The 112236-nt window shown below is 37.8% G+C and overlaps 6 protein-coding genes and 1 long non-coding RNA gene across 10 annotated transcripts; 3 read left to right on the top strand and 4 right to left on the bottom strand.

The window, feature by feature from the left end:
- Positions 1–18156: 18156 nt before the first annotated feature.
- On the bottom strand, positions 18157–18987 carry LOC149710269 (uncharacterized). The gene is made up of 2 exons (XR_016375688.1): positions 18743–18987; positions 18157–18675 (listed from the first exon to the last, which is right to left on the bottom strand). It is a non-coding gene; the product is annotated as an uncharacterized LOC149710269 (long non-coding RNA).
- A 14114-nt stretch (positions 18988–33101) lies between these two features.
- On the top strand, positions 33102–46154 carry LOC149710268 (uncharacterized). Of its 3 annotated transcripts, XM_089860578.1 has the most exons (4): positions 33102–33227; positions 33329–33432; positions 41591–41696; positions 44412–46154. In XM_089860578.1, exons 3-4 carry the CDS (start codon positions 41685–41687, stop codon positions 44724–44726), a joined length of 327 nt encoding a protein of 108 aa, XP_089716704.1. In that variant the 5' UTR covers positions 33102–33227; positions 33329–33432; positions 41591–41684; the 3' UTR covers positions 44727–46154. The 3 variants fall into 3 exon arrangements, 2 of the variants coding, with proteins under 2 accessions (XP_089716704.1, XP_089716703.1); XR_016377711.1 differs by lacking the exon at positions 44412–46154 and adding an exon at positions 42256–42325 and having other exon boundaries at positions 33102–33432; XM_089860577.1 differs by having other exon boundaries at positions 33102–33432.
- Positions 46155–46198: 44 nt separating this feature from the next.
- On the top strand, positions 46199–54470 carry LOC149710267 (uncharacterized). The gene is made up of 4 exons (XM_089860576.1): positions 46199–47299; positions 48657–48940; positions 50526–50815; positions 50887–54470. The coding sequence occupies exons 1-3, from the start codon at positions 47192–47194 to the stop codon at positions 50686–50688; spliced, it is 555 nt and encodes a 184-aa protein (XP_089716702.1). The 5' UTR covers positions 46199–47191; the 3' UTR covers positions 50689–50815; positions 50887–54470.
- Positions 54471–59581: 5111 nt separating this feature from the next.
- Positions 59582–63635, bottom strand: LOC149710266 (neuronal acetylcholine receptor subunit alpha-7-like). Its single transcript, XM_089860779.1, has 10 exons — positions 63614–63635; positions 63426–63553; positions 63311–63359; positions 63123–63184; positions 62935–63044; positions 61747–61947; positions 60736–60947; positions 60549–60674; positions 59953–60120; positions 59582–59736 (listed from the first exon to the last, which is right to left on the bottom strand). Exons 1-10 carry the CDS (start codon positions 63633–63635, stop codon positions 59582–59584), a joined length of 1233 nt encoding a protein of 410 aa, XP_089716905.1.
- Positions 63636–64334: 699 nt separating this feature from the next.
- Positions 64335–68714, bottom strand: LOC149710265 (kinesin-like protein KIF2A). Its single transcript, XM_089860778.1, has 14 exons — positions 68453–68714; positions 67771–67865; positions 67484–67683; positions 66732–67259; positions 66210–66374; positions 66047–66137; positions 65905–65968; positions 65524–65830; positions 65212–65458; positions 65090–65157; positions 64930–65035; positions 64677–64869; positions 64481–64543; positions 64335–64411 (listed from the first exon to the last, which is right to left on the bottom strand). Exons 1-14 carry the CDS (start codon positions 68520–68522, stop codon positions 64335–64337), a joined length of 2274 nt encoding a protein of 757 aa, XP_089716904.1. The 5' UTR covers positions 68523–68714.
- Positions 68715–76556: 7842 nt separating this feature from the next.
- Positions 76557–86846, bottom strand: LOC149710264 (tubby-related protein 3-like). Of its 2 annotated transcripts, none has more exons than XM_089860574.1 (6): positions 86072–86846; positions 78379–78508; positions 78209–78308; positions 77555–77642; positions 77376–77479; positions 76557–77028 (listed from the first exon to the last, which is right to left on the bottom strand). In XM_089860574.1, coding segments are annotated over exons 2-6 (447 nt in total). In that variant the 5' UTR covers positions 78381–78508; positions 86072–86846; the 3' UTR covers positions 76557–76875. The 2 variants fall into 2 exon arrangements, with proteins under 2 accessions (XP_089716700.1, XP_089716701.1); XM_089860575.1 differs by lacking the exon at positions 86072–86846 and adding an exon at positions 78763–79033.
- Positions 86847–86992: 146 nt separating this feature from the next.
- On the top strand, positions 86993–103214 carry LOC149710263 (transmembrane protein 53-like). Its single transcript, XM_089860573.1, has 5 exons — positions 86993–87260; positions 87329–87428; positions 99556–99815; positions 101994–102486; positions 102556–103214. The coding sequence occupies exons 3-5, from the start codon at positions 99613–99615 to the stop codon at positions 102811–102813; spliced, it is 954 nt and encodes a 317-aa protein (XP_089716699.1). The 5' UTR covers positions 86993–87260; positions 87329–87428; positions 99556–99612; the 3' UTR covers positions 102814–103214.
- The last annotated feature ends 9022 nt before the right edge of the window (positions 103215–112236 follow it).

Genomic DNA, 112236 nt, shown 5'->3' with positions numbered 1-112236 from the left:
GCGTGAGCGTTTTCGAATTTTCTAGCTTCTATGAAAACGAGCCTTAAGTGTGGTATCGGTTCCATTATGCGTGTAATATCTACAGAGTTGAAGCGTGACGTGTCCATTATCACCCTAAAAATCGACAAGAAATCTCTCTTCTGTAGCAGCTATGGCTTTCTTAGATGCAATATATTAATAAAGCGCAACGAATTTATAACATGCTGTTTATCTGTCATTATTTTAAACCACGCCTTATCATTACCATACCCAGTTACAGCACGTAAATGAAAGAAGTGCTCTCTTAACCTTTTTATATCAAAGGACTTGTCGTGGCGGAGGGGGCCCGTGTTCAGTGTGACCGTTCGGGAGTTCCTTGGGTTCGCTCTTGGTTCAGACCGTTCCTTGCCCCATTCCGTGAAGGTTTTGCTGGGCCGTTTCGCCCCCACCCAGGTGTTGCCTTGGCTCGCCCCCGCTATTGGCAACCCTCTAGGGGTCGCGGATACACTATTTGTTTGGGCCGTATGTCACTGTTGTGCTTGGAGAGAACTTCCCCGTCCCCTCGAGTCTTCTGCTGCCTTAATCCTTCCCTGTCACCGACCACCTCCTGAATGGGCTCGCCGCTTACGGTGTCCAGCTTCTGTCACCTGCTCAAGTGGCGTTTGTCGGTCCCACTGGCTGATCTCGTGTGCCATGACGGCGGTTCCGCAGGTTCAATTTGGAATATGATGGGGAGGGGCGCTGATAAGGCCCCCAGCTATGTGTAGCGCCTAATCAAGGGTTGTGACATGCAATTATTATGAAAAATCTTCAGGATGACGATGAATGTGTATGAAATGCTAGAGATCTGTCTAAATTCTAATCTTAAACAGCAGTAGAATGTATAAACCCCATATTAAATCATATTCTCTAATCAACATGTTGAGAATAACAGCTTAGAATAACTTTTCTTTCTTTCAGAATTTAGGGCTATGATTTTCATGTGGCCATTTTTAAAGATGGTGTCGATAATTTCGACTTCGAGATATCCATTTTTTGTTGTTTATTACGTTAATGAAAATCATCTATTCAAAAAAGGAATTTCAAAAAGATTTATATATTTGAAATATATTTAGCATTTCCAGCAGTCATTTTCGAAGATGGCGCCCAAACTATCAGTAGCACGTCTTCAATATTCAAGTATGATGCTTAGACGGTCTTCAACATAATTATTACCAATTTTCATAATTTTTAAACCATATACTGTATCTATATGACATTGATGGCGGCCATTTTCCAACATGGCGGCCAAACTATCTGATTAATGGCTTCAATAATTTACTATGAGGTTCACAAAGCTCTGATTGTAATACCTATCAATTTTCATAATTTTCCAACAACATGGTGAAATATACTGTACCTAGCATTAACGGCGGCAATTTTCAAATATGGCGGCCAAACTATTGAACACAAAGCTATAAAATTTTGCCATGATGTTCTAGTGGTTACAATTATAATGTGTACCAATTTTCATATTTTTTGAAGAAGAACGTGGAATACATTGTAGCTAGCATTCCCGGCGGCCATTTTCCAAGATGGCGGCGAAAGCTCGCGCTCTACAGCAGGGGACTTTTAGTATATTTTTTGTTGGGTCAAAAACAACACATGTACCAATTTTCATCTTTATGTTCAAATGTTCTAGTTCAAACCCTAAAAGTCCTGGGCTATCTGCAGAGATGAAACTTAACGAATCAATCATTATAATTTTTTATATATTGCTAAAGAATTTTAGGATGCTAACAGCAATTTTTTGGTAGGGTTTACGGATTTTTTTGGGGGGGCTAACTTTGGAAATTGGGGGCTATAGCCCCCCCCCCCCAAAAAGGCCTAGCGACGCCACTGTTAGAATAACAAACGTTATTATACAAAACGTGAATTTCAAAACATTGTAAATTAAACCATGGAATAAGAAGGGTATGGAATGGGGGAAGCCCTCAGATGAGCGGTTCCCGTATGAGCGGATTCCATAATAGCGGTCCTCATATCAGCAGTTCCCTAAATAGCGGTTTCCCGAAATGGCAGTTTACCCGTTACACAGTTACCGATACAGCGGTTCTCGTAAACGCGGAGTACCATTACAGCAGTTCTCTAAAGAGCAGAAAAACAGGAATGCGAAAAACGACTGCTTTTTTTTATGGTGTACGCTGTGTTATATGAACTTAAATAGAACTAGGTCAGATATGGTTAGCTTCGAGTTGATTAGGTTAGGTTTTGTTTGGTTAGGTTAGGTTAGGTTAGGGTTAGGTAAGGTTAGGTAAGGTTAGGTTAGGTTAGGTTAGGTTTGGTTAGGTTAGGTTAGGTTAGGTTTGGTTAGGTTTGGTTTGGTTAGGTTTGGTTAGGTTAGGTTAGGTTAGGTTAGGTTTGGTTAGGTTTGGTTAGGTTAGGTTAGGTTAGGTTAGGTTTGGTTAGGTTTGGTTAGGTTAGGTGAGGTTAGGTTGGGTTAGGTTGGGTTAGGTTGGGTTCGGTTGGGTTTTGTTTTGATTGGTTAGACTTAGGTTGGTAATATTTTGGAAAAGGTGTAACAATTTTACGCCTTTTCCAAAATATTGTTGTTTGTCATATTTCACTTCACAAATAATAATATGCCTTTTCCAAAAATTACTCTTTACAATTATCTACTTCCGAAATAAAATAAGCTTTCTTGAAATATTTTCTATTGTGGTATTAGAATTGTAAACTGATACAGCCTGAAGAATAGTGTAATATTTATGTGTACTTTAAAAACACGATCCGATAGTAGGTCATATTACTGACTAAATGATCACAGAAAAAGGTAGTTTTCGAAAACAACGAATATAACTGTATTGTTAAGAAATACTCGAAACTTAAGACAAACACTGCTATTTCCCAAAATAGCAGCCGCTATTTCTAAAACAGCGGCCGCTATTTCTAAAACAGCAGCTGCTATTTCTAAAACAGCAGTTTTGAAGAACGCCGCTGTCTTTTTGGAATCGCGGCTGCTATTTCGAGAACTGCTCTACCGGGAACTGCTCATACGAGGTACACCCATGGAATGGTGAGGTGAATAGGCAGACGGCTACGCGAAATGTAGGGTCACTTGGGAAAACTCTCCTCTCCTCTCGGCACTAGCTGTAACGCGATTACTGCTCTGCGCAATATTGGCGCGCAAGCAGAGAGAGGGATACACTGTTTAGATCCGCTCTCTACCGCCTGCGCGGAAGCTTTCAACGTTGATGATAAACTCGGAAAGGAGGGAATGAAAAGGGGGAAGTTACGATTTTTCAACGCGCTCTCTTTAACACTATAGGACCCTTCCATACCCTTCTTCTTCCATGATTAAACGTAACGAATATATATGGAAGAGATATCAATTTAACTCTGTAGTAAACGTTATACTGAGAAAAAAAGAGGTTTACAGCCGAGAAATTTCACCCTGAATTATAAGAAATAAGGGCGGGGATAGATTTAATTTTAGAAGTAGGAATGGAGAACGGTTAGTATTTACTTCAGTCCGACTCATAGCCCAGTATAGAGTCCCTCCCTCCAACCCGTAACGAAAAGTTTAAATTATCTTATTGGCTCACTTAAACTACGTTTTGATGACTTTGCTGACGGGGACGGCGAAAAATACGTAATTTCTTTCTACCTCTGTCGCTATGACCCGCCTCTTCTTTCATACCCCTCCGTACCGTAGAAGGGGGTCCGGGACTTTGACGCGCGCCCAGATTACTCTGTTCTCGATTCCTACTTCTAAAATTAAATCTATCCCTGATAAGGGTCTATGATTGAGGTTCATAATTGTGGTGTTGTATAGGTTGATTGCCATTAGGTCGGTGATTGCGAAAGGACGATTTGCGACTATTTTGAATGAAAGTTGATCTTGGAAATGAAAGTCTATGTTGCGTTTTGAATATGCAGAAAAACCTATAACAACTGGGACATTGAAGGGTCAGGGGAAGTTTTCAACGACAGCTATAAATAAATAACAGCAGACGAGCCTTCACGCATAATGCCCTTTCCGAATGAAAATTAATCTCTCATTTTAGCTACCTTGCCCGCATTCTCTATCCCTCTCTCCGCGGTAACCACAAAAACCGGAGAAAAGAGGAAATATTTTTATTTGAAACGCTTTCAACAAATGGGCTTAACCACAGCTGTCAGTCAAATAAAACTAAAATAAACCTGGTGAATTCTTTGACAATGCCAATATTGTTTCTTTCCCAATACTTCGTGTGTCCCGGGCCACATACACATACACACAAAAAAACACCATCGCAAATCTAGGCCTGATTATATAAAAATTATGAAGATAGTTGTGATTACAACTTCAGTTGGTGGCTATTCTTGGATGAAGATTTTAACTCCATTCTAGAATGGGGGATATTAAGCCTTTTGGACTGAATTGGTAATAAAGGTATGGTACCACGGGAGTGGAATGAATGGCAGTTTTTCAAAATGTGCGCTGGATTTGGATTCAGAAAAGGTTACGCTTGATTTACCGTGCATCAGCGATTTGCGACGGTTCACGGGTAGTTGAGCGGTTTTCAAAAGAGCGTTTTGGAATAAAGCGGTTTTCAAAAGAGCGTTTTGGAATAAAGCGGTTTTCAAAAGAGCGTTTTGGAATAAAGCGGTTCCTAAAACAGCGGTTTGCAAAACCGCGTGGAAGCAAAACCGCGGTTGCTGTTTCCGCGTTTCTCAATACAGCGCTATTTCCCAAAACAGTTGTTTCCGCCCAAACTGTGATTGATAGGGAGGGAAATATCTATTATATTAAGTATATAGATCAAAGAACAATATTATGCAAAAAGGAGTAATGTTATATCGGAAGTAAATATAAAACATAGTTTTTTGGAAAAGGCATAGTATTTTGGGAGTCAATGAAGATAAACAACAATATTTTGGAAAAGGCGTACTTTCGTACGCTCAAGATATAAACGCTGTAATCAAAATGCGCTAAAACGAGAAATGGCTATAATGGCAAACGCGTTTATGAAAAAGCCGTTTTGGACAATGCTGTTTTGATAACACGCCCAATCGATAACATACCATTTGCGACAGACTATTTGGGTGGTTTTTCGATAATTTTTGGGGCGCTTGGGAATTGAAGGACGGGCAGTGTTTTGAAAATAAAGGTTTACATAAGCTTTTTGAAATAATATTTCGACGGAGAATTTGCAGAAAGCACACGCTTCAATACAAAGTTGGTGATACGATGAATAATTTGTATGTTATTTTTTAACAATAGCTTTCGGACGGTGTTATTAGAGCATACTCGCTATATCCAGAGATTTTCGAGGAGGAAATTCATGTTGGACCTATCTCTTACACTTCACAAGAATATATAGTGACTACCGTGAACGCCGTCGCGAATGTCGATGCGGAACGTTTATTGATTCAAGGATTCTCTACATCTACTTGGCTAATTGTGCTCACATCTATCGTCACTGTGGCATTTGTCTCAATTCTTCAAGAAAACGTCAGAACGAGAATCCGTTTTCAGTTCAGATTGTTCTACGAATATCTCTGGGATTTCACCTCTTTTTTCTTCGAAAATTGTTAAGTCCTTCATTCCCTCTAATTGAATGCTTGTGAAATAAGTTTTTAATTACCTTCTTTGTTAGAAAAGTTTGTGCACAATTGGATGTAAAAGGATCCAAAGGGCTGACAGTACAGTTTTCCCCTATTTTAGGATAACGTAACTAGCGTACAAAATGGGACTGTCGAATGATAAGCCAGATTTGGAGTTTCATCCAAAATTGGATCGAGAGTCATCTAATATGGGATCAATTATAATCCAGAAATGGTCAGGCTATTATCCATATTTTACGCAAGTGGGAAAAAACTATCTCGTATCCTCCCAATATTCAACTAATATCAAACCGATATTGAACTATTGAACTAAAACCAAGCCCACATTGGACAAATTTCTTACCGATATTGAACTAACATCAAGCCGAGATTGAACTAATCACGTCCATATTGGTTCAATATCGATCGCATATTGGTCTAATATCGGATTCAACAGTGTTCCCCAAATTTGGCGCGGTACTTTCAAGTAGAGTTTTAAAGTATAATGAACGCTCATGAAACTCTGTTAGAATATCTAGTCTTAAATGTTTTCTGTATCCTAATGGCTCTTATGTGTGACTCATATCGGCAAAACCGGTAAAATGAGTTTTTGACATAGCAACCAAATTTTACGCATAACGCCGATAAAATTGGTCTTCTTTTATTACAAGTCACGTAAACTAAATTTCCGTATTAACTAGGCGTAGTGGGGGCGTGTTAGTTTCGCATGAGCTAAAGTAGTACCATGCTTATGGTAGTACAGTATTCATGTCAGCCCAGCAAACCGGTTTATAAAGAAACTATTTCGCGTATATTCCCTTTCCAATAAATCGGCTTCGATACAGCTGCCCATCAAATTAGATCTAAAACTTGATGGTTGGCGCATTATAAGCGGGTGAATTCTTTGGCGATGCCAATGCTGTTTCTTTCCCACAGTGGCGTCGCTAGGCCTTTTTTTGGGGGGGGGGGGCTATAGCCCCCCCCAAATTCCAAACTTAGCCCCCCCCCCCAAAATAATCCGTAAACCCTACCAAAAAATTGCTGTTAGCAACCTAATATTCTGTAGCAATATATAAAAAAAATTATAATGATAGATTCGTTAACTTTCATCTCTGCAGAGATGAATTTCAATATCAAGAAATACAATTTTGAAGAAAAGAACAGATGGAGACAAGTAAAATGTTTCATATTCTTTCGAAGGGAGTCCCAATAGTGTGAACTAAAAGCTAACCAAAACTAAAAATATACTTAAGACGAGTGAAATTCCTTCATAATCGGTTCCGTAGTTTTTATCAATAAAAGGTTGTATATCTTTAAAATACGAATAATTTCACGTTGACACAAATTTACGGATAGTTTTAAAGGTCTGCACATTTTCCAATGAACCCATTATGCAATTTTTTTTATTAATTTCTTATAATAACTAGTTTGCCCAGATTTAGCCCCCCCCCCCCAAATTTCAAACCCTAGCGACGCTACTGCTTTCCCAATACTTCCAAGAGCCGGAGGCAGATCTTCTCTTAAAGGGAGGGCGAAGCAGAAAACCAAGTGATTTTTTATCGATTATTTTGCTAAATATAAGACCAGTCTGCATAGTGAAACATTCAGGAAATACTTCCGAATGATTTTAAAATTCAAATTAGGTTCAGATTTTAAGGATAATTTTAAAGAAGGTTCTCCGACCAATCGCGTAACGCCTTGCCTTTTTATTAACAAAATTCTCGTGGCACGAAGCGCGCCAAGCTAGCGATCGGGCAACGCGTGCGAGGCGGGCGAAATATCTGTAGTGTGGATGGACCTTTAAAGAAGGTCCCCAGAACCTTGTTTTACGTTCATCCAGAAGTAAATGGTCCATCTGAAGCAGGGTTGGCAAAAATCCGGAATTTTCTTGGAAAAACCACTGGTATGGTTTTTTACAGGTTTAAGGTTTGCCTTCCACCTCGCCTTTTGGCGCAGCGCTGTGCTCCATTATAATATTTTTTTTTTTAAAAAAAAATCCGGTGGATTTTTGAGCGTGGTTTAAACCGGTTTAATTCAGGTGAATAAAATCCTGATCTGAAGTCAGGTGTTTTGGCTGAAAACTCATACCAAAACTATTATGGGTAACAAAAATTGGATATTCAAATTCTACGTATCTAAATATATAAAATAATCTACTTTCAAACGGACAATAAAGAAAGTAATTTCGTGAGAGTATAGCCTTTTAACAAATTGTAAATCTTTTCAGACACAAATAACTTCAACAAGCGGTCCGTCATTTTAAAATGTTCCTGGTTATTCTTTTCCTTTGCTTTTTTAAAATTGTATTCCTCCGCACTCAAAAGCGAAATGCTAATCGACAAATCGAATTACGTTGATAGTATCGATGATATCGTAAGGCAACCTAATCTAATACCAATGGTAGCAAAAGGCTTTAGACTTCACCAGGAAATAAAAGTAAGAACGAATAGTGTTTTACGAATGAAAATAGTTTTTTGCACTTTATGTCGTAGGTGGCCGATAATATTCGAATATTCAGTAAAAATATCTTCTCTTTTATCATAAAAAGATGATCTACCACTAGTAACCAGGCTTGGAAATAAGGTTTATTTCTGATAGCGATTTCCACTGACTGCTCCAAAGAGTGCTCTCAGTGTCAGGATGACGTAACTGCCCTCAGCGAGTTTTGGAGAGAATAGTTTCGTCAGTGGAACACGATCGAGAGGTCAGAGCGCGCTCTGAATAATCAAAATTGGCGCCGGAGACGAAATTGCAATAAAGTGTGTATATCTTGACGCAAATGGGCCGAAACCAATTAATAGAATTAACATTTCAATTAATTTTCAAAAAATCTATTTTGAATAATGATCGACAACGTCTCTGATATAATTATTGGTTTTAGGAAGAGGCGTAATATCTTTAAAGTAATGATAAAACCTCGTATTCTTCATCTTCAGAACTTTAAGAAGATGATTCCAGAAATAAATAAGCATAAGCGAGAGCCTGTCTTCTATGAGATACCCCATGGTCCGCCATTTTAATTTTATTACGTCATACTCGAGCACCGTCGCTCCGTCGAATTTTTCAGAGCACGAAAGAGCAATTCTCGGGCAGTTTTTGGGGTCAGTGGAAAACGCGATTCTGGGCGAGTGTTGCACTCGTGTTCCCAGTGGCGGACGAAAACGCGCCGAGAGTGCACTTAGAGTGCTCTAGTGCAGTCAGTGGAAATCGCTATGAACTAGTCCTCCGGACCAGTGACCCCTGCTGTCTTAAATATGAAACTGGTCCCGGGACCAGTGACCCTTCCCCTATTTATTTTTCTACTGGTCCCAGGACTTGTGGTCGTTCTCTCTTCTAAAAATATCTCTCTCGGCGCTTAGTGTTGTATACACAACTGGACTCCTGGAGTCGAAATTTATGTTAAAATGAAAATAATTAAAGAGGTCCCCATATCAATTTTTAATAAAAGTAGGAATTAATAAACTGGTCATTGGGACCAGTGACCCTCACGTTTTGAATAAAAAAAGTGGTCCAAGCTATTAATAAACTGGTTTTTGACCTGTAAACCTGTCTTATTTCCTAGCCTGCTAGTAACCTATTTGTGGATGTATGGCGAAACATTTCCTCCCGTTTTCCTTTACGTTAGCGCTTTCAAGAGACAAGCACCAAAAACACATAGGGCGTAGCCTGACTCCCTTCTTTGGAAATTTTAGTTTAGGTCCCCGTTTTCATCGTAGGGTTCTTTCGGCGGTAGTACTTACTTTAACATCATTTTAGGCACAGAGAAAAGCCCGCTATAGATCAGATTAACGCATAGTAATATCAGAAGAAAATAGGGGAAGTGGGTAGCTTGGGCAACTTCGCGAGGCGTCCCGTTTACGGATTTTTCGCGCCATTTCCCTCCCCGTGGGGGTGAAGAGAGATAGGATTTTTACGCGCATTAACACACGAGTGACGTGATTCTGTGGATAGTACGGTCCTACGCCTTCCAACTGACTAGAGGCGTCTGCTACAGGCAGTGAGGCACTCAGGCAGAATGGCAGAGGCTGGAATCGAGTGGTAAGTACTAAATTCATAACTTATTTTAAAATATGTCTTTATTTTTAAATACAATGTTATTTCTAAGTTCCAGGGAAAAAATTAACTTGTCCGAAGTTTTAAACTGTGATAGGGAAGAGTTCAAAGTAATAAAGTTGTATCCAAGTTGTTGTAGTTTGATTTTTAACATTGGGATTGTTTTGGGTAGATCTTACTTTTCCTTTCAACACAGCCTGAGTTTTCTTATCGGTAGTTTCCTTGTACGTTAAATCACACTGCGTACTCTTAACGACATTCATTTTATTAAATAACCGACTTTTCGTCCTTAATTAAACCAATATCCGCATTAACCCGTTGCCTGACGTAACCCTAACTCAAACTGAAGCACAGCAGAAATATAAGCAGACTACACAAGTTAGTTCCACAGTTCGCTACATGGTGGCGTTCGCAATGAAATCTGGTACTATTTTATGCTTCGCGCCGATTGGCCAGATTCAAATTTTAAGGGTGGTAGGGGAATCGACCATTGTAAGTGAGAATCACTGGACGACTTGTATGGCTCAAGGCTACGGCTACCCACTTCCCCTATTTTCTTCTGGTAATATGTGAGATCATAAGCTTAAGCTTTAAGGAACCTTTTTACCTCTCCGAGTGACATGTCACGGAGAGGCTCTAATTTTGACGTGTCTGTCTGTCTGTGTGCGTATGTGTGTCTGTCTGTCTGTTGTTACACCCCAGAGGACCGCGTTCGCAGTTGGCAAATCGGAGCAAATGTGTTCTCAATTTCCTGACCGCATTTACAGTTTCCGGAAATTTGGAAAATTGTATTCCACTTACAATGGCTATTACTCCAATGTCTGTCTATCACCACCATCCTCTGGTCATTTGTTCATCCCACATGGACACCAGTCTGTACTTACTGACTTCTAAACACCACTATCATCTGGTCTTTTGCTCATCCCACATGGACACCAGTTTGTTCTTACTGGCTTCTAAACACCACCATCATCTGGTCTCTTGCCCATCCCACATGGACAACAGTCTGTACTTACTGGCTTCTAAACAGCACTATCATCTGGTTTTTTGTCCATCCCACATGAACACCAGTCTGTACTTACTGGCTTCTAAACCCCACCATCATCTGGTTTTTTGTCCGTCCCACATGAACACCAGTCTGTACTTACTGGCTTCTAAACACCACCATCATCTGGTCTTTTGCTCATCCCACATGGACACCAGTCTGTTCTTACTGGCTTCTAAACACCACCATCATCTGGTCTCTTGCCCATCCCAAGCAGTCTATGTGATTGTTTGCGTGTGTCCGTCCGTTGTTACACTAGTGCGCAGCGTTAGCAGTTCGCCTTGTGTTGATGTAAAAAGAAACCCTACAGATCCTTAATATTCCCTTTTTCCATAATATAAAGTGAATGTGTGGAAATATTTTTCGTAATTACGATCCCTTTAGTAGTTTTGTAACTTTAAAGCTCTGTTTCATTTTGATATTCCAAGGATATTTTTTAATATTATTATTTGAAATGGCTGTATATAAATTACTTAAGCTATACTACATCTGTATATAGAATAATCCATGCTATAGTGAATACAAGAAGAAAGTTAAGGCCTAGACACCGTCAGGCAAATCAAGTATTGTCTGTAATATGCTTAGTTATCCCAAAAGTAAATAATTGAGACCTGAGGTGAAGTAAACTGTAGGTTTTGATCTTGTTTGTAATTAACAGTTCAGAGTGAGCCGAAAGTTAAAAACACCTTTAAATAATAAGGTCTAGATTTTATAATAGAAGTAATCTGGTGGCTAGAAAGAGGGGGGGGGTAGATGCTAGCGGCTTTGGCAAGGCATTTTGGGTTTTCTCGCTTTTCTCTTTTAATTATTTGTTATGTTTACCTCTTAATATCCGGTTCACCGTATTTCAACCTTTAAGAGGGCAGAGATAGAAGCGAGCGCACACCGGAAGCTTAGAGGTGAACTTTCAAAGCCTTATTTTCGTAACGTTGGAATGAGCTGCAGTCCAATCCATTTTCAGAATTTCTTACACTATTCACACCTTAATTGAAATGTCAAAAAATATACATTTTATGCTTCTCAAGGCAAAGAAAACGATGAGATATTCCACGCTTTCAAAACGAATGGAGCAGAATGGAATTTACTACACTTCCCTTGGCCAAAGAATTATTCTTAAATGCCTCAATGGACCTGGAGTACTGTTTCTCGACGACACAGAGATACCTATGGTTACGGAAATATATGACATTGTTATAAAAAGGTTTAACCGAAAAGTATACATTGGGAAAGAGATTGTTGCTGAAGAATATGCATACTTTCTATTCAACAATCGGCTTCCACTCAACGTTCTTGAAAGACTGGATTTTTTGTGAGTTAAAAACAAAACATATACCATTCAATTTATAAAAATTGGAAGCATCCATGGTATGTGATAAAGTCTTTAGTTTATCGGACAGTAATAACTACATGTTAATCTTTCACTCTGGAAAATGCAAAAAATGTTTCCGAATGCAGCTTTAATTCTAATATTATCTTATAGAGGGTGTTTTGATAAGCATGTTATAAATTAAAGGGTGTGTTATTTGGGTCAAACTGAGTGAAAAATGTCAAAGAACGTGAGGTCTACAACGTTTAGTTTCGGGGGTACTGGCCCTCAAACATTGGCCCCCAAAACGTGAAAAATGTCAGAAATGGTAAGAAAGATATCAGCTTGCTCATCTTGTTTAGACAATTCCAATATCCTTCCATCTAAGAATTCTAATAAGCACAAGTGTGCAAGGACTGGTCGATAACAAGTAGTTCAAAGTGACAAACAAAGAAGAGTTTCTAGTTAATGTATCTTTCATTCGTAAATGCACCAAGTTAGCAGCAGTTTTAGAATTATTTGTTGAATGCCCACCTTTAACATTAATACAAACATGTGCCCGTCTTACGATCGATTCTTGGACATCTTGAAAGATGCCTTGCAGGTTTCGGATGGTTTCACACCCTTCAAATCGTAGTCGCAAGTCGTCCACATCACGGACTTCACTCTTATACACCAAGTCCTTGAGATGACCCTAAAGGTAGAAATCACATGGATTCAAATCGGGAGATCTAGCCGGCCACGCAACTGGTCCTCATCATCCAATCCACCTGAAAGGAAATTTAGTATCCCGATTTGAATTGACGTAATTTCTACCTTTGGGGTCATCTCAAGGACTTGGTGTACAAGAGTCAAGTACGTGATGTGGAAGACTAGCGACAACGTAATCCGAAGCACGCCAGGCATCTTTCAACATGTCCAAAAATCGTTTGTATTAACAATGAAGCGACCGTGCCGATGTTCGAATCCCCGCTGGGGCAAAAGATGGAAGGGTTCTAGCTAACTGAAAGCCGTGCAATGTGCTTCTAGCGAACTAAAGATACACAATAGAGAATTTCAAACAAAAATTCGAGAGTATATAAATTTAAAAGGATTTCTATTGTTCATCTTCAGTTCGATAGAACCAAATTGCACGGCTTTCAGTTAGCGAGAACCCTTCCAACTTTTTACCCAGCGGGGCTTCGAAAATCGGCACGGTCGCTTCATTGTTAGGCTCGATGCTCAGTTTTCATTTCGCTAGAACCCTTCTCGCTGGAAGTCGGCCTTTAATGCTAATGGTGGGCTTTTTGAACAATACCTTTAAAACTGATACTAACTTGGTACAAAGAAAATATACGCTCCGGGAATGGAAGGTATGTCTCGGGGTTGGGTTGACCAGGAACTTCCGGTCTATGCAAGTTCGATGTAGCCGGAAATACCTCGGTCGACCGAGCCTGCCTTTGGAGCGTACTAGGAGGGGAGAGACAAAAATTTACACTAGAGGAAGCTACAGTTTCCATTCCTGGGGCGTGTATCTTCTTTGCTTGGTACATGTACGAATAAAAGATACATTAACTAGAAACTCTTCCTTGTTTGTCATTTTGAACTACCTTTTATTGACCAGTCCTTGCACACTTCTACCTTTAATAATACACTTCTGCTAGAAAATGGCTCATTATAATTCTTAGATGGGAGGATATTGGAGTTGTCTGATATTTTGTTGTGGACGCCATTTTCTTTGACACTTTTCACTGAGTTCGACCCAAAGAACACACCCTTTAATTTATAAAATGCTTATCAGAAACACCCTGTATGTTATTCTCCATTGGAAATATCAAATTTGTTCAGTTTTGTGTAGAACTTGAGCTTAGCTTGAAATACTTGGTTCAACCAATATTTATATAAACATTGTGAATATAATACGATTTAGCATACGATTTCTGTGGATAATTCTCGAATAACGGATAAAGATAAAATGACGTATATATTTGATTAATAATGCCTAGCTCTAGATAAATAATGCCTAGCTCTAGATAGAACCCTTGTTTTAAAATAATTAGACTAAAGACATTAAAGTCGTCATCAGGTCAGTCTTTTTTAAGAGAGAGCTACAGCTTCATTAGAAGAAGTCTGTCTAAAAACAATTTTGGTACAATTTCAGAGTTTTAAGATTTGCCGAGACGAGACAATTAGAACCAAGGAAAAGATTTGAATATCATCATCTCTTGAAAAGGAAAGTTTCGTTTTACGAAAAGTCACAGATTCTAGAGCCTGGACCATTGTCCGTTGGATTTTTATCCCAAGCTTTTCTGATCATTGCTAGGGGACTTGCGGCGTCATCAGTCGTGTTTTTTTGCGAAATCATCATTTATTATATTCGGTTGCCGAAGTCGAGGAAGAGAATCGCACCCCTTTTTTTTTAATTATAAAATTCAACTACAATTGTTATAAGTGTAAGTATTAAAGCTTATATTGCACATTTATATTTTCCTAATTCTCATATATCATACTATTTTTCTTATAGTATAATTTAAGATTTCAGTTGACAATCTTTTTCCAGATTAGTCCTATAACTCTGTCGAAGCACTTTCATTACACTTTGTCAAAATTTCTATTCGCACTAGATATTTATCTGCTACTGGGGTTTCTAATTATCCGGAAAAATAAATTGCGGAAATTTAAAACCATGGAATTAGCTTTGAACCATTGAATTTTCAATTTTTTAGATTTTACACTATACAATAATATCATAAGTGAATAATTAACTAGTTAATTATTCACTTATGATAATATTTAAATGTAATTCATTGAATCATATTCGCAATCGATTCAAATTCAACTCCTACTGAAGCCTAAAGTAAAAGTAAAACCGTTTCACAGTCCCTTTAAAGCGAACGCCGTTCTTCAAAACTCACTAGGTCTAGGTCTACGACCCCCCCCCCTCCCCCTTTTTCGCTTTTACTGTGATTTTAAACGGCCTGAACCTAGAAGAAGCAACTAGCGTGATTGAGTTCACAGATAATTTTGCCTCCGTAATTTTCCGACATTTATTCGCGTAATGATTGTTCTTATCTGCTTCAATTAATTGTTTTACAAAATTATCCATTGAGCTTCAGTAATATTTATGGACTTTTTTTACGATAACGTGCTTTAGCGTTACCTATCTTTTAATACCATATGACTGGGTTTACGTTTACTTAATCCTATTCTTTTGGAAATTTCTAGGTGATGCTTTTCTTAGCGTATGATGAGAATTGCTTTACCCGCTAAATTTATAAGGTTGTTGAAAACTTGCAATCATTAGGAGCAACAATTTGTGAAGGACATTTACACACCTACAAAGAATACTCCGTTCCATTAACGAGGGCAACAAAACCGCAACCATCAGTGTCTGAGACAAGAGCAAGCTTTGAAATAATGAGAAAGTTTTTATTTCAAAACAGGAACTATCTTTTTTTTTTGTATTTCAAACTATGAAAACCACACCAACAACGGCAAACGTGTTTTACATTTGTTAACTGATTACGTTCGACAATAGCAAGTGTGTGGCATGCTGTACTTAGACTTGAAATTCGTTTAATGCACGAATCAACATATATCACTTTTCCAAAGGAGTCGGTATTAAATATTTTGCAGTCCGGCTGTATGCTTGTTTTTTTTTGTAGCAAGCTGTTGGAAGCCAATCTTCTAAATAAATAATACGGAGTTTTTCGGATTTTAGACTGAAGTTTGGGGCACTCTTGTATAAGCCAAGTTTTTTTAACAAACTTTTTATTTCGTTTTCTACTTCTTTGAAAGTCAATTATTTTGTATCGTTCTAAACACGATAAATGAACTTTAACAGGGATTACCATTTTCCTTTTATAATTTCCGAATTTCGCATTCCTGGGAAAGACTGGAAATTGTATATTTTAATGTTATCGTCCTATTATCTCGTTTTAAGACAAATTAACCACTCATTAATTTTCACATAACACACTTATTTACTTCTAACAAGTGTGCAGTTCCAAGCGGAAACCAAATACAACGCTTTAACATTTGAATGTTGCTTATTCGAAATATGGCTTGGATTAACGATACAAGTTACTTTGATAATTATTTGTTAATGGAAAGAAAAAAGTATTTTCACTTCTGTTAACAATCTTTCGAAGTTATAAAATTTTTTCTTACAAGTCATAAATGTAACTCTAAATTACTTGTCAAAGTGTCAATTGTAACTGAAAAGCCAAGATTATAAAAACTATTTCAAAAAATAATTTGAAACGCTTAGTAATTCTATGGTTCAAAATAATTACTAAATCATCCGAATCAATAACACTCATAAACATTTGTAAATGAAAAGAGCACATTAGGTTAGTGTTCTTAGTGCATACACTATGAAAGATAATAAATTTCAATGAAAATTAAATAAAAATTTGCAACTAAAATTTAAAATGATTAATTGATATTGGTATAGATTCATTTGTAAACTAATTTGCAATACAATTTTTGAAAAGTTAATGTTTAAAAATTACACCCATTGTACAATTTTAGTGTTTACGAAACTGAATAAATATTGTCGTTCAAGGATTATTTACCCTAAAATCATGAAAAAACCTAACATTACGAAACCTAAAAACCTTTTCCATTAATAACTACTGTCTTTGCAGAAAAAGATGAGAAAAAGTAAGAGATACGTTTATAAATTTTTTTCCTGAAGTAACAGATATTAAAATTTTGACATTTGAAGACATAATATAAAACATTATATATTTGGAAAAAAAACTCTTATCTTAGTTTTTTTCACCAAAATACCTTTAGTAAAAATATTTTATTATGAAATATCTATATCGTTTTAAAAAATTACGCATATGCATTTTACTTTCTATTAAAAATTTAGACTTAGGTTTGAGTATTCGACTCTATAAGGAGATTAAAATATACTGAAAATCGTCAGGAATACATAGATTTAGTACTTGGAATCTTTAAGAGGCCATAGACCCCACACAAATATCTGATTGACTGTGAGGGGAAGCGCCAAAAACATTTAAACCACCTGCTCCTCCTTCCTTGCGTCTCATTGGTTATGCTAATGTGTGGGACAGATCGAGATCATGACCTTTTAAGCTGTCGTCTGCATCAGTTTCGGCTCCGAAATGGTCGGAAAGTGCGAGAACTTGGAACAGTTTGACGTAAACGACGTTTTTGAGGTGAAAATTTCTCTAACTGTAACTAAAGTCGACGATTTAGAAGTTAGTGTAGCTCGAAATTGAAAACGAATGCTATAATAATTTCGAGAAAAGATGACGTTACCTCCCCTTAAACCCAAAGCCTTTGCATAGGGATACTGATGTTTTGTTTTTGTATAACTTTGGTGAAGAGTGGAAGGAATTAAATTTTTACTCCACCCAGTGAGAATAGTAATATCGAGTTTTTAACGGAAAGCAAGTCTCGCCCTTTTTTTTAGAAACGTAATCCTTGGTCTACTTGTTCAGACGACGTATCATGTTTACATTCGGGTTCGCGGCGCAGGTCGCAAATTACGTCAAATTAATTATGCATGATGTCAACGGTGACGGTTCTTACACCTCCTCCCCTTTCAGTCAGACACCCAGGCCCATAAAATGGCCTCTTAAGGATTCCAAGTAGTAAATCTATGTATTCCTGAAATCGTTGATAGCTGATAAAATAAAATTAGTATTGAGACCTAACAAAACACGTTAGTTAATTTTCAGTTTTCGAAGTTTGAAACATGAACGTGTTGTATAGCTCTCAAAAGATCACGATCAAGGTACAGGTCTTTTCGACTTTAATATCAACATCACAGTCAAACGGTCTATGTAATTATCCGCTTCGCATTATTTTCAATATTAAAATATAAAAATTTAATTTCATCAAGTTCAATTTTTCATATATCCGAGTATTTGAACCTCTTAGATCAAATGTTAGTCAAAAATAAACACTGGTATCAAGCTAGTATCCTTTAAAATATTCTTCGAATTGTCATTTTTTTCTAGAACAATTATTAAGAGCAAAATACTTGTTTAAATAATGTTGAAAAATATTTTCGGCAAATAAAATATTGGTGAAAAAAGCTAAGATAAGAATTTTTTTAAAATATTTAATGTTTTCTAATCATGTCTTCAAAAGTCAAAATTTGAATATCTGTTACTTCAGGCAATTAATTTATAAACTTTTTTCTCACTTTTTCTCCTCTTTGTCTGCAAAGACAGTTTTTATTAATATTATATAATATCAGAAGAAAATAGGGGAAGTGGGTAGCCGTAGCCTTGAGCCATACAAGTCGTCCAGTGATTCTCACTTACAATGGTCGATTCCCCTACCACCCTTAAAATTTGAATCTGGCCAATCGGCGCGAAGCATAAAATAGTACCAGATTTTATTGCGAACGCCACCATGTAGCGAACTGTGGAACTAACCTGTGTAGTCTGCTTATATTTCTGCTGTGCTTCAGTTTGAGTTAGGGTTACGTCAGGCAACGGGTTAATGCGGATATTGGTTTAATTAAGGACGAAAATTCGGTTATTTAATAAAATGAATGTCGTTAAGAGTACGCAGTGTGATTTAACGTACAAGGAAACTACCGATAAGAAAACTCAGGCTGTGTTGAAAGGAAAAGTAAGATCTACCCAAACCAATCCCAATGTTAAAAATCAAACTACAACAACTTGGATACAACTTTATTACTTTGAACTCTTCCCTATCACAGTTTAAAACTTCGGACAAGTTAATTTTTTCCCTGGAACTTCGAAATACAATTGTATTTAAAAATAAAGACATATTTTAAAATAAGTTATGAATTTAGTACTTACCACTCGATTCCAGCCTCTGCCATTCTGCCTGAGTGCCTCACTGCCTCTAGCAGACGCCTCTAGTCAGTTGGAAGGCGTAGGACCGTACTGTCCACAGAATCACGTCACTCGTGTGTTAATGCGCGTAAAAATCCTATCTCTCTTCACCCCCACGGGGAGGGAAATGGCGCGAAAAATCCGTAAACGGGACGCCTCGCGAAGTTGCCCAAGCTACCCACTTCCCCTATTTTCTTCTGATAATATTAATTAAAGAGGTTTTTAGAAACTAGCGTTTTAAAAATTAGGAGAGAAAAGCAGGCGCTCCTTTTAAGTTTAAGGGCTTTGCGCGTCCATTATTTAAATTTTCAATCCTGACTTGTTGACATAACAATCAACGCCCAGTCCGACTCTAATAGCTTTACCTTCGTTTTCACAGTGTAAACTTACCCTTGATCGCTAACCCAGTTCAATTACCCTCGATCGCTAACCTAGTTCAATTACCCCCGATCGCTAACCTAGTTCAATTACCCTCGACCGCTAACCTAGTTCAATTACCCTCGATCGCAATCCTAGTTCAATTACCCTCGATCGCTAACCTAGTTCAACTACCCTCGATCGCTAACCTAGTTCAATTACCCTCGATCGATAACCTAGTTCAATTACCCTCGATCGATAACCTAGTTCAATTACCCCCGATCGCTAACCAAGTTCAATTCCGCTCGATCGCTAACCTGGTTCAATTACCCTCGATAGCTAACCTGGTTCAATTACCCTCGATCGCTAACCTGGTTCAATTACCCTCGATCGCTAACCTGGTCCAATTACCCTCGATCGCTAACCTGGTTCAATTACCCTCGATCACTAACCTGGTTCAATTACCCTCGATCGCTAACCTGGTTCAATTACCCTCGATCGCTAACCTGGTTCAATTACCCTCGATCGCTAACCTGGTTCAATTACCCTCGATCGTTAACCTGGTTCAATTGCCCTCGATCGTTAACCTGGTTCAATTGCCCTCGATCGCTAACCTAGTTCAATTACCCTTGATAGCTTACTTGTCCATAAAGTCGCTATATTTGCGGTAAAACGACTACCTAACCCATACCACTAAAAAGTCGTTTGTTCCACAGTTTCAGGGTAAACACCGCAAAATCGAGTAAGAAATTAAGACTATCAAAAACAATACTTAAACTTAATTGTTTTTAATGAAACTTCAAAAAATGGTCGTGAAACTTGGCTATCACAGCAAACATTTCTCTTTTTTCGCCAAATTGACTGAATAATTTTATGCAAATGAAAACCACCCTTAGCAACTTTATTTTGAAATTTTTTATAAGAAAAACTATTGCAAGGATCTCTTTGAAATTTCAACCACATATTAAGGGCCTAGATTGTAGATCCATGGAATTTTTCCAAAACAGTAAACATAATACGAACAAGACGGTCCAAGGGCTCGTAATAGTAGCCATATCGTACGAGTGAATAGCCCCTCTATACCCTACCCTAATGAGTGGATAACCCCTCTATACCTTAAGCTAATGAGTGGATAACCCCTCTATTCTAATGAGTGAATAGCGCTATCTTTTTCAATGCTTAAATGATTTACCGTGCATAAAATCAGAGTGAATAGCCCCTCGATTCCCTACTCTAAACAGTGATTAAATTATAACCGTATAAATTTATTTATGCTGTAATTCTAATATTCCGGCGAATCGAAGTTACAACATGCACACTTACCGCATCTTATAAATTTCTAACAAGGACTTATGCCCAGAAACTTTTGAAAGAGAAAGTTTAGTTATAGTGATTACGCATTTTAGTGATTATCCCCTCGAATTACCTTTAGCAATGCTAAAATGATCAAACGCATAACGCTCATTTAACACTATGTTAGCTCTATCTAAACCCACATTTGAATTAACCGCCAAAACGTTCCAGTCAAACATAACATAGATGACGATAGCTACCGAACGAGAACGAAACGCATGAGGAGCGCGGTAGGAAACGGGGAAAATCGTTATCTATTTAATTAGCACATACATAAAAAGAAAATAAATATGAAAACGCCAAACATACAAATTCATAAGTATCCGACCCCACAGATAAAAATTCAAAAGTATCCGACCCCACAGATTAAGAGGTACCCCTCCCAACATCACCCAAAAGATATAATAATTTTTCCTATTAGTAATTTCGTATTGAATTTCGGCATATAAATATCACAAGGCCACGTGGTTCCAATTTCTATAATTTCTAAATCACAAGCAAGTGCCAAGCAAGGCTAAACACATACGCTAAGCGAGTGTAGATCATAAAATGGCGTCACATATCAAAACCTTTACCCATGTGTCTAATGACTTCAAACCAAGAAAGCCTATGATTGGTCGGCCAATCTACAAATGCTACTTGTCACACAGGCACGCAAGAGTTGATGACCCTCACCAAAGTTTTGGTGAAGAACTCTGCCATGTTTACAGGGAGGAGGAATGTTGTAAAGGAGTGGTCTACGCACGTTGTAAAAAGAGAGAGAATTCTCGCAGATTACGGGTTAGAGCTCTGAGACCTAACCGAGGCTCTTTTTTTTTCAGGCGCATGCGCGATTTTTTTCTCCGGACCGTCGGCCGCTAAAATTGACTCTCGCGTGAGTCGCGACGGCGCGAGTCGTTAGGCTTAGAAATTTGAATTTTGGTTTTTTCTCTCTCTACCGGCAGTGATGACGTACTTGCGCACCGCTGATGCGTAGTAGCTACTAGTCGGCCTCGGGTAGATCTCTCTCTCCAGACCGCTAAATGGAGACCTCTCCGTAATACCTTTGGCCACTCCTCTACATTCCTCCTCCCTGATGTTTACACCTGGCTTGGGACACTAAGAGGCGTGAAAGTACATTTTCATAAAAAGCCGGAACCAACGCCACTCTTTTTCAAAGCACGTTTTCTTCCCTGCGCCATTAAAGAGAAGGGAGAACAAGAGCTAGACCACTTGGAACCTTCGCTGCTTCCTTTTTCTGAGTCTGCTGCGCCCATCGTGTCAGTTATGAAACCAGATGGCGCAGTATACATTTGCCGTAACTACAAACTCGCTGCCTGTATCTGTATTGACGCAGATAAGTATCCTCTTCCGAGAGTTCACGACATCTTTGTTAAAAATGACAGGGTGTAAAGTCTTCTCACGTCTTAATCTCAAGGAAGCTTACAGTCAGCTTGAACTTGATGATGAGTCGCAATCGTGGGTGATCATTAGTACTCTCAAAGACCTCTACAAGTACACAAGATTGCCATACGGTGTTGCATCCGCTTCCGCAGTATTCCAAAAATATATGGAATCTCTTTTTCGCAATAAATCTAAAATATCACCATTTCAAGATGACATCTTGCTTGGTGAAATGGGCATAAAGGAGCATCTGATTTTTCTGGATAGAAAGGAGATGCCCTTTGAGCATGTTATAGTCAGGGCCGGATTAAAGGGGTGCCGAGGGGGTACTGACCCACGGGCGCAAGGCTTGTTGGGGGCGATTGAGTTAAACCATTCCCCCTTAGCAACATTTGCTGTACCTTTTTTGTCCGACTTAAGGGGGCGCACATTATCTCGGCCCCGGGTACAAAATTGCTTAATCCGGCCCTGGAGGCAGCGGAGATTGAAATAGGGGAGCCCTAAAAATTTGAAATCCTCATTGTTGACGGGTGACAGGTCAGGTCAAACTAATACCCACATCATAGATGTTCAATGTGACTAAAATAGCTTTAGTTTGTCGATAAACGTAGCTTCAAGCTTTCTTTTCAGGGTTTGCGGCAAAATTTCCCTTGAGTGCCCGGTGAAGAGGGCTTATAATTATTATGTACACATAATTTGAATCTTGTTTGATTTAAAACACCGCAATCAGAATTCAAATCAGCAAAAATAAATGGAGTTCGAATTTAAGGAAAACACATATAATTAAGATAAACACTCTGGAATTGCTAAATTAAGTTACTTTAAATTAAGTTACTTTAAAGCAACATAGGACAAGACAACCCTGAAAGTAAACATTTCAAATGACTTTTACATTATCGAAACAAACCATTTTGAGAAACATCGTCAACTTTTCCCTTTTAAATTAAGTTCTGATTTATGCAGGTTATTGAACAATATACCAGGTTATGCGTGTCGCTGTCACCAGTCTCTGCAAAGAATAAGAAAAATGAAACACTGTTGTTCTGGCAGTGTGGGCTGTGAAGTGGCGCACTAACCCAAGCAAACCGTCTGGGCAAAATGTTTGACTGCCCATTGTTTGCAAAAGGTGACTTATCAAATACGCCATTCGTCACAATCTTATTGCATAAGACTCAAAAATTATGAATCTCATCTACTCTGCGGATGAGAACTTAAGTATCTGTAATTACTTAACTCATAAGCAACCAAAAAAGAAAATTAAAAAACACAATGTAGGGCTATTTTGAGCGGTCAATTGTGGAACTATTCCTTGAGACATTTTGACTTAAGTGTGTTGAAACAATATTTTTAGTTTTAATAATTACTAAGGTTAATATATGATGATATATCCTTACTACTGTAAAAGCGGCTAACTAAAAGCTATTACATATATATGTAAAGCCATTGGCCTTCAACCCAAAGTAGATAGTAACACACAGATAGTTTCGCTTTAAACGGTGATGCCGAACGCTTGTTAAAATGTGTAGACACTGGTGTATGGCAACACCCTGTAAGTTTAATGTTACCGCACTCCAAAATAATTCAAACGTAAGCTAGGCTTTATGTTTTTTTTTCTGGAAAAAGGTAATTTTAATAATATTTAAAGGAAAAATTCAGAGAATCTAAGATGATTACTATTTTTGATATAAAATTCCGGTTCTAAACGCTGGATTTACCCGTCGGAAGATGACGCGTTTTATTTTAGCCCACCCATAGATAACTCGGATTTGTTCAATAGACCCAAAGATGGCACGGTTAGGTATGCCTTCAAGCAAAAACACTTTGGTGGACTGGCAAGTTTGAAACCCTATCTAACGTCTTTATATCCACACACCGGAAGTTCAACTTTACCCGAGGGGCGGGACATATTTGATCGGACATCATTTGATTTAGTCGAATTTCATTTTATAGCGAAATCTATAAAATCGAAAGGAATTCGTCATAATTTGAGGTTTTTCTCGTGATTTCTTTTTCTTTTTTCTTTCTTCTTCTTTTTTTTTTTGATATTTTAAAGTGATTTTTTGGGGTTTGATTATTTTCCGTGATTTTGTTGGATTTGAACATTTTTCTTGTGATTTCTGGATAGTAAATTGCACATTAATCTTAATTATAATAACTTCATTTAAATTTGAGAGCAGTGAGTCTAATATTTTCTAATACTAGGAATAGATATTCGTTTAAAGCACGAACTTTGAAGTTTTCCTTTCCTTTTTTCCTTCCAGGTTAAACGTTTTAACGATTGAATAATGTTTGTTCGAAAAAATGAGTTCATTTATTTATTTATAATTTCGAGTTGGAAGAGTTTGAGTAATGACTAAAGCGAATTTCCAATTTATATATGTATTAAGACGAAACTATTCTTCGGAACATTTGGTTGTCGACTGTCGAGCTACATACACTGAGACCAAGTCAAGTCTATATCTATACTAATATAAAGAGGTAAATTTCGCTTGCTTATATGTAGTAGGCGATATCCTGAACTAATGAACGGATTCCAAAAATCGGAGTATTAGGTCTATATGCTATATTTTATTTTGATAAAATCAGGTTTTTATTTATAAATATCTATATTTTTTATCATGTTGGCCGAAATGGTTCTAGATAGTATGGGCACTCCTCATTCTCTATAATCACCTTTAGATCAAACCGTGTAATTTCGACAATTAATTTCTTCAACTGTCATAACCTCGACAACCAATTTACTAGCTGCACTATCTCTGATTAATCTAGGCTATGCTTTATTTTTAAATAAGTTTGTAATATAAACCTCAATATTTCTTAATCAACTCCGAAGTAAAAGAGCTGCGTTTCCTCTGCAAATGGTTGACTATATGTGGATATAATGTATTCAGTTATTCACCAATAAAAAGCTAATGGTTGAATATACGCGGAAATAATGTATTCAGTTATTCACTAATAAAAAGCTAATGGTTGAATATACGCGGAAATAATGTATTCAATTATTCACTAATAAAAGCTACTCCGAATAATATAGGCCATATTTTATTTTGATAAAAACAAGTTTTTAATTCGAAGTTTTCAATTCGAAATCGCAATATTTTAAATCTAGTCACAAGAAAAAGAGCTTTAATCTCTTTTAAAATTGAAAAAATAGGACGAATGCAATATTGTAAGCTGTTATTGTTTAAAATTCAGATATTTTTTAAAATTGTTTCAACTGACCCGTAAAAATGAGGGAGGGGAAATAGGGATAGCAATAGTTTTATTAGTGTTTGTATTAATTATTGTTTCTGTCGATGAAATACCATCAAGTAATCAAGTACACATTAAGCAAATAAAAATACATTAAGCATTATTTTTAAAAAAAAAAAAAAAACATTTGGGATACAGTATTAAAATTATAATTTTTTTTTTAATTTCTTTGATTATATTTGTTAAGTTTCACAATGTGGTGCGATCCAACCGCCTTGGGTTTCTTTTCCACGGTTTCCCGTTTATATGTTAAATTTCGCTTTTCACGCGCCTTATAATATAAGGCCCTAGCCATTTATGGGCTAACTTGCTTATAAACCTCTTTAAATTTGACGAGAGTGAATCCCTTGAAAAAACTTCTTTAGAACTCTTAAGAAAATTCCGTGGGAAATTTCTTTGGAAACCCTTAAGGCGTTCTTTCGGAAATTGGGGAATATTGGCCTCTTTTTCTTGGGAAATGACTTTGAAACTTTCTTGGGAAATAGCTTTGGAACTTTCTAGGGAAGTAACTTTGGAACTTTCTAGGGAAGTAACTTTGGAACTTTCTAGGGAAGTAACTATGGAACTTTCTAGGGAAGTAACTTTGGAACTTTCTAGGGAAATAACTTTGGAACTTTCTTGGGAAATACCTCTTTAATTTTCTTCGGAAATACCTCTTTAATTTTCATGGGAAATACCTCTGGAATTTTCTTGGGAAATATCTCTGGAATTTTCCTGGGAAATGCCTCTGGAATTTTCCTGGGAAATACCTCTGGAATTTTCCTGGGAAATACCTCTGGAATTTTCCTGGGAAATACCTCTGGAATTTTCTTGGAAAATACCTCTGGAATTTTCTTGGAAAATACCTCTGGAATTTTCTTAAAAAATACCTCTGGAATTTTCTTGGAAAATATCACTGGAATTTTCTTGGAAAATACCTCTGAAATTTTCTTGGAAAATACCTCTGGAATTTTCTTGGAAAATATCACTGGAATTTTCTTGGAAAATACCTCTGGAATTTTCTTGGAAAATAACTCTGGAATTTTCTTGGAAAATAACTCTGGAATTTTCTTGGAAAATAACTCTGGAATTTTCTTGGGAAATACCTTTGGGATTTTCTTGGGAAATACCATTGGAATTTTGCTGGGAAATATATTTGGGAGATTATTCGGAAAATTAGTTTATCCTTCTAACAACGAGGGTACTTCTTGCATGGAAATCCAAATCCCTATAAAGAAGGATGTTCTTACATGCAGAACTGCGGGGGCAGTTCTCGCATGCAGTGCGAAAATGCATATAAAGTCAGACATTTTATCGACTTAAAAACATCTGAAAAAGGCAGAAGAAGAAACTTTGTACAAATTTATGGAGTACTAAGTAGGCTTTGGAGCCTTCAAAATTCAGGCAGTAGTTACAGACGTTGCTGATTTTTACTGAAAGTTTTTCGAGTACCAGACACGCGTTTAACCTGATCTTCTCTACAATATTTTCAAAAAAAAATATTTATTTTGGGACTCTAATAACGCTCGAAATAAAGATAAAACATGTCGCAAGAGAATTCATTTTATGTTTAATTTACTTTTCAAAAGTTAAAGTTTGTATAAACAAAAGTACCGAGTGTCAGCTTATATTCCCTATAAATCTAAACCTTACGATTACAATTACACGTATTTTACTTTTAATCTAATTGATCCTTTGCATAAAAACCTCTCGGATCATTAAAGACAAAAAGTAGGTAAATACAACAAACCAGTTCAACACTTGCTGAGCCTTAGCAGCGAGGCAAGCTTTCGTGAAAAGTTTTTACTTTTTAATCATTGAGTCAATGTCTATGTAGAAAAACTTTAGCTAAACAATTTGGGTTAGGGATGTGCTTATAACAAAACGAAATCTCTAACTTCAAATGAAGATTCACGATGTTATTGATCGTAAAAATGTTTTAGATTTTTATGAGTTATAGCCCTAGCTGACTTAACATCCGATTTAATTTCAGACACCTTTTTTAGTTCTTCCACGTAGTCAGACATATCGCTAACCCATTTTCTAAGACCCGATGTAGAGGAAGTTTAAGTTTCCTCCCGGTCAAAATCATGTGAGGTGTAAATCAGTTTGAGGAGCGGATCACAAAGCTAAAGCTAACCTTGGAAAATTATCGTCCCATGTTCTATGCTCGCCTTTAACGTACGATGCGATCATGGCCTTCACCGATATGTTCACCCTTTCCGTAAGATTAGCCTGAGATTGATAGGGTGTAGTAAAATTAATTTTTACCTCCCTCCCCCATCCGTACAAACTCGCCTAAATAGCTTCGAATCAAATTGTCCCCCATTATCACGAATAATGTATCGTTGCACGCCGTATCTAGAAAAATCTCATCTTCAATCTTTTGGCTAACTGCTCGCCTTCCGTAAAAGAAATCATTCCACATATTTCGAGAAATTTTCTGCCACTACTATCAGATTTGTACTTTTTTTCTTAATCATGGGAAGGGGTCCAACTAAATCAGATGATATAGTCTTCCATGGTTAAACAGGTCCCATGATAGACAGTAACCCCGCTGGTTTTAACCTCTGGCATGTGCCGCAAGATTTCACGTAGTTTGCCCCATCGGAATATAGGGAGTCTCAAAAAACGAATGACTTAACTCGCCACAAAATTTTCTCTAAACTCAAATGACCTGCAGAAGGACAATCATGAATGCTGAGCTTTAAAACTTAAGGAATTACTGGATTTCATGCAATGGACTGCGCTACTTTGTTCTCGTGAAGACATGCTCTACTTTCTGCTAGGTTCCCACTTGACCAAAAATAACGATCGAAAACTTTAGCACTGCGTCAAAAAATTTACTTTTACGCAGGCCTTCGACGGCAAGAATTTTAATCATCTTAAGTGGCACGAGTTGGACTCATAGCCACAGTAACTTACTTGGTGGTATTTTTTTCTGCGTTCAGTAGTTCCACTTCCATTAAATATGATAGGTGCCTTTTTTCATCGGTCCTTTGTTGTTTAGCCATTGTGTCTAATTCTCGTAATAAGGGCACTTTTTCGATCCCCCCCAGCTACACAAATATGTTCTCCCTCCTTAGCAAAAGGTTGTATATGCATTGTAAAGGGACCACCTGTAAATAAGCCACAGGCTTAGTGTGGAAATCCCTTCGTAGACAAAGCTTAGATTATTATTATTATAGCCGCAAAGAACTGGGAATGATTATCTGTGTCCTCTTCTCGACTGGGTATCCTGACATCGCATCCGCGACCACGTATTATGTCCCCTTTTCGATGTTCTATTTTAAATATAAACCCCTGCAACTGTAAAGCCCACCTGATCAATTTTGAAGAAGAGTCTTTCATTCGGTTTAAGAATTGCAATGAACTACTATCAGTTATCAGGGTAAAAGGTACCCCGTCAAGATATTGCCTTAATTTGCCCACTCCCCACACCACCGCGAGGAGCTCTCTTTTCAGTTGCGTGGTATCTTTGATCTACGTCCGATAATTTCTTGCTACACAGTGAGTGATGACCTTTTCTTTTAAGTCGTTGTTCAGTTGGCATAACACTGCTCCCAGTTCCACTTCACTAGCGTCAGTTTGTAAATAAAAAGGCAAAGTGAAATCAGGGTATTTAAAGACTGGAGCTTCAGTCAAAGCAAGTCGTAGTTTCTTAAAATTTTCATCACACCGCAGTCCATTTAAAGTTATTTTCCCCCTTAGTCAAATTTGTTAGGGGAGCCACCATCTCCCAGAAATTGTCAATAAAATCGCGGTACCATCCCATTAATCCCAAGAACGAGCGAACAGCCTTCACGTTTGCAGGACGAGGGTACTCCCGTTCTTCTTGTAGGGCGTAAATGCGTCACGATAAATATTTGGTGTTTTTAAGTAGATCTGGGAATCTTTTTAAGATAAAAAACAAACATTTTAAATGGAAATACATGTTTATTTATTTAAGAGAGAAGTATAAACGAGCTCCCTCTCTGTCCATCTCCGAAACTGGACTGCCCACTCCTATCTTCCCTTGACTGTCTCGACCAAACCCCAAAAGGGGCATCGACGACCCCACTATCCCATGCGGTTTTTACCTGGAAGCATTAGGTTTGAAAAGTCCTACCTTTCAAACTCGTGTTAGGCCTAGAGACCACGGCTTCGTTTTAAAATGAGGTTCACCAGGAATGTATGGAGGGGTTGGAATGGCTAAGGTCAAATCCTAATCGGCGTGAAATGATCTTGGAAACAACTGGAGTGGCTTAATTTACGCTAGTGACGTCATAACCTGACGTAAAAATAGTCTTTATCACTTAAATTATTTTCATTCATTCATTGGCTGCCAAAAAAACTTGTTTGCTATAATTCTCCACCCTCTACCCTAGGTCCTCTGCCTAGGCTGAGAGAATCGAATATGAACGCGAACGGCGGCGAATCAGCGCATTTAACTTTAAAAAATCTAAAAGGTCACTTCGGCCATGCGTTTTTTAACGAGTCATGACATTTTTCGCCTTTGATAGACAGCTAAACAGACGTAGGGGAGGAGCTACACTTCTCAAAATAAAAAAGGACTCGCCTTATGTTTCCACCATCAAGGGTACAACGAGAACCCCCTTAGCCATTCCAGCCCCTCCATACATTCCTGGGTTCACCTACGCCAGTTCTAAGTTAGGATACATAAAGGCCGACTTCCATCGAAAAGAGTTCTAGCGAACTGAAAACCGAGCATCGAGACTAACAATGAAACGACCGTGCCGATTATCGAATCCCCGCTGGGTCAAAAGATGGAAGGTTCTAGCTAACTGAAAGCCGTGCAATGTGGTTCTAGCGAACTGAAGATACACAATAGAGAATTTCCTTCAGGGGAAAGCAAAAATTCGAGAAGAAATAAATTTAAAAGGATTTCTATTGTTCATCTTCAGTTCGCTAGAACCACATTGCACGACTTTCAGTTAGCGAGAACCATTGCAACTTTTGACCCAGCGAGGCTTCGAAAATCGGCACGGTCGCTTCATTGTTAGTCTCGATGCTCGGTTTTCAGTTCGCTAGAACCCTTTCGATGGAAGTCGGCCTTTAAAATCATATTTAGACTTGTCGTTCTAAAAGCCTGTGCGATCCATGTTGACAATGTTGGTTTCAAAATAAATATATGAAATTATTAAAACTTCTGGCGTGATTTTATTAAAATTACTTTATTCTTCACAGGGAACATGGAATTCAGGATTTTAGTGTTACCAGTAAGTAAGATATAAAATTCAATTTTATAAGAAAAATCAATGGAAGAGAAAATTAAGTTTATTTCGCTTTACTGTCGCGAATAACGCTTTCTTGTAAATTACTATGTCATAATCTTGACTTGGAGTGCCCAGATTAGAAATACTACCTTTTTTCTCGGACATCATATAGAAATGGGAGTAGAAAATTCATATTTTGAAAAGGGAATTTTAGAGATTATACGTCTACTCTATACCACATGGGCACCATTTGTACTTAAGGACTTTTAACACCACCATTATGTACTAGTCTTCAATCCATACCACGGAGACATCACTCTGTACTTATTGGTTTCTAACAACACCACAATGTATTAGTCTTACCAGGAGTTCATAATAACCCCCCTTCGGGAGGGAAGTACGAAACTTGCCATAGAGCTAATGGTAGAAATCGCGAACAACAAGATTTTGTCGTTGCGCATATAAAGGACTAGCCTGTTGATGGACATACAACTTTACAGTAGATTGTAGTAGTATCTATACTCCTTGGTTTTCGTTCTAAAACTTGGCAGGGATCTCCGTCGTTAAGTAAAATGGCGAGTATGTGGACGTAGAAACACGATGGAATTCATATACTAAAGATACTGGGAATCAATTTGTCCATACCGTTTTAATTTAACCACGGAATTCTCACACATATCACAAGAAAACAATAATGACTATCGTTTAAATGTTTTGTAGAAAACTAGAAACCATCGCAAAGCCAACTTCTTAGCCAAGGCTTAATGTACACCGCGGCTGCCCGCGCCGACAGACGTGAGACGCGACTCGCGAGCCATTTTCGCTCCCAAAATAACCCGGAATATCGGAAATTAATGCGCGTGGGCGCTAAACATTTTGGTAACTATTTCTTTGGGAGTTAAGCGGTGTATAAATCCGCTGAGCTTTACGGCGAAACTTTGTTGTTACGGGCTTTTTAACCAGTTTCGTACTTCCCCCCCGAAGGGGGGTTATTATGAACTCCTGGTCTTACTTCTATATCACTTATTGATATACCCTCAGTTTTGAAGAATCTTTACATATTGGCTTCTAACACCACCATCTTCTGGTCTTTGTCAATACCACGTAGACACCAACCTGTACTTATTAGCTTTTAATAGCAGCATCTTCTGGTCTTTGTCTTTGACTGTCCCACGTAGATACCAATCTGAAAAAGTGACTTTTACTCCAGTGTCATCTTTAGGGTTAAGATTTACGATTCGATCAGTTGAGGGTTTCGAAAAACTTCTATCCATGTAATGGGGCGTCTTCCACGAAAGGTTCATTCGAATCTGCTTTTTCTTATTACTTTATGGGAATAGGCCTCCAGAAATCGCGCAAGAGGCATACACTACACGTCAAAAGTCGACAATGTCACAAAGTTTCAAATTATATTACAGAAATTACGTTCGATGAAAAAATTTAATATCAATTATATTAAATGAATTAGTTAAGAAATTTATCGTGAACCGAAACTGTTCTAGTCAAAGTTTATATAACACGAGCAAAAACGGATTTATGTACTAAGAACGTCGGATCGTAGCTTTAGCCTCTAGCAGTGTTCGTACGGGGACCCCGACCCCGACCCCGAAAACCAGGGATCCCCGACTTTTTCCCCCGACCCCGACCCCGGTACCTAACATGTAAAATATAGTCGGGGTTTTTTTCGGGGTTAGATTTTGGTTAGGTTATTTTTAGCAAATTATTTTTTGTCCTGCGCCAAAAACAATCATCTCATTCGTCTCAAATACGTGCTCCGCTTCTCCTTTATGAAAAAAAAGGGAAAGGGGGTAACTAACAACAAACAAAATACAGTAAAAACAGTCACCAAAATTCCAAAGTTCACCATCCTCCCTCTCTTGGATCGGCGGCCCTCCCCCGTCTTTTGTAATGGCAGTGGTCTTTCGTGGGAATCGTAGCTGCGTAGCTCGGAAAGTCGGAATTTATTAGGCTTTTTTACAGTTTCTTGCCTACTAGCTAAGAGTCACTATCTAAGTGCGATACCAAAATAAAGCTTCTTTCCAAACACCCAGAAATTAAACGATTTTTTTATCATTTTTCCAAAATTTTTCAGCATGCGATGTCTTACCCCGACCCCGACTTGTTTTTCTCGGGGATAACCTGTCCCCGACTCCGACCCCGATTAAATTTTTACCCCGTACGAACACTAGCCTCTAGTACCATCCTCGCATACTTTATTGAGAAACTTCGTCTGCTTATATTTTGACTCCACCCACAAATTCTGTATATAGTGACTTCTAGAGATCGAAAATATCATTTATTATGTCTCTATTTTTGTGGTTTAATTTTTTTTCCGAAATTACGCCAGTGGTAATAAGCAAAGTGGACAACAATGCGAAATAATAATAATAACTTATAATTGTACTACAATTTGTTAAATTTGAATATCTGCACAACTAATTTTATACACTTATCTTTTAGACTTTCCCGTCATTGTTGTAGAATTCTTATGTCCAACCCTGACCCATCTTGTAGCAGACGACAAAAACCGATAAAAAAGACTACTGCGTAGCAGGCTGGGAAATAAGGATATTTTTTAAACTAGTCCTTTGGACCAGTGACCCCCTAGTGTCTGAAATAATAAACTGGTCTCCGGACTGGTCCCAGCCTTTGCTCTCCAATAGATTTGCAATTAATAAACTGGTCCCGAGGACCAGTAACCCCCACTTCTTGAATTAAAAAACTAGTCCAAGCAATTAATAAACTGGTTTTGGACCAGAGGAAGTGTGCTATTTCCCAGCCTGCTGCGTAGTATAAGCTGATGCAGGGTTGTGTTTACTGTAACGCGTAGTTTATGAGTATTAATTAAATCCAAGTGTTATGTTATTAAGACCGACTCGTTTCTAACATAAGCATAAAACATTACAATTGTCTGCAAAGACAGTTTTTATTAATATCATTGGTCCTGCCGTGTATTCGAACGCCTCAGGCCTATTGACATGAAATTGAAATGTTTTATTTTTATTAATAGGGTAATCTAGATTTTCACAAATCGTTTAAAGGACCCTTTTCCCCCTACGACGAGGACTATTACGTTCAATGTGGCTACTTTTTCAAAAATATTCAAAACGTGACGTAAGTTGGATTAGACTTAGTCGGGGATCGATTTAAATTTAGAAGTAGGAATGGAGAACTGAGTTATGTGAGTGTGCATCAAAATCCCGGACGCCCTTTTCCCGGGACGGGAGGTATGAAAGAAGAGGCGGGTCATAGTGACAGAGGTAAAAAGTAATTACGTATTTTTCGCCGTCCCCGTCAGTAACGTCATCAAAACGTAGTTCAAGTTAGCCAATAAGATAATTTAAACTTTTCGTTACGTGTTGGAGGGAGGGGCTCTATACTGGGCTATGAGTCGGACTGAAGTAAATACTAACCGTTCTACATTCCTACTTCTAAAATTAAATCTATCCCTAATTTAGTTGAATGTTCTAAAAATTTAAGTTAGAATCTTCAAGACCGGGTACTGGAAATATCCGCAATATAGGCCTACACGAATTTTAAAATACAGTTGTTAAAAGACGTTCTTAGAGAAACAATTAGCTATATTTCATTGTGAAATTAATTACATATGTAAAATAAACAAGGAAAGATTATTAGTTTAAAAAATCGCGCATTAATGTTAAACCTTAAAAATATTTAATAAAAAGTTGAAAAATTATCTGAATATATAAGCACTATAGCCAGCAATCACGCTCTCATACTGACCAGTTCTTCAATTCAAAACCTAAACAAGACGACTGGGCTCGTATTAGTAGCCACATCGTACCGTACTTAACCGGCGTACAGAACATTTGACTGAATAGCCCCTCTTAAACTGTTTTAAATTGATTTCTTCAATTTTTTTTTACTTCTGTTATAATTATAACAGTGTGACAGGAACGGAAACCGTTAGTGAGTACCCCCACGATGCTTATCATTTAACAGTGGTAAAACGAAATACCAGTAAATACCCATTAAAAGAAGTTCAAAAAAATTAGAGTGAAAAGCCCCTCGATGCCCAAACATAAAATTATAACCCTTAATCCTTACTTCCATAAATTTACTTACGTTATAATTGAAATATCCGGGGCCACAAGCTAGTATACTTTCTTTTAAAATTGTTCTCGATTTGTGGAGAAATACACGTAACTTCTAATAATAAACTCCCGCCTTAAGACCATTCTACCATATAACGTCGGTATATACATGCTTTTGCTTTTTAAAAATTCCCCTCGATTTACTTGAATTTTGAAATAGGGGGCGGGATTGAAAGCGTGAAGCCCTTATTGTCGGCGAGTGACAGGAATTTTTAAGGGAGTATTAAACCTTCCATTTAAATTAAGGTAACACCATAATCCACCCTCTTGCTTCAAATATATCGAGCAAACGTAAAACACAATTCAAAATGCTTAACTTTGTTAGTACAATTAAATGCAATGCTTAAACTTACTATTATAAGCCCCATCCTTTTAAAATACACGAACGAAAAATATCACCTCACCAGAATTCTCTCCCATTCACTTTCCCTTCAATGAAGAACAAAAACTTTTATACTGCCAAAGGCGATTGTCTACCATTGGGTCGAATCCCATTGGATCGAATGTCTCGTTCGACCGAATCCCATTAGACCGAATACCGCAATTTGGGCGGTTTTCCAATCATGAATTTTCCTTTCAATCCTATTTTTCTATTGATTTTCCTATTAAACTTCTTGTTATTGCAGAAAATACTAAACCAAACGTAACCTAATATAACAGTAATGTTTTGGAAAAGGCATATTTTTGGAGAAGTCAATGAAGCTAAACTTCAATATTTTGGAAAAGGCGTAACATTGTTAAATGATTTATAAATTATTACTAACCTAATTTAACCAAACCTAACCTAACATTATATAAAAAAGACTTGGTTTGCCCAAGCCTTAAAAACAAAACGATAAGAGTTTTTCCAGTTGTCTGAAGCGCGGATATTATTTTTTTCTATTGAATTTTAAAGACAATCCGTATTTTACTACTCTTTAGAATTTAATTCAATCACCTGATTTTACTGCTAATGGATTAGTTTCCTATAAATTAATTGAAATAAAAAATTACTTATCTCAGATTTTTCAAGAACAATTCCATTTTCCTGAAAAATTTTATCATGAAATTTTTTCTTTTCAATGGAGAACGTACTTTAATTTTCAAATAATACTCTCATTAATAATGTATTATATGCGGTCTTTTCGAATACAAAAGGGGGCTGTTATCACCTTTCTTATATTTGATAAAGGGGTTCGTTTCTCACAATTATTGAACTGTGTATATCAGTACTTGTGTGGAAGATTTTAGTTGTGTTGGTTGAGTTGCTATTTAGTTGAAAACTTGATGTGTTTAAAACCTTTTGAAAGGAAAATTCTCGGAAATTAAAAAAGAAAGAGTCAATTTGATTAAATTTACAAGATATCCCTCAAAATAATAAATGCATGATAAAATGTTTCAGGAAAATGGAATTGGTGTTGAAAAATCTGAGATAAGTAATTTTTTATTTCAATTAATTTATAGGAAACTAATCCATTAGCAGTAAAATCAGGTGATTGAATTAAATTCTAAAGAGTAGTAAAATACGGATTGTCTTTAAAATTCAATAGAAAAAAATAATATCCGCGCTTCAGACAACTGGAAAAACTCTTATCGTTTTGTTTTTAAGGCTTGGGCAAACCAAGTCTTTTTTATATAATATCTGTTCCTTCAGCCTTATTTTGTAATAATCTATTATAAAAATAATAATATGCTTGTCAAACGTCATTAATTCGATGTTCCAGTAAGATGTTCGTGAGCATATTGGCTCACTCCAAGTGTCTCTCATTATTTTATGGGAAAGATTAAAATTTTAAATCATTTGGCAGGGGAGTGGTAAATTAATTCACCATAGATAGGCGGGTGGTAACTTATTTCATGTAAAATGGCGGTTGGTGACTCAATTAAGTTTAGTTGACCTTTTTGTATATATTTAAAATATAAGTTATTTCTAAACCACGCGCCAGCACGCGCACATTTCATTGAAAGTTTGTTATTTAAGAATTTTCCCTTCTATTTACTAAGAATCTTCATCAAAAATAGACAATGAGCTTTCCAAGACTCGAACCTGCAATGTTTTGCCTCGAATGCAAACGCGTTATTCATTACGCCACAAGCCCGTACTTCGCAACAAAAAATTATCCAAACATTGTATTTATGGGATTATTTCATTTATGTTGAATAAAAGGTCTGTAAGAATAAACACCGAGCTTGCCAGGACTCGAACCTGCAATCTTCTGCTCCATAGGCAGACGCGTTACCCTATGCGCCACAAACCCGATGGAGGCTGAACAAAATGCTATGCAAACATAGTAATATATGTAACGGTTTTACCATGATTTATAAATTAATTAAAATAAAATACTTAGACTTAATTGTTCTTAATCAAACTTCAGAAGTTCAACATTCAATAGTTGCTTGATAATTAAAAAGTGTTCCGAACCTTAACTTCGCAGTAGTTTCTGAGTTATTCGATGGAGTGGACCACCAAAAATCCCATGCTTTTTCAATGGGACGCTAAGCCTAAAATCTGTGAATTATTTCTTTAACATTACGGGAGGGTGTGGGTTCTTATCTAGAAGGGCCTACCGGCCCTCTAGAATAGAAGTAATGTTTTGGAAAAGGCATAACATTGTTAAATGAATTATAAAATATTACTAACCTAACCTAACCTAACCAAACCAAACCAAACCTAACCTAACATAACAGTAATGATTTGGAAAAGGCATATTATTTGAGAAGTCAATGAAGCTAAATTTCAATATTTTGGAAAAGGCGTAACATTGTTAAATGATTTATAAATTATTACTAACCTAAACTAACCTAACCTAACCTAAACTAACCTAACCTAAACTAACCTAACCAAACCTAACCAAACCTAACCTAACCTAACCTAACCTAACCTAACCTAACCTAACCAAACCAAACCTAACCAAACCTAACCAAACCTAACCTAACCTAACCAAACCTAACCTAACCAAACCTAACCTAACCTAACCTAACCTAACCAAACCAAACCTAACCAAACCTAACCAAACCTAACCTAACCTAACCAAACCTAACCAAACCAAACCAAACCAAACCAAACCTAACCTAACCTAACCAAACCTAACCTAACCTAACCAAACCTAACCTAACCAAACCTAACCAAACATAACCAAACCTAACCTAACCAAACCAAACCTAACCTAACCAAACCTAACCTAACCTAACCAAACCTAACCTAACCTAACCTAACCTAACCTAACCTAACCTGACCTAACCAAACCTAACCTAACCAAACCTAACCTAACCTAACCTAACCTAACCAAACCTAACCTAACCTAACCTAACCTAACCAAACCTAACCTAACCTAACCTGACCAAACCTAACCTAACCTAACCTAACCTAACCTAAAAATAAAATTGAGTTTCTTATTAAACTTCTTGATGCTGCAGCAAATAATATGTGTTCACCAATAACATTCTTCAATAAATTTCAGAAAATAACATCCATTTTTGGAAATTGTCTACCCCTAACCTAACCATACCTAACGTAATCTAACCTTACCGTTAAGAGATCTCCCTCCCAAGTACTGACGGCGCTCGATGCTGCTTAACTTCTTCGATCATCCAAATCACTTTATCCATTGCGCTACTGGAGCCCGGCAACTCAAGGAAAACGCTATGATTTTATATGTGTAAACCCATCCCATTCAGTCGAAAGCTCTTCCATTTAAATATTCCCATACAGTAGAAATTCGCTCTTTGGGCTATAAATTGTTTTAAATTTGGCTACAATTTTAGAAATTTGAATTCGATCCAACGGGATTCTATCCAATAGGATATTACCCCAAAGGCGATAGTCTTGCACGACGGGGACTACAACAGGGCAGGTCAACAGGGCATCGTAGATGTACATCATACGATGTGGCTAAAAAGATAGCTTTATTTAAAGAAAGGAAAAGTAGTTTTTTCACTATCCCCTATTTTAGCATTCAAAGAAATCGAGGGGAAATTTTAATGCAAAAACAAATATGTACTGACGTTATTTTAGAATGGTCTTAAGGCGGTGTTTATTATTAGAGTTTATGTGTATTTCTCCAGAAATCGAGAAGAATTTTAAGAGAAAAAGAAAGTATAAACTAGCTTGTGGCTTCTTGATATTACATTTATAGGCATAAGTAAATTTATTGAATTCTTGCGGCCTAGGTATTATTACAATTATAACACTGGTAAATTTATTTAAGGAATAAGGGTAATAACTTGCTACTGTTAAGGGTATAGCATCAACGGATTATTCACTCAGATTTCCTGTACGCGTAATCATTTCAGCACTGTTAAGGGTAGTGCAACGAGGGCATACTCACTCAAGTTCTTAGTTTGCGTTGCTTTATTACAAATATAGGAAAAATTTATCGAAAGATAGGGCTACGGGTAATCATTATACCACTGTTTAGGGAAGGGCATCGAAGGACTATGCAATCAGAATTTCTGTACGGTTAATTATTTTAGCACTGTATAAGCTAGCGCATTGAGGGGCTAATCCCCGGATTTATTGATCTTCTATTAAAGGTTAGGTATGCGATACGGGTAATTCTTTTAACACTGTGTAACACTCGGTTTTCACTTTGCGAATTTCTTTGCCCAAAGAAATTCGCAGAAAAACGAAAAGGTAAAACCTACAACGGCATCATGTGTGGTATCAGGAACCGAATAAGAACCTATTCGAACGGAGCGATTGTCCTTACATCTTTAAAACTTTAGTTTATTTTATCCCAAGTATAGGGATACTACCAGGAATGTATGGAGGGGTTGGAATGGCTAAGGTCAAATCCTAATCGGCGTGAAATGATCTTGAAAACAACTGGCGTGGCTTAATTTACGCTAGTGACGTCATAGCCTGACGTAAAAATAGTCTTTATCACTTAAATTATTTTCATTCATTCATTGGCTGCCAAAAAAACTTGTTTGCTATAATTCTCTACCCTCTACCCTAGGTCCTCTGCCTAGGCTGAGAGAATCGAATATGAACGCGAACGGCGGCGAATCAGAGCATTTAACTTTAAAAAATCTAAAAGGTCACTTCTGCCATGCCTTTTTTAACGAGTCATGACATTTTTCGCCTTCGATAGACAGCTAAACAGACGTAGGGGAGGAACTACGCTTCTCAAAATAAAAATGGACTCGCCTTATGTTTCCACCATCAAGGGTACAACGAGAGCCCCCTTAGCCATTCCAGCCCCTCCATACATTCCTGGTACTACCTTATCTCTTCCACCAACATTTCCGAATCTATTCTAGTCATTTCAATATTTGAATAATATAGTAATATAATAAAACGCGGCTCGGGAAAATTCGCAAAAATAGAAATAGTATCGGCAACGAAAAATCGCGAGATTCGGCAAAAAAAAAATTACGAGGAAAAGTTTTTCCGTTTCCGCAAAATTATGCGAAATACGCTCGAAAATCGCTCAAGTTTTTCTGTTTGTATCATATATAACAATTATTACTATTATTGATAAGGATTATTTTATTTATTTATTTATATTTGATACAACATCCGCAAAGACAGCTTGGTGTCTTATGAGCAGACGGCGGTTATAGCGAGGGAGCCGTGACAAGAAAAGTATATAATGACTAGGATAATGTTAACACAGAGGTCTAAAATACCAATGAAAATAATTGAGTAAAAATAAATGAAAAAAATAACTAAATACGGGGGTGCATCACGGTTTAAATCATATTGTTAAAATGTTCAGAGAGTTCAATTCGAAACAGAGATTTGTTGGTAATGGCAATAATGCTAGGGGGCAAGGAGTTCCAGTCATTAAATACAGTCATGAGTGAATAATATGTTAGCTCCCTATAAGTTACTCAGGCTCCATAGGCGTAATGTATCCAGCGATTTCTTCTCATTTCGCCCGCGCGGGAAAAAAATCCGAATGTTGCGCTCTCTCTTGTCGAAAAAAAATCCCGCTCGTACGGCTCCTCGACCTCGAGTCGTCGGCTGCTTTTTCAAAAAGGGAGTGTTTTAGTCGTGAATTTTTATGTTTTAAAAATTTTACATTAAATCATGGCGTTTGTGTCAGTACTGAGACAAAAAAATGCAGGAACTCAATGCAATTTACCGATATTGATAAAGAATTCTAAAGATAAGAGTTGTTATTGTGACTTGAAACCAGAAAATTATACAACTAAGCTAAATCCAATCATGGATGAAAAAAAACTAACAGGGATAAATCACGGCGGTAAAATGTTTGTTCGAAACGCACCCTCGCGGCCGAAATTATAAGAACCGGAAACATTCAATTTACCGATTCAATCACGGGGTCAAGTCGGTTGTTGTTTCGTCTGCTTTTTGTACCCACGTAATCGTAACCGGGAATGTTTGCTGTTCTCGCGGTTACGGCGAGCTCAGCCGCCGGCGGCTCGGGAATCGGGATACCGCTGATACCTAGCCAAGGCTTAGTGTAGTTTTCGTCGAGTCTACTATAATTCGCAGAGCTATTTTTCTGTTGGAATTAGGGAACTACTATAAATATTGAGTATAGTGTCTGGAATATTCTTTAGTTAAAACTATTCACAATACGAAAGATTATTTGGGAGTAAGGCACGAAGATCTTATCAATCTGGGTAGCTTTTGCTTGGCCTATTTAAGACGCCGTGTATCTGTTTTTTACGAGGAATGTTTTCTATTCCCGCGGCTACGGGGAGCTTAGCCGCCGGCGGCTCGGGAATCGGGATTCCGCTGATACCTAGTCAAGGCTTAGTGTAGTTTTCAAGTCTACTATTATTCGCAGAGCTATTTTTCTGTTGAAATTAAAAAAAAACTTATAATATTTAGTTGAAGACTTTAAATGACTCGAAAAGTTTCGAAACTTTAGCTTTAAAACGTTGAATATAACGTATGCAAGTTACCAACCCTAACAAATCATACGAAGATTCTCAAACGTCTAAAGTTGGAATCGACATTTTTAAATTAAAGTTCCCGAGGTTACCACGAGATGGCAAAATTTCTATAAATCTACTTCCGAATTTGAATCGGTAAATGAGCTAAAAAAATAAAATCGAAATCAAATCTGGCAGCCTTGTTGGTAACAAACGTGTTTCCCTCTTAGTAATGTAAAGTCTACGAGTTTGATTTATCCCTGTTAGTTTTTTTTCATCCATGATGTAACTAACGCTAATTATTTGATTCAGGTACTTACTATTTTCAGTTTAAAATTTCTGAAGTATAGGGTGGTGAAGTCAGTTCTACGTCGGGACCATGGAGTTGAAACAAACAACGACGGATACATTGCATATAACGCTATGAAATATGGGGTAAGCAATTTCGATTCCTATATGATTATTGCAGCGAACCATGGAATGTTTTAACATTACTGGGTTACTTGTTAAACTGTCGTTAAGATCTCGGAGTAGGAAAGAAATGAAAAATGCGATTTATTAACGTAAATCAATAGGATAGATCTTTATTTATTTTGCATTATAAATTAAATTTAAGTAAAGATTTTTAATTATTTTTGGCTTAATATTGGACTAAATGGATAATAAGTTTGGCACCACCGGAGCTGAATGAAGGGCAGTTTTTAAAGGATAAAAGCAAAAATAAATAGGGGAAAGTGTTTGACTCTCTCCTTCGTCTGTGACATGCATTTGGAGGGGTGAATGCATACTCGCGAAATCTGTTCCATCCTCCTCAACTATTCACCACGTACCTAAGATAATTTGTGATATTGCGCGTGAAGAAATAGTGCGGTTTTATTTTACACTAGCTGCTTTTGACTGAGGCTAACCGTGGCCACTGCGGTTTATGGCCACAATTTAATTTGATGATGTACATGATTGTATTAATTTAGTTTGCGAATATTGATGTTATCAGGAATGTATGGAGGGGTTGGAATGGCTAAGGTCAAATCCTAATCGGCGTGAAATGATCTTGGAAACAACTGGAGTGGCTTAATTTACGCTAGTGACGTCATAACCTGACGTAAAAATAGTCTTTATCACTTATTATTTTCATTCATTCATTGGCTGCCAAAAAAACTTGTTTGCTATAATTCTCCACCCTCTACCCTAGGTCCTCTGCCTAGGCTGAGAGAATCGAATATGAACGCGAACGGTGTTAAAACTCCATTTGAACATTAATTAACATTAAATTTAAGCATACTCTTTTAATTATTTTAATTTTAATTATGTAAATTTTGTATAATATTCAATGCGCGCGTATTTTGTTATTTTTCAATTTTTTACCATTTTAGTGTATTTTTTTCCATTTATCATTCCCTTTTTTTTGTTATTGTAAATTTGAAGAAAAAATAAGATGTTTTGAAAGATTAGAAAAGAAAAAGTGAAAGTGGCCCCACGCCCTTTAGCTCAAAAAAGTATCATGACGGTAGAGAGAATTCCCCAAAACTAGAAAAACATGTACGTCATAGATAGGCACAATAGTAAACAGAAAAAAGTAAAAAACATGTTTACCCCAAAAGGGAAAAACGAGCGAGTAGAAAAATAAAATTAGAAAGAGAAAGTTTTACAAAGAATATAACCAGTTGAGCACTTGATGCCAAGCAGAAAAGGTGACCGAGGTCCCATAAAAATATTAAGCCCCTATAGAACTAGGGTAAAAGAGGTTAGAGAAATTTAGTCCCTGTTGCAACCAGGGTATTAGCTAATTAAAAGGAATACAAGAAAGAGTAAATAAAGGATAATTCTGTGTTTATTAAAATAAGTCGTATTCATTTACACTAACTTTAACTACGTAATCCCACGTATCGGGTCAAGTGTTTTTTAAATAAAACAAAATAAGAGATAGGAGTGTTTCAGTCCGCTCCTATCTGGACAGTTAAAGTCTCTCCCAGAGCCGTTTTGGTTCAAAAATCAACAAACGGCGGCGAATCAGCGCATTTAACTTTAAAAAATCTAAAAGGTCACTTCGGCCATGCGTTTTTTAACGAGTCATGACATTTTTCGCCTTTGATAGACAGCTAAACAGACGTAGGGGAGGAGCTACACTTCTCAAAATAAAAAAGGACTCGCCTTATGTTTCCACCATCATGGGTACAACGAGAACCCCCTTAGCCATTCCAGCCCCTCCATACATTCCTGATGTTATTTACTAATATTAAAACGTTTTAGCTTATAATGACAACCCAGGGCCTAAGTTTAAACGAAATTCTAAAGGATTTTAACGATGAGTTTTTTCAATTAAATTATGATTTCAAGAACATCTGCGGCATCTTTAATTTAATTTCGGCGTGCTAACGTTTTAAACAAACTTTAACCTCGTTCAAACGCGAAAATAACACTAAAGAAAATAGAACAGAGCGCGGAGGTTGTGACTCTTCCTTGAGATACGCCCATGCCAAATTCTCCCGTTTGGTGGCGTACGAGCGTTATTTTAGGGAAGAATGACATCATCAACTACAAATCTGATTGGCTGATACCATGTTAAACACCTCTCGCGCGCTTGAGCGTCTCGAAATGCATGTCAAGCTAAGGCAAAGGCAGGAAAATATGGCAGTCCGACACTTTCCCCGATTTATTTTTGATAAAAGTCATGCAGGATTTGCGTGTAGAAAAGGTTACATCACTAGATTTCCGGTGCAGCAATTATTTGGGACCGACGATTTGGATGGTCTTTCGATAACGTTTGGGACGCGCTTGGGAATTGAAGGATGGGCAGTGTTTTGAAAATAAAGGCTTACATAAGGTTTACGAAATAATATATCGACAGAGAATGTACGAGGAAGGTAAGGAAGCAAATGCTTCAATAGAGTAATATTTGCTGAGGGGGGTGAGACGTTATTGGTTTTTCAGCCAATGAAATTAACAAGCCAACAGATGGCGTCACCTTCTGGTGGCTATAGAGCTCATGTTAAATTCTGCCGCCAAAATGGCGAATGGGCGGAGTTTAATGTCACCCTCCCCGTAACCGATATAACTCTATACAAAGTGGATGATGCAATGAGTGAGAATTGAATTATTTTGCTATTTTATAAGAACTAATCATTTGTATGTTATTTTTTTTAACAATAGCTTTCGGACGGTGTTGTTAGAGCATACACGCTATATCCAGAGATTTTTCTGGAGGATATTCATGTTGGACCTGTCTCTCACGGTACAGAAGAATATATAGTGACTACCGTGAACGCCGTCACGAATGTGAATAAGGAACGTTTATTGATACAAGGATTCACTACATCTACTTGGCTCATTGTGCTCGCATCTATCGTGACTGTGGCATTTGCCTCACTTCTTCAAGAAAACGTCAGAACGAGATTTCTTTCTCAGTTGAGATTGTTCTACGAATATCTGTGGGATTTCACCACTTGTTTCTTCGAAAACTGTTAAGTCCACCTTTTAATCTAATTGAAGGGCTTGTGATATTAGTTTTTAAACAACTTCCCTAAATTTGGGGCGGCCCTTTTAGGTAGAATTTTAAAGTAAGAACCCTTTACCCTGTTCAAATATCGACGTTGTTGTACAGCTGGGAGAGCTGGGCGGTAAGGTTCGCAATCGGGACCGACTGAAAAATCCCAATCGCGCTAAATATTTTCCTTGGTTGTGCGAGATTTACCAGACTAAGTTTTCGAAGTCTAAAATGAAGCTTTTATTTGCTTCATAAAGTTCTAAGGTATTTTTTCGAAAGTTTTATTCTTAAGGCTCTTTCAGACGATCCAAATTTTTGACTCGTTGAGTTGAATCAACTAGTTGGATCGTGTGAATTGACGCTAGATGAGTTGAGTCATCAAAAAAGTTGGCTAGGAAAAATTGGATCAGTGATCCAATTTTTCCTGACTCAACTTTCTCCAGCCAATCAAAATGAATTACAAAAAAAGCCTTTCTCGCGAGTTATTTCGTAAGTGCCAAGGTAGATGGCGCTTAAAAAGTTCCATTTGGCGGTAAAAGTTTAGTCGTGTGAATAGGATGGATTTATTTCAATTTTCCCTTCAAAAGTAGGGCAAGTTGATACAACTTTTTGACCCATCTAGCTGAGTCAAAAAGTTTGATCCTCTGAAAGAGCCTTTACAGGAGCAGAGCTTCTTGCTGTTTTAAATTCAAAAGTGTTGTGTTGTTACAAAGGGGCCCGTAGGCCTTATATACATAAAGTCCATGAACTTGTTTACAAAAGAAGTTTTTTTTTCACTTGTACGTGTGACGGATAGGACTGGGAGGGTTTTTTTTTTTCAAAGGTTTAGATGTGACGTCTTTTGGGTTCTTGACCCGTCACCCTACACACCTGATGTGTTTGTTCTACAAAAATGAAAGTTCGGATCAGGTGTTCACGCCTCTTCTATACAAGATTTTAGTTCTGATTTGAATAGGCGATTTGTTAGGGTTTTTAAACCCTTTTGAATTTGAGTTACTAATTTTAACCCTTTATGCTTATTTTTGCGAACTCTGACCTCTTTTTTCAACACTCCCCTCCGAAAGAAGTAGACTTACCAATGCAATAGCGGCTTGCCATAAATAAAACACGGGTGGGCGCCAGTAAGTTGCGTACAGAAACGGTTCTTATTACTGCTGTATGCTGTAGAAGATTATGTTTTGAAAACTAAAAGCATATGAATAATAATTATATGAAATACTTTAAGAATTATGTGTAAACTTTTTAGAATTGTATGAAAACCATTCAGAATTATATGAAAACAATATTTACGATTTAAGTCATGCCCCCTCTACCTAAATTAAACATGCATGTTGAAGCCTTGCATATTATGAGTAACAAAAATTGAATGTTCAAATTCTACTTATCTAAATACATAAAATGAACTACTTTCAGACGGAAAATAAATATAGTAATTTTGTGAGAGAATAACCAGAGCTGTGCTAATTAATTAGTTAGCTAATTGAATTTCTAATTAATTAGCAACATTTACTAATTGAAAATGGTAATTGAATTTTAATTACCTTGTGCTAATTGAGAAGTAATTCTAATTAATTAGTATGAATCGGAAAGGTAATTATCTAATTAAAATTTAATTAGATTTAGGATTAACTAATTAGCCAATTGGATTTTCAATTAATCTTTTACGCCAATTTGTTGTAAAAAATCGAGGAATTAACTCTTGATTCATCTATTTGAATATGAAAAAGCCTTATTATATCGATGAGGAAACCTTAGTGCTACTCTAAATTTTTCAGCTCCTCAAACATGAGAGAATACTAGTACTAGTAGAAAATTTCGTAGTTCGCAACTGGCCCATTTCGAAATTTCGACTGTTTTACCTACTCGAATTAATAGCAGTGCGCATGTATTTACTACTCAGGAGTCCATTATAGGAACTGTGGCAAGAAAATGAAGAAATGAGACAAATTTCTACATGACGGAAGGCTCGAGGCTTGTCTCATTTTTCGAGAATAATTCATGGCTTCCGTACCCGTTTTTTAATGGCATTAAAACATCACCAAAGTACTAAACCCATGAGCACTTCTAAACTTTTATGTTTACTTATGGTTTCTTTTTTACCTTAATTAGAAAATAGTAATTCTAATTAATTAGTTTGATAAATAAATGTCTAATTTCTAATTGAATTGAATTAGTTTCTATGTCTAATTGCTAATTTGCTAATTAATTAGTTCATAAATATTTCTCTAATTGCTAATTTACTAATTAATTAGTTCATAAATATTTCCCTAATTGCTAATTCTAATTCAATTAGTTGTCAGCTAATTAGCACAGCTCTGAGAATAACTAACTATTAATCTTTTCAGATACAAATAACTTCAACAAGAGGTCCGTCATTTTAAAATGTGCCTGGTTATTCTTTTCCGTATTTTTCTTAAAATTGTATTCCTCCGCACTCAAAACCGAAATGCTAATCGACAATTCGAAAAACGTTGATAGTATCGAGGATATAATAAAGCAACCTAAACTAATACCAATGATAGCAAAAGACTTTAAAGTTCACCAGGATATATTAGTAAGAAAGAATAATGTTTTACGCATGTAAACAGTTTTTGTATTGGACGAGGCTCTTTATGTCGCAGGTGGCCGATAATATTAGACTCTTCGCGAAAAGGTCTTTCCCTTTATTATAAATAGACTTTCTACCACTAGTTACCTACGGTTACCTATCTACGGGTGTTTGGCGAGCCATTTCCTCCCGCTTTCTTTTACGTCAGCGCTTCCAAGAGACAGGCACCAAAAGACAAAAGAAATTCTTATTTAACAAAGTGGCACCTATGGTTGCCAAGAGAGAAGTATATATATATGGGCGTGGCCTGACTCTTCTGTAGAAATTGTAATTTAGGTACCCTGTTATTATCGTAGGGTACTCTCGGCGGTAGTGCTTACTATAAAATCAGGTAAGGGTGAAATGGAGTGTCGTCTGCATACAGGCACATGGACTAGTCCTCTAACGTAGCTACTTTGTGGTAGATCATAAGGTTACGCATTTAGGAACTTGTTTTTCAACAAAAGTTGCTTATTCAATCAGTTGCTTATTGAATTTTCAATGAGTTGTGAATTTTTCAAAGTTTCTTACTTTTTCAGAAGAAGTTTGCATATGTGTCATTTTGCAAACTCACTTTTCATATTTGTACACTATGCAAACCGATTTCTTCGCCCTTTTTAAAGATAATGAGAAGCTCATTTGAAAAACCTCTGATTTATATAACAAATGATGGAATTAATTTCTGTGTATTCAAAAATATCAAGCTTTTAATTCTCAGATTTCTGGTTATTTTACAATATGCATTTGAAAATGCTTCATATGAAATTATTTGAAATCCACTTTTTATGAAAGGCTAAAACGTTTCCAGTAGGCTGACGTCACAGATATATTTTTCACGTCAGATGGTGCCCCTCCCTCTGCTATCAGACCCAGAGTTTAGACTGGCGAGATGCTCCAGACGGGTATAAGATTCCCGCGCTTTTTTCCTCACGTCATAGTGATGTCATCAAACGGGCGAACAAGCTCGACAAGATAATATTATTAATATATCGAAACTGAGTTTTCGTGATTTTTCAATGGATTTTAAAAATAGAAACTTTGGTTCAATTATATTAAAAACTTGATATTTTGAAAGTAGAGACTTGAAAGTGTAACATAATAACACTTTCGTGGTAAAATATGATATGAAATTGTAAATTCGCATTCCCTTTAAGAACACCTCCATATCTCAAGAATGAACTGTTTCATTGAAGAAATTACAAGACGCTCTTAAATTATTTTCGTAACGTTGGAATGAGCTGCAGTCCAATGCATTTTCAGAATTACCCTACACTATTCACACCTTAATTGAAACGTCAAAAATACGAATTTTATGCTTCTCAAGGCAAAGAAAACGATGACATATTCCCGGCTTTCAAAACGAATGAAGCAGAACGGAATTTACTACACTTTCCTCGGCCAAAGGATTCTTCTCAAATGCCTCAATGGACCTGGAGTACTGTTTCTCGAGGACACAGAGATACCTATGGTTCTGCAATTATATGAAGATCTTTTAAAAATAGTGAACCGAAAAGTATACATTGGGAAAGATACTGTTGGAGAAGCATTTGCATATTTTCTATTCAACAATCAGCTTCCTCTCAACGTTCTCGAAAGACTGGATTTTTTGTGAGTTCAAAACAAAACATATACCACTCAATTTATAAAAATTGGAAGCATCCATCTTCCACTATGTCTGCACGGTGAGACGGAAGCGAGGGGTAGACGCTCTAGATCTCTATGTACACCTGAGTTCAAAAGAGTTCAGCTTTGACAGTGCATCGAGTTCAAATCCTTCGGAACTCAGAGTTCAGCTTTGACAGTACATTGAGTTCAAGTCATATTGTACACCTGAGTTCTCAAGTGTCTTCTCCCTCGGACGGAAGCTCCTATTGCTAAATTTAACATTTGTCGAATTATCATTTTTGTTCACAATTTTGTGTGTTGAAAGGCTAAGAAATCCCGTAGCCGCAGGATTGACTCATTTTGTTTGAAACTTGTTCCTGTCATTCGATTTTAGCATTAGTTAATATTTTAAATAATATAGCGTTCGTGTACTTAAGCCAGAGCTGTGCTAATTAATTAGTTAGCTAATTGAATTTCTAATTAATTAGCAACATTTACTAATTGAAAATGGTAATTGAATTTTAATTACCTTGTGCTAATTGAGAAGTAATTCTAATTAATTAGTATGAATCGGAAAGGTAATTATCTAATTAAAATTTAATTAGATTTAGGATTAACTAATTAGCCAATTGGATTTTCAATTAATCTTTTACGCCAATTTGTTGTAAAAAATCGAGGAATTAACTCTTGATTCATCTATTTGAATATGAAAAAGCCTTATTATATCGATGAGGAAACCTTAGTGCTACTCTAAATTTTTCAGCTCCTCAAACATGAGAGAATACTAGTACTAGTAGAAAATTTCGTAGTTCGCAACTGGCCCATTTCGAAATTTCGACTGTTTTACCTACTCGAATTAATAGCAGTGCGCATGTATTTACTACTCAGGAGTCCATTATAGGAACTGTGGCAAGAAAATGAAGAAATGAGACAAATTTCTACATGACGGAAGGCTCGAGGCTTGTCTCATTTTTCGAGAATAATTCATGGCTTCCGTACCCGTTTTTTAATGGCATTAAAACATCACCAAAGTACTAAACCCATGAGCACTTCTAAACTTTTATGTTTACTTATGGTTTGTTTTTTACCTTAATTAGAAAATAGTAATTCTAATTAATTAGTTTGATAAATAAATGTCTAATTTCTAATTGAATTGAATTAGTTTCTATGTCTAATTGCTAATTTGCTAATTAATTAGTTCATAAATATTTCTCTAATTGCTAATTTACTAATTAATTAGTTCATAAATATTTCCCTAATTGCTAATTCTAATTCAATTAGTTGTCAGCTAATTAGCACAGCTCTGACTTAAGCTAAGGTAGAACTAGAGCTCAGCTTGAAATAGGTTATTCAGCCAATATTTATAAAAACATTGATTTAGCATACGACTTCTGTGGATAATTCTCGAATTCGGATAAAGATAAAATGACGTGTACATTTGATTAATAATGCCTAGCTCTAGGTAGAACCCTTGTTTAGAAATCACTAGACTAAAGACATTAGAGTGCCCATCAGGTTCGTCTTATCTAAGAGAGCTACAGCTTTATTAGAACAAGTCTGTCTAAAAACTATTTCCGTACAATTTCAGAGTTTTAAGATTTGCCGAGACGAGACAATTAGAACCAAGGAAAAGATTTGAATATCATCATCTCTTGAAAAGGAAAGTTTCGTTTTACGAAAAGTCTCAGATTCTAGAGCCTGGACCATTGTCCTTTGGATTTTTATCCCAAGCTTTTCTGATCATTGTTTGAGGACTTGCTGCGTCATCAGTCGTGTTTTTTTGCGAAATCATCATTTATTATATTCGGTTGCCGAGCTCGAAGAAGAGAATCGCACCAATTTTTTTTATTAAAAAATTCAACCACAATTGTTATAAGCGTAAGCATTAAAGCTTATATTGCACATTTACATTTTCCTAATTCTCATATATCATACTATTTTTATTGTAGATAAGATTAGCCCTATAACTTTGTCGAAGCACTTTCATTGCACTGTGTCAAAATAATTTATATTCGTACGAGATTTTTATCTGCTACTGGGGTTGCTAATTTTCCGGAAAAATAAATTGCAAAAAAAAAAGTTCACTGGGTCTAGGTCTACGACCCCCCCCCCTCCATTTTACTGTGCTTTTAAATTCATTCAATACTATATGATTGGGTTTACGTTTACTTAATCCTATTCTCTTGGAAATTTCTAGGAGATGCTTTGCTTAGCGTACGATGAGAATTGCTTAAGCCGCTAAATTGACAAGGTTGTTGAAAACTTGCAATCATTAGAAACAACAATTTGTGAAGGAACTTTACACACCTACAAAGAATTCTCCGTTCCATTGACGGTGGTAACAAAACAGCACGTATATATTTCTAAACTATTGCGATGCAACTTTACACTATTTTGTGGTTTTTGAAAAAGTCTTATCCCAGTAACTTGCACCGTGTTTTCATTATCGACTTGATGCCTATGTCTCGGCTTGCTATGGGTCAAAAAAAATAATAATAATATCAGTGATCTGAGAGAAGAGCTACGAAATTGCGAAAAAGTAGTTATTTCAAAGGAGGAACAATTTTTAGTATAGGTGTGGTTATGTAATCACGCCTAGTCCTTGCGCTGATGGATTGTGTGTGTCTAAGTATGTTTTTTGGCCGGGGTACCCGATGAAAGTTTAGCTAGAAACCTATTAAGACAAGATTCGCTACCACGTTGGGGCAGGGAGTAAGGAACGTTAGAGGGAGTTTTGATCTAATGCTAAAAAAACCGTCATACAGTGGCAAATGGTAAAGAAAGTGGGGGGTAGGAATTTTTATCTCCGTTCCTCAATTTTTGCTAACGCGCAGGCGCGAGTGACGTCGTTTACTACCGCCAGCAGAGAGAATTTAAAAATTCTCTCTGCAGCCAGCGCCAGCTTCCGCTTCCATCGACTGCTACCCCACTCACTCTGTTCGACTCGCCGTCGAGATAACCGGGAAGCCCGGAAGGCGAATTTGCGGTATCGTTCGGTAGGCGTTATAAAATATTCAACGTTTTAAAGCTAAAGTTTCGAAATTTTTTGAGACATTTACCAAGTCATCAACTAAATATTATAACATTTTCGTTAAATTTCAACATAAATATAGCTCTGAGAATAAAATTAGACACGAAAACTACACTAAGCCTTGGTTAGATATCATCGGCTGAGGCCGAGCGGCGCATCTCGAGCCGCCGGCGGCCGGGCTTGCCGTAACGGCGAGAACAGAAAAATACCTCGTTAAACAAGCTGCCCCAGCAGAAAGGACACTCGTGCGGGATATGTAAGAAAATAAAATTTAAACAATAGGGGCTAAAAAAGCGAGCATTAGATAAAAAACTCTTTGCTAGACGCCATACCTCCAGTTGTGAACTTGTGAGAGTCTAATAAATATTAACAGTAGAACTCGCAGCAGACAACTCCTTCTAAAGACTTAAGCTATCCACTAGCACCATCGCGCGCCACCATCCTTAACCCACCGCACCAACGCGTGCTTCGGAGGAGGCGGAGTCTATTTATCCTTTTTTGCGGCTTCAGCTAGATTGCGTTCTGGTGGAGTCACCAAATAAGTGTTTACTTTAAAAAATCGAAATCGCAATGATGGGGATGAAAAGCCCGAACACACGGTATTCCTGTCGCCATGCATTGCCAAAGCTACGCTAGAGAGACCTTGAAAACCGGGACCAATACCTCGTGCGAGGGGGGATTCTCCCCCGCACGAGTAAAAACAGATGCACGACGGTTTTTAAATTTGACGCATGCGCGCGGACACCGCGTTGAGTCCCCGAGTCAGCGCCAGAGAGAGACGATTTTAGCCACGAATCTAACGAACGCGCCTATTCACTTTAATACTCCCTCTAACGTTCCTTACTCCCTGGTTGGAGCTCGTAATGTGAAAAATTCCATTCATCAATTTTCACATAACTCGCTTATTCACATTAAATTAGTGTGCAATTCCAGTCGGAAAACAAAAACATTTGTATGTTTTTTACGGGAAATATGGTTTCGATTAACGATAAAGGTTACTTTGATAATTGTTTGATAATGGAAGGAAAATAGTATTTGCACTTGTGTTAACAATCCTTCGAAGTTATAAACTATTATTACTGTTCATTAATGTAACTCTAAAATACTTGTCGAAGTTTTAATTGTAACTGAAAAGCCAAGATTATAAATTTATAATTACTATTTTAAAAAAAATTATTAGAAACGCTTAGCAACTCTATTGTTTAAAATAATGACTATATCATCCGAGTTAAAAATCTAGATATACAATTGAAAATTAAAAGAACAGATTAGGTTAGTGTTCATAGTGCATATAAATTTAATCAAAATTTGCAACTAAAATTTGAAATTATTAAATAGTATTGGTAACTAATTTGCAATACAATTTTTGAAAAAGTTAAAGGCCGACTTCCAACGAAAAGGGTTCTTACGAACTGAAAACCGAGCATCGAGACTAACAATGGAGCGACCGTGCCGATTTTTGAATCCCCGCTGGGGCAAAAGTTGGAACGGTTCTAGCGAACTGAAGATGGACAATAGAAATCCTTTTAAATTTATTTCCTCTCGAATTTTTGCTTTCCCCTGAAGGAAATTCTCTATTGTGTATCTTCAGTTCGCTAGAACCGCATTACACGGCTTTCAGTTAGCTAGAACCCTTCCATCTTTTGCCCCAGCGGGAGTTCGAAAATCGGCTAGGTCGCTCCATTGTTAGTCTCGATGCTCGGTTTTCAGTTCGTAAGAACCCTTTTCGTTGGAAGTCGGCCTTTAATGTTTAAAATACACCCATTGTACAATTATAGTGTTTACGAAACTTAATAAATATTGTGGTTTAAGAATTATTTATTTACCCTAAAATAATGAGAAAAACATAACATAACCGAACTTAAAAAACCAAATCACCTAACTACGTGTGAGAACCTCAGTACGCAACCCGGATTATCAGAAACACCAGAAGTAAGATGAGACTAGAAGTACTGAGCTAACCAAATTCTTCACTTGGCGAAAGTGAATATTCTTGATAACGCACCAACGGTTGGCCCTCTGGTAGCGGTTTCTGAATTTTCCCTCCAACACGTGAGACGCTCGCGGCGGTAGACGGCCGAACTAGATTCAAGCACCCGCGTCCGTGTTAAGCGGCTTTAGGTTGAGGGGAAGGGGCTAGGAAATGTTTTAGGAGCTCGACCAATTTTTTTCTGTCTAGTGTAGGCGCGATGGAAGCGGCATAAAATCCTCAAATTTGTTCACTAGTGCCAGGATCTACTACCAATGCTAGAGCTCTTTACTTCTAGTCTTATCTTACTTCTGGAAACACTAATCTTTCAAAATATTTTACACGTAAAAATAGTTCATGAGAAAGTACGAAAATTGAATTGCGCTGTTGGGACCCGAGCTTGTGGTCATTTATATTGTAAAGCACGTTTTACCAAAAGGAAATAAAATAATTCAATAATTAAAGAAATGTAATTGATATTAATTTAGTCGTGAGTTATTTATCATAATTGTAATTAAGTCGTTTTAAGAAACATTGTTCCTAAAATCATTTTAAACATAGCTACTGTTAAAGTTTGATTTCAAGCGAACACCTTTTTCGCAATTTTTGTAAATTTAGCGTACATAACGCGATTTATTCACTTTACATGATAAGAGAAGCCGCAATAGAGTAATATCTTTCACATATATGGCAACGTCATAACCCTCTATCTCTTACCTTAGTGATATCCCCCCTTCCGAAGGCAAATAGTATTCTCTAATACAAAGTTGCCTCCAACGAAGGGGATACACAGTTCACTCCCAATCTCTACCGATATTACTCTATTACGTAAACCTTTGGTGGAGGCCCTGCCATTCTCGTAACATTAACCGATCGCCGAGTGCATCTTAACTCTAACGATGATAATGGAGTAGAAACCAATATTGCTTTCTGTGAACTGCGAACGCGGTCTGAAAATTTCGAATGTGTTCGCTCCGATTTGCCAATCGCGAACGCGATGACAGACAGACACTTACACACAGAAATGTCCAGTGTAATACCTCTCCGTCACGTTATCGTTAATGGAAGAGGTAATGGTAGAAACTGAGAGAATAAAGAGCGTAGTTATTGACGTACATTAACTTGGCCCCCCAGGTGCTCAAATCGCTACCAAACCTACACGGATCAATTGCACCAAGCATGCACCATCATGCACCACCCTTAACTTAGCTTGCACCACTACGGTTCGCCTCTACTTATTTAAAGATTTTTTTGGGGGCTGACGAAATGAAAGCCCCCAGGTATCCGAAATATAAGTGCTCAAATCGCCACCAAACATACATGGATCAATGGCACCAAGCATGCACCATCATGCACCACCCTAAACGTAGCTTGTTCCACTACGGTTCGCCTCTACTTTATAAATTTTTTTGGGGGCTGACGAAATGAAAGCCCCCCGGTATCCCAAATATAAAAATGATGCCATATTCTATGTGCACCAATATACACCACTATTTTTATTTTTCTCTCTGTTAATTTATTACTAATTACTGCAATCGCCGCCAAACATACATGGATTAATTGCACCAAGCATGCACCATCATGCACCACCCTTAACTTAGCTTGCACCACTACGGTTCGCCTCTACTTAAAGATTTTGGGGGGCTGACGAAATGACAGTCCCCCATGTATCAGAAATGGAAAATTAATGTCATATTCTATGTGCACCATCTTTGCACCAATATGCACCACCAAAACATACATGGATTAATTGCACCAAGCATGCCCCATCATGCACCAGACTTAGCTTAGCTTGCACCACTTCGGTTCGCCTATAGCTAATTAAAAAGGTTGAGGCCTGGCGAAATGTTAACCCCAGGTAGTATTTAGTAATAAAAAGTAGTGAGGGAAATAAAAATGGAGGTACAAAAATCGTCCTAAGAGTTCCAAAGGACTTACTTTGCAACCCTACGGAGCCCTTGGGATCATTAGCTAAAGGAACAATTTCCAAAGACTTCTATGGAGTTTCCTAAGGAATTTTTGAGATAAATTTCCAAAGAATGTCTAGGGATTGTTTTACATAGAATTTCTTTAGGAATTGTTGGAATAAATGTCCATAGAAGGTTTTGGAATATTTTCCAACGAAGTTCGTTAGGTATTCTTGAGATTAATGTCCTAAGATGGTCTAGGGAATATTTTCCAACGAAATTATTTAGGAGTTTTTAAAATCAATTTCCAAAGAAGATTAAGTGATGTGATTATGATGCATTTAGTACTTTTGTAGCTTTAAAGCTCTGTTTCAATTTGATATTCCAAAGATTTTTTTCAACGTTATTATTTGAAATGGCTGTTTATATATTACTTAAGCTATACTACATCTGTATATAGAATAATCCTTGGTTTAGTGATTTCATGAAGAAAGCTAAGACCTAGACTCCGGCGGGTATATCTAGTATTACCCGCAATAGTCTTAGTGAAATAAAGAGTAAATAATTGAGGCATGAGGCCTAAGGTCAAGTAAACTTTGAGTGTTGATTTTCGTGTCTGAAATGAAGAGACATCAACGGTTCAGAGTGAGCCGAAAGTTAAATACACTCTTAAGTAATCAGGTTAAGATTTTATGATAGAAGAAAAGATCATGGTGGCAATTAGATTAGTAGGGCTAAGCTACAGAATTTTTATTCTCTTTATGGTGCGCATTGACTATCAGTGCGTCTAGCTACAATTTAGCTCTGGTATATTTAACGTTAACACTCATGTTGGCAAACTAAGAATATTGTTGAGGTGAGACGAGACGATAGTGTTTACACTGCTAACCAGTTGTGAATGTAGCTATCAGAATATAGGGTAAACAGCTGAAGCGTAGACTTCATTTCCTGTTCTTTTTGCCATTGACTGATTTCCATGTGTCCAAGATTTATCCTTATTGGATGTAAAATGTCGTCTGCTTTAATGTATATTCGCTATGCTTGGAATACTGCTTCAATATTTCGTAAATTTTTACTTCAAAAAAGAGAAATAATTTCATATCTAGGTCAATAACTTTGTAGTAGTAGAGCTCTTGACTCGGAGAGGTAATATTTTGGTTTTCCCAACTTGTTAAATCGATAAAATGACTAACATTATATGCAGTTTCACACTGCATGCGAGAACTGTACTCGCTATAAGGGGTGTAGTTCTGCGTGTAAGAACTGCCCTCCCAGTGTTGGGATTTGGCCCTGCATGTGAGAACTACCCTCGTTGAAATAAGGCTATACATAGTTCCCATGCTAGGAGGATTCATACCATTTTCAATAGGAGGCCTGGCTTTAGCCTCACCTAGTGAGTCAGGCCTCCTTGTGTAACACCTGAAGTAGACCTCCCTGTGTAAATGGTATGGATCCTCCTAGCATGGGAACTATGATAAATAATTTTCCCCATAATCTCATATCTTAAATATATTTCCCAAGAATTTTCAAAGGTACATCTGAAGAAAATATCAAAGGTACTTATCTAGTAAATTTTAAAGGTACTTCTCAAGAAAATCTCAAATGTATTTCGCAAGGAAATTCCAAACATATTTCTCAAGTAACTTTCAAAGAATATGAGATTAGTTTACCATTTCGGATACCTGGGGCTAACATTTCGCCAGGCCCCAACCTTTTTAATTAGCTATAGGCGAACCGAAGTGGTGCAAGCTAAGCTAAGTCTGGTGCATGATAGCTAGGCATGCTTGATGCAATTAATCCATGTATGTTTTGGTGGTGTATATTGGTGCAAGGTTGGTGCACATAGAATATGACATTAATTTTCCATTTGGGATACATGGGGGACTGTCATTTCGTCAGCCCCCCAAATTCTTTAAGTAGAGGAGAACCGTAGTGGTGCAAGCTAAGTTAAGGGTGGTTCATGCTTGGTGCAATTAATCCATGCATGTTTGGTGGCGATTGCAGTATTTAGTAATAAATTAACAGAGAGAAAAATAAAAATAGTGGTGTATATTGGTGCACGTAGAATATGGCATCATTTTTATATTTGGGATACCGGGGGGCTTTCATTTCGTCAGCCCCCAAAATCTTTAATTACGTAGAGGCGAACCGTAGTGGTGCAAACTAAGTTAAGGGTGGTGCATGATGGTGCATGCTTAGTGCAATTGATCCATGTATGTTTGGTAGCGATTGCAGTATTTAGTAATAAATTAACAGTGAGAAAAATAAAAATGGTCGTGCATATTGGTGCAAGGATGGTGCACATAGAATATGACATTAATTTTCCATTTCTGATACATGGGGGACTGTCATTTCGTCAGCCCCCCAAAATCTTTAAGTAGAGGCGAACCGTAGTGGTGCAAGCTAAGTTAAGGGTGGTGCATGATGGTGCATGCTTGGTGCAATTAATCCATGTATGTTTGGCGGCGATTGCAGTAATTAGTAATAAATTAACAGAGAGAAAAATAAAAATAGTGGTGTATATTGGTGCACGTAGAATATGGCATCATTTTTATATTTGGGATACCGGGGGGCTTTCATTTCGTCAGCCCCCAAAAAATTTAATAAGGTAGAGGCGAACCGTAGTGGTGCAAGCTAAGTTAAGGGTGGTGCATGATGGTGCATGCTTGGTGCCATTGATCCATGTATGTTTGGTGGCGATTTGAGCACTTATATTTCGGATACCTGGGGGCTTTCATTTCGTCAGCCCCCCCAAAATCTTTAATTAAGTATAGGCGAACCGTAGTGGTGCAAACTAAGTTAAGGGTGGTGCATGATGGTGCATGCTTAGTGCAATTGATCCATGTATGTTTGGTAGCGATTGCAGTATTTAGTAATAAATTAACAGTGAGAAAATTAAAAATGGCCGTGCATATTGGTGCAAGGATGGTGCACATAGAATATGACATTAATTTTCCATTTCGGATACCTGGGGGGCTGCCATTTCGTCAGCCCCCCAAAATCTTTCATTAAGTAGAGGGAAACCGTAGTGGTGCAAGCCAAATTAAGGGTGGTGCATGATGGTGCATGCTTGGTGCAATTGATCCATGTATGTTTGGTGGCGATTTGAGCACTTATATTTCGGATACCTGGGGGCTTTCATTTCGTCAGCCCCCAAAATCTTTAATTACGTAGAGGCGAACCGTAGTGGTGCAAACTAAGTTAAGGGTGGTGCATGATGGTGCATGCTTAGTGCAATTGATCCATGTATGTTTGGTAGCGATTGCAGTATTTAGTAATAGATTAACAGTGAGAAAATTAAAAATGGCCGTGCATATTGGTGCAAGGATGGTGCACATAGAATATGACATTAATTTTCCATTTCGGATACCTGGGGGGCTGCCATTTCGTCAGCCCCCCAAAATCTTTCATTAAGTAGAGGGAAACCGTAGTGGTGCAAGCTAAATTAAGGGTGGTGCATGATGGTGCATGCTTGGTGTAATTTATCCATGTATGTTTGGTGGCGATTTGAGCACCTGGGGGGCCAAGTTAATGTACGTTATGTATTGCCCTCCCGCTTCATATTAAAACAAGACACGTAAATAATATTTCTACATTAGCTAGGTGTGATTGGGGGAGGGGAGGTAGTGTTAGTTCATTTTGCAAAGCTCCCAGAACTAGGGTTTCCACCAACCATTACGTACGTCTATTCATGCAAAGCTTCGAGAGCTAAGACTTTCACTAATCCTTTCGGGTTATTAAACAAAGCTTTTACACGTAAGGCTATCACATTCTAGTGTAGTGTCGTAGCGTAGATTTATGCCATCGGGGGCCAACTTTGCATTTTCCGCACCCTCTATTATCGAATTTGTGTAAACCCACTGTGATATCCTTCTTCTGTTATCCCCTTCTGCTAACACGTATAGATTAGAAACATTTGTCAAACTTGAATAGTGATGTGCATTTAATAGACTTGGGAAATTAATAATTTACAGACAAAGGCGACAAACTAAAACGACTACATAAATGATTTTAAAAAAGTGAAAAAATATTTTATCGAATATTTTGCAAGTTCTGCGCCATTCTGAGCTGGGTTTCTGCGGTGCTTCGGTCTCATTTTCATTTGTACTGGGTGTGTTTTCGTCTTCAACACCGCATAGCAAGAAACCGGGCACGGAATTGGCAATGTTACTTAGAAATTGCGGTGGACTGCCTTGTTTCCTCGAGGCGGAACTCAGTATTGCGGTCTCGAAAATAAAAATTCCAGCCATACCGCAACTTGTCGCCAAAAATTGCGCTGACAACAAAAAAGGATTTATTGGTGAAGCTAGAGTATAGGATTTCCGTCGCTTAACCAATTAGTTATACCAAGAAGCGATATCTAGTTTATAAGGGAGAAAGTATAAATTCGCCACATTTCCAGCTTTATCTCCAGTTCAAACGTAAGTAAGGAGTTAATCCCCGCCGCCTCTAAATTACAACCAGCATCTCATTGGTTCTTGAAAACTCACGTCAGCGCGGCGACGCGAATGACGAAAATTACAGTCATATTTTCCGACTGAGGAGAGGCGAAATAGCCCGGCCTCCTTTTCCGTCCCCCCTTGTATTTTGCAAGGGGGGACTGCAGGACTATGGCGCGCGAATACTTAGGCACCTTAGACCTTATCCTTCTCCCTAATAAACTAGATATCATTTCTTGGTTATAAATTTATTTTACCATCTTACCCAATAATGGTACTTCGTTTCCACCAGGAAGCTTTATCACGAGACTTAGCAAGTTGACCACTACCATCATGAAGTTAGCCATACCAACTGCTAACCTGGGAACTGACCCTAATTCCAACCAAAAACCTACAAGACATCCGAAGTTGAATGGTTCGTTGTCATTAACGGAAAAGGACTAGAATCTTACATCCCATCGTTGTCAGGGCGCTGACCACAATTGGTAGTGTCCAGATTAAACTGTAGATGGATGCAATTCGTTTGATTACCAACGTAAATTTAAGAGTATGATAAGAGTAGATATAATTATCCATTTCCTCGTGATAATATGTATCGATTTCCTGCGAAGATCCATCAACATCCCATTCGTTTTGGATAAGCTTTTTCGCAACAAAAAATTCTCTAAAATTGGAAACAAAATTGACCAAATATACCTTATCAATAACCATAGGCCATTGCATTAATTACTTGCAAAGAAACCATCTCGCAGGGGCCGGACTGATATCTTAAGTTTTTCCCCTCGCACCAAGAGGCAACGCTAGATGGAGCCCTCTAGCGATGCTTCTTGGCATAATCCAAGAAGATGCCCCGCCCCTGTGGTCTTTGCTTCTCTACCGGAATTAAGGCAACGGTCTATATATTTGAAAAATGTATTCACAAAAATGATATACAACATTGTCTGAAACATAATCTTATCAATCAGGACATGTAAGGGTTTATAACTGTCATAGCATAAAGTAAACAGTCGCAAAACGGGGTTTTGAAAATTTCAAAAGTATATATATTATAGCAAAAAGTCTCGGTTTTCCACTTTGTATGTGGTTGCCAACTTATGAACGTAGCAGACGATGCAAGTAGAACTATCGCCTTTTTCAGTTCAAATATGTGGTTGAAAATTTATATTTTGGCCTTAGTAATCCTATGCTTTACCGCTGGCCCTACTCTTGTTCATTTCATTGGGTGCCTATGCAAGCTTACTTCTCAGAATTGGAAGTATAGCCCAGAGTGAGTGAGTCAATGAATGACTGCATAGTCTACGCTAAATTAATTTTGAAAGGGGGTAGGAAATAGGGAACCTGGGTATGACTTAGCATCCTGACGCGAGCTTGATAGAGACTTTTTGTTTTAATATGTATACTTTTGGTAATATAGCTTTGAAAAAGGAAGCTTTTCGAGCTCTCGCATTTAATACTTGACTTACGATCTTTGAAATTGGAGGGATAAACTTTCGCTACCATGAGTCCAGGAACCAAATTCGAAGGTACACGAATGAGTGTCAAAAGGATAATACTTGTAATTTGTGATACAAGGAACTTCGATTATCCTGGAAGGAAAATGATGAATCTCTCCACTTGATTCAACGTAAACTACGGACGATCGGTCTCTCTCATCGCGACCAGAACTGCACATAAAGAAATTAAAAACTATAGTTGAGAACAATTAAGTCTTCGGCCAAATTCAATATAGTCACTATGTTAGACAAAAACGAGTTTTAGTTTGTTGATAAATTGATAGTGTTACAAAACAGGGTGGTGGAACCAGGGAGGAGGAATGTAGAGCAGTGGCCAAAGGTATTACGGAGAGGTCTCCATTTAGCGGTCTGGAGAGAGAGATCTACCCGAGGCCAACTAGTAGCTACTACGCATCAGCGGTGCGCAAGTACGTCATCACTGACGTTAGAGAGAGAAAAAACCAAGTTTCAAATTTCTAAGCCTAACGACTCGCGCCGTCGCGACTCACGCGAGAGTAAATTTTAGCGGCCGACGGTCCGTAGAAAAAAATCGCGCATGCGCCTGAAAAAAAGAGCCTCGGTTAGGTCTCAGAGCTCTAACCCGGAATCGGCGAGAATTCTCTCTTTTTACAACGTGCGTAGACCACTCCTTTACAACATTCCTCCTCCCTGGTGGAACCGAAGTACAGATGTGGGATTTTCATTACAGTTTATCATAAGTTTATAAGGTATGTTCCATAAGTATGTCACTACCCATACTTCGTAATGTTAGAGGCTTAATGAGAGCTAGTTCAAGAACGACGTGAGAATTGACTACACTCGTTTTTGCAGTCCATCCTCCTCTTTAGTCTGTACTAAGCCTTTGACAAGGCCTCACTACGCGTCGCTTTACAAGAATCTATGACGTTTCACCTACGTCACTTCATGACAAGCTCTCATTAACGAGTGACACACTTATGGAACATATCTTATAAACTTATGGTTTATAAATTATGATTTAAGAATTTTAGGCACTACCCCTCCCCCCCTTAATTGAAATAGCATTATGTTTCAGATTGTTATTTAAATTTAAGAAGTGACACCTAAAACTCTCCAATGATCATAACTCGTGATATGATCGCAGTGTATATTGCGTTCAAGAATGGTTATTTCACGTACTCGTCAAACAGAAATATGTCTGGCATCCAAATTTGATCACGAGTCATTCTAACGAAAGTAAAGTTCTTGTGTTCAATGGGATTCCAGCGTAAATGTTCGTCGGTCCAAACCTAACATATTTAAAACAAAACTAGTTTAGATACCATTCAACAAAAAAGTAATGCTTCGGTGCAACATGGGTAAATTGCCTTGTGCCTGGATCTCATGCCAACTGCATATAAGTGTTTTGGATTGTCGAGAAATTTACATTCTAAAGGGTCGTTAGACCCGTTTGTAATGTTAAACGAAAATTATCACACTTTTTAGGCTTAGCTCTTTTTAGGCTTAGCTTCTCATAGAATAAGCATTATAAAAGCCAGGATCAACAGAATTATACGTACAAAATACTGGTTAGCATATATTTTTAGTTTCTCCGTTTCTGGATCCTATTAAATTTAATTCACATTAACAAATTTGGTAATTAAGCGTAAGGTTTTAATTAATAATTTTACCAATCCAATTATTGCAATGGGGTACAATAGAACGTATACGTAAGACGTTTGGTTAAAGCGAGCTACAGGTCGGACACGTTTGTCGTAATTTTGAAGTAATTTATTTCTTAACGCTTCTTCCTCCAAATCTTATTAAATTAAATTTAATTAAGTTAGGTAAGTTATCTAGAAATAAACATAGTACTTACCATGGTCTGCGGTTACGTTCATTAGAACGGTCAATAAACAATATATAAACAAAAACATATTCATAATTAAAAAACACTGGGGAGCTTTAGTAAGAGGTTCAAATTAAATTGGGAGCTTGAATTATGATTTATGATTTATGAATACTATAACTGAAAATGGAGACACCCTTAAGTTGTAACGTGATAATTTTAAAAACGCCCCCATCGTGTTTAGTATATTTAGACTTTCTTTAAATTAATTTTGTAGTGGCTTTTACTTTTGCGCGTATGTTAAGGGACGCAAAAGTAATGTTCCGATCCTTTACGGGTGACTGGTTTACTTGTGACTTGAGAGAAACGCTATTTAAGTTATATAACATTTCTCGCTCGACTTTTACTATTTCGTGGTTGGTAGCACTCATGGGTGGAGTAAATATACATAATTACTTTATTAAAGTTACTTTTACCTCGAAGCTGGTAGTCAAACTTACGTCCTTGGAACAGCACGCCATCTACGGTTGCTTACCTAGATACATTTGGGCTCCCAAGCTTAGAAATTGAAGGCGAGGATTAATATCCCATACCCGAGAATGGTAGAGTAAATATACATAAAATCCCTAATAATTTCAGGAATTAATCAAAAATAACTTAAAGTTAAATCAAAATTTATTTTTATGATCGTTGTAAAAATATAGAAATTTAAGTTAGTAAAATGAACGAAATACATAATTTTGATATTAATTTATCTGGTAGTTTTTTCGAGGCCTTTGTAGCATTCTTCTTCCTTTTTCAGGCAATCGCTAAGGCTATCAGTTTTATCTATTGGTTTAAAAGATTAAATACACGATTTGGAATTAAATTAACTGAAGATTTGTAGAACCATATTACCGAGAAATATCTGTGTGGCTTCCAGATTTTCTTGAAGTACTATTCTCACTTTTTGAATGTAACCTTAAACCATAAGAGCATAATTTCGCTACATTAAACACAATTTACAAGCTAACAGCAGATGTCGTTTAAGGTATAAACGATCGTGCAACTGTATAACTTGATACGGTCTGTATAGTTACAATACTTAGCTCACCATGCATATCCTCGTAACCGGAAGTAATGGCATCATCAAGAGCATTAAGTAGCACATCGGTCCAATTGGATTGCAAGTCCATAAATTGTTGATGAAATTGGACGATATCGTCTTGTTTTTCGCTGACTTCAGTGAGGATTTCGTGGAAAGAATTTAACTTTGCTGATATCTCAATTTCTTCTTCATCGTCCTCCTTTAAATCATGGTTTTATTTATTAAACGAACCCCAATTAAGGCTGAATAAAACACTTACAAAACTTTCATGGTCCTCTGGTACATCATGATGACCGTTTGTCTGGCCTTCCGCAGCGCCGTTTACATTTTCGGGTTCGTTTTCATTGACTTCAAGCTCTTTAACTCTGCATAATTCGTGTGGTTAATTTAATACAGGGAACTACATAGCTGAGCTTTACCTATTGGCATAGCGAAGAGTGTTCAAGGTATGTTCGCCAGATGACATACCGGGCGACACAGTGGCGATCTGCAACGTAAATTATTAGTACTTTAATTACGAGCTTTCGTGTGATAAATTTACCATGCACGTTCTGGAGTTGTCACCGACAAAGGAATCCCTAAGTACTTTAGTCAAGGTACTGGCACGGAAAGGTAGATGGGCGCTTTTGAAGCTCAAGGCACGAATGCATTCTTTAAGGGCCAATAAGGACTTATTGATTTCGGCTCCTTCCTGCCTCGTTTGCTTATTGGCGCTCATAGTGTCCGCACCACGTTCATTCCCCGCCAAATCAATGATGTACAACTTTCCGTGAAGTGCACTGGTACTTCTGAAACCGGAAAAACACGTAAGAATTTTAACCAAATTAAAGTTTAGCCAAGCCTAACCACCAACCTTTTCTTGAGATTTATTTGAAATATCGCATGCGATCTCGATGAGTTTTGATTCACAGCGGTGACACCGGAGGATCTTGCCGCGCTGCCTGTTTGTATCATCTTGAGGACATGCTCGACGCTTTGTACGTCGACATCCTGCAATCCGACGATTTGTACTTGTTGCTTGCCATCTTCAAGTACTCTGAGCTGGGCCTTGGTCATTAAATCGACCACACGGCCGCTGTAGATCTCGAAGAAACTGGCGGTCACCTTCAGGTTTTCGCTGGCGTACTTTTTCGATTTCAAAAGTTCGAAAATGTCCCGTGCTGCGATGGAAATTTAATTTTAAAACCAAAACTTTTATCTCTTCTAACTTCTAGGCCTTTGCGATTTCACTTACTAGCCAAGGAGTAAATGCCCGTTTCGCAGGCTTGTTTTCGATCCTTGAAATCGCCTCCCATAGTCTAAAAACAAATAAGTCCTGGTTTTGAATAAATCCAATTCAAGAAGTACAGGTTCAAAGACGCAATTCTAAAACTTACGTGTGTCTTACCACTACCCGTCTGTCCATACGCGAAACAAGACGCCATACCGCCTTGGAAAATAGAATGCACCAATGGTCTCGCTGTGAAGCTGGTAAACACGTGAGAATGAAACGCTATTAAACCAAAGTCAGTTGCAAGGCTTATTTTGAAAACCACTTACTGATAGACTAGCTCATTATCGGCAGATTCATCAAACGCGTAGTCAAACCGAAATTCTTGCGTGTCCAAGAACTTCTTGAGATCAACCTTAAACTTGGGCTCGTGGAGAAGTACTTTGTCCTTAGTTGGGATTGACACAACATCGATTTCTTTTTGGTGGATTTCTATTGAAAAATAACCATGTAACTACTAAGAGCTATAGTTCAACATCGAGATATTTTGATAATCTTTGGTAACTTTGTGTGAAACACCACAAGTTTGTAAGTTGTTCCATAAGAATGACACCAACTATAATTCGTAATGCTAGAGACTCAGTGATAGCTAGTAAGAGACTGACGCTAGAATTGACAACACTCGGTTTTGTAGTCCATCTTCCTATCTAGTCTGTACTAAGTCATTGACAGCGTCTCACCAGGCGTAGCTTTACGAGAATCTATGACCTACTTCACTCACTCCATGACAAGCTCTCAGTAATCAGTGACAAACTTATGGAACATATCTTATGAACTTATAGAACCTTCCCTTTCTGTTCAATGGCCTCTTTCGAATCGCAACGCAAATTCGTCGCGTCAAAACCGCATCAGCCTTGCTTATCGGTCGGTAAGGTACCGTTTTCATGTAGTCCAGGATCATTTTTTGGAATTCATAGTTCGGGTTACTTTTCTCCACCTTGAAAACCGGAGGTGCTTGTCGAACCTCTTCATCGTGAGTTGATAGAACTCTCGCCACACGTCGACGTGGGTTTTGTTGCACGTCGAACATGGTCAGCCGACGGCTTTCATCCAGAGACGATGGTCCAGCTGCGGACCTTAATATACGTTTCGTAGTTTTAGTTGAAACGCCACCAGTAGCGCCAGCGGTGGCATTTTCAAAATCATCGTCTATGGGGATGTCCACTTCGACAACTTCGGTACGAACATCGAATTGTCGCCTTGGACGGTTTTCTATAACTTTTGTCCTTCTATGGTCCTTTCTGGCTGCAATACAGAAGGAATTTTTAATATACTGTATACACAAAACAAGGGACACAAACATTTTAATTTGGGGCATACTTGCAAATAGCATGACCAACAAAAACAAAACCTAACCTAGACGTAGTTTTTCTTTAAAGTACAATGTCTTGACGCGGGACAAAGATCTGCACTAGCGCATGCGCCTTGGCAATGAGTTAACAGAGTAATGATGAGGGAACTATTTATCGCGTATGTGATTCGGTTAAGTAACCTAGCTCAAAATGTTCTGATGTTGGAAAGAATCATGTTACAATTATCCCACTTTCGAAGAGAAGTAGTATATACTTCTGTATATATTAATAAATTTTTGGCTTGGATACCCCAAAGTAAAATTATACACAAAGCTAAGCCTACTTTCACCATGAACAAAACGTAAATTTTACCTCTGGTGTTTGTGGCGGCACACGCCAATTCAGATTCAGCATTGGGTCGGTTCAGTTCGAAAATAACCTCGAAATCGATCTGTCGCGTTAAGAGTGGTAAGTGTTATTAAGTTCCTCAAGGTTGCGCTGTATAAATACGCGCAAAACCTTAATAAAAGTAGCTCACTTCTTTCCCCTTGGATTCACCATCTTCGTACCACTGGACCGAAAACATTTTTCGATCTTCGTAAATACCGATAATCTTCGCGTCATGAACTCTACCTAAAGTTTGAATCACAATATCAAAATCACAATATCAGTAACCACGAAGGTCACCGACGAAGGCACAGAAGCATGGACTTATTAATTTTAAAGAAAACCAGAAAAGAATGGAGTTTCTGCCACCCGAACAAAATGTGGTTTGAGGAACGCATTAATAACTTCCACTACCCCCTATCTTTAGGCAACGATCTCTTCGAAATTTCGAGTGACTTTGATGTACCAGATAAACCATACAGATTTAACAAGCTATTTTTTAAAATTGAAAATTAAGTTCCGCACCCTCAAAACAGCTAGAAACGACCGAGAAACCAAAAACGTTATGTAAAACGTGCTTTTAAACCCAAAGGCGGTAAACACGAATAACGAGAAGTTAGTGAAGTAGCCGGTAAACTGCACTAGTACAGTACCAACCATGCAGATCACAACTTAAACCCACCTCATGCCTAACTTCAACCACAACGAATTGCATACCACGGAAATATTTCTGTGCTCAATTTTGCCCTACCGTACACAATTCACAAAATCAAGCGAAATAAAGAAACGTCCCAGATATACTGGAAGGGTCACAGAATGGCACATTAACTTACCATCACTACGGGCTATTTTAACAACGTCCTGTTCCCAGTACTGTCTTCCTGGTCCGGCAACGTTTGTCATTTTTAAAATTAACTATGGTTAAAATGACGTAAAGATTCTAAAACTGGGATCACGTAAAAATAATCACGGTTACAGTTACGATGTTTCTCAGAACGCAGTACGAACTACAATGCGCTGTTGTGAAGTATTACAGACTAAATATAGACAAAGTCACGTGATAATGACTCAACAAAGAGCCTATGGTATTTGAACTCCCCTCAAATTTGGCCTATTATTCACCTAAAAGTTTATATTTTCATATGTATTTTTAATAGCGTAAAAAAAGTACTACGCTTGAATCTTGACGGAAAATTGTTAAAAATCAAGAATACATGCAGCTAATAAGAATCGTTGCGCCCCATATTTCCCATGTTAATTTCTACGGTGATTTTGTGGGCCGGGCTTGAGAACTTACTGTCTGTCACGCCTCATGAATTTGACATCATTCTAACTGCGATTTCGTTGGTTGGTAGCAAGGTCCGTTCCTAGACGTTCGCTAGGTGCAACGTGCAGCGAGATAGATTATTCACGAGGTGAAATTCGCCATACATGATTCCAACAAAATCCGCTTGGATACGTTGATAAAACGGCTACTCAATGATTCCAATTAGCTATTTATCAAAACTGTCTTTGTACACAAAGACGCAAAAAAGTAAGAGATAAGTGTAGAAAATTAATTGTTTGAAGTCACAGATATTCAAATTTTCATTTTTGAAGACGTGATTATAAAACATCAATTATTTGAAAAAATTTCTTATCTTAGTTTTTTTCACCAAAATTCCTTAAGTAAAATATTTTATCCTTAAACATGTGCATCATTTTAAAAATAGAAAACGTATGCATTTTATTTTCTTTTTAAAATTTAGAGTTAGTTTGAGTATTCGGGCCTATAAGGAGAATAAAATGGGCAGAAAATTGTTGATAGCAGACAAAATAAAACAAGCATGAAAACTTAACAAAACGTGTTCGTTTATTTTAAAGATTTCGAGGTTTCAAAAATTGACGTGTTGTATATCTCTCAAAGCTACAGATCCTTTTGACTCTAATAACTACATCACAGTCAAAGGGCGAATGTAATTTTCGGTTCGCAATATTTTCAATTTTGAAATATAAAAATAAATACTAGCTCTATTTTTCAGATATCCGAGTATTTGAACTTCCTCGAAGCAAATGTTTCTCGAAAATAAACAGTAGTATCAAGGTAGTTTCTCTGAAATTTTTGTGAAAAAAACTAAGATAAGAAATTTTTTCAAATAATTGATGTTTTATAATCACGTCTTCAAAAATGAAAATTTGAATATCTGTTACTTCAAACAATTAATTTTCTACACTTATCTCTTACTTTTTTGCGTCTTTGTGTACAAAGACAGTTTTGATAAATATCTGTCACTTCAGTCTTAATATGAATTAAAACTGTTTAGAAACTAGTATTTTAAAACGTATACTGAAAAGCAGGCGCTCCATTTAAGTCTTGTGGTGTTGCGCGTATATTAATTACCACGTTTGAACTAACAAGGCCCTAACCATCTATTATAGAAGTATTAATCTTGATTGCTTCAACGCCCAGTCCAACTCAAATTGCCTTCCCGTCGTTTTCACGTGCAAAGCACAGTGGATGCAATAATACAAATAGATTCCGAAGACTTAGGCTAATAAAATATTACGTAGACCTGTGTACAAAAACAATCTATACACCTGTGCACAAACATATTCCGTAGACCTGCGCTGGGTGACCACATTTCCTAAATTTTATAATTTTTCCTATTTTCGGATGTCTTTCTATTAGTTCCTATAATTTCGATAATTTTCCTATATTTTCCTATTTTTTGAAATTGTAGATATTTTGTGCGCTCTAACTTTTGGTTTTGTTATTTATCACCAAAGCTATGGAAGCCTCTAAAAATATTTGTCAGGGAAGTCTGTGAGGTTTAAAAGTTATAGCATATGTTTCTAAGATTACGTTCCATAAGCATGACACTTCCTATATTTCGAAATGCTAGAGACTTAATGAGAGCTAGTTCGAGAACGACGCAAGAATTGACTACACGCGATTTTCTACTCCATCTTCCTATTTAGTCTGTACTAAGCCTTTGACAGGGCCTCATCAGGCGTCGCTTTACGAGAATCTATGACGTTTCATTTACGTCACTTCGACACAAGCTCTCAGTTTCCAGTGACAAATTTATGTAACATACCTTACGAACTTATGGTTATAATTAAACCAAAGCTCCTTTGTAAATCTTGTCTTATTACTTTCAAAGCATTTGCAACCTATATTTTGCTATTTTTTAAGAGTAGTTCTCTTGTCTTTTCCTGTTTTTTTAATTATACATCTATATCTATATAAATGAAAGTCCTGACCGACTGACAGACTGACTGATAATCATCGCCCAGCCCAAACCGCTGGCCCCAGAAGGCTGAAAATTTGGAGGAACGTTACTCGTAAGTAGTAGGCGCGTACTAAGAAAGATTTTTCCAATCCGCCGCCATCTTCATAATTGGCGCACAGAAATGTAACAAATCTTCTCTTTGTAAGAAAGTCCTGAGTTTCAACCGATTTCACAAATATTTAGTACACTGGATTCCTTTAACCTATATATATATGGTCTTTCGGGATCGATTTGTTGCCATCATTTTAAATGGCGGCCAGATATTTAAAAACCTTTCTTTATAGAATGTCTGCGTGTAAAGTAATAAAAAATGTCCCGACGAGCTGATGGGCGACGCCGAGTGTCTTCGCTCCTAGGATGCTACAAAAATATTAGTCGACTCAGTAAAATGTACCCATACTTGATGGAAGTTCTTACTACACTCAAGCGATGCCGCGGGTAACAGCTAGTCTCCCATAATTTCCTGTAAATCAATTGTAAATTTCCTATTTTCCTATAACTATTACAAGGTTATTTGTGGTAACCCTGAGTGCACAAACATATTTCGTAGATAACATAGACTTATGAAAACACATGTCATATAATTGTGCACAAACAGATCCCTTAGAATTGTGCACAAACAGATACCTTAGAATTGAACACAAACTGATGTCATAGACTTGCGCACAAAATGATGTCATAGACTTACGCACAAACAGATGTCATAAACTTGTGCAAAAAGAGATGTTATATACCTGTACACAAAAAGATTCCATGGACCTCTGCACAAAAACATTCCATACCCCTATGCTCAAAAATATGCTCAAGAATATCTCGTACACCAGTGCACAAAAATACTGCATATCCATTAGCACAAAAATATCCCGTATCCATTTGCAGAAAAATGTTCTTTAGACCTGTGCACAAACAAATGCAGTGGCCTTTGCAAAGACAGATTCCTTAGACCTCTGCACAAACCGATTCAGTAGGCTTGTGCACAAAAATATTCCGTAGACCTGTGCACAAAAATATTCCGTAGACCTGTGCACAAAAATATTCCGTAGACCTGTGCACAAACAGATACCGTAGACATGTGCACAAACAGATACCGTAGACATGTGCACAAACAGATTCCGGATACTTGGACACAAACGGAAGTCACAGGGTTGTGCACAGATGTCATAGACTTGCACAAAAAATACATCATAGACTTGCGCAATAAGAGATGTCAAGGATATGTGCACATCAGATTCCACGGACTAGTGCACAAACAGAAGTCTTAGACTTGTTTACAAACAGAAGTCATAGACCTGTTTCCATAAAGATTCCATACCCATTTGCACAAAACAATTTCATACCCATTTGCACGAAACGATTCCATACCCATTTGCACAAAACGATTCCATAGACCTGTGCACAAAAATATTCCATAGACCTGGGCCCAAAGAGATTCCATAAAACTGTGCACAAAAGATTCCCTAGACCTGTGCTCAAAAAATTATGCCGTAGGCCTGTGCACAAACAGATGCCGTAGACCTGTAAGGAAACAGATTCCGTAAACCTGTGCACAAACAGATGCCGTAGGCCTGTGTACAAACAGATTCCGGAGATCTGTGCACAGATTCCGTAGCCATGTGCACAAACAAATTGCGTAGACTTGTGGAAGTCACAGGCTTGTGCACAACAGATGTCATAGACATGTTCAAACCAGATTCCATAGTTTTGTGCACAAACAGAAGTCATAGACATGTGCACAAAAAACATTCTATAGACTTGTGCACATCAAGTTTCCATAGACCTGTGCACAAAAGATTTCATGAAGATGTGCACAAAATATTTCATGGAACTGTGCACAAAACATTATATATGCTTGTGCACATAAAGATTCCATAGACCTGCGCGCTAAAGATTCCATAGACCTGTGTACATAAAGATTTCATACCCATAGCACAAAACTATTCCATAACCATTTGCACAGAAATATTTCCTAGACCTGCGCACAAAACATTTCATAAAACTGTGCTGTGCACAAAAAGATTCCATTGACCTATGCACAAAATATTCTATTGGCTTTTGTATAAACATGTGACATAGACCTGTGTACAAAAATATTCCATGGACCTGTGCACAAAAACATGCCTTGGACCTGTTCAGAAACATTCCATACCCCTATATGCTCAAAAATATTCCACACCCATTTGCACAAACATTTTCCGTAGACCCGTGCACAAACAGATGCCGTAGACTAGCGCATAAACAGATTCCATAGATTTGCGCACAAATATATTACGTAGACTCGTGCACAAATAGATTCCACAGACTTGTACACAAACAGAAGTCACACGGTTTTGCACAATCCGATGTTATAGACTTGTGCACAAACAGATGTCATATGCTTGTGTAAAAAACTGATTTCATAGACTTCCTCAAAAAGAGATGTCATCGACATTTGCACAAGATATTCCGTAGACTTGTGCACATAAAGATTCTTCAGACTTGTGCACAAACATATTTTGTAGACCTGTACACACAGATACCATGGACTTGTGCAAAAATAGATGTCAAATATTTGTGCAAAAACACATACCTTACACTTTTGCACAAACTGATGCCATAGACTTGTGCACAATCATATGTCCTAGACCGGTGTACAAAACATTCTATAGATTTGTGCACAAACATGAGTCATATACCTGTACACAAAAATATTCCACGGACTTCTGCACAAAAACATTCCATATACCTGTACACAAAAAAAATCCATGGACCTCTGCACAAAAACATTCCATATCCCTATGCTCAAAAATGTTCCTTACCCATTTGCACAAAAATATCACGTTCACCTGTGCACAAAACTATCACGTACACCTGTGCACAAAAATATTCGGTATCCATTTTCACATAAATATTCCGTACACCTGTGCACAAAAATATTCCAAATCCATTTTCACCATAATATTCCATACACCTATACACAAAAATATTCCGTACACCTGTGCACAAAAATATTCCGTACAATTGTGCATAAAAATATTCCGTACACCAATGCATAAAAATATTCCGTACACCAATGCATAAAAATATTTCGTACACTTGTGCACAAATAGAATCACAGGCTTGTGCACAAAGAAATGTCGGAGACTCGCGCAAAAAGAGATGTTATAGACATGTGCACATCAGATTCCATAGAGTTATGCACAAACATTTTCAATGCCCCTATGCTCAAACAGATTTCAAACCCTTATGCTCAAACAGATTTCAAACCCTTATGCTCAAAAAGATTCCATACCCATTTGCACAAAAATGATACGTAGACCCGTGCTCAAAAATATTCCGTAGACCTTTGCTCAGACAGAAGTCACTCGCGTGTGCACAAACAGATGTCATAGACTTGTGCACAAAGAGATGTTATAGACTTGTTCACAAGCAGGTGTTATAGAATTGATCACAAGCAGGTGTTATAGAATTGATCACAAGCAGGTGTTATAGAATTGATCACAAACAGGTGTTATAGACTTGTTCACAAACAGATGATTTAGACTTGTGCACAAACAGATGCTTTAGACTTGTGCACAAACAGATGTTTTAGTCTTGTGCACAAACAGATGTTTTAGTCTTGTGTACAAACAGATGTTTTAGTCTTGTGTACAAACAGATGTTTTAGACTTGTGCACAAACAGATGTTTTAGGCTTGTGTACAAACAGATGTTTTAGACTTGAGCATAAACAAATGTTATTGACTTGCGCAAAAAGAGATGTCATAGAAATGAGCAAATCAGATGTCATAGAAATGAGCAAATCAGATTCCATAGACCTGTGCACAAACAGAGGTCGTAGACCTGTGAACAAACAGAAGTCGTAGACCTGTGCACAAACAGAAGTTGTAGACCTGTGCAAATAAAGATTTTTCACTTGGACAAATAAAGATTCTTCAGACTTTTGTGTGCACATAATGATTCTTCAGACTTGTGTGCACATAAAGATTCTTCAGACTTGTGTGCACATAAAGATTCTTCAGACTTGTGTGCACATAAAGATTCTTCAGACTTGTATGCACATATTGATTCTTCAGACTTGTGTGCAACTAAAGATTCTTCAGACTTGTGTGCACATAAAGATTCTTCAGACTAGTGTGCACATAAAGATTCTTCAAACTTGTGCAAATAAAGATTCTTCAAACTTGTGCACATAAATATACCATAGACCCATGAACAAAAAATTCCATAGACCTGTGCACAGAAGATTCCATACTCCTATACTCAAAAGGATTCCATGCAGATTTGCACAAAAACATTCCGTAGACCTGTGTAAAACAATATTCCATAGGCCTGTGTAAAACAATATTCCAGAGGCCTGTGTAAAACAATATTCCATAGGCCTGTGTAAAACAATATTCCAGAGGCCTGTGTAAAACAATATTCCATAGGCCTGTGTAAAACAATATTCCAGAGGCCTGTGTAAAACAATATTCCAGAGGCCTGTGTAAAACAATATTCCAGAGGCCTGTGTAAAACAATATTCCATAGGCCTGTGCACGAAATGATTGCATAGGCCTCTGCACAAAGAGATTTTATACTCCTTTGCACAAAAATATTCTGTAGGTCTGCGCTTAAACAGATTCCGTAGACTTGTACACAAACAGATGTTATAGTTTAGACTCGTGTAAAAATTTAATTACCTATAATTGGTAATTATCTTTAATTGCTTATTTGGTTTAATTATCTTTAATTGCTTATTTTGTTTAATTAAGTTTAATCCGTACTTCGCAACTAAATTAGTTGGACGCGCAATAGTTATAATGACAATTAAGCTAGCTAATTGCCCTACCAATTTGATTATCCGCAGTAAAACGACGTAAGTCCTAGAATGACTTTCTTTATTACTTAACCCAAGCAAAAAAGTCTTAAGTTCCACAGTTTAAAGGTAAACCACGTAATTCGGAGCAGGTACTTAAAACTATTAAAAACAATACTTAAACTTTGTTTTTCGTAATGAAACAAAAATTGGCGCCCACTTTAAAAATGGGGCTTTCATTTAAGACCGTTTTCAAATCTATCAAACGTATAGTTATTTTTGTAAGGGTAGTTACAAAATGGGTAAGTTTGGAAAATTTCCCATGTTATTTCTATGGAGATTCTCTAGTTTTTCGCCAAAATCTGTGATTAATTTTATGGAAATGAAAACCACCCTTAGCAACTTTATGCTTTATAAAATAAACTATTAGGTGGATCATCTTGAAATTTTTACCACATACTAAGGGCCCGGATTTTAGTTCAGTAGAAAAATTTCGAAACAATAAACTTAATACGAAAAAAGTTAAAACCAATCCAAAAACCTTCCTTATACATTAAAGCCGTCATCAGGCCTTATCTAAGGGAGCTACCGCTCCCTTAGAATATGTATTCGTGTTGAAATATTATTTGACAAAAAATAAATGGGTTTGCATGTGCGTGGAAAAATACCCGACAAATAGCCTGCAAACAATTTCAACGGCTCGCGTCACGTGATCGGTTTTAAACGAGGGAGGTCGCGTAAAGTAAAATTTAGGTTCGAATTTGAACCTCTCCAAATAACAGACACACCGTAAAACCTAACAGATACAAAAACTTGCTAATTTACCAGTTGCGCATTGTCGATATCATCATATCACGGCTGCAAAATAATAATTTGAATCATTAAGCTTAAATTTGATTAGGATTCTATAATTTTAATATACTTTCATCACTAGATATAATTTGTTGTCGTAATACACATGTGATAAAATAATTCCGATTGTTAGCATTTGCAATTGCTTTTCTGTCTAAATTGTACATGGAAAATTTACATAGAAATCAGAGATTTAATCGTCAACGTAACAGTTTAGTGCCATAAGGAAAGACGTGTTCAGTTCAAATCGATTGATTTCTTTGTATTTAGAATTCCTTTTTTAATTGATTAACAAAGAAATTAAAACCAAAGTATCTTCCTGATAAAACTGTAGTATTTTTAGATAGTTATATATTTATTTAACGGTGTTTTTGCTGGTCATTCGCAGGCCAATTTGCTGTCGAAACTGGACAGGGCGATGGCGAAGGCTTGTAGGCAGCAAAAAGGGTAGCCGTAATCCATCGTGAAGACATCCTCAGAGACGCGACCGAACTGCATAACGATGTAATCCACTGTGAAATTAAATTTTAATTACAGTTTGATTAAAATATTATACATCTCTCAACTTGATCAATAAATATCTTTGCATGCTGACATTTTCATATATTTTTCTGATAACTGAGCATTTTATAAAATTCGCACATTTCTCTAAGAATTAACTGAGCCAGGAATGGGCGATTAATAAAATACATTGAATTATCTCAAAATTCACTGAACAATTAATAAAATCCATTCATTTATGTGAAAATTAACTGAGCAATTTTATTCGATAAAAACTAAGTAATTAATAAAATCTACAGGATTCTCTGAAAACTAACTGAGCATTTAATAAAATACCCTTATTTATCTGATAACTAACCGAGCAATTTATGATTTTTTGATAATTGTCGTGAACAATTTGAAAATTTTTAAACGACGCTTGCGTCACTCTTCCATGGAAATTCAATACATACGATTGAGTGTCTGAAAGTACAAAATAGCAATGAATTAACATGGACACTTAAATTTATGTAATAGATAATAATGTTAATACATTACCATCATTCCAAACTGGCATCTTATTATGGAGTTCCAACATATTTTCCATGACACCATTTTGCCACCTTTCAATTAGACGATCGTTACCCTGTTAAATATTCAATACAAAACCAAGTAAACATTCCTTCATCTTACAAAACACCAATACAAAAGCGTGGTAAACGTCACTCTGGACACGAAGGCGATTCACTTTCTCATAATTCTATCAGAAGGGGATAATAGAAGAAGGATGGCACTCTGTATCATCTTAATGCTTTCGTAACTTAACACGATTCTTCCCAGGCTAACCCTTTTGTTTGCTATCCCGCTCATCAAACTTCACATGGGCTCGTGAATTCTGTAACTGATTGGTACTAAATCCTCAGCAATCAACCCACAAACGTTGATGGTGTTGACGTGGGACAAAAATCCACAAGCGCATGCGCCTAGGCGAATAGTTAAGCAGCGCTAATAGAGTAATGATGACGGAACTATTTATCGCGTATCTGATTCGATTTAGTAACCTTGTGCACTCCAAATGTTTTAGTTCTGATGTTGGGAAGAATCATGTTACAATTACCCCGATTTGTGGTACACTTCTCTCGAAGAGAACTATTATATACTTGTGGTTTTATTTGCATTTACATATGGTCACTTTAAGTACGAAGTACTTACGCTCAGTGGCCTGATTTCGACTCGCTTGTCTTCCGCAGTCATGGCAGGCAAAATTACCGTCATTTTCAGGGACCTTTGAACCCTAATATACGTTGGTCTCCTAAAATGGCAAGGTACTTTTGTAGACTCGGGTATTTATCAATATTATAAATCTACTTGAAATAACGTACATTTATCACAGCAGCAATTTCACTTCTGGCACCAGATTTGTCATCCGACGAAGTGGACAGCAACGCACCAGATTTTTGAGGACTTATCCCGTTATCGTACACCGTGAATGCTGTTCCCAATAGATTTGATCTACAATTCGAAATAGACTTTTTATAACCAAGTGACTTAAAATATCTGTAATAGACAAAATTGTCTTCTATTCAACATGGCGTTAGGAAGACCTAAGTATCCTTTATGTTAAGGACTTAATTTTCCTCTATGTAAAGGTGCCTGGAAACCCTAATTGACTTCTATGTAAAGGTACCACGAAGACCGAATTGTCCTCTATTGAATGTGGTGTCAGGAAAACCTAATTGTCCTTAATGTAAAAGTAACAGTAAGACCTAATTGTCCTATATGTAAAGGTGCCAAGAAGACCTAATTGTCCTCTATGTAACATAGTAACAGGATGAAAACATTGTCTTCAATGCAATGGTACCAAGAAGGACAAATTGTCCTCAATTCAATGGTACAAACGGAGCCTCCGGGATGAACTAGGCCCATGCATGTCAAATTTTATGTGGGGAAATATCCAGTTTGTTAGGAAAAATATTTTCACCATAGATGGCGCTTATTTTTCCGTTGTGACAGGGGTCTTCCTTAAATTATCGTTGATATTTTAGGAGTCAGTCATAAAATTTTTATGATAGAGAAAAGTTTCATCCTGAAATGAACGTAAATGTTTTTGGGGCTATTCACTTTTTGTTTAATCTTTCGGTTAGATTGTATTGATGACAACAAAATAAATTATTTCAATTAAAATAATTCAGTAATTACGTATTGGTCCAAATACGTAAGCAGTCGACAGGGTCACGGGGTTGAACTTTGTTTATTTTTCGGTCGTATCAGCGCCCCCAAAGATTCTAGTGTCGTTTAAATTTTTCTTGTTAGATAGAGGACCAGTTTTTCTGGTTTGTACCGGAGCCTCCGGGATGAACTAGGCCCATGCGTGTGGCGAAGCGAGAATATTTTTTAAACTAATTTAGTTAGCCGTGTTTTCCCGATTGGGGGCGCTGATACGACCGAAAAATAAACAAAGTTCAACCCCGTGACCCTGTCGACTGCTTACGTATTTGGACCAAGGTCGCGGATTGTAAGTATACGTTTTTATTACTCTTACTGACTTATTTTAATTGAAATAATTTATTTTGTTGTCATCAATACAATCTAACCGAAAGATTCAACAAAAAGTGAATAGCCCCAAAAACATTTACGTTCATTTCAGGATGAAACTTTTCTCTATCATAAAAATTTTATGACTGACCCCTAAAATATCAACGATAATTTAAGGAAGACCCCTGTCACAACGGAAAAATAAGCGCCATCTATGGTGAAAATATTTTTCCTAACAAACTGGATATTTCCCCACATAAAATTTGACATGCATGGGCCTAGTTCATCCCGGAGGCTCCGAGTGTATAGATTTTGGAGATATATTGCGGATAATGATTGATTTACCTGACAGAGTGTAAGCCTAAGCGTTCTTCTTGGTATAACTAAAGCAAGGATTATTCTATATACAGATGTAGTATAGCTTAAGTAATATATAAACAGCCATTTCAAATAATAATATTAAAAAATGTCCTTGGAATATCAAAATGAAACAGAGCTTTCAAGTTACAAAACTACTAAAGGCATGGTAATTACGAAAAATACTTCCACATATTCACTTTATATTATGGAAAAAGGGAATATTAAGGTTCTGTATGATTTCTTAACACATCAACACAAGGCTAACTGCTAACGCGACGCACTAGTGTAACAATGGACGGACACACACAGACAAAAACATAGACTGCTTTTTAGCTCTTTCCGTATTAATTTTGAGTTGAGAAACAAGATTATCTTAAATATTAAAATAAATATAATTAATATTAAATATATTCTAGAATAGTTGTTCGCCTTATTGAGCGTTACATCGTTTTGATAAAGAATAATTAAACATTCTTGAGAGACTTGACTAATATTGGCGTTTGAAATGAAGCATACGCCGGTTGCTTCGCCTTACTCAAATAGGTAGTATATAAAGGTTTCGAATCGCAGCTATAGTTAAGAACAGCGTAGATAGTATATAAGGGTGTCGAACTACAGTCTACAGCTGAAAGCAAGAACAACCGCAATTGCGAAAACCTTTGAGGCAAGACGTTTCTCGTAACCTTAGCTGATCGCCGCGAATGTCTTAAACACAACGATGACGATGGAGTTAGAAGCCAATGAGACAGATTTGTTGTCTATGTGGAATAGACGGAAGATCAGTAGATGGTGGTGTTTAGAAGCCAGTATGGACAGACTGTTGTCCAAGTGGGATGGACAAAGACTAGAAGATGGCGGTGTGAGAACTCAAGTAGATGAGCCATTTCCGTGACTGTGAATGCAGTTCGGAAAGGGCGAACACGTTTGCTCCGATTAGGAAACTGTGAACGCGGTCACGTGGGTGTAACAACAGACACACACACACACCCAAACACACCCCCACACACACTCACACACAGACACTCACACCCAGACAGACACACACAATCGTTACATAACCTCTCCGTGACATACGCCACTCGGAGAGGTAAAAACGGTGTTCGTCCCATAAATGGGCATTGAAAAAAATTCTTTGAACGGGCATCTATAGCGCGTGCAGCCAGAAGCGTGATCGAGTCGGCTGTGGTAATGGTGACGGTTTCTGGGCTCTTAAAGATTTCAAGTTGAAGAAAACCTGGTGAGACTAATAGCCTCATCTTAAATAATAAATATACATCATACGATGTGCCTAAAAATAAAAATAATTAGTCATATTCTGTTCAAACAGTGAAACTCTGAAAGCCGAGAGGTTAATCACTGTCAAAGTTCGCGTACACCGATTATGGATTACGTGTTATCTTTTTAGCACTGTCAAGGGCAGGGCTTTTAAAGATTACTCGTAATCAATTTACTACAGACAAAGGTACTGTTATGTTATAGATTAACGACGATGGAGTTAGATTTATAAAGACTTTATTTCAAGGAAAAGTATCATGACTGGACAATACCAGCGCGATAACGCGAATGCCTCTAGGAGCGCATTCCTCTCTCTCTCTTTAAGAGAGATGAGGTTATCCCTTTGTAGAGAGGGTGGCGCCATCTAGTGGCGGTTATGGGAGTTACAACTTATGTTACATCTTTTCCTCCCCAATAAATGGAGTTGGGTTTTAAAATTTAAATGTGGCAATCTGGATTAAGGTGATATAAAATTTAAATGTGGCAATCTTGATGTATGCGATAAATGGGTTTGATTGAGTAATTGATTAAGGTGCAGGGTAGATTAAAACATGTTGATTAATTGGATTGGGGTTAATTGATTAATTGATGAAGTTTGATTGTCCTAAGGTCGAGGTGTGAGTAACATCATTGCGTCCGGTAACGTAGAGGAGGGACATGAGGTCTTCCAGAACGTGTGGTAGGCCAGGGTAGGGTTTTGTCAGTGGTTGGTGGCTTAGCGAAAGCCGGACGATCATGTGGAGGTCCAATGCGAAGAGGGGGGTCGTTGATTAGCGGGAACGGATTAGGCGGAGGTGACCGTGAGACATGCGGAGGTGACCGTGAGACATGCGGGGAAGCCGCGGCTAGTGGAGGCGAGAGAGGAGTGTTGCGGTGGGGAGATAAGGTGGTGTCTCCCGTAGTGGCTTCCGGCACGAGGCGGGCAGGTTTGTGAGTCGAAGTCGTAGCCATGCGGCGAGCGGTGTGTACCGGAGGTGGGGCGTCATATGAGGGTGTAGTGAGGGTAGGAGAGGCGGAGGAGATCGGTGCGTTAAAAGTTACTACCGCCTTCAGGTGTGTGCGAGTACGCCGAAATATCTGTCCCCGATCGGTACGGATGACGTAGGAGCGGGGTTCGGGTCCGATGGATACTACAGTGGCTGGAAGCCAGTTTCGATGGCCCTCAAGGTATCGAACCCGTTGTTTAGGTTGGAGAGGAGGTAAAATACTAGTGAGTTGAGCGTCGGCTCTTGAAACCATAGCGTGCTGTTGATTTTGCAAGATTTTGCGATCCGTGGTGGTTGAATAGCGCGGTTGAAGCGCATGCGTATTAGTAGTGAGAGGGGTCCTGATACGTCGGCCCATGGACATTTCGGCGGGCGATGGGAGTGACCCCCGAGGGGTGGACCGATAATCCATTAAAACATACGACAAATCCTTACCATCCCGCTGGGCCTTGATGAGAGAGTTCTTAATAGTTTGGATGGTCCGTTCGGTCAGACCGTTCGATTGGGGATAATGGGGGGAGGAGGTGACGTGTGTAACACCCCATTGTTCAAGAAAATGGGCGAACCCAGCCGAGTTGAAAGGAGGGCCATTGTCCGAAATGAGGCGCTGCGGTGCCCCATGCCGCGCGAAGTGCGGGTTGAGGAAGTTGACGACGTTAATGGTCGTAGTGTTGGAAAGCTCTGCGACTTCCACAAAGTGGGAGTAATAATCCACGAGGAGAATGTAGGAGCGCGAACCGATGTGAAAGAGGTCGGTGCCCGCCATCTCCCAAGGCAACTGGGGCACAGGGTGAGGGAGCATGGGCATCGATTGATTGGCGCGGCCCCTGTTGCTGCAGATTGCGCAAGCTTGGATGAAACGAGTTAAGTCATGGGACATGCCAGGCCAGAATAAGTGGATTTTGGCTTTTGACAGGCAGGAGTTGATGCCCTGGTGGGAGCCATGAACGTTGTTTAGGGCGGTTTGTTGGAGGGAACGGGGAACGACTAAGGTTGAACCCCTGTAGATCAAGTCGTCTTGGACATGGAGTTCGTCTTGGTGGGGCCAAAATGGGCGCAGTTCCGGGCTGAGCTGCCTCAAGGTGCGAGGCCAGCCAGATAAAGTAAACTGTTTGACTTGTTGAAGGATAGGATTCTGCATAGTGGCCTGCCGGTATTCCTCATGTTTAGCCGTCGGAAGAACAGACATAGCGTAAACAGCCGTAAATGGACCTTCTAAGAGGTCAGTATTGAGCAGCGTATGTGGTTCAGGGGCACGGGAGAGCATATCCGCGATATGTAATTGCGAACCCGGCACATAGTTCAACGTCATTTGGTAACGGAATAGGCGTAGTAGGAGACGCTGTAAGCGGGGTGACAGCAGGTGTATTGGTTTCTTGACAACACCAAGGAGAGGGTTATGGTCCGTCTGAACAGTGAAATAACGCATCCTTTTTGAGTAGGGTGCGAAGGGGAGCCGTGTCAGTGTTGACCCCAGGGAGGAACCGCATGATATAATTAATCATGCCTAAAAAACTTTGTAAGGCGGCCTTGTCGGTGGGTGGTGGAAGAGAGCATATGGCGGACACCTTGGCAGGGTCGACTTCTACACCCGCAGGTGTCACGATGTGGCCAAGATATTTGGCGCGTTGGACCGCCAAACTCATTTTCTTCCTGCCGAAACAGAGGCCGCTGTCAAGTGCGCGTTGCAAGACACGAATGAGTAGGGTCGTGTGAGAAGGCATGTCGGCGGATGCCATTAAAAAATCGTCGGTTGAGATATGGACATCGGGAAACTCCGCCGGTGGGTAGAGGTTGCGCAGAGTCTGCTGGCAGACCTCGGAGCCAGTGACGAGACCGTTGGGGTATCGGAGATAGCGAAAACGACCGTGGGGAGTAGCGAAAGTACAGAGGTGCGAACTGGCTTCCGTAAGTTCGATGTGCCAAAAAGCACTTTGTACATCGAGCACCGAAAATATGGTTTTTCCACTTAACGAAGCAAATATTTCCTGGGTGGTGGGAAGGGGAAAAGGATGACGCTTGACCGAAGCATTTAATTTGCGGGGATCCATGCAAATGCGGACAGAGCCATCGGGTTTGGGTGTCACAACCATGGGGTGTACCCAAGTGGAAGGGCCGGTAACAGGAACAATCACCCCGATTTTTTGCATCCGGGCCAGTTCGAGGCGAACAGGTTCGCGAAACGCGTGGGGAATCTGGTGGGCCGCGCTGATCGATGGTGTGGGATAAGGTTTGAGTTCAATGTGATGTTGGCCAGGTAGCTTGCCCACCTTATCGAAAACAGAGTGAAATTGTGCAACGACGTCTTCCGGAGTGGGGGATATGTCATCCAGGGGGGGATCCGAACTCAGAGCGGAAACCGATTGGGATGGCGGTGGGCCAAGTGGGTGACGGTGGTGTTGGATGATGCCCAACTGGAGGGCCGCAGAAGCGCCGAGAATGGGCGTCTTATTTTCAAGCGACACGTAGAATGTGAAGACAGCCGTAGCAGCGTAAGACGTGCAGGGAAGTTCAAGGACCCCTGCCATGGGAACCGGATGACCCGAATATGCCATGACCCGGCAGGTCGGAGCCCGCAAGGAAGGTCACGAGCGAAGAGTGTCATATATCGCGAAGGGTATAATGTTTACCTGCGAGCCGGTATCAATCTTAAACGAAACGCGGGTATCGAGAAGGTAGATGTGGTCGTAAATGTCTTTGTCCGTGGGGGAGAGAGGCGATGTCGTTAGGACGGAGTCGTCTAATTGGCAGACGGTGAGTTCGAAGGACTCAAAGTCTTCGGCGGAATCAAAGTCAAAGGGGGCCCCCTCGGCTAGGTAGTAGCCGCTGCGGGGAGAGTCATCAGAGACGTCGGGTTCTTGAACGTATGCGGATTCGAGGAGGGCACTAGTGGAACGGCAAACCGTGGCCCAGTGGCCCTTTCGGCGACAGTTCAGGCAAGTGGAATTGCGAGCTGGGCAGGAACCCGAAGCATGCGGTGGGTGGCCGCAGTTGGGACAACTTTGAGTTGTAGCTGAGGGTTGTGGTGCAAAACGCGGTGGTAAGCGTTGGTTTTGCTTCTCAGAGTGAGGCCGATTCACAGAGCGGGAGGACGTCACGGATGGATGTGCAGAGTAGTTGTGGCGCTCTGGCGTCCGATATTGGACGTTAGGGTTAGAGGGTTGAAATTGAGCACGTGGGCGATTATTGCGAGGTTGGTTATTAGTGCGGTAGCGGTGGAGGGCATCGACGGACTGCATAGAGGCTGAATTACCCGTTGATAGAATGGCGGGGGTGCCCATAGCACCGGCGTGGAGTGTGGAGATTTCGTCCGCCTGACAACGTTTCACAGCTTCCGCCATATTGAGATCAGGAATAGCCAAAAGGGACTTACGGAGGTGTTCGTTTCGAATACCACAAACGATTTGTGTGGTGATGAGAGAGTCCAATAAGGTGGAAAATTCACAGTCTTGCGCTTTAGTTTTGAGATCCGTCAAGAAGTGATCAAACGTGTGTGTGGCGGCTTGTTTGGTTTGAAAAAACGAATACCGTAGATAGGTAAGGTTCTTATACGGTTTGTAGTATAAATCAAACGCCGCAAAAATCACAGCTAACGTGCGGGCGTCACCCTCGAGGGTGATAGGCAAAGTTTTATACGTTCTACGGCCAGCAGGACCGAGAATATGTAAAAAGATCGCGCGTTGGGTTGCAACGTCTTCATCATTCAATTTCGCAGCGACGGCGTAAATTTCAAAGCTTTCTTTATATTCGGCCCACGAGGATGCAGGATCCGAGCCTGGGACAAACTCGGGAGGGCTCTTGAACGTGGACGTCATAATGGCGGAGCGCACGAGGTCGCGAGAATCACTAAATTCCGTAACGCGACGTGAAAACTAAATTGGGGTAATCTTTAAGAAAGACGAAACACAAAATATCCCACCTCTATCACCATGTTATGTTATAGATTAACGACGATGGAGTTAGATTTATAAAGACTTTATTTCAAGGAAAAGTATCATGACTGGACAATACCAGCGCGATAACGCGAATGCCTCTAGGAGCGCATTCCTCTCTCTCTCTTTAAGAGAGATGAGGTTATCCCTTTGTAGAGAGGGTGGCGCCATCTAGTGGCGGTTATGGGAGTTACAACTTATGTTACAGGTACAGCCGTGTACACCGATTACACTGGGTGACGGGCCCCTCGCTGAAAGCCAACCAAGTATGTGCATAAATTATAATGGCATAAATTATCCAAAAACATACGATTATAATTGAATTAATTATTACATTAATTAATAAATTATTTACATAAAAACAACACAAGTTCAAATGGAACCCGAAATCTGAGCACTTCCCCTTTAAACAAAATCTTATCTAAACCAGATATCTACATTATGACGCATTCTTCAAAATCGAAATATAGAAAGGATTGTGGAGAATTAGTTTTAAAATAATTACAGTATAAAAAATATAATTGAAATCGTACGACGTTTTATTTCTTTTCGATTACATGCCTACGGCGTTCCTAAAGAAATACCGAAGCCCTGATATTCTCCATTGCGTAACTAACTAATTAACGAAATTAATAGAACAAGACGCAATATGCCACTCTCCCTTGAAACCAAAAAAAAAGTAGAACGTCAGGAAGCTACTCTGGGTCTTAGCGCTTTGAGGATGACTAGTCGCTGGTTAAATATCAAAAGCTAAAACGACAAACTAAAGTCAAGGCGAGAGATAAGTATGAGACTTCGGGTAAGCGCTATCAGCATTCGACATACACGGGATCGACTACAGCGCCGAGCGGAAAAACCTTGCAAACTGCAAACTCCTTTTCAACAAAAACTGGACTGGATTGAGAAACAGACCGAGAGGGAGAGGGAGAGTAGCCTCGAACTCTCGATTCTTGCGCCATTTCACCACCGTGGACGGGCCGGGCTAACCGGAATCTCGGACAGTAGAGGTAATCACGCGCCTAGTTTGATGTAAAATTCAACCGTCGAATGTCTAGTTTTTTGTCGCAAGACGGAAATATAATACAAATTAGTGCCGGAGTGAGGTTGGTGAACGGTAAATTGTAACAGATAAATTACCATCTGTGCAAGCCTGGTTTACCGGAAACCTAACGAAAGGTACGCGACTAAACGCGAGTTATTTTGAACGTTTTGATGTTTTTAAAATTATGTTGTTGCTTTGGCAGCCGGCAAGATAGGGGTAGTATACCGGAAACGGCGCATCAGGCAACGCCCCGCGTGTTCCGTTTTATTCCACAGTTCGTTAGCTAGAATTAGATGGATAAGGTAAGTTCAAATTATCCAACTTCTACAAATTTTCCTAGAACTTTAAAAGTTTAAAACGTAATTATTTAAGTTGCCACCTTTTCTATTAAACTTCAGTTGTAAAATATCGGTCATGTCCCCAAAGCGTTGCACGTGAATAAAGTCGGTAATGGTGCTCTATGCCTTGAAGTGCGTTTGTGACAGTGTCATATGAGAGAATAAGTTGTTGTTAACAATTTTAGCCTATTTACATTAAATCTAATTTCCTTTAGGGTTAATGTCAAAACTTTCGTTTTAAGTTTTGTATTATCACGTGATTTTCACCGGAAATCTTGAGGCAAACTAACACATGGCCCCAGTTTCCAATTCCATTCCTTACTTTTATATTATTTGGTGGGAAAGTCGCTAAGAGCAAAATTCGCCAGTAAATATCCATGACCGAGACTGTCTGGTGATAAAAAGCTGAGAACGTCGTTCTTTGAATGGCATGACATTATTTCCTACTAGACAACATTGTGTGTAAATAAGTGTAGATAGTTTAGAGGCATGGAGGGTTCATACCATTTACACCAGAAGGCCTGGCTACCTGGAGGTCACAAGCAGACGGGTTTTTGTCTTCCAGGTAGCCAGGCCTCCTGGTGTAAATGGTATGAATCCTAAATCTATCTGGGCTTATTTCGGTTTACTGTTTTAGACACGAAAGGGTCTTCTTAATTCAGGTTTTTGAGGTCATTGAAAAAATATTTTTTAAGTAAAAGTGTGGGGAAAAATAACTTGAAGTAAAAGTGTGGGAAAAATAACTTTTGAAGTAAGTGTGGGGAAAAATAACTTTTGAAGTTAAAATCTCGGAAAAAATATTTTTGAAGTTAAAATCTCGGAAAAAATATTTTTGAAGTTAAAATCTCGGAAAAAATATTTTTGAAGTTAAAATCTCGGAAAAAATATTTTTGAAGTTAAAATCTCGGAAAAAATATTTTTGAAGTTAAAATCTCGGAAAAAATATTTTTGAAGTTAAAATCTCGGAAAAAATATTTTTGAAGTTAAAATCTCGGAAAAAATATTTTTAAGTAAATGTGTGAGGAAAAAAAAATTTTTTTTGAAGTAAAAGTGTGAGGAAAAAAAATTTTTTTTTTGAAGTAAAAGTGTGAGGAAAAAAAAATTTTTTTTTTGAAGTAAAATTCTAGGTAAAAATATTTTGGAAGTAAAAGTGTGGAAAAAAAGTATTTTTGAAGTAAAAGTGTGGAAAAAACTATTTTTGAAGTAGAAGTGTTTGAAAAATATATTTTTGAAGTAAAAGTGTGAGAAAAATATTTTTAGGTAAAGTGTGGGAAAAAATATTTTGAAGTGAAGTGTGGGAAAAAATATTTTGAAGTGAAGTGTGGGAAAAAATATTTTGAAGTGAAGTGTGGGAAAAAATATTTTGAAGTGAAGTGTGGGAAAAAATATTTTGAAGTGAAGTGTGGGAAAAAATATTTTGAAGTGAAGTGTGGGAAAAAATATTTTGAAGTGAAGTGTGGGAAAAAATATTTTGAAGTGAAGTGTGGGAAAAAATATTTTGAAGTGAAGTGTGGGAAAAAATATTTTGAAGTGAAGTGTGGGAAAAAATATTTTGAAGTAAAGTGTGGGAAAAAATATTTTGAAGTAAAGTGTGGGAAAAAATATTTTGAAGTAAAGTGTGGGAAAAAATATTTTGAAGTAAAGTGTGGGAAAAAATATTTTGAAGTAAAGTGTGGGAAAAAATATTTTGAAGTAATAGTGTGTAAAAAAAATTTTTTTTTGAAGTAAAAGTATTAAAAAAACTATTTTTGAAGTAGAAGTGTTTGAAAAATATATATTTTTGCAGTAAAAGTGTTGAGAAAAATATTTTTGTAGTAAAAGTATGGGAAAAAATATTTTTGAAGTAAAAGTATGGGAAAAAATATTTTTGAAGTAAAAGTATGGGAAAAAATATTTTTGAAGTAAAAGTATGGGAAAAAATATTTTTGAAGTAAAAGTATGGGAAAAAATATTTTTGAAGTAAAAGTATGGGAAAAAATTTTTTTGAAGTAAAAGTCTGGTTAAAACATAGAGAAGAGAGGGAATTTCGTTTTAAAAATTTAACTTTTGAAACCTTTTAATTTTTTATCCAAGTTGCGGCAACTTTTAAAATAAATGTAAAATCCAATTTCGTTCAGAATACTTGAGGCCGGGTAATCGTTCAGAATACTTGAAGCCGGGTAAACACTCAAAAATTTCATACACTTGACTATTATATCTCAACATGGGTCAAAACGTAAAATTTGAAATACACCCTCAGTCGTATCGTAGCTTATAGAATAGGGAAGATGTCACAATGAGAATGAAATATGGGACAATTTTACAACTAAAATTGTTGTTTCCAGTCTAGTTCTCCATATATGAGAGACATACCCTTTGAGGTCGCTACCTTCTAAAACTTACCATAGAGGATACACAGTAGAGGAGTAGACACTTAAACCTTTACTAATGCACAAGGGAATATCTCGCTAAATTTTTAATATTCATTTCCGTTTTTTCCCAATGGATGATTGCCTTCTGTACATGACGTATCATTATTGATTGAAAAATGTCGTCTGCTTTACTGTATATCCTCCATTGAGTGATGTTTAGACAATTGTAACCACATGTCTACCAAGAAATCGAGAGCCGCGCCGGAAGTAGCTCCAAAAAATTTAACGTGATCTGAATACAACAATTGTCTACTCCTCTAATGTATATCCTCTATGGACTTAACAGTGCCTCGCAGGCTTTTTAAGGAATGTGGTGAGCTTGGGGCATGAATTCCGAGAGAGATTCAGTCGATCCCCTGTCTCCATCTAGAGTTCAGTTCCCTCATGTTCTATGATTACGCGTGATGCAGGGTGAGAATTAAGTGGGCAAATGACAAGTTTAAAATTTAAATGCTAGAAGTGGCATCAATCTACAAATTAAATTCTCGTTAGACATTAGTTCCTAAAGTAATTGGAAGCCGTATTTCTGTATCGCGACATTGTACGCAACGCAACTTAATAAGTCTTTTTCCGTAGAGTAGTTTAGTAGGATTGATAATAAGAGATTTCTTAAAAGTGCATTATATCGCATCTAAATCTCTTCATATTGATCCATGTTTAGAGCTTGCCAATGATAAATGGTATAGTGTGTTACCACGAACTTTGTAGTGACGTCACATGCTCTTATCTCTTACCTTATTTTCAGGCGACCATATTGGCAGTCGCGAGACGTCGTCAGCTTGAGCAATACAAATTCGGGACCCAATATTGACGTCACAGTTTCCTCCCCCCAGCTTCGCGGTAGCACACTATATGAGAAAACAGATAACACGGTCTTCTACAAACTATTCAGCAGGCTTGAACCATACCTATAACGTTGCTTCTGTACCCCACCTACGGCACGAAGTCCTCCCAACATCCTCGTCGTTTAGGTAAGGTCCTACATGTACGGAATCGTAAAGGACGCCCTCTCTATCCTAAATATAGAAGCTAATTCTCATACAAATACAGTGGCACTACGCGGCAGCACTTAACAATCGCCTACCACCCATCATAATTTCCCCAGCGTGGGAAATAACCAGTTTAAAAATTGGATGGGCCAGTTTAAAAATTAAATCGGAGGGTGGTCAGTGGTCCCGTAGAAAATTCAAGAGTAACCAGAGTCCTGACATTAACTCAAATATTTTAGTTTAGCAGATGACGCGCCCTGGTCAATGATCATCAACTAGATTATTTATTCCAGGCCAAGGGAGGGGGGTCGCTAGCCAAATGTCCAGTCTAAAAAGGATCCTTATTTCCCACCCTGATTTCCACTCCATCTTACCTCATTTCTCCCTGCCAACAACTACTGTTTACACGTGACTAAGCTAGTAAAATATTTCCAAACGAGAGGTGGCCCAACCATGAAAAGCATTCTGCGATTTTTAGTCCGCTAAGGATGGCCCCAACTATGTTACTCATGTATCAAACTTCCCTCCTACAAGTGGATAAATTTGTCTTTCGTCCCAAGACTTAAGAATTTGAAAAATTAGGGTTCTTAAAGGCTGGGGTTACCCATATTTTTGCTAGGTGTGGTTATGTAACCAGACCTAGCTTTCAGCTGATGTTTTGTATATGTGTTTGTTTGTTTGTGACCGGGGTACGCCATGAACAAGTGTGGCCAGAAACCGATTAAGACAAGATTCGCTACCACATTGGATCTCGAAATGTGAAAGAATTGGGAAAGGAAATACATTAGTTCTATGGTATGAATTAACATCAATTTTCCGACTTCGGATGGACGTAAAACAAATTTGTTAAAAAAAAGATCCTCTTCAAGTCTTCAGGCTCTTGGAACTTAAGTATTGGGAAAGAAACAACATTGGTATCGTCAAAGAATTCACTCTGTTATATTGCGACAACCATCAAATTTAAAGTTTAATTTGATGGACAACTGTAGCGAAGGCCATTTGTTGAAAGCGGTTATAATCTGGGCCGGAAATAAGCGCAGGACATTGGACATTGTCCAATAAAATTTTAAATTGTCCCATAATTTTTTTTAAATTTAAGGGGTCACTGGACAGTTTGACCAATAAATTTTCCGAAGTTTTGATAGCTTGGCCATGGAGAAGCGACACTATTTTTGCACACTTCAGTGGACAAAATCCTATAAATTTTCCATTCAAACAGGGGGTCACTGGACACTTGTCCTGTAAGAAATTTTTCTTATTTCCGGCCCTGGTTATAATTGAAATATTTTCTCTTTACTCCCGTTTTTGGGGTTAGCGCGGGGTGGGATAGGGAATGTGGGTAAGGTATCTAAAGAATGAGAGATTCCGTTTTTTCCGGACTGGTCTTATAATCGATAAAAAAATCACTTGATTTTCCACTTCACCCTCCCTTTAACTATATTTTTGAGTCGGTGGATTTTCCCATTTAATATTTTTATATTTCAAAGATACTTCACAAAATAATAATTCATAAATTATACATACTATAATAATCTATAAGTGTATCCCAGGAAAAATAATGATAATTCACTTATACCGGGGGGGGGGCTCATAACCCCTTTTGTAGAAGTTGGGGCAAAATCGCCATCTGCCATTTTCCACCGAAGAGGAGACCATTGCGTTTAATATTGATTTTTTTATCAAATTAGAAAAAAAAGTCCCAGATGTTCATGCTAAATGAAGGGACTCAAACCTGTCTGAAAATGCGTAACCTTATCGTTTAAACCCGAGGGGTTAGTCACTTGAATAATCAGGTGTACAAAACAGCAGAATTTGATTACTTGATGTCTAGAATTCTTAGAAAATCATCAGTAATCAAAATCATTCTTGTAGGTAATCAATCAGAAATCTCCGATAATCACTGGAAATCACGTGAAATCTTGAGAAAATCAGAAATAATCACATGATTTACTAGTAATCTTATGTAATCAGTTCGGTAATCACGCCTTTCGTGAATTATGGAAATCACCTAAATTAATCGTAATCGCGGAAATCAAGGAATTCATTCACGGAATCAGAAGTGCCCCAACTGAAAGCTCTCTATTTGGGTTTCTTTGGTAATGCGGTTCCGGGTGGGCGTTGATTATCAGTCAGTCATGTGATGAATAGATAAGGTCACGTACGAGGTTTTGATTATCAGTCAGTTAGGACATAAATAGATATCTATTTAGAGTAATTTCTTATATTCATGGAGACCGTCAGAATGATTCATTCATAGCCAATTACTTTCATGGTTTTTATTATTATTATTATTATTTAAAATGAAAGTGAACTCATTAAGGGTTGCCTGCGGTGCAATACTCAAGGTTAACCATAAAATTTGAAACATTTTCTTGGCATTTCCGCGAGGTATTTTACTATCATAATTACTACTTTCCCAAAATATTTTCCATTTTACAAGCGTTTATCTTCCCTTATCAGAGACTTGTGTCAAGGCTACGAATCGCGATGTACCTACCGGTAGTGAATATCAGTCACTGCGTAAGTTTATAAGATATGTTCCATAAGAATGACACTTCCTATACTTCGTAGTGTTAGAGCTTGTTCGAGAACGACAAGCGAGAATTGACTACACTCGGCTTTGCAGTCCATATTCCTATTTAGTCTGTACCTAGACTTTGACAGCGCCTCACCTGGCTTCTCTTTACGAATCTATGACGTTCCACCTACGTCACTTCATGAAAAGCTGTTAGTAACCAGTGACAAACTTATGGAACATATCTTATGAACTTATGATCACTGACATAGGAACGCTGGTTACTTAAAAGTTTTTGTCCATAGAAATACCTCTCATAAATCCCTATTTTTGGAGTGGTTCCAAGCAATAAGCTTTGTAAAAATGTAGCGTTTACATCGGCCATTAATTTTGATAACCGTTTTTCAAATAGAATATTAAAAAACAAGTTGGCAAAAGGGCTTGGCCCATAATAGTAGCCACACGTACCATACTCAAAGGCGTCGGTCCAATTAATTTTGTCTTAATTGAACTGTACTATTCACACCGACGAATCGAATAATGGTTTTCAAAATTCTAGAACACCAAATAATAAGTTTCGACAAACCGACTTTCTATAGCGGTTAGAACAATTAGAAGACGAATTTTGACCAAATTATTTGGTATTCGCAACAAATTTAAAAAAAATTCTGTTGTTTTTGTAGAGTTGAGGGTGCTGTGATAGAGCCTCAGATGAAACATAGCCTCCTAGATGACGCGAATAGGCGGACGAAGCCTGGAAATTCTGACGTAGCGTCGTACCTATTTTTAGCCACATCGTAGTATACGATACTGGCTCTTAAAATTTCTTCAACTCTTTCCATGAAAACTAAAATTTCTTAAACTCCTTTAAACTGCTTCCATGAAAGTTACAATTTCTTCAACTCCATCCATGAAAACATTTCTAGTTTCTAGTCTTTGGACGATATCTTTACTCTTTAGATTTGGAAAAAAAGAAAGTTTAAGTAAAACGTGTAGATCATTAGTTTTCTTTCAACTTTGGTCTGAGATTGATATCACGCTTGCTTATAAATTACGATTTTCAAATGAAGAATAATGTTTACTCATTAAGTTCTTCTAGGCATTAAAACTTGAATTTTTGGGGGAAAAAGTCATATTTTGCTCTTAGTATCTTAAACTATCTATGTATGTAAGAAACATCGGACTGCTTCGCTTCGCAAATGCTTTTTTGAAGGGCAAGGCCAAGAACCCCACGAATCGAGAAATACTGTCACTAGAGTCCATTCTGTTATTAGTTGTGCCTGCCAATATTTCTATTGCCTTACTTCCCTATGCCTCAAAGCTAGAAAGGAGACTCTTGTCAATGGGCTTCAGAGAAAAGGGGAGCATCCGCGACCCCATTGTGTGAGAGACTCACTGAGGGGACGTGTCACGTGGGGTTACTGGTGAAAAAAGAATTTCGTAAGAACCTTCTGAACTTCTGAAGATCAACAACGCTCGAGTTCGCTTGGAACTCTACCAGACTTAAGTTTTCCAACTCCGTGGATTTCCATGTTTTAAGATAATTTTCCATTGCCTCCCAACTCCGCAAACGAAAACCTCCACTGCCGCCCAACTCCAATTTTATCTCAGAAAAACATTTCGGGGCGGGTTTCGGATTTCCTCCAAGGAGTTGCAGCTCTCTAAGCAGCATTGAACGCGTGAAATCCTTATTGCCGGCAAGTGTGAAAACATTTATAGGGAGTAATAATGAAATATCCCATTTGAAGGGTTTGTAAAGCTACCAACAGCGGGTGGGCAAAAGTTATTTGAAAAACGTCATAGGCACGTGACTGAGGAAAAGAAGCTTAGTTCGTTTTATTTCGAAAACTACCACTTTGGAAAGTTGGCCATGCAATCTCGCGAATATCAAGGATTAGGTGTTCAGTCCCACTTCATGTAAAGTCTTTGTTAAAGTTTGTTTCTTGCCGTCACGAGGTGGGTGTGACTTATTTTAAATTGTTTTTATCCACCCGCCGATACCACTTAACAGTCCCTTTATATTAAGGCAATATCATAATCCTCTCTCTATTTATAAATGAGCCATTGAAAAACACAATTCCATGTTTAACTTTACTACGACGATTCAATTATACGCTTAACTTTAGTACTGTCATTATCCTCTACGACCGGTCATCAAAAAAAATTATATCACCTTACCACAATCCTTTTCCTTTCACTCTCCCTTCAAAGTCGAACGAAATATTTGGTACGACGACTACTGTAATACAGCTACAGGACAGGTTTTTCCAATTGATCTTGTTGTTCTAATTTACGTACGTTACGATCATACGATGTGGCTAATATTTTTGTCTTGATAAACTTGTTAAAATTGTCTATTATGTTTTGAGAATTTAAAGGGATAGAATCAATGTTTTCCGACTAGCACAAGATGAGGGCAGTTTTAGGTAAAAAAATGTGCCTAAAATTATGTGTGCTAACAAAAAATCGAATTAAAACGTTTAAAATTAAGAAAAGTACGTTAGATATTTTGAAATTCAAACTAGCCGCCCAACTTGTTTTTCACACAGTGACGTTGCTAATGTCTCTTGATTCATTGGTTGTTTGGAAATAAGAGAATGTAGGGAGCCTAGACCACTGTATAGTAGCTTTTCACCTTCATTGGGGAAGCGGCGCATTATTGAGAAGACACTTGTAAACATAATTCTGATTTTTCATGTTTATTATCCTTTGTTCTCTTAACTCTCGGTTACGTTGTAGAGTAAGGATGATAGAGATTTATCAAAATTGTTACAGGGAATGTCCAAAACACCACATTTTTGCGCTATTTTGGCAAAGGCTTAGCTTCCATTTATAATAATGGTATGACTTTATTTTAGCATAATGGCCCTAATCTAGGCTTTAACATATTTTTAATTGTAATTAAACATATTACTTTGAACACCAAAATTACAGTGAAACTATTTACCTTCCTTTATAACTTTCAAAGCATCCGTATCGAAAATCGAAATGAGTTATATCAGGAGTTCATAATAACCCCCCTTCGGGGGGGAAGTACGAAACTAGTTAAAAAGCCCGTAACAACAAAGTTTCGCCGTAAAGCTCAGCGGATTTATACACCGCTTAACTCCCAAAGAAATAGTTACCCAATGTTTAGCGCCCACGCGCATTAATTTCCCATATTCCGGGTTAGCACGATTTTTATCTTGTGATTTTGGGAGCGAATATGGCTCGCGAGTCGCGTCTGTCGGCGCGGTCAGCCGCGGTGTACATTAAGCCTTGGCTAAGAAGTTGGCTTTGCGATGGTTTCTAGTTTTCTACAAAACATTTAAACGATAGTCATTAATGTTTTCTTGTGATATGTGTGAGAATTCCGTGGTTAAATTAAAACGGTATGGACAAATTGATTCCCATTATCTTTAATATAAGAATTCCATCGTGTTTCTACGTCCACATACTCGCCATTTTTCTTAACGACGGAGATCCCAGGCTCCCAAGTTTTGGAACGAAAACCAAGGAGTATAGATACTACTACAATCTACTGTAAAGTTGTATGTCCATCAACAGGCTAGTCCTTTATATGCGCAACGACAAAATCTTGTTGTTCGCTATTTTTACCATTAGCTCTATGGCAAGTTTCGTACTTCCCCCACGAAGGGGGGTTATTATGAACTCCTGGTTATATTCATTTTGGCGAAAATGCAGAATAGTATGAAAACTACTTTTAGGAGTAAATCTACTGTACCTCCGAGGGAGAGGAGGGTCGCGGGAGTAATTTAGTTTTTTCGCTCGTGTTTTTGCAAACGACTGTAGAGGGGGCAGTGATCGGAGCGGCGCCGAAAACTAATACTTTTAAAAATTAATTAAAAATAGTTAAGTTATTAAAACTATCAATATCTATATATTTTTGAAAACGTAATTTTAGGTTCTATCTGATTTAAAAAAAATGAAAGCTTTTCATTAGTAGTCAAAAGATTGATTCTATCCCTTTAATAACTATTTTTGAATTTACCATATAAATACAATTTTAAAGGGAAGTCAAAATTTACATGCTGTATCCTTAGACTGTAAAATCTCACCATGATTCTTCAAAGGCTCTAGTGGCTGACATTTTTATCAAAGTTTAGGTACATTAGAGTGCCATTAATAATCAAATTCCTTGATAATGATTCCTCGCTCGTTTGATGTTTACTTACTATGTCTCGCTGCAGCTGCGTGAAATTGCGATACTTATGTACATGTACTATCCAAGGTTCGTTAAATTGCGATATGAGATGATTATTAACCTTGTACATACTGAAGCTTCATGATGAATCTGATTGTAATGGCCAAAACCTGTTTTTCAAAACAACAACAACAAAAAAATTAGCATAATCATTTACAAACTTATAAAAATATTTAATAAATATTATCCTACTTTAAACTTAGTTTGTTTTAGTTTCAAAAGCTGCGGTGCCAAGTCTAACGATAGCGCCGTTGGGAACTAATAGACCTTTTTTAAAGTCTGGGGTATAGAAACCATTATAACAGGGCCCCTAGCCGAATTTCTAAAATATTTATAGGTATTTTTTCATGAAAATATAGGATTTTATAGGACGTTTTTCCAGAATTATAGGATTATATATATGACACTAAAATATAAATTTTTACTTTCTTAAAGAACCAGTACTGCGCAAAAATTTATTTCCCGCCTTTTTTGAGATATAGCAAACGACAACTAATAAATTCCCTATTAGCTGCCCACACGCAAAACTCACAATTGTGGTGCGCACTAAACGTTCAGTTCTCAGAACCATAGTATACCGAGGCATTATTAACTGGTTAGGCTACAATATTGAGGAAACTATCCCCATTTTATGATTTATTTTATAGATCCGAGTCTTACTTGCTTAAAATTCTCCGCGTAAATTTCAAAATTATAGGATTTAAAGGGAGCCACCGGAGGGTATGCTAGCCAGTCTGCCTATTCGTTTCAAATTTCGACGCTGCACTTTTGTGGCGCTGAATCTGCACGTCCAACTTTGTTTCAGTTTTCTGTGGGAGAAGCCTGGTTCTAGGTGGCCATGGGGGGGATATTTTCTATTCACTCCCCTCGTAGCTAGAAGAGGGCTCGGAAATCCGCGGGAGGGAAATGCAAACCCTCCGATGGCTCCCTTTAATAGGATTTTTGACGATTTTTGCCAAAAAATATATAATTTTATTCTACCAGGGATAGATTTAATTTTAGAAGTAAGAATGGAGAACGGTAAGAATTACTTCAGTCCGACTCATAGCCCAGTATAGATCCCCTCCCTCCAACACGTTTTAATTATCTTATTGGCTCACTTAAACTACGTTTTGATGACGTTGCTGACGAGGACGGCGAAAAATACGTAATTCCCCTTTACCTTCCTCTGTCACTATGACCCGCCTCTTCTTTCATACCACCCCCCCTCCCCTCCGTCCCGTGGAAGGGGGTCCGGGACTTTGACGCGCGCCCACAATACTCTGTTCTCCATTCCTACTTCTAAAATTAAATCTATCCCTGATTCTACACTTTCATAATTATAGGATTTTTGACGAATTTTGCCAAAAAAATATATAATTTTATTCTACACTTCTAAAATTATAGGATTGTTAGGTATTATGTGACCTCTGGGGGCCCTGTTATAAAAGGGTTTATAACTCTGATTTTAAAAAAAAACTTCATTTCTGTCTGAGGTAAAAGCTGGTAAAAGTAACATCTACCAACACGAATAAATAAAAATAAAACCTTTTCCTCTACGTTAAGAGTAAAATACAGGTGAACTGTGGGGGTTGCCTCTGTTTATACGACCATTATATTTGTATTTCTAACGTTTGTCAGACCGTAAAAATAGAAATTATTAATTAAGATTATCGTTCTCTGTTTCGATCGCCTGACAGTTATAGACAGTATATGTATTATCACTATTAAGAGCCTAAAGTCCTTGAAAAAAGTGTCAGCTAAGTTTAATTTTTAAAGTAAATGTACAAAAACCATTTCAGAGCGTATTAGATTAAATTACGTTTAGCCTTCGTGATATAAATTTTAATAAATTTTTATTGATACTTGGTTATTTCCCTTAAGTTGGAATGAAACCTTGGCATTCAGTTCCCTGGTGACGATAGGCGCTAAAAAGTTAAAACTGAAACGAAATTTAAATATATATTTTTATTTTTTCTTCCTTGTTGTTTAGATCTCGTATCTCGACAGTCCATAAAAAGTCCTCCGGTAAAATCGGATATTAAACGAGATGTTAAGCGTCTTAAGAACTCGCTTAGTTGGTAACGGCGTCAAAAACTTATTGACGATTAGTCGTCGAGAATTTTCGGGACATAAAGTGTCGGTGGTGCTGAACGAAAAGGCCCGAGTTGAAAGTCAACGAGACGGACAGCAACCACCCGGAGTCGTGTTCTTGTTTGGATGGACCGGAAGTTCCATAAAACACTTGCAAAGGTAATGTAATTGTTTACTTTCGTTCCAAAAGTTTTACCTCTCCGAGTGACGATGACGAATTTGTCTGTGTGTCTGTCACCGCATTCGCAGTTGGCAAATCGGAGCAAACGTATTCGCAGAAAGCAATTCTTGGCTTCTACTACCATTGGTATGCGGCGATTGGCGAATGTATAGCCTCCCAATGGCAGGGCTTCCACTAAAGATTCACGAAATTGCGGGTTTTCTTGTCATTTATAGTGAATCAATCGCCTTATATACCCTAAATTTGCAAAAATTGTTAAAGAGACATACGCTTGAATTCAAACGTCAAATATAGCTATGTTTAAAATGATTTTACGAATAAATTTTCCTAAAACGATTTAACTTGAATTAAGGTAAATTAATGACGATTAAAATAATTAATATCAACAGAAGTAAGATGATTCTCATCTCACTTCTGATATCAATTATATTTATTTAGTTATTTAATTAAAACCTCTTAATTACGTCTCGACTAGGAGAGGATTAATTTTGGTTTCCCAACTTGTTTTAAATTAATGCTTGCTGCTCAGGCTATCACGCAAGTTCCTCCTTACGGCTCGACTTCCCACCTAGTGAACCCAAACGCCAGGTACACGTTTTGGTGAAAGATAGGTGTAGTAGTTCCTAAAAAATACAGTGTTATCTTTCGACAAGGACTGTCTGTTTGGAGCCAGCTATTAAGGATTTCGAAATATTTCTGTATTTATATAGATTGCGATATTGAAAACTACTGACACCAAACTTGAAAGAATAGCTATGTTTAATTTGTGTGGATTCAGATTTTCTTTTAGGGCAAAAAAGAGTAGTGCATAATTTCGTCGTAATTTGAGCTATATGACACTCTTACACACGAAGATCATTTACACTATGGCATTTTTTCTTAAAAACTATTAATAACCAAGAAATATCATACAGGGTGTTTCAAAAAAGATTGGTAGGACCGAAGTATGGGTGATTTTGAATCGTAGATGTTCTATGACATTTTGCCTTATTAAATTTAATTGATATGTTAAGAATGTTCTACGGATTAGCCCTTAATTATAATAGCATTGTCTTTCAGTTTCTTGCTTAATTTTAAAGGGTCATCCGTAAAACTTTCCAATCATAACTTTTAAACGGTGACTCTTTCTTACGAAAAAATGTCGTAGGACATTTTCGACTCAAAATCGCCCATAGAACCTGCTATACTACCACCCTTTTTGGAACACCCTGTTTAGTGAGGCATTAGGATATATCGGAAGCTTATAATAAACTGCTGGATAGATGAAAGCATTTTGTACTATGACTTTTACGACACCAAGCGTCAATTTACCTTGGCCGTCCAATTAGCGCTATACTTTACGACGTTATCTTTTCCATTTTTTCCAAAAATAGTTGGGCCTTGAGTCATTCGGGACAGGGCCGGATCAGGGATAGATTTAATTTCAGAAGTAGGAATGGGTAACAGGGTAATCTGGGCACGCGTCAAAGTCCCGGGCCCCCTTCCTCGGGACGGAGGGGTATGAACGAAGAGGCGGGTCATAGAGGCAGAGGTAGAAAGGAATTACGTATTTTTCGCCGTCCCTGTCAGCAACGTCATAAAAACGTTTAAGTGAGCCAGTAAGATATTTTTTAAAATTTTCGTTACGTGTTGGAGGGAGGGGCTCTGTACTGGCCATGAGTCGGACTGAAGTAAATACTAACCGTTCTCCATTCCTTCTTCTAAAATTAAATCTATTCCTGGCCGGATTAAGCAATTTTGCACCCGGTGGTCGTGTTAATATATGAGCTCCCTTAAGCGAAAAAAAGAGCAAATGTTGCTAGTGGGGAATAGCTTAACTCAATGCGCCCCAACAACCCTTGCGCCTGGGGGCTAATGCCTTCTCGCCCCCCCCCTTAGATAGATAACCCTTGCGCCTGGGGGCTAATGCCTTCTCGCCCGCCCCCTTAGATAGATATTCTTTCGCTCTCTTTACTGTCTCACTTTCTGTAATTATTCAAATTGGTAAATTAAGGTTAACCAACTTCTTTGATATAACTCGAGCTCGACTCGCAAGTTAAAAAACCTCTAGAATAGTTTTGGCTGTAGCGGAATCGAATACGTTCCTGATAAAATTAGTCCAGTAACTGAACCTGTTGTAACTGACTTAAGACCTCTGTGATTTGTAATTTTATTAGGTACAGCGATATTTATGAGAAACACGGGGAAGCAGTGATCAAGTACTGCCCTTCGCCTTTCTTCATCTACAAATTGTACGCGCGCAAAGACTATGAACGAAAATCCAAGGAACTTGTGGAACTACTCTACAAGCACGATTTGAACAGGAGACCCATCTTCTTCCATAGTTTTAGCAATGGTGGTGCCTACATGTACTACGCTGTCTGCAACCAGCTTGTCGACAGCGGCATCGCCATCAGGGGATCCGTCTTCGACAGTACCCCAGGAAAGTCCGGTTATTATCTCATAAAGGGCTCCGTGGCCCAAGTTGCTCCCGGCAACGTAGTCACCAAGACTGCCCTTGGTTGCCTCGTATGGGCCTACTGCGAAATTTTCCTTCGCTACAAGTATTTGGTCGAAACGTTGCGAATGAAGGACATTTCAAAAGTTGAAGACTATCGATATTTCCTACATAGATCTTTAGTAGCCCAATCTAATCTCGGACCCCAATTGGTAAGTGCTAATTAAAGAACATTGCCTGAAATTGCGTAAACAATTAAATTTTATTTTGTTGGTTCGCAGTGCTTATTTTCCAAGACGGACGACGTGACCTTCTACAAGGACGTTTTGAACTTCGTGGAGGAGCGTCGTCGAATGGGTGTGGACGTGGAAGCTAAGTTATGGGAAGAGTCTCGACACATTAAACACATTTTGGATCATCAGGAAGAGTACTTGAAATTAGTCGAAACCTTTTTCGAAAAATGCAAAAAACAAAAAAATTACGCAACCGTCCAACCCGTCGATCCAGCGGAATCCGTTTTATTTAGAAATAAATTATAATGAAAGGAAAATTTACCCCTTTATTAGGAGGAAATATAAGACTATTAATAATTAATAAGGCGTGGATTCACTTAATTATTTATAATTTGGCATTACCGTACTATATGAATAATCCTCTCAAAGTACTTAAGTCGAACTTAAAAGTGCTCGCGACCTTCCAGAGACGATAAACGTCAAAAATCACGTGTTCCTTAATAAAAACTTTAAAAACTTTTGATATAAACAATTGGAACCATTTTTCATTCAAAAACTTTAATGATATTAAAAAAAAATGTTTTAAAAACGGTTGAATGATTAGTTATGAAATGTCGTTATACATTTTGTATTAAATTCGCTTTCGAACCTGCGAAACCAAAAGTATTGAGTGAAATAAATACACATTTTTGTTATTAAAAAGAAAATCATTTGAACTCGATACTTGTTATCGAATCAGGATGTTTCAACATTTTAAGAACTTAATTGAGCAAAAAATCTCCGAGATTATATATATTCTATAAAATTGCCATGTATCTAGTCATACCTTACCAGTTAATGTTCATTTTTAAAAAAATGCCTGTCCCAAGCCAAATTTATTTTAGGTTAAGTACGTCCACGTGACTTTCTCCACTCATTATGTTCCGAATAACATTATAAGGCAATCTAACCACCTTCAAGCCATTCTGAGCTTGTATTCCGTTTGGATTGATAGGCACTACTTGGTTGGGCAAGCCCATGGGTCTTCTGACTGGTCGAGGTAGCATGTGTCTGGGCAAGGAATTTGGTGTAGGCGGTGGTAAGGCAAAAACGGGCGTACTGATTGAATCTGAGACGTCTAGTTCGTGATCCTGGTTAGGCCGCCTGTCCAAGAACATTTCGTGCTGATGATGCTGCTCTTGACCTTGTTGGTAGAATTGGACGGAAGCTGGAAAATGGCGCGATTCTTCGACGAATTGTTGGTGTCTGTAGCGTGGTGTCTGCTCGAATCTGATTGGTTGAGGGAGCGAGTGTTGAACGAATCGTGGTCTGTTATCATAATCGTTATCGTGGTAAGTTGGTTTCGTTCTGTAGTAAGTTTCCGGTTGCTGATATTGGCGCGGGTGTCTGGGTTGTTGAGCTTCGAAGTATCGGTCGCCTTGATAATGACGCGTTTCGTGTTCATGATGATTCGGGATCCGCCTATGATGATACTCGTACTGGTTCTGTATATGGTATTGAGGTTTGTTCCTCGAATTTTCATAATCAACTGGTACTCTGATTAATCTGTAATTACGATGAGGCTCTTCGTGATCAATTTGTTTACGATGAGGCGGTTGTTCCTGAACTTCGTAATCGCGGTGGTAATGACGAGTAACGGTCACCCTATTACCATTGTTTGATACTGGATGAGATAGTCCCATCATTCTAGTCTCATCCATCGGTATCTCTCGATTCTGATTGGCTGATGTAGAAGGTGGTAAACTTATAATCCTTGGGGGCTGGTCTTCTTGGTTTTCTTCCGTTGGTAACATTTCTGATGGTCTGGGTTCGTAGTATTTGGGAATGTATTCCGATTCTGAGTACTGATGGGGTCGATTCTGTACGCTGAGTACGCGAGTGGTGTCTTCTGACGTTTCTTCCAACGTGTGACTACCATGATGATGGTTTTCGTCATGGTAATACTTGCCAGGATATTCCCGTGACATGACATTTGTGTTACCGGACGTTTCATGGTCGGAAGAGCGTGGGTTCGACAGTGGTTTGACCTCCGGTGACTCATTGACTTTAACCGTCTCGCTTCTTCCTTCCTGATGGTGATTGTTTTTATCGTAGCTCTGATGTAAAGGTTTCCAATTGGCGCGACCACCGAAATTTCCTTGTTTCTCACGATGCCCTAATGGCACGCGAACCTCGTTCGACGAATAGAAATAAGGCCCATTCGCTTCCGGTCTTTCGTATTTATAAACGGCGCCAGATTTGAGTTTCATGTCGTGAACCTGCGAGCTTTCACGCTGCTGTTTGCGAAAGAGATCCGAAGCGCTGCTAGGTCGTTGAGCAACTGGATCGCGATACTTCGGCTTCGAGGCAATATCTCTCTCCCGAGCGTTATTCATTCTGTCTTCCGAGTGAGGGGCCCGGTTATTGTTGGACTTGGAATTAGTCGCCATGACGCTTGAAGATGAACTCGGTGTTCTGGAATATAGATCGACTCTTGTCGGTGGATATACGTAGGTGGGGGGATTGCCCCCGCTCGAGCCTCGATGAGCATCCAGTGGGATAGTTACAACTTTGGTTTGACCGGAGTCCCCGGCGCTGACCACCAAGTGAATGTCCGCCTTCTTCTTTAGGACAGATTTCTCGTCGTCTTTAACGTCATCTGTCGCTGTGACGCATAAGATGATGACGCAATGCAGCGAAGACAGTAGTAGCGGAATCGACCACAGCTAGAATTAAGAAAGAATTGTTTTAGGGATATTTCGACTGAGAAATATGTTCATGAATTATAGTAATCAACCGAAAGGCCCATTGATCTATTGATCAAAGAAATATTAAATTACGACTCAGAGATTCACGTGATCTGTGTAACAACAGCTACCCAAAAGAATCTACACGTATGGGACTTTCTGCGTATTTCAACTTCAATTGATTTCTCAGTTCGATATTTATGTATTTTGCAAATCGATTAGTAGAGAATTCAAAGATGTCTTTTGCACTCTTTTCCGGATAAATAGCCGATATTATAAAGTCAGTTTCCTTGCCCAACTTGTTAAAGTGGGAAGTAGGAAAGCAGAGAGGAGTTGTTTCCTCCCACGCATATACGTCTGCCCCAGATAAAAGAACTTTATAACATCACCTCTTTGTTAGGTATGGAGAAACGTCTGTTGCCGTATGAGCTATGGACTAAGTTATAGAGAATTTTCAAGGAGACTCGAGGAGAGCTATCATCTTTTTAAGAAGTCTTCGAATAATTCTTTTTTTTTGTGTGTGTGTGTGTGTGTGTGTGTGTGTGTGTGTGTGTGTGTGTGTGTGTGTGTGTGTGTGTGTGTGTGTGTGTATGGTAAAATTTATCCTCAAAATTTTCCTAGTGTTTCTCCATTTTAGGTCTACAGTTCCAGGATACGTTAGGAAATATTGTTGACATGCTAACCTGAGAATTGCTATCAAATCAATAGATGATTATCGTTAATCGAGGAAATTATAAATTCAGTTGAAAAAAGTCGTCATTAAGGCAAAAATATCAATAAGGGTTGCAAATAACAAAAGGATGAATATTCTTAATTTGAGGAAATATTTATAAAATTAATAGTGACTTTCAAATTACTCTTTCTTTATGACACAAACTGGGAGTTTCTCTCTTAAAATTATGTCTGACAAATAGTTTATCGCTTTGACTTTTAAGACAATGGTAATTGCCCAACGGCATGTCCAAACTTCGCACATAAAAATAAAGTACCGTGAAAATTACGAGTAAAAGGTTCGAGTTTCCTGAAATATTTACATATGATTATGTGAGCTTTTTTTAAAGGAAACTTCCATGACAGAATTTGTAATTTTTTTTCTCAAGTGCGTTAAAAATAATGATTATTTAAAATTGTAAAAGATACGACCAATTAAGTTTTCTTATAGAATCCTGCGCGTTATGCCTCTCTGCGAAGGAGACGAAAGAGAGCTATTCAACCCTATTGGACAAATCTGTCAGGTCAAATGTCAACTTCGCAAAGAAGGCATCTTAACTTGTAGGGTCCAGTTAGATAACTTAATTGCTCGTATATTCTTTAAAGGGAGGGTGAAGTGGTAAAAAAATAAACTTTTATCGATTCTTCTACTAATTTTTAAAAAATCAAATTAGTTTTGAGGTTTTATGGATATTTTGAAATAAGTCCCTCCGATCAATCGCGTAACTCCGTGCCTTCTTTTTAACAAAATTCTCGTGGCACGCTCCATGCCGAATTAAATTAAGCGCGAGGTTTGATAAAAATTGCTCTTGAGTTTGCTTTTCACCCTCCCTTGAATATCGCAAATTGACACAAGGTTCCAACAGGGATAGATTTAATTTCAGAAGTAGGAATGAAAAACAGGGTAATCTGGGCGTGCGTCAAAGTTCCGGACCCCCTTCCATGGGACGAAGGGTATGAAAGAAGAGGCGGGTCATAGCGACAGAGGTAAAAAGGAATCCTATGAAAAACATTAACATGTACAAAAATGGGCCAAGCCTCGCTCGTGCCCTCTCCGCCGTAAAACGTTCTGAGATCCCATGTAGAGCCAAGTCTGCCATTTGTTCTCATTCAATCACCAATTGAACAATTATGTTATATGTTTTACTAATTAATAACCAATATTCTTTGACTCTATCATTATTAAACATCTTTGTTCGTATCAAAAATATCGTGACTTGGCAATCGCAAGTAAGTAATATTAAAAGGAAGTCGAGGGGATATTCACTAAATCGTTGCCGATTTTAAAATAATCGAAGGGATATTCACTAAATCGTTGCCGATTTTAAAATAATCGAAGGGATATTCACTAAATCGTTGCCGATTTTAAAATAATCGAAGGGATATTCACTAAATCGTTTATGGTCGAGGGGATATGTACAAGTTTATAAGGCGAGTTATGCATAAGTCACGATATTTTGATACGAACAAAGATGTATAATAATGATAGAGTCAAAGAATATTGGTTATTAATTAGTAAAAGGACTTAATTTATAACATAATTGTTCAATTGGCGATTGAATGAGAACAAATGGCAGACTTGGCTCTACATGGGATCTCAGAACGTTTTACGGCGGAGAGGGCACGAGCGAGGCTTGGCCCATTTTTGTACATGTTAATGTTTTTCATAGGATCTCACTTCTTTTTGTAGACCCTCTCGTTATACTTCGGTAGTTATATTAAAACAAGACCCTCTCGTGGTACTTCGTTTGCCAATATAATCGCTAACGTTTGTCCATATTTACGCTGAACTACCCCTTTCGACCCGCAGAGAATATGCAATAACGATTGTACGCGATATCCTAATATAAGAATGTAGCATCAGTTACGACACATTTCTTTTAAACTACTACTCCTATTAGCTTTAATATATATTTAACTTTCGGTTAACTTTGGACCATTACGTCCTTTCATCAAGAACACACACTATTTCTGTTGAAAAGACGGCAGCGTCATCTAGTTTTAAAATAAAGAACTAAAGAGCAATTTTATAAAAATTTCGGGATGTTTTAATTTTTCTGTGCTTTATAAAATAAATGAAACCTAAATCATGAATTTTAAGTTTCTATCTCCCCTAGAAGTACCTTAGAATTTTGATGATCGGTGAGTGAGTGAGTGAGTGACAAAATAAGGTAAATTTCACCTGCGATATTTCGAAAAGTATGTAGGGTAGGAACTTGAAATTTGGAAACTATAGCTAGGATTGACAGTCCTCGCGGCAAGCAAAATTTCAGACTTTTACCTATACCCATCACGAAGTTACAGTGGGCTTAAAAGTGCCACGAGTTGCTTCGAGAAAAGGATGTCAGTGCTCGACTTGGCTGGGAGCACTGCCGTGCTCCCAGATGTCAGTGCTCGACTTGGCTGGGAGCACTGCCGTGCTCCCAGATTACGTATTTTTCGCCGTCCCCGTCAGCAACGTCATCAAAATGTAGTTTAAGTGAGCCAATAAGATAATTTAAACTTCTCGTTACGTGTTGGAGGGAGGGGCTCTACACTGGGCTATGAGTCGGACTGAAGTAAATACTAACCGTTCTCCATTACTGCTTCTAAAATTAATTCTATCCTTGGTTCCAATTTAAAATAATAATTATTTTATATGTTCTTTCGAATATGAAATAAAAAAGTAAAGGAAAATCAAATGGTTTTTTATCGATTCTTCTACTCATCATAAGACCAATCTACATAGTGAAACATGCAGGAAATACCACTGAATGATTTTATAATTCAAATTAGTTTTTCATTTCATAGATAATTTGCAATTAAGTTAACACCTTCGCCTTCATGTTAACAAAATTTACGTGACACGCTCTATACCTCGCGCCACTATTGTCACATCGCGCGCAATTTTCATCCAAACTCGAATTAAATTTCATTGGACATGGAGAGTGCCACCGGAATTTTGTTAACAAGAAGGTATAGCGATTGGTCAGAGGGGCTTATTTCAAATTATCCATGAGATCTCAATCTAATCTGAATTTTAAAATCACTTGGAGTATTTCCTGGATGGATGTTTCACTATTTAGATTTTCTCATATAGTTAGTAGAAAAATCGATAAAAAAAACACTTGATTTTTAACCCTAACATTAACTGTTGAATAGTCATTATAAATCTGAATAAATGAAGCCCCGATTTGAGAAGGAAATACGAATTATAAATAATATAAATTGCAACTTACCTTCATGCTGACTATTGGAATTATAGTAATCCCTCGCGAGCAATTGGAAAGAAACGTCTACTCTTTATAGCGAATGAGTCTTAATAAATTCGCGTCACTGGTCGGCGAGTTACTTAAATAGAATATGTTGGGTTTGACCCCCGCAACCTCGACCCACATTCTATCGACACCTAAAATCAGAGTCTTTTTTTTCCATCCAATCATTTAGTGCGGAAAAGGAAAGATTTCGGAATTAAATCTGAGCTACGAAAAAAAAAATCATAACGCACTACGCTCGCTCTCTGGCTCCTTATTCCATCCAAGTTCAATCCTCAAATCACTCAGTTATGAACTTTAAAAGAAGGAAGATTGACCGCCAAATTAAATAAGGATCCAAAAGAGACTTTCGACGAGGAACAAACAACTCTAATTTTCAGTAACGAGTGTTTTTGCTCCTACAACGTTATTAGCTAGGCGATATTAGGACTAATTTAAGATTAATAATCTACTAATAAAATATAAATTTGTTAAATTTTTATCAAATTATTGCACTATAAAACCGATCGTTGAAAATATTTTGTTCAAGATTTTAGGGTATTAAAGGGAACGAAAATAATCGCATCCGGAAAATATTCTTAGAAACAACTAGGCCTAGGCCTAAAGCAGTCAATTCTTTTTATGAAGTCCGTATTCTTCATCAACTTGTTAAAATGTTGCTGGATGTTCCGTTTAAACCTGTATTAAGCAAATAACACTCCCGACCCTCTCATTTGATAAAGGTCTATTTCCGTTCCCTCTGAGGCTAGAAGACGGCAATCCAATTCCCCATTGAACATAATAAATCTGGCCTAAACTTCTTAACCCTAAGCTTAATTTTAACTATAACTCTAAGCCTAACTTTAAACATAACCTTAAGCCTAACTTTAAAGGGGCTGTTCGGACCGTGGGGCAAACGACGATCTTCCTCATAGAGCTTAGCATAGCGGGTGGGTAAAAAAGGTCGAACAGCACCTTTAACCATAATCCTAAGCCTAACTTTAACCATAACCCTAAGCCTAACTTTAGCCATAACTCTATTCCTAACTTTAACCATAACCCTAATCCTAACTTTAACCATAGCCCTAACCCTAAAGCGTAACCAAACAAAACCTAACTCTAACCATAACAAAAACAATAAACCTAACCTAACTCTAACCATAACCCTACCAAAGGAAACCTAAAATTAGTTCTAACCCTTCCCGAACAAAACCTAAATTTAACAAGAACCAAACCTAACTAACACAGCAATGTGGGCCAGTTTGCCCTTATAGATTGGAATCGACAATAATAAATAAATATCTTGAATAAATTTCAGTTTGTTCTAAAAAAATTAAGAGTGCAAAAATAATTTTTAACTAAGTCACGAATTAGATAGGGGTATTCAGGCAAACTTTTTAATGATTTTTTAGATTTTAATCGGTGCGCCACTTACCAGTACAAAAGTTTTTCTTTTTAATATTCCGAACTCGTACTTATATTGAAATAGTAGGAGGAATTATTTTACTCGAAATACCGTATACTCCCCCATTTCCAAAGCACCTTATAATGACTACAATCACCCAAACCCGCTTTAACATTGTGTATCAGTCCGCTCCAACTTCAACTATTTTGCAAACTTCTTCAATACAACTTTTCTGGGACAATTTTTGAATGATAAATTGCTAATTAGCGTATTACGAGGAGTCTAATGGTCACTTAGTCACGACTCGCTGCTGCTCTCTCAAACCAACTCGGAGAGATTAAAGGTGCCTTCGCATCGTCGAATTTAAAAATAAAAAACCGCGTGTTGGTAATTTATCGTCAGCAAATTATTAAATATTGCTCTAAATTACGTATTAACAGAATGATGTATTTTACTTCATGGTAATTTAACCGGTAAAATAGCAAACATTTTTGTCACTGATTTTACAATTTGTGCTTAAATTACAATGAATTACCGAAAAAGCAGTAATTTTTCCCTTATGTTTGAAATATTCAATTGATAATTAAAAATCCTAATATCTCTAATTTGATAAGTGAATAGTAACCGAGTTACTCGCCTTTAAACATGATATTAAAAAGGCTTAGCTTTGTTCATATCCGTTTAATTATACAGCTTTTAAAGTGTATTCATAGGAGACATGCACGGACCGAATATTTCAGCCCCGAACAGAGCCTGGCCCGAGATTTATCATTTAAATAAGTCCGAAACCCGGCCCAGCCCGAGTATATAGTTGGTTTTCCAGCCAGGCCCGGCCCGGTCCGTTACATGCATTGACCAAGCTTGACCCGACCCATTTCATGAATTGACCAGGCCCGGCCCGCTACATGTAGTGCAGTTGATATTTTTTTTTAACATATCATCAATGAATTGAATTCATATTTGCTTTAGCGTCATGTATTATTAATTTCTATTAATTATAGTTCGTCACAACGTCACATTTGTTCTGAGAAGATTATATTCATTTAAAATTATCTTTCATTTGAATTATGAATTAAACGAGAACCAAGTCCGGCTCGGCCCCTTAATTTCCAAAATTTGAAAAGCCCGGCCCGATAAAATTTCCAAATTTGGAAAGCCTGGTTATAGCCCGGCCCGATAAAATTTCCAAATTTGAAAAGCCCGGCCCGATAAAATTTCCAAATTTGGAAAGCCCGGCCCGTAACATGACAAAATGTTAAAAATAATTAATTAAGGCTGGAAATTATTAAAACCATAAGTTCATAAGATATGTTCCATAAGTGTGTCACTGGTTGCTGAGAGCTTGTCATGAAGTGACGTAGGTAAAACGTCATAGATCCTGGTGAGGCGCTGTCAAAGGCTCAGTACAAACTAATTAGAAAGATGGACTGCAAAAACGAGTGTAGTCAATTCTGGCTTGTCGTTCTCGAAATAGCTCTCAGTGAGTCTTTAGCATTACGAAGTTTAGTCAGTGTCATACTTATGGAACATATCTTATGTTAAAACTGACTTTAAAACAGATTAAAACTTTCTGACCGAAACTTGTACAATAAGAAGAACACAGAAAATATACTCAATGTAATGTAAGCGGGAATAATGAAGGGAAAACACAGAC

Source organism: Phalangium opilio, unplaced genomic scaffold (genome assembly GCF_054372755.1).
Source record: "Phalangium opilio isolate 3A_F unplaced genomic scaffold, DU_Popi_V2 ptg000011l_1, whole genome shotgun sequence".
Taxonomy (NCBI): domain Eukaryota; kingdom Metazoa; phylum Arthropoda; class Arachnida; order Opiliones; family Phalangiidae; genus Phalangium; species Phalangium opilio.
This window is presented reverse-complemented; position numbering and strand designations above follow the sequence as displayed.

Bases quoted from the DNA above. Each gene is read 5' to 3' on its own strand.
- LOC149710264 (XM_089860574.1), bottom strand. The intron at 77,480-77,554 runs GTAATGTATTAA...TTGTACTTTCAG, and splicing joins GATGCCAGTTTGGAATGATG to ACACTCAATCGTATGTATTG. The intron at 77,029-77,375 runs GTTAGTTATCAG...TTAATTTCACAG, and splicing joins AAAAAATCATAAATTGCTCG to TGGATTACATCGTTATGCAG.
- LOC149710263 (XM_089860573.1), top strand. From the start codon at position 99,613: ATGTTAAGCGTCTTAAGAACTCGCTTAGTTGGTAACGGCGTCAAAAAC. The intron at 99,816-101,993 runs GTAATGTAATTG...TAATTTTATTAG, and splicing joins TCCATAAAACACTTGCAAAG to GTACAGCGATATTTATGAGA. The intron at 102,487-102,555 runs GTAAGTGCTAAT...GTTGGTTCGCAG, and splicing joins CTAATCTCGGACCCCAATTG to TGCTTATTTTCCAAGACGGA.
- LOC149710266 (XM_089860779.1), bottom strand. From the start codon at position 63,635: ATGAACGTAACCGCAGACCATG. The intron at 63,185-63,310 runs GTATAATTCTGT...ACGACCCTTTAG, and splicing joins TGCTAACCAGTATTTTGTAC to AATGTAAATTTCTCGACAAT. The intron at 61,948-62,934 runs GTACGTGAAATA...CTTTATGTGCAG, and splicing joins GACATATTTCTGTTTGACGA to TTCTGGTCGCGATGAGAGAG.
- LOC149710267 (XM_089860576.1), top strand. From the start codon at position 47,192: ATGCTAATCGACAATTCGAAAAACGTTGATAGTATCGAGGATATAATA. The intron at 47,300-48,656 runs GTAAGAAAGAAT...ATGCTTCTCAAG, and splicing joins AAGTTCACCAGGATATATTA to GCAAAGAAAACGATGACATA. The intron at 48,941-50,525 runs GTGAGTTCAAAA...GTACAATTTCAG, and splicing joins CTCGAAAGACTGGATTTTTT to AGTTTTAAGATTTGCCGAGA.
- LOC149710265 (XM_089860778.1), bottom strand. From the start codon at position 68,522: ATGACAAACGTTGCCGGACCAGGAAGACAGTACTGGGAACAGGACGTT. The intron at 65,158-65,211 runs GTAAATTTATCA...TTTACGTTGCAG, and splicing joins ACAACTCCAGAACGTGCATG to ATCGCCACTGTGTCGCCCGG. The intron at 64,544-64,676 runs GTGAGCTAAGTA...TTATGGTTTAAG, and splicing joins CGGTTACGAGGATATGCATG to GTTACATTCAAAAAGTGAGA.